Raw genomic sequence first — 144179 nt, forward strand, 5'->3', positions numbered from 1 at the left:
CATGGTCCTACAATGAAGCAAGCTTCCACCAGATAAAACTTTAGAGACAAATGATACATAACCAAGGACACATAAGAGCACTGTGTGTTCATTGAGAGTACCTGTGTTCACTTTCCAACAACTACCTGGAAGTTATCAATCATATTGAACTAAGTTCTTTGGATTGAAAGCTTTATTCATTTCTCTGTGGTGACTACATGCACATTATTAAACACCCTTACACATAGCATGAAAAGAAAATCTATTTTGGAAAAGAAATATATCTATTATAACATTATCTCAGGGATATTGATACAAAAAAGCCCATCATGGTTGTCTTTAGAGTAATAAGAACATATCAAGACAATGAGACACCTGCAGAAAATTTTAAGATCAGAGTCATCTGCAATTCACACATACTATAAGAGATCATTTGAACAAGAGTTTCTTATTGTGGCAATTTTTGACTGGGTCTCTGTTAAAGTTACAGTTGAATATTTTTATATGATCTGATCCTTCCATTGTAGGTTCTTGTAATCTGGAAAAGCAAACTCTTAATACAGAGACTTTGTAATATTCTTCTATTTTTAAAAAATTATGTAAATTTATATATGTGTGTGATTGCATTGTTGTATTTTCATGTGAGTTCAGGGCATCTGATTTATTTTGAAGCTATTATTACAGTGGGTTGGGAGCATCATCTTGTCACGACTACACTGGGTATTTAATCAGGTCCTCTAGAAGAGCAAGGCATACTCTTAACTACAGTCATCATTACATCTTTTGTAATATGCTTTCTATCTCTTTATCACATTATTTATCTCTCTTCTACATTTTTCCCATTAATTCCTAGGATAACATTAAGGAATCTTTCCTTCCCACAGCAAGAAAAATATTATTTCAACTCCATCTTCAAACTACTCTCTTAAAGAGAGTTCACTCTCTTAAAATGTCATGTATTTTACTCTTACAAGTGAATTGTCACAAAAGTCATGATTATTCGTCTAAATATTTAAGTTAGTACTTTGACATAATTTTGAACACTTTTGTATTTTGTACCAGTAAATTACAGTTTCACACTGCATTCATTCCATAAAGCTAGGTCTTGTGAAATAGGAGGGATCTAAATTTATATGGAAAACGTAGACAATAGTAGAAAGGAGTAGACATCATGATACTGCTATCTAATATCATTATAGGAAATAGTGAGAATCGTTCTAAACACTGATAGATCTCCTACTGCAACATAGTATTTGGTTGTTATGTAGAAACAGTAAGTTGGAACTCATGAAATATGAGTTTAGGAATAAGATTTCTCCCTAATATTTTGGAAAGAGTTTCTGTGTGGCCTTTTGAAAATTATGTAGACTTTAGGAACAAAGATGCATCCAAGCATCCCTGCGCTGGAAGCCAAAATAGAAAAGATCTCCACAGCAACCATGACTTTGCCTTTTGTGCTATGATACACCGGAAAGAAACTGACCCAGACACTGCAGAACACCAGCGTGCTGAATGTCAAGTACTTGGCTTCATTGAATGTGTCAGGCAGGTTTCCAGCCAAAAAAGCCAGAGTGGAGCTTCCTAGAGCCAGACCGGACAAGTATCCCAGGACACAGTGGAATGCAGTAACTGAGCCCTTCTTGCACAAAACGATTATGTGGCCATGCTCAGAGTGTGCATCAATATCAACAAATGGAGGAGGGGAAGATGCTAGCCAGATTGCACACAGAATACATTGAGATAGGAAGCAGATGGGAATGATGTAGTTAGGAGCCCCTGATACTAGGATGTACTTCATCTGTCTTGGGGCTGTGACTTTGAAAGCCAGAACTACAGTGATTGTTTTGGCTAGAACTGTGGAAATGGCCATGGTGAATGCAATGCCAAATGTGATTTGCTGCATGATGCAGGTGGCTGAGTTCAAATGGCCCAGGAAGAGCAAGGAACAGAGGAAACAAAACAGGAGTGATATAAGTAAGAGGTAGCTGAGGGTTCTGTTATTGGCCTTTAAAATGGGAGTGCCATGGTGCTTCACAAAGACCCCAAGGACCACAGCAGTGAACACAGTGAAGCACAAGGCTATTAAGGCAAGAGCCATACCTAATGGATCTTCATAGCTCAGAAAGACCACCACTTTTTGCCTACAGTGGTTTTGCTCTAGGTTGGCATACTGGTCCTCTGGGCACTTCACACACTCATCCACGTCTGATTGAGAAAGGAAAGTTTTGTTAGTGCTGCTGCAGCATTTTATTGAGATTTTATTAGAAAAACATTGCAATATCTGTATTTATGCTGAAAATATAATTGAAGGACATTGCTGCACTGTGATGCTTCCATTTTATAATGCCCATTTTCATTATGGGATAAAAAGTCAAGGAATTATTTCTTTGTCTATTTAAGTGTATTGATGATATCATTTATAATGTCAAAATGTATAGTGTTCTTACATCATTTTTTATGCTATGATGAAATGATTTATAAGGTTTCATTCCAGAAGGGAAATTCATTTAGCACAGTGTAGCTGATTGTTTTTTAAAATCACCAATCCCATAGATGCATTGCCTCCTGAGGTGTTTGACTGTTTTAAGAATGTTGTCTCTATTACAGAAGGAGGCTTTCTTCTACTGGGACCAGACCTATTATAGGTGTTATACTTTCAGTTCACCAGCATAAACACATTGACATAGAAGCAGTACTAGATGGAAGTAGTAGTTTGTGGGTTTTGTTTGTTTGTTTGTGTGTGTGTGTGTGTGCATACATCTAAAAGTAACAAAATAGCTTATGAATTTGATAGTTACTTGAGTTATATGGGGTAAGTAGGAGGGCAAAAGTGAGCAGTAAAAGATTTGTGAATATAATGTTAATGTTTGAAAATTGTACAACATTAATGAAATATGCTCTCATTTGTATACTCTTCTGGCAGTAGGGACACAGCACTCCTGATACTTGTTCAGGAGAAGCACTAACACTAACACTAAAAGTCGAAATCTCTGATCATACTTAGCACTGAAAATCCCTTCTTCGAGTTTCTGTTTTGTTTGGAATCATTCAGCCCCTTCCTCCATCACTAATTTCAACTTCTATGAGACCTAGACTCTGAGTTTACTAAAGGATGCAATAGATGTTGATATCAATATTATCAAGATAACACAAGGATCCTCAAGTGTGGTAAGCAAGATTGTTTGTGTTGAGCTGTAGTACTACACTCATAAGTTGTCATTCCTACAATGGCAGCTGTAGTAAATGTGATTGCAATTGCATGGAATCATTGAATAATTACAGAGAGGATAATGTGCTTCCAGGGAGTTTATTATATTTATGTACAACTATGCATTTATGAACAACTATAGCTAGTTGACTTCTATAAAATCCTAGATGTTTTTCTCACCTGTTAAGAGAATATACTGCATTTGCTGAGAATATGAGTTCACATCTCCACAGGGATATTTGTTTTCTCCCACCTGAATTTGCACTTGTGTATATGTGTCCAGCCACCACAAACATATAAAATAATTAAAATAAAATAATAATGTTTGTGTAACTTTTATTGTTTTAATTTATGTAAATAGCCTTTTTTCTTTTTATGTTTACATGGATAATAATATCATTACACTTAATTTGATTATATTGGACGATCACATATGTTGCAATGCATGGATGTCAGAAGACATCATCTAGGAGTTGTTTATCTATTTATTATACATAGGTCCTGGGGATGACATCAGGTCATCGGTCTTAGTAGCAAGAGATTTAACTGCTAAGTTATCTCAATGGCCATATACATCCTTACTGATATTTAAGTTCATTACATAGGGGAAAAATATCTATTGGTCATTTGCATTTAGCCAACCCTAAATCAATAATCATTTGAATAATAGAATATGAGTAGGAGGAATGCCATTTCAATCTCTGTTACTAGTTGATTCCAGTACAAAATCACTTTAATCTGTTAAATTATAAGATTATTAGATGAGTGCTGTATATAAAATTATAAGACTCATCATATTTGCTATATCATATATGAACACTTAAGTATGAATTACATTGACCATTTGAAAGTAGTCCCTTGAATATTACACAAAAGCTTCTGTCTCATGCTTAGTAGTTTCTCATAATTTTACAAATAAAACTTTCCATCTATATAAATATTACAGAGTACTTGAATTTGGTTCCCAACTCTAAAGAGACTTAGCTCATAAACTCTGATGCAATATTCTATTCTTCATGGGCTCCTGTACATAAACTGTATGCACAAAGTGATGTAGGTACACACACACACATGCAAAGAGAAGAAATTATATTATTAAAGATCTATGATTGGAATTTAATCTACATGTCATCTTAGATGGAATTAATCATTAAGAAAATAGTGTATAGAATTCACTCAAACTGCAATTTGATTATCAAAACTCTTTCTTAGAGAAAATGTGATCCTCAACAAATTTATAATGACTCAGTGAGGATAAAGTCATAGGGGTTTGCTGTTGTTGATGAAATGTTAATATTTGTATTCCTACAAAGACAAACTAGAAAAGTGACCTATTTCATTTGTGCAGTTGCTTTTTAGACAACTTTGTAATTCTAGTGAGTTTGGGAGAGGACAATCCACATAAAGAGTTTAGCACAATAGCAAATGTTCACTTGTCTCATTAGAAATTTCATTTTCTGGACATGAGGTGCATTCAAAACAGCAGGTTGCCATTCTTTCCTTTGAGAATTTCCTGAATCCAGGACCAAAATCATCACTGCACACAGAACGAAACATCTGAAAAAAGTTAGACACAGACAAATATGAGAATTTTTTACTGATATCTTTCATATACATTATATTGTTGTGATAAGAATAAGCTTATTTTATATACAAGAACTAAGGGAGCACATGTCCCTTAGTGCTTAATATACCTAATGCAAAGTATATTAAAAGATGAAAATAAATTGATTAAATGGTGAATTGGTTCTTTTTAAACAATTTTACTAAATATTTTACATATACATTTAGATTAATATACATATATACAATAAAATGCCCACAGCAAAAGAAGCATGAAAAAAATCAGGAACTATATATAAGTTACATTCATAGTGTTTTGGCTACTTATATTTGGCAGCCTTGAAGGAAACTTCTTCCCTATCTTGATGAGACTAAAATTCTGAATGTAACTCAATAGCTATCATGTCTCTCATTATCAACTTAAAACATCTATCTAAACCTAATAACATCTTACACCCTAAATAATTAAGCTTAATTGTAAAGGTAAACTGTCTGGTCTTTAACTCCATAGGAGACTTGAGAAGGAATAAAATTGATTATCTGAGTATATCAGGAGTGCAGTTTAGTAGCTTCCCAAATGAGAAGATGACAAAGTTTGCTACCTGCAATGTTGGAGCATCATATTCACCATTGTGGCCCAATATATCTGACAGACATAAATATGAGGCAGGAACTATTGATAACTTGCTTACTCTGTCTTGGCAGAATTTGGCTGGCAACTCTGCCTACATCCAAGCTTGCTGTTTTTTAGGCAGAAAATCTGTCTGTGGTAGAAATAAGGACATTTTGTATAGTGGTTTGTTCACCACATTTGAAGACAACTTCATAAGGAAATATTTTGATGTTCATCATCCTTTTTGAGGTGTGCTGGGCTTTGACCTGTCTCACTGTCAGTGACTCTTTAAAATAATAAAGACATTTTAAAATGCTATATTCAGTGTGTATGTGAGGTTTTTGAGGACCATATCTAATGATTTCACCTTATATTTCTATAGAATCATGTCTATCTGTTACAATGAAGATGTATATTCTTCTTACAAAAATAGACTAGTAATTGATATGACCATGATTTGATCAGCTAAAAATGAACTCTTATAACTTATTTATTCTAAATTGCCTGTAATAGCACTTTCAAAGTATTGTAAGTACATCTTGTGTACGTAAATGATTTGTATGGGGTCAGTACTGCATTTTAGAATTGATTCTTAAAAGTCTTAGAAATTCGCCAAGAAAATCCCTGAAGATTTGCTGTTTGCAAATACTACAGAGACTGCAGTCTGATATTTCTAGTTAATTATTGTCAACTTGACTCAAAATACAGTAAAAAGAGAAGGGGATTTTAATTGAAAAATTGTCTCCAGGAGACTAGACTGATTTTATTTGTGAACTATTTCATTGATTGATAATTTATGGTTGCTTACCAATCCCACTGTGAGTGATGCTGTTCTTAGGCAGGGCTCTTTGAGAAATCAAGCAAAGCAAGCCAGAATACAGTGGTTTTCAAGGTCTATACTTGTGCTCCAATCCACAGATGCCCTCCTTGTCTTTTCTTCAGTGTAATCCATGAGCCAAATCAACACTTTCCCCTCACTTTATGTATAGTCAGTGTTTAACCACAGCAACAGTGTAGCAAGCTAGGTCTAAAAGACTGAAAAATAGGAGAAATTCATCCTAGAATCTCAGATGCTAAACATGATCTGTAATGAATTATATTGTAAGATTTAACAAACTGAGTGTAAAGAGAAAAACAGGTGACTAGATAAATCCTGCTGTATTTGTGGTGAGGAAAGACTGAATTGATGTGTACTGAGCTACAAGATGGAATGTTTCCTGTGGTGTAAAGGTTTTAGAGGGGTTCAAATCCAGGGGAAATATGAATAAAAATTAGATTGTCCAATAATAATTGAATAATTTCTTCAGTCAAAATAAAATATCTTTGTATGACAATAACAGGGAGATCCATTTTTGTCTGATCAGTTTGAATCTGTTGTTCTTTACTAAGTTCTTTTTGGTACTACAGCATCTCTTATGAACACACTCATCATCTCCACAAGTATAGTTAACTGCAGCTTTGCCTTTTTGTTGTTGTTGTTGACATAGGATCTCACTGTGTAGCCCTGACAGATCTGAACTCCTAATGTACACTAGGGTACATTTCCCTTTCTTTTTGATATACCACTTTAAAAAGATTTTTAAACTTTGTAAGATTGGAAAGTATTTTGGAAAGGAAAAGAGAAATACACCTTTTCCAATTCATGTTCCTTTCATTTAAGGTAGTGTCTCCATATCAGCCCTGACTGACTTCAACACAGTATGTAGCATAACCTGGCAGGAAATGGCAGCGATTTTCAGAACTCTGCCTCAAAGATGTTTAGATTAAAGACAAGAACCACCAAACATACCTAACCTCATTTCTGAATTTAATAAATAATCGTTTATCTTCTCTGCATGTTGTATGATGTAGTCAATAGGTTTACATTAAAAACCCCACTAGAACATGATATGTTCCTTCCCTTTTGGCAGCCTCTGTTGTGTTTTACTCTGAATATTGGATTTTGTAAGAGCTGGTTCTGCACATTTCTGGATGATAGTGTAATTCTATACTTGAGTTTACATATGTGTTAGATTACACTTCACTGATAAGGGTTTATATGTTGAGCCATTCTTGCATCCCTGGAAAGAATTCCTCATGGGATAAGTGAATGATCTTGTTGTGTGGTTGAGTTCTTTGGTTTGATATTTAGTCAAGAATTATTGCGTTTTTATGTGGAATATATATACATACATACATATATATATATATATATATATATATATATATCGTGTGTATGTGTGTATCTATATAAATAAATATATAAAATATAGTACACATTATAAATATATATGAAAGAGACTTTCTATTTTTTAATTGTATTACCCTCTATTTCCACTATTTTTATAGAAAACCACTCTCCAAATATGGGAATGAGTTTCTGCTATCCCAAAGGAGGCACAAAGGAATGCTTTCTTAAATAAATATTTTTTGTAGTCTCTGTGTGTGGGTTAGAAAATGTGATCACTATAATTTATTATTGATAAATATTTGTAATTATTTATTTTTTTTAGTTATTGCAGCATTTGATAATTGTCTAACATCTGTTTTTCTTTTGGTGTTCTAGTGTTGTCAATCTGTATCTTTGACCTTTTTTATTCATCTTACTTATAAGTGTGAAGGAGGTCTTCAAGAATCATTTGAAGTGTTGTTTCAGTGGGCATGAATTTCTGTAATTGTTTATAATTGAACTTTGGTCTGTTTCATTTTTTGTGGAGGATAAATATACTAGGTAGAGGAACCAGGGTTGGCAGCTATGTCTCTAAGTGTTTGACATACAACACTCTTACTCTCCTCTTAGGATGTTCAGAGTGGAATCTGCTGATATCCATATAGGACCTTTATATTAATGAAGCTTCTCCATTTAAGATTGTATTTTCCCTCTCTGTTACAAAACAAACATAAATAAAATATGTCAAGGGCTTGTTCATTTTTGATGTTAAGAGTTTGGTATTTCAGTGAATATTGTATCTAGATGACCACAGATCCTGTTATACTTTGGAAATTCTTAGCACCATTTTACTGGGTACAATGTAGATCCCTTTAGTGTTTCCTTCTTCTCCTCTTTTGTTAATGGTTTGTTAATTTGAACTTGTAATCATATCCCCTTGATCTCCTATATTTTCTATTTTCCTTGTTGTGTTATCTTCATCATAGTTTTAATTTTCAAAAGCTTATGCCTTGTCTTCAAGAATTGACATACTGTATTCATCATGAAGTATTCTTTTTGTGTGACCTTATACCGATGATTTAATGTTATTTATTTTGATATTCTCTATTTATTTTAGTTAGATTTTATTTTTATCTTTATTGAAGTTCTTCCTCACATATTCAACAAGTGACTTATTGTATGCAAGTTTTCAAGACCTGATTGTATGCTCTCAGAGGTGATATCTGTCCTTCATTTTTTGGAACACTATTACAATCATATTTTAATTTGTTATCAATTTGTCATTGCACATAGTCTCATTTACAAGCATTACTATAACATTTGGGTCAAGTTGACTCAATATCATTATGAGTATGCGTGTTTGTTTCTTCATTGAGATATGCAAAATTAGAAGCAGAGCACTGCTTGCATTATATTCACTCTTGTGTACTATTCCAGTGGATGCTCTTGTAAGATTGACTGGATGTGTAGATTAAAGAGATGAGAGACTTCCGTTCTTCCCACTGAATGGATATGTAGCTCAGTATCTACACATTCAGCTTACATGTCCTTTTCTTTTAGAAAGACCTTTATCACCACTCTTAGAAGAATTATTTACTATATATTTCTTATTATCTTACCAAACTGATATATATAACTTCAGATAAAATTTGAAGACTTTCTTGTAGTTATAATTTTTGAAATGCAATGAACTTTGCAACTAGAAAATTTGAATCGAATACCTTGAAACCACCCACATCAGAATTCACACCTATAATATCAAAAGACCCATAATAAGAATTTACTTTTATCAAAGCCAAATTCTTATTACTATCGATCCTTCTCCATACAAAGAAGAAAATTAGACAGCCTCTTATTAGTTAAAATTAACCATGCAACAGATAAGTCTGCCAAGGAAGGTTCACAAATTGAACAATTTCTTGTATATTGTACCATCCTATGGATGAAAACATGAACAATTTTCAATTATATTTATTGCTCATTATTGATATCCAAGTTTGATTTTAGAACCCACAGTCTAACAGTAAACTGCTTTAACCATCTGAGAATCTGTATCACTTTTTTGGCATCCATATGCATCACATGTGTCTGTCTTTCACAGACATCTATGTAGATAACACACCCATAATAACATAAAAGTAAAAAAGAAAGAAAGAAAAAATGTTATAACTTATAGAATTTCTATAGGGTTCCTGAAAATGTTAATTCATGTTTAGGAGTTTGACAATTTAGGATTTCTGTGTAAAAAAAAAATCTTAAACAGTATAACATAATGAAATTTAATGATTTGGCCTAGAGAAGCTGCTCTTCCAAAGGCCCTGAGTTCAATTCTGAGAAATTACAAGTTGGTTCATAACCATGTATAGGAAAACATCTGGTGCCTTCTGGCAAACAAGTGTGTATGTTGCCAAAGCACTGTATACCTAAATAAATAAATGTTTTAAAAATCAATTATTTGTACATGTTTACTTTACTCCATTCTTACAATTAACCTCAGTCTTTTCAACATTCTTGCCAGAGTTCCAACATAAGAGAAGAAATCACTGTGTGGTAAGATTATATATATTATATTGCTTACTTTAATAGAAATAATACCAGAAAGAGGTAATTAACTGTTTCCTATTAATATAATAATTTAGAAACAGACTATGATATGACAAAAGTACACAGTATGCATGTCTGACTTTGTCAAAGAATGAATAAAACTGGCACATTAATAAATGAAAAGAAGAAAAATTATATAGGTTCCCTCAATTGCTTTCTTATTTCACGATCTATTCCATTTCACTAACTTACAATGTGCACAATGAACAGTGTTTAGTGTTGTTTCAGCTAAATCAGCACAGTTAGTTCAAACTTACCTTTTTATCTCATGTGACCCACTCCATTGCATCTACTGATAAGTGGAGCTGTTGACCAGATGGAAAGTATGGGCTATAGCTTCCTGTCTTCACCTTAAGTCCAAGACCCTGTTGCAAATTTGAAATGTGGAAAATGTTATATTCCTCTCCCAGTTTGTCTCTCTGTTTCATATTCACTCTGTAACCAACAAGATTAGTAAAGTGGGTCTTCCTCAAAATGGAGTGCAGCTGAAAGACAGGCAGCACACTATAATGTGCATTTTCTTACTTGAAGTCGGAAAAATATATTCTGATTTCATCAGAAAGGAAATTTTAGTAAAAATGCCCAGGGGTGAAATCTCAATGAAAGCAACTGGATAAATAAAATTATTGTAATATTCCCAGAATTATATGTCTTTTAAAATCTACCAAGCAATGAGGTATGCTTATAAAAAATGTAAATATACAGCACACACACACACACACACACACACACACACACACACACACCCCAGAGGCACCTGTAAACACATTCAGTTGACAAGTACATATAAGATGATACATAGACACAAACACCCATACAAAAAGATATTGATACATAGACAAACATATACCCACTTTTACCAATAAATGAAAAGATAGGCAGGTTGACATAAAAACATACATACACAGCAACATAATTGGTGCAAAGCAAAACAATGACATTTAGATAAGTGATAAGTATAAATTTACACAACAAACACACATGTATGTACTGAACTGAATTCCAGATTTGATTGTTGAGTAATTACTCTCAGAAACACAAATAAGGACCCTAGTGTCTACCGTTGGAGCAAAATTAGTAGAGACCATTTGCTGTCCCCTGCAATTATTGCAGTATATTTGAAAAGTAATAAACAAGAAACCATCTTTTCATAAAGGAGGGATTCATTAGGAAGTAGTGGTTATATTTCCAGTACTAGAACAAGTGTGAGACTATTCAGGTTCTCTGTTTACAAAATACATGATCTTTGTTGACAAATGTGCCTTCCCCTCAACTGACTTTACATTCTGCATTTTTACTATCCTCTAGACTTCATTCTTCAGCTGGAAATAGTACATAAATCTTTTTAACTTAAAAAGTTCTCCTATTCCACTCCGATTTAGCCTGTGCGGGACTAAAAAAAAAAAGTATGGCATTGATGACACCAAATATCATCCAAGAAAGGAAACAGTACCTTTGTGCAATTAACATTGAGTTTGTGCCGATAGACCATGGACTGATTGTTTACTTGTTGAAAAGTCATCTCATGGAGTGCATGGGCCAGGGCATACACAGCATTGTGTATGGGATAACTGCCATCAATAAAAGCCATGTCAAAACTCTGTTCCCTTAGCAATTTCAATGAGGTACTGGATGAGCAATTCTTCAGTGCTTTTAATTTAGATGACAAGACATCACAGTTAAAGTACATCCACTCCAGGTTTGCCAGATATTTGTCTGAATATTTGAAAGGGTTCAATGACTGCAAAATTTTTTCAAACCTGAAATATCAGCAGGTGGTGTGCAAAAACAAAAGTTAAATGGAATGAGTCAAGTGTGAAATCTCTCTTATTTGTACTGACATCCCACTGTGAGATGGTGATCCACATTCTCTGCATACTTAGAGAGTCCCATATTCTTGAGCTCAAAGCTAGAGTACTATCTATGTCACCATAAAGGATAACAACATTTGTGGGTGATGCCATTATTTGGTTGTAATATACTGCAGCTCTTGACATGTATAATTGCATGTTAACTTGGATCATGCTCACAAAAGCAAAGCATGCTGTATTTTTTCCTTCTCTCTTCTCAAATACCAGAGAATTTCAATACCCACATCATTGTCTGAGATGACTAGACCAATCCAGTTCCAGCTGAAGTAAAGAATAAAGAAGACCATGGCCAGGCCAAGAGACATGTCCTTGGGTGCCATCTGAATCAGATACGAAAATTGTTCATGATCATCCAGGACTGGATGGAAAGGTCCATAGGTGAGGTGAAGTATATAGGGCATGGGAAGCATCATGAGTCAGCATGTATTTATAAGAACCTTTATATACTTTTTTTTTTTTGCAAAAAGCTCTAGAGATACCCATTAGTTTTTACTTATTCACTCTTCTCTATTTCAATCAAGGAAATGCCAAAGCCCTATCATATCTCTGCATGAGAAGTACTCTTAAACAAGTAGAATGACATAATCATGAGGCCAGGCTCCTCCTTAAACTCTTTTAACATCTCTTAATTGCTCTAAAACAGACATGATTTCAGAAATTCCCACCTAACAAAATCTCAGATCCTGAGGTTTTAAATTGTATCTCTGGTATGCTGCTGATGTTTCCCAGTTTGGTCCGGTAAGCCACAAATTACATGAACATTTCGTGAAACAGTGGTAATTAGGTAAGAAAAAATTAAACTCAACAACTCATACTTCTGACGGAGGCATACAACCACATCCTATGTGTCTAAATTGTAGAGAAATATTTGGCAAAAGATTAGAGTTCCTGTTGATTGATTCAAGGAAAAGGCCAAGGTCCGATCAAACCAGTGTTTTTTAATTCATTTGCTATAAAAGGATAGAGTGTTAATTATGGACATAAATCTACAGATAATGATTTGTAGTCAATACAAGGCACATCCTATATTAGACAGTATTGCATTTTACCACCAATTATTGAAACAAATGTCTTGTGTTGTGAGATTGTGATGACAACGGGAGCTCAAAACTTGTAAAATATTAAACAATCATAAGAGTGTTTCTTCCACATATATGTCATTTACATCTAACAGAGAAAATGTTTCCATATCTGGTTTTTTAGTGCTTTTATCAGCAGATAAAGACAAGACCGATGACTTGATATAAGAATCTTTCTGATCAAGTCTGTAATTTGAAATTATTGAGCCATATAAACAATACTTGTGTTCTGTGAGCCACTGGGTGAATAGTGTATTCTCATAAAATTACCAGAACTAGCTAAAGCAGTAAAAGAATAATTTATAAGTGTACAGTAGACTTTTGAGAGGATGACATTTGGTTCCTGTACTTACAATTCTTTATTATATTGGGCAATGTAGTTAACATATTCCCTTACAGCCATCCTAATTTTCTTTGTGTTTTCTTTGGGTTAAACTATTGCAGAAGGAAAATCTTTTCCTGAAGATTTATATTTAAATGAATTCATGTAAGAATAACACGTTTGGTAAAAGATGTATGTATGCATGTGTAGGAATGGTCATGAGCAATGATCATTTGGGCCACAAGAGGGAAGTAGAATCCATGGTTTCGAATTATACTTTGCTATAGTGTAGTCTGAAAAACTAGCTTCAAATTTCTCTTCAAGAGATTAGGAGATCTGAGTGCAGAGATAAAGTCAGGCACCACAACCACAGTATCATTCATCTGTTTTCTGCTTACACGCAAATGTGATTTAGTCACACTGTTTTTATCCTAGTAACAAAATTTTCTAGAAAACATCTTTTGACTACCCTTATAGTAACAGTAACATAACACTGGCATACTACTGAGAAGTAGAACATTCAAAAATTGCAGTAAAATTTGGACATGCCAATATTAAATGTTGACATATAAAAAGATACAAAATAGAATATCTGGACAAAGTTTATGCTTTTTCTCATAAAAATGGGCAACATGTCAGGTAGCTTGAAACAACTCTACATTGTGTTTATATTAAGAAGAATACTAAGTCCTGTCTTTTCCTACTCAAGGTCTATCATCTGACCAATAAACGTAAAACATAATCATTCCTCCCAAAGAATTCACTCACAGCTAAGTAGAGTTTCCATTTATAAATTGTACCTCTATGTTGTTTTTAATTATAAAAATCAAAGTTTTAGAAGATTCTTATCACCACAAGAAAAATTTTTCTTGAAAACTTCAGTAACAAGCAAAAAGAATTTACGACTAGAACTTCTGTGCTCAAACACTGTATCTTACTACGACATGTTTCACATCGTTTACTTAAGCTGTCAGAGTGACTGAGTAGTCTAAAGTGCTGTGTTTGAAAACAGCTCTGAACAACTTACAAGTAAAGAGAAAAGACCCATAATTCTTAAATAACAAAAAAATGACATAATACCAAAAATTAATTAGTAGGTAACTCCTCTATCTCTGTTCTCAATTGTTGCCATTTTGTTATCATTTCCACTCAGGTAACTGACAAAACAAAGTAAGTACCCACGAATATGAGTGATAGCCTCACTTTTCAAAGAATGCAAACATTTTTTTACAGTTCATAACTTCTTTTTTGCTCTATAAGGAGAATGAAGAACAAGTCTTGTTCAAACAAAAAAGTCAGTGATTATAGAAGTATACAAATGAAGTAAGGAGTGACAGGAACCTATAGAAAGTTCCTAGTGGACAGATCTGCTACTTCCATTCTCAACACACCTTCAGAAGGCATAGAATGCCCACAAGAAAGGACTTTGAGAGAGTAATTGTGTGTATAGGTAAATGGTCTCAGCTGCTATGTGTATCACAAACATCACTGATCCCAGAATATGATGAAAGGTCTATCAGCAGAATCTATGGCCTCTTGCATGTATATAGGATATAACCAATTGAACTAGCATGGGATTTCTTTTAGAAATAAATCACTGGCTATTGTGCAAATGAAAACTGTGACTTGAGGGTTATATTTGGTGGATCAAAGTTCAGTCCTTTTGTTTTTCAGCATCCAGCCATTAAGAGGGAGGCTAAGTGGAAGCAAAACTGGTTACTCTCTAATTGAAGTAAAAGTGGAAATATAGCAATAGGTCTGAAAACATTTAAAGTTGTTTTATTGATGTGCATGTTGTGAGAACAGGACTAAACACTCAGAGCACTGTGTTGATCTGTATTCTAAGATACCTGCTGAAATATCTGGTATGATATTTTACTGGGAAATATAAATGCACTTACTTTGTATTCAGAAGATATTTCCAGTCTTCTTGGTACACGTGCCTCTGTACTGGTTCAATGGCAAAAGCACAACTTAACAATAAATTTCTTTCTTTATCTTCATTCTGCTTCAGTCTCCAAAAGCATCCAGAATGAATGAAACTGACCATGAGAATTGGAATGTTCATGAGCAAGAAGAGGAAAGTCAAAGTGAACATATTTGTTCTGCCTTACCCCTGGACGATGTAGAATGTGAGATTCCATGCAGATCAGCACATCAGCTGCTTCATAATCCCTGCTCCTGACCCCTGGAGGAATTCTGAAAACTCTATATCCTGGGACATGGCATCTGATGTCCACAGTTCATGTGATAAACATGGTAGATAAATACATATGCAGATAATTCATTCTTAGGTTCTATGACATCACTCATATTTGTGAATTTTAAAGTCCCTAGGAGGAAGCCATTTTGTTAAAATTTAATCCTTGCAATGTTTTAACAAGCTGATTATGTCAACATAAATAGAAATAATGTCAGTGGGTTATGTCCAACGATCCACAGTGAGACATGCAGTAATGGTTTAGGAAGGACTCACCATGCTCCAAGTCATGGCAACACAATGAGAATTCTATCACCAAGTCCAAGTCAGAGGAGGCATGTTTAGAGCAATGGAAACACAAAGAGAATGCACAGTGGGGACTATGCTACACCTTTAACATGTATATGGTATCATAATAAAGCCTTTCCTTCTATAGTCTTGAAAATCCATAAGCAGGCCCAATCCAGAAATATATTGAATCTTACTGTATCCACAATCATCTACTTAGTCACAGACACACATTTTATTTACATATTAGAGCTTGATATTTAAAGGTTCAACAAGACCTAGAGAGAAACATCAGACCTGTGTTCCTAATTTCAAATAATAAGAAGGGCATATCAGCCCTACACCCAACCAATAATTATTTGAGTTTTAAAAAATGGTCTTCCTCACCGATACTCAGTTTTCACAGTTCAATATCTTGTTATAAGCCAATCTTCCTCATTATCTTTGATTTTCTAAATGTACTTTTCTCATTTTACTTTCCAGTAGTTGTACTAAAGATGTCTTGTCTTAAGTATCTCAGAAGCAAATAATAACTGGAAAGCAACCCAGTGTTTAATGTGTAAACTTATTGAGCTATTTTCCTAGTCACATAATGGTGATTGTGTGATCATGGTCTTCTTGCAATGAGAGACTACAGGAAAAGTATCACAAATGAGACAAGTCTTTGGTATGAGTGGTGTTATGCCTCATTTAGCATTTGAGATGAGATAATTGATTGTATTCTTCTCTGTAACTTGCTGTATATTTCAAAATTATCATTTAACATATGCTTGACCTGTGGTTCTGTGATGAGCTGTCCTGGAAGGCTAAGATGTGGATCCAGAGAAATGTGATTGGAGAAGACCTTAATAAGAACACAGAACAAATTCCTCTTTCAGAATGGCAAATGAAGTTTCCAGTATACAAGACTGACCATGGTATCATTTTTTGCTGTGTAATAATAATCATTTGCTTTTTAATTAATATAAAATTTAGTGGGTTTTATTATGGTACATTCACATATGTATAGCATATGCTTAGCTGGCATTTGCCCCACTGTCAACAGTATTTGTTACGAATCTTACTACTGAGGCCATTTCTCATTTCAAACAACCTTTTTGTAACTTCATGACATTTATTTGCCCATATTCAATTCATTAAAGAACTATGATAGTAAACTGATAAGAAATACTACACATGATCTTAGCCAAAAAGACCAGAGAAAGATGTGGCAGGATAGTTAGATAAGGTCTTCAAAAACCTCAGAAAGAGGATGATGAGCATCAAAGAACCTCCTTATGGAGATGGCTTCAAATGTGGCAAACAAGACACTGGGGAAAATGTCCTCATTTCTACCACAGTCAGAATTCTGCCTAAAAGGGGCCAGGCTTGGCTGCAAGTAGAGTTGAAGGTAAAAAATCTGCCAAGACAGGGTAAGCAAGGCCTCAGAAATTTTTGCCTCACAAATATGTCTGTCAGATATATTGGGCCAGTAGGCTGAAGAAGATGCTCCAACATAATAAATAGTTTTGGTTGACTACTCAGGTAACAAACTATCTCTGTCATCTTCTCATTTGGAAAGCTACTAAGCTGCACTCCTAGACATACTCAGTTAATCAAGTTCATTTCATCACAAATCTCTGACGGAATTGAAGACCAGGTATCTTAGTTTTACAATGAAGCTTAGTTGCTTATTGTTTAAGATGTTTTTATGTCCAGATACATGTGTTAAGTTGATAATGACAAGATGTTTTGGAGATTGATTTACATTCAGAACTTTAGATGCTCCAACACAGGAAAGATATTTTCTTCAAGGCTGTCAAATACAAATAGCCAAAACACTAAGAATGTAACATTTATGTCATTCCTGATTTTGTCATAGTTCTTATTGCTAAGGTAGTTTATTGTACATACATATAATAATTTGAATGTATATGTAAAAAATAAAAATGTTTATTTAAAAAAGAAAGAACTATGATGTACTCTTCTGCAATTTTCTACATACTGCCTTCACATAACAATTGTGTCCTTAGTTCTTGCAGGTATATTTATCTATCTATCTATCTATCTATCTATCTATCTATCTATCTATCTTTTATTCACTTTATGTACTAATCATCGCTCCCTCCCTCCTCCTCTCCTTGTACCTCACTTTCTCCTTCATCCCCTTATCATACTTTTACTACCTATGGGAAGGGGGCCATGGTTTGTTTTTCAGTCTCCACAAGACCCCCTTAGCCCAGGCTAGTTAGTAGAGATCCTGTCCCCACCAAGTCCTTCTCCTCATTCTCCCCTCTTCCACAAGGCTCCTGAAAGACAATTTTGTAATCAGTACCTTGAGTTAAGTAGATGCCAAGTGTCAGCATTGACACATAGGATTAATCATGCAATGGGGCACAACTTCTACATTTTGTTGTCAACTACGGGTTGTTCCTGGCATCTCTATACCTTAAAACCTAAACTTTCAGGTGGATAGCCTTGCTACTTGGGGCCATTGTTTGCAGGAAGGAAATAGAAGATTTGAATGTTGGACATTTAGATTAAATGTCAGATGGCTTACTGAGTTAGATAGGCTTCCTGGTTTACCTGCAGCAAAAGTTGTTCTCTAGCTAAAATGTGTTGTTTAATGTCAGGAACTTTTTAAAAATGTTATTATGATCTTTATTTAATGTGGCATTGTTAATAAAAATATAATTTAAAGAAAAACGCAGATATCCTGGGAGATAAATATACTCTTCTCCCTTAGCCTGTCTTTCACAATATTTTTGAAGATAAGTATGGGATTAAAATATTTTCTAATATCTATTTTGACTAATAATGTTAGTAATGTTTTATATTACCTATTTTTTCTTTTCAAATATCTTTTTTAATTTAAAAAATTTATTAATTATTTTCTTTGACTAGGGAGAGGGAAGGGGTATAAGCGAGGGATGGAGGTGACTACAGAGAGGACTACATTCAAGGCTTAAAATGACAGGAGATCTAAATAAACTTAGCCTTGGGATAATTTTGGACCCATGGCATCAACTGTGACCTTTTCCTGCTGTAAGAAGCATGGGCTTTTAAAAGGAAAAAAAACTCACCTGCTCTTTAAATTGAGTTTAATTTCTTTTTATTTAAATAATGTATTCAGATTACATCTCAATTGTAGACTCTCACTTGTATCCTCCCATTCCCCCCTCCCTCCTTCTTTTACCCTAATCCCCTCCACTATGCCTGTGAAAGAAGGAGATCTCCTCCCCCACCTTAAGATCTCATATGCATAGCCTGCTTCCCCTTCCTCTCAGTGCCACCAGGCCTCCCCACCAAAGGGAAATGGTCAAAGAGTTGGAACCAGAGTTCATGTGAGAATCAGTCTCCACTCTCCACACAACTGTAGAGAATGCACTGTACATTGCCTAGATCTGAATAGTGAGTTTAGGTTTACTGAATGCACTGACCTTAGTAGGTACAGTAATTTGTGTATGCCACTCTAGGTCCATATCTGCCAGCATTGATGTTCTTCTTGCAGTGTTTCAAGGTTAGGGCTGGGTTTAGTGTTAGGGTCCTTCTATTTCTCCATTCTGCTATACCTCTCTCACCTGGAGTCCAAACTATTTCAAGTCCCAGCATCTGTCCCAGTACTCCACTGAGTAAATTGCAATGCATTATTTGTTTAAAAAAAAACCCATGTACTATACTAAAGAGGTAGTGTAGTAGTGATGATGTTAGCTAGTGTAGAAGATCGGGGTTCTAGTCCCAGGGCACACAGAGTTGCTTATATCACATTGTATCTCCAGTCTCTGGGTACATGATAATCTCTTAAGGCCTCCAAGTAAACTGAATACATGTGTTAAACACACAAATATACTCAGAAATGCACACACACACATACAAACACACACACACACTTAAAAATGCCCTACATGGCTTAGATGGGCAGGGGGCCGGGCTGAGCCCAGAAGACTCTGATGGCCACAGTGTTCTGGTAATGTTCTATGAATACTCGCTGCTCTTCTAGATCATGGTGGTCTTCACTTGCTTCATTGTCACCATCAGGCTGTTACTAGGATGGTTCAGTTGGGATGTTCCAGTAATTCTGAGAAATTCAGAATAGGCCCAGTCAGCTCACAAGCTTTCACAAAATAGATGAGGCAAGTTAAGAACCTTCTCGGCTTAGAGATCATTGATTCATCCTCGGCCTCTCTAACAAGAAGCATGATCTTGACAATAGACTGCCTTGAAAATAGTTGTCTTACATGATACTGGGAGCAGAGTGTCCAAAGACTCTACGAAGCTCTTCAGAAGCACATCTACTGCTTCTGGATAAGCACCCCACATGCTCTAGAAGAGGCGCTGACAGTGACTATCACCACTGAGAACAGTTTTTTATTAAAAAACACAGCAAAGAAGAAATATATTGCCAGTTACCGAGTGATACTGAAATTGAAGACTTTGGTCCAGTACCCAGATCTCGCTATTCATTGGTAGCTCTGCTGACCCTCGCTGATGAAGATGACCGAGAAATGTATGACATTATTTCCATGGTGTCAGTAATTCATATTCCTGATAAGACTTACGAGCTTCCCTGCAGAATATTGTATCAATATTTAATCCTGGCTCAAGGTCGATTTTATGACATTAAGCAACTGTTCATATCTGCAACCAATAGTCCCACTCCATCAAGTGACCCCTCTGCAGCCGACAGGGATGCAGATCAGAGCTTGCTGGAAAAGGCAGGAATGTTTGGGAGTGACGTGGAGCCCATGGAGGAGAGCAGCAAGGACTCTGTGGTGTGCCAGAATGTCGCCATGAACTGGGTACTCCTGCCTTGCTAGCATGCATGCCTGTGTGACAGCTGTGTGTGCTACTTCAAGCAGTGTCTCATGTGCCAGCAGTTTGTGCAGGAATCCTTTGCACTTTTTAGTCAGAAAGAGCTGGACAAGGATGCACTGGAAACTTCCTGAAGACATCACAGCCAGAGCGTGGACTGTCTGCACAGGTGCAGAACTGTGTCCTTAGAGTCATTCCTAACATAGTCCTGACTGTCTGAGAGGATTCTGTTTTCACCTTATGCTTGTATAGTACATGGATAATGAAAACAAATCCTTCCTGTCCACCATGGCAGGCACTGGACTGCTGTCTCTGTTGAGACCTAAAACCCACTCTGCTCTTGAGAAGAATGTAAACATTCGGCTTGTTGCCAGCTAGAAGATTCTATGTAATGTGCATTAAAAGAGTCACTCTGAAAATCAAGCACTGGAGATGCCAGGAGGGCCAAGTCTCAGGGTGGCTGACTGCTTTTCCTTTTAACGTAACCTGCAGTGAAATTGGAAGACTTAATTCTTCTTAAAGTGATGACATGTGTCCCTGTTTACAAAGTAGTTGGAGAGGCTTTTTACCTTCCACTGTCTCTGTTTTATAAATATCCATTTGCTTTCAATTTTTCCTTATCGGCATTACATAAATGCATCTTTAACTTTCCATATAAGCTTTAAACTCATGAATGTAAGGCACAGTGCTAGCTATCGACAGGAGGCAGATACACAACACCTGGATAATAAAAGCTCATGGATAATTTAAAAAATACCCTACACACCTGGACACAGCTAACATGACATGTATTTAAGAAAGATAATAAATTGATATTTGAGTTTCTTAGAATGTGTCCTTGCAGACCAGCTTTAGGAACAGTGAAGAGAAAACAGAAAGTCTTGGACAGGGAGAGGTAGGGAGAATTGAGCAAATGGTAAATAGCTGGTTAAGGAAAACCAACTGTTGGGGTAAACTGAATAGAGGCACCAGCTGTTGAGAAGAGGTTAAGGAATGGAGAAAGAAAGAAATATTAGACCCAGGAATATGCAGTACAAACTGAAGGTTTTAAAGCCCAAAGAAGTTTACTTTTCTGTTTCCCTCACATGCTCACTGTCTGTCTGTCTCTGTCTCCTTGAACCAACCCCAGTACTTTATTTAAAGTGAAGTTCAATTTTTATCATTACAGATTACATCATGATTTTTCTCATCTTTTACAATCAATAAGGTATCAACAAAGAAAATAATACTTCTAACAAGGACATACAAATAGTTCTGTATAACCTACAATGAAGCATACAGTAAAATCAATCAATTTCTAAGAACTGGTCATCATAACCCGATTACTATTTCTTAAACAATACTTGAAAAAGTTGAATCATAAATTTCCATGGGATAAAGTCATTGTGTTTACATGAATTTCATAGCTGCATAGCTTGAGCTAAATATTGTCTAATAAGGAAAATAATTGGCTCACTCCCAGTCACAAACCAACGGCTGTGCTATTTAAGCCTAGACTAACTACAAAGGGGTCCTCTACTCTAAAATATCTGTAAAGAATGACATTTTAAGCCTACCTTCTATAGTTCTCAAAGCATTTTCTAAGGAAACTTTTATACACCTAACATTATCTAGCCAGGAACTGTTATGTCCAGTTCTTAACCTACATCTAGGCTGTTTCTGCCTGATAGGACACAGTCTGAGCCAAGAATGCTATCATTGTCTCAAGCCTTTTGTCCAGGTGCCTACTTCACCATTCTCTGTGGGAATAAGATTCCCCTGTGTGAATTTTGTTAGGGCTCATAGTCAAAGTGAGAAACAGAGAAAGACAGCTTTGGAAAAAAAACATATTTCAAAGTAATTTAAGGCAAAATTATATATGGATCATACATAGCATTTAAGGACATTGGTGATCAGCTGGAGGTATTTGGATTTGTCACTCAAAGACTCAAAAGCTGTTATAGATGTCTAGAGATCATGCTGGACAGTTGAAATTTGTCAAGCACACCTTCTAGAAATAATTCTCATGTCTGTGACAAGAGTGCATTTTAATGACGCAATTACATTCTAAGCACACATGTAATAAAATCAATGGGTTTTAGTTGATACTTTCCTGCTTACTCTTCTTTTGACGTGAGTTTAGCCTGCATCCATATCTTGAATATTCTATGTAGCTCTTTGATGAGCACTCATGAGCATATATCCCTGTGTTATGCTGGCTCCAGAATGTTACATTTGGACCATAGGAATGTTTTATTTCCAGTAACTGAAGCAGACATAGTATAATTTCTGTGGTGCTTGATTTAGTTCATAATCACACTAGAAATTCACATTGGTCTCTCTTACCACTTGCTCATTATCTTTCCATTCATATTTCTTGTTAAATATTCCTACTGGAATGATGTTTTCTCAATTCCATTTCATTTACATTTCTATTTAGCTGAGGATCTTGAATATCATTTAATTCTCATTTTTTTTTGTTGAAACAATATTTTTTTATTAATTTATTCTTGTTACATCTCAATGTTTATCCCATCCCTTGTATCCTCCCATTCTTCCCTCCCTCCAATTTTCCCATTATTCGCCTCCCCTATGACTGTTCCTGAGGGGGATTACTTTCCCCTGTATATGCTCATAGGGTATCAAGTCTTTTCTTGACAACCTGCTGTCCTTCCTCTGAGTGCCACCAGGTATTCCCCTCCAGGGGATATGGTCAAATGTGAGGTACCAGAGTACATGAAAAAGTCATATCCCACTCTCCACTCAACTGTGGAGAATGTTCTTACCATTGGCTAGATCTGGGTAGGGGGTTAACGTTTACTGCCTGTATTGTCCTTGGCTGGTGCCTTAGTTTGAGCGGGACCCCTGGGCCCAAATCTGCCTATCATAATGTTCTACTTGTAGGTTTCTAAGACACTCTGGATCCTTCTACTTTGCTATTCTCCCATGCTTCCCTCATCTAGAGTCCCAATAGGATGTCCTCCCCTCTGTCCCAGTTTCCTGGTAAGTGAAGGCTTTCGTGGGACATGCCCCTTGGGCTAGTATGCAGATATAAGTGAGTATATATCATTTGAGTCTTTCTGCTTCTGTGTTAACTCACTCATTATGATCATTTCTAGCTCAATCCATTTATCCACAAATTTCGGGAATTCCTTGTTTTTAATAGCTGAGTAGTATTCCATAGTGTATATGTACCACAGTTTCTTTATCCATTCTTCTACTGATGGACACTTAGGCTGTTTCCATGTTCTGGCTATTATGAATAAGGCTGCTATGAACATGGTTGAGCAAATTTTCTTGTTGTGTGCTGGAGCATCTTCTGGGTATATTCCAAGGAGTAGAATAGCTGGGTCTTGAGGAAGCCCTATTCCCATTTTTCTGAGATAGCACCAGATAGATTTCCAAAGTGGTTGTACTTTTTAGAATTGTGGAAAATGTTAAAATTCAATACTAGCTGTAAAAACTTACATGATGGTAATTTTTAATAGACTTGGAGAATACGGAGCTGAAGAGATGGCTCATTGGTTTAAATAAGTGCCTGCTCTATAAGAGACATGGGTGAATTCTGAATACATACCAGGTGACTCACAGTGATATGTAACTGCAGGTCCAGTACCTACAACGTGATATTTTGTCTTATATGAGCATCAAGCTTGCAACTGAAGCAAGGACATATATGTAGATGAACACACACACACACACCACACACACACACACACACTTAAATATTTCACATATTCACTACAACATGTTTTCTTTACATTTTTATGGTTTAGATGGATGGAGCTCCTCATCACATGTACATAAAACAAGTACTTTACTACATAGATACTCTTAGAAGTCAATGGTTTCATGAGCTACACATGAATCCATCATTGAATCTTCACTTATTTTTCTATTGGTACAGGAGGTTGTCCCTACTGTCGCAGGAATGTAAACCATGTGTCATACCACTGGGCTGCATTGACAACTACCATTATTTATTCTTGCTGTCAGATTTCATTCATAATTATACGTTCCATGAATTCCATAAATAACAACTGATACTACTGAAATGAAGCATAGTGTATTCTTGAAGAAAGAACAAAGATACTTGGTTTTCAAAAGGATTACTATTTGGACCATAAGATTGTAATCCTCTCAGGAATTAAAATATAGGAAGTACTGAACCCCAAGCTCTTTTAATTAAACAAATTATTCTGTGCAACTCTTGCTCTCTGGCAAAGTGTTAATTTTTTGGATTTCTTTTATTTTATTAACTTATTCAGATTACATCTCAATTGTTTTCCCCTCAGTTGTATCCTCCCATTATGCTCTCCCTTCCTCTTTCACCCTGTTCTTCTCATCTAGGTCTGTGATCAAATGAGACCTCCTCCTCCACCATGTGGTCATTGGCTATCAAGTCTCGTTTTATGGCCTGCTTATCTTTCATCTGAGTGCCACCAGGCCTCCACAACAATGAGAAGTGGTCAAATATTGGTCACAGGAGTTCATGTCAGACTAAGTCCCCATGCAACAGACAACTGTGAAAATGTCCAATGGATATCAATGGACAAATGTACTGTCCATTGGATAAATCTGAGTAGGGATTCAATGTTACTAAATGTGTTCTCCTTGTTTGATGCAGTAATTTGAGCAGAACCCCCTGAGTACAGATCTGTATATCATGATGATCTTTTTGTAGTTTTCTATGATCTTGTGGATCCTTCTATTTCATCATTCTCCCATACTTCTCTTCCCTGGAGTCAGAATAGGAGGTCCTTGCATCTAATCCAATCTCCTGGTAAGTGAAGACTTTCATGGAACACCACTTTTGGGCTACTGTCCAATATAAGTGTGTAAATATGATATGAGTCTCTCTCTCTCTCTCTCTCTCTCTCTCTCTCTCTCTCTCTCTCTCTCTCTCTCTCTATATATATATATATATATATATATATATATATATATATATAAAATGTCTAATGTCTCCTCTAATATGAGGTATTGTACCCACTCAACTGAAGTAAAATACCAGGTTTATTTCCAGTATCTTGAAAGTGCACTTCATTTAGGATAATTGATACAATCTAATTGTCAATTCATGAAATAATGGTCATGTCAATTATAAGTCTATTTTATCACAAGTGTATACATCCTAGTTAAAACAGATAGATACAATTCTATAGATGTATCAGGTAATGTTGTTAGTTATGGTCTTGAGTATTCTCAGAGACCAACAGAATATGACATTTAAAGATATTTCTATTATTTTAAAGATTCTTTGAGAATGAGACAGGTTAACCATTGGCAACACTCAGCCTACATCAAAGAAGATGATGAGCACAGAAGAACCTCCTAAAGGGGATGACTTCAAATGCTGCAAATGTCATGAGGCAAAAACTTCTCATTTCTGATACAGACAGAATTCTGCCCCAAATTTGCTAAGTCTGGATGGAGGCAGTGTTGATGGCAAAACTCTACCAAGACAGGGTGAGCAAGTCCTCCCCAGCTCTTAACTCATAAATGTATCTGTCATGTATATTGGGCCAGAAGGCTAAAGATGATATTCCAATGTTATAGAGAGTTTTGCTTGACTGTTCAGGGAGCATACTGTCTCAGTCACTTTTTCATTTTGGAAGCTGCTAACCTACACTTCCAGTTCATGTAGGTAATTAAGTTTTATTCCTCCTCAAGTCTCTGATGTGGTTGAGATGAGATAGTTTAGCCTTCCAATTAAGCCTAGTTGTGTAGAGATTAAGATGTTTTTCAGTCTACATAGATGCTTTAAGTTGGGAAAGAAGAAGTATGAAAAATATTAATTTGCAGTCAGAATTTTAGAAGCACCAATATGGGAAAGATGATTTGTTCAAGATTGCCAAATACAAGTAGCCAAACACTATGGATGTAACATTATCAAGTCCTGTTTGTTCTGTGATTCTTCTTGCTGTAAGTAGTTTATTTTATTTATGTGTAACAATATAAGTGTCTAAGTAAAAAAGAAATATTATTTAAAAATAAAAAGTGAAAAACAAATCTTTTTTTGAAATATTTTTATTAATTTATTCATATTACATCTCAATGGTTATCCCATCCCATGTATCCTCCCATTCCTCTCTCCCTCCCATTTTCCCATTACTCCTCTCTCCTATGACTGTGACTGATGGGGACTTCCTCCTCCTTTATATGCTCATAGGGTATCAAGTCTCTTCTTGGTAGCCTGCTATCCTTCCTCTGAGTGCCACCAGGTCTCCCCATCCAACGGTTGGGGTCATATGTGAAAAACAAATCTTAGTGAATATTTTTTGTAATATATTGCTACTTTAAAAGATGATGTAATCTGAATTGTGTGCATGTGTGTACATGTGTGTGTTTAAGTGTGCACTTTAGTGTATTTTTGTGTACATTTATGAGTTCACATAACCATTGTTCCCAAAAGAGCACATCACTTTGATTTTCTTTTTGGAGCTTTTGTTACAGTCCTTTGGAGTAATCATTTTCTCAAGACTGGACTGGATATTGAATCAGGTCCTCTACAAGATTAAGGCATACTATTAACTAGTAGGCCATCAATCCATTTTTTGTTTTTTTTATTTGTTAATCAAGATATTACTCTCTCTTATAGGTAATATTCCTTTAGCTCATATAACACAATTAGAGGTATTTTATCTTCCCCCTGTAGGAGGAACATTGTTTCAACTTCATCTGTAAACAACAGTTCTCTCTAAAATCTCCTTGTATTTTATTCTTAATATAGAACTGTAATAAAAGTCATTCATTCTTCCAAGTATTAAAGAATACTTTGAGGTTATTGTGAACATTTGTATGTTTGAGCAGAGAAGAACAGTTCCACAATGTACACATGCCAGAAAGCTAAGCCTCATAAAAAATGCTTAGCACACGATCATATGGAAAGGTAGATAATGTTAGTAGATATGATACTGACTAGCATCACCAGTAGAAAACAAATGAGAGAGTCATTCTAAAAAGAATTAGATATTGAACTGTAATCCTCTATATGGTGTTCATACAGAATCATTATCTGTCAATTGTAGTTCATATAATAAGTGTTTAGGATTATGATTTCTTCCTGATTTTTTGGATAGAAATTCTTTCTGGTCTTAACAAAATTATATAGAACATAGGAACAAAGATGCATCCAAACATCCCGGCACTGGAAGGCAAGATGGAGAAGATCTCCAAAGCAACCATGACCTTGCCTTTGGTGCTATGATATAGAGGGATGAAGCTGACCCAGAAACAGAAGAACAACAACATGCTGAATGTCAGGTACTTGGCTTCATCGAAGGTGTCAGGCAGGTTTCTTGCCAGGAGAGCTACAGTGAAGCTTGCCATGGCCATGCAGGCCAAGAATCCCAGGACACATTAGAATGCAGCAACTGAGCCCTTGTTACAGACAATGATGATGTGACCATGCTCAGAGTATGCATCAATATCAACAAATGGAGGTGAAGTTCCTAGCCAAATTGAACAAAGAACTACTTGAAATAAGGAGCAGATGGGAATGATGTAGTTAGGTACCCCTGATATTAGCATATACTTCATCCTTCTTCTGGGGGCTGTGAGTTTGAAAGCCAGAACCACAGTGATTATTTTGACCAGAACTGTGGAAACAGCTACAGTGAATACAACTCCAAATGTGATCTGCTGCAGGGTGCAGGTGGCTGTGTTTGGACGTCCAAGGAAAAGCAAGGAGCAGAGGAAACAGAACATGAGTGATATAAGTAAGAGGTAGCTGAGGGTTTTGTTATTTGCCTTTACAATAGGAGTGTCATTGTGCTTCACGAAGACCCCAAGAACCACAGCAGTGAATGCAGTGAAGCACAAGACTATTAAGGCAAGAGCCATATCTAATGGATCTTCATAGCTCAGAAAGACCACAGCTTTGTCTATACAGTTATTCTGTTCTGGGTTGGCATACTGCTCCTCTGGACACATCACACATCGATCCACATCTGATGGAGAAAGGGAGATTTTATTAGTACTACTTCAGTATTTTATTGATAGGACATTGTTGGGAGCCGAGAGACCCTGGCTGAGCTGAGAGACCCTGGTTGCGTTGAACTCCAGCTGACCCTTACCAGCCAGCCTATACAGAAAGAATTTATCAAACATTTTGCCTGGCAACCGACAAACCGCAAACATCGTGCTTGGCCCCAGGAGAGGGAACTTGGCCCTGAGAAAAGGAACACTCAGTGTACCGTGGCTTTGTAGCCTTTCACAGGAGTCACGGTACATGAACATCTGACGTGCTGTGGTCTCTGGGAGAGGACCGCAGGGCCACCTGTCTCCTCCCCCCGCCCCACACATTGTCCCAGGGGTTCCTACCCCAGAAGATTCTGTACTTTCCCACTGCTCTCCCTCCTTCCCCCGTCCTTCCTGAAGCACACTTTAAAAATCATACACCTGCTTTCAGTAAATGACTCTTGATAAGACTTCCTTTCTAGAGTAGTGTCTTCTCTCCCGCCCATTCTTCATTTACAGGCCACGACCCCCTTCGAGAACCTGAATAACTAAACCCGCGGGATGGGGACAGTGGCGCCCAGACGTGGTTGTCGAAGTACGGGTCGCCCCACGGACAGATTAAGATTGCGATCACCCCTGTGACTTCATGGTTGTCGCCGCTTGCCCGGCCGCTTCCACTATTAGGTGAGTCATCTGTACAATTTCTCAGAATGGGTAAAACTTTGTCTAAAGAGGTGGAATTCATCAAAGGCCTCAAAGAGGCCCTCAGAGAGAGAGGCATAAGGGTTAAAAAGAAACATTTGGTTGAATTTTTCATTTTTGTCGATGAGAAATGCCCCTGGTTCATTATTGATGGGCCGACCATAGATTCACACAAATGGCAGTGAGTTGGTCGTGATTTAAATGTCCTCATAGCTAGGGATGGGAATGAGGCCCTAGGACACAACATTTTTTCATACTGGGGTCTCATTCGTGATATTATTCAAGCCTCTGATTCGGAGACTGGACACAAACAACTCCTTTCTGTTGCAGAGTACTGTCTCAAGTCTTCCCTGCCGCCTTCTCGTTCCTCCTCTCGCACCTCTGCCCATGCCTCTTCTCCTTTCACCTTCATAGATATCCCTCAGGACTCCCCTGTCGACCCATCTTCGAAACCTCCCCAGCCGCCGCCTCCTTCTTCTACGGTCCCTCCCTATCCTTCTCTCCGGTCCGCCTATAATGACCCTCTCTCTTCTACAGACCGCGGCTGCTCTCCTTTCTGTGCCCCTGTCTTTCCTGTGACCAAAAACTCTCCCTCTGCTCCACCCGCCGTGCTCCTTGCCCAGAATGGTGACGACCCACTAGATCCCAGAGATGCTGCGACCCTTGAGGATAAAGCCACCCGCTACCACTCCGAAGAGTGGCCTCCCTTGCCCCTCCCGACCCTCCCCCCTCCCATCAGTGCCTCCTTCCCCACCGCCGCCGCTCCTCCTCCTCCCCTTCCAGCTCTGGCTGCGCCGGAGTCAGCTGCTCTGCCGGCCCGCGCGCCTGCCTCTTTGCCTGCCACGCCCCCTGCTGTCCTTTTTGTTAATCCTGGAGATTCCCTTAACCCTGACGACGACGCAGCCCTTGAAGAAAAAGCTGCTGGAGATCATTCTGAAGAGTGGCCACCTCCTACAGCTTCACCCCGTAAACTGCAGCCTCCTGTCCTCCCCTATAATCAATCTCCTTCCTGCCGATATTTTTCTTGCCTTTGTAACCTAAAAGCCCATCTTCACTCTCAGCTCACAGATGCTGTTGAAATCGCTTGCCTTCAGAAACAGCTTTCGCTTTTAAACTTCTCGTCTTTCACAGACTTCAGTTCCCTGCCTTACTTTCCCTGGCACTCGCTCTCAATCTAATCCTGCTCCTCCCCGATCCTCCGGAGAAGCTGAAGCTGTGAGCAAAGATCCTGCACCCGCCCCGTCTGCTACATGCTCCTGTGCTCTCCAGCTGGGGCCCATCCCCAGGCCCTCCTCTCCCCTCACTCTTTAAGTTCTCTGCCATCATGTTAAAGCCTCAGCTGCCACAACGGGCTCCCCAGCATGTCTGATTTTTGCCAGCCTTGGGGGTCAACCAGGCACAATCCAGCCCACTGTTGCCTCCCCCTCAGCCCCTGCCCCAAATGCCTCAAACCTTTGCCGCGCCTCCCCCTGGAAGCGCAGGAGTGGACCTCTGTGCCTCCGCCTACACAATATTAAATCCTGACTCGGGCGTTCAAGTTATCTTCACAGATTCCACTGTTTTATCTCAGGCCTCCTGGCCTTTCTGTTGGCCGTGCCATCCCTCCCTAACCCACCTCCAGGGTATAGGCGTATCCAACAACACCCTCCCAAACTCCCAGATTCTGACATGGGAGGATCCTGATGGCAATACGGGCTGTGTTCAGCCATTCATCGTCCCTGGCCTGCCTGTCAAACTTTGGGGGCGAGATATATTAACCCAGATGGGATTTTACCTTTTCAGCCCCTCTCCTACTGTGACACAACAAATGCTAGATCAGGGATTCCTCCCTGGTCAGGGCTTGGGCAAAAATAATCAGGGATGCTCAACCCCTGTCCAGACCACTCCCAAACTAGATCGAACAGGATTGGGTTACCGTACTTCTTTTTTATAAGGGCCGTTGCTCCCCCTGCACTCCAGGCTGATAAGATTACTTGGAGAAATGACACCCCTGTCTGGATCGACCAATGGCCCCTCCCCACCAAAAAACTCACCATGGCAATGCAGTTAGTGCAGGAACAGCTGTCCGCAGGCCATATTGAGCCCTCTACGTCTCCTTGGAACACCCCCATTTTTGTCATCCAGAAAAAGGGGGATAAATGGCGTCTACTACAAGACCCTAGAGAAATAAATAAAACTATGGTTCCCATGGGAGCCCTTCAGCCAGGACTCCCCTCCCCTGTCGCCATTCCCAAGGGATTTTCAAAAATTGTTATTGATCTTAAGGACTGCTTCTTTTGCATCCCTTTACATCCGGAGGATTGCAAACGCTTTGCCTTTAGCCTACCCATTGTTAATTGTATAGGACCCTCCCCTCGCTTCCAGTGGAAGGTACTTCCCCAAGGTATGGTCAATAGCCCTACTCTTTGCCAAAAGTATGTGGCCCAGGCCATAGATACCTTTCGCCTTGAACATCCTGATCTCTACCTTATCCACTACATGGATGATATCCTTTTGGCGGGAGCAGATGGTGAGGAGCTCCTGCGAGTTGCATCCTCCTTAGTAGCCAGACTCCAAGAGTTTGGGCTCCATATTGCGCCAGAAAAGGTTCAGCTTCAGCCCCCTTATTTGTTTTTAGGATATGAATTACATTCTCATAAGATTCTCACTCAAAAGATGGAACTTAGAAGAGATTCTTTACACACCCTAAACGATTTCCAAAAGCTGCTGGGGGACATTAACTGGTTGCGCCCCTATTTAAAACTCACCACTGGAGATCTTAAGCTCCTTTTTTCTATTCTTCAGGGCAATCCTGACCCCTCTTCCCCTCGACAACTGACCCCTGAGGCTATAAAATTCTTACAGGTTGTTGAGGCTGCTATTTCAAATCAGACCATTTCATATTACTCCCCCTCTTCCCCTCTCTGGCTGTTGATCCTCCCCACCACTTTTTGGCCCACAGGTTTGCTATGGCAAAATAAACCATTATACTGGTTACATTTACCCGCTACCCTTTCAAAAGTCCTTTCCCCATATCCCCTCCTAGTGGCCAAAATTCTCAGGTTGGGAAGAGAGAGTTCCCTTAAAATATTTGGAAAAGACCCAGACATAGTCAGCCAACCCGATAGCCCTGCCGAAATCCAATGGCTACTACAAACATCCGATGACTGGGCCGTCAATTGCTTTTCCTTCCAGGGAAAGATTGATAACCATCTCCCCTCTGACAAACTTATCCAATTTCTCAGTAAACAAGCCCTAATTTTTCCTAAACATACCAAGAGTACCCCTATCCCACAAGCCCCCTTAGTTTTTACTGATGGCTCCTCCTCCGGTGTAGCTGCCTATGTTATTGATGGGCAAACTACCAGGTTTCAGACTAATCTATCTTCTGCTCAACTAGTGGAACTGACTGCGGTCTTCCAAGTGTTCCAAACCCTGCAAGACCACCCCTTTAATTTATATACAGACAGCGCTTATGTCGCTTGCTCCATTCCTTTGTTAGAAACTGTGCCCTTTATTCAGCCAGACACTAATGCTTCCCCTCTCTTTGCTAAAATCCAAAAAAGTATCCAGCAAAGGACATGCCCCTTCTTTGTCGGACATATTCGTGCCCATACCAGTCTGCCTGGACGTTTGGCCAGGGGCAATCATTTGGCCAACCTAGCCATCAGAAACAGCTTCTTAATTCTGTTATCCCAAGAACGGCACCCCCTTCAAATGGCCCAACAGGCTCATCAACTACACCACCTAAATGCTCAAACCCCGAGACAAATGTTCTCCATTACCAGGGAACAGGCCCGACAGATTGTACGTCAGTGTCAACACTGCATTTTACCTTCCTCCCTGAGCCACATCTGGGATTTAACCCTCAGGGACTCACCCCAGGAGAGTTGTGGCAAATGGACGTTACCCATTTTGCCCCTTTTAGAAAACTAAAATACATCCATGTGTCTATAGACACCTTTAGTGGATTCCTTTACACCACCCTTCAGTCCGGGGAGGCTACAAAGAATGTAATCAGCCATGTTCTTTCCTGCCTCACAGTTATGCCCCGGCCCTCCACGATTAAGACAGACAATGGGCCTGGCTATACTAGCTCCTCCTTTAAAAACTTTTGCGCCCAATTACAAATTAAACATGTTACTGGAATTCCTTACAATCCCCAAGGACAAGGCATAGTAGAAAGAGCTCATCAAACCTTACAAAATATGATTTTAAAACTCAAAAATTCTGGAGGGATATTATACCCCATCAATAATAATCATAAAAATTTATTAAATCATGCCTTATTTGTCCTTAATTTTTTAACCCTTGATAGTCAGGGAAAATCAGCTGCCGATAGATTCTGGCATCCTTCAACTGCCGATACTTATGCTCAAGTACTATGGAAAGATCCATCAATGGCATGGACCAGACCCTGTGCTCATTTGGGGCAAAGGACATGCCTGTGTCTATGACCAGACTCAACAAAATGCTCGATGGCTTCCTGAAAGGCTAATCAAACTGGCTAACCCAACAACCTCCCCAGGAAAAATCCCTGAGAAAGATCAATAAATGTGTTCTCTCCTAGAATGTCCCTGCACATCTTCTTCCTCGTCCTCCTGAGCCCGGTGGTAAGTACTCCCCTCTCTCACCCCCGCCATAATCCCTATGTGATATTCAATTACACATGGGTCATTGTAAACCAGGCTGGTGACATCGTTAATTCCAGTAGCCACCTGGGAGCTCAACCCCATTGGCCGGTCCTCCAAGTAGACCTCTGTGCACTGGCACTTGGGGCTAACCCTGACTGGGGTACTGAGAACATTTTTTGGCCCACGCATGAGTCTAAGGCCCCCGAACAGCCCATAAGAGGAAAAGACTATGTCGGATGCTGCAATGATTTAGAACGAATACTGCTTCATAAGGCTTTAAGCAGACAAGGCTACTGGGGACTAAATGGAGGCCTATATGTTTGCCCTGGCACTTCTCATCGTCCCCGGACCAATAATTACAAGTGCGGAGGCTCTAATGATTTCTTTTGTGCCTCTTGGGGATGTGAGACATCAGGAACCACTTATTGGAAGCCATCCTCCCCCTGGGATTATATCTCTGTCACTAGTTCTTGGATACACCCTGAAGTTAATAATTACTATACGCCTGATGACTTAAAAAAAAACCTTTGCAATAGCGCTCGTTCTGCCACCCTCAGTTGGTGCAATCCCCTATCCATCTCCTTCACCGCCCCAGGTAAACGTCAAATTTGGACTGACAGAGGCTTTGAGTGGGGCCTACAACTTTATAAAATAGGTTATGACATGGGATTAACCTTTAAAATCAGGCTTTTAAAAGAAGTCCCCAATAAAAATGCTGCCTCTGCAGGCCCCAATAATATGCTTCATAAGCCTGTAGCAGCCACCCCAAAGCCTCCTGCACCTAAGCCACAGCCAACCCCTCATCCTTCTGCCACCCTCCACTCTTCTTTCCCTACCCTGTTCCAACCCACCATCCCTGTTGGTCCCCCTAGTACTGCAGAACTCATTATTGATCTCGCTAATGCCTCTATCCAGACGCTTAAAAGTGCTAACTCCTCCACTTACCCAGAATGTTGGATATGTTTCTCCCCCACCCCCCCCTTACTATGAGGGCATCGCGCTCTTTTCCACCCCCTCTTTTACCAATGAGACACCTCCCGCCCTTTCCACATCTGAACCTGACAACTCCATTACAGTTCAATCTATTTCTGGTTGGGCACTTGCCTTCTGGGCCCAAATATGCTTCCCCCCAGAGACCTATTGGAAGTTTGCAATCAGACTCTTGTGTTAAGTACCACCTTCCAATTCGCCTTGGCCCCTAATGGTACTTATTTTGCCTGCTCTTCAGGCCTGGCCTCTTTTCTCTTTACCCCTTTATTTATCCACAAACGTGATTGGTGTGTGACGGTCCTCTTATTCCCTCGCTTCTCCGTCCACAACCCTGAAGATTTCCTGAACTTTATAAATAAGGGCATCTCCATCCACCCCCGATCTAAGAGAGAGCCCATTACGACCCTCACTATAGCCACTATTTTGGGCCTTGGTGCAGTGGGGGCAGGTACAGGAATTGCCTCCCTGGTGACCTCCAAACAAGGTTTTGCTGAACTCCAGACAATTATTGATAGAGATATTTCTAATATGAGAGATGGGATTCAGGAGGTAAAGGACTCCCTTGATTCCCTTGCAGAGGTAGTTCTTCAAAACCGCAGAGCCCTTGACCTCCTTTTCCTCAAGGAGGGGGGCTCTGTGCTGCTCTTAAAGAGGAATGTTGCTTCTATGTCAGTAAAACAGGCTTAGCACAAAAGAGTCTTGACAAAGTTTCCAAGGCCCTGGAGGAACGTCGGCGAGCCAGAGAGAAACAAGAATCCTGGTATCAAAATTGGTTTTCCTCCTCCCCCTGGCTCTCTACCCTCTTGACCAGCCTCCTGGGCCCCTTTGTGGGGATCCTCCCCCTCCTTTCTTTTGGGCTTTGGGCCTTCCATCGTTTAACCACCTTTGTTAAAAGCCAGGTTGACTCTGCTACCAAGAATATACAGGTCCATTACCACAGCCTCTCCTCAGAAGATCCTAAAAATAATGCCTCCGAAACAGAGAACTCAAGGGTCCAACGGCCTTCACAGCAGCCCTATGGACAACCTCTACATTTCCAGGCATTACGCGATGCCAAATGGAGGGCTTGACTCTGCCCAGGCATTTCTGGTAACCTCATCAAACCCCTTCCCATCATCCTCAGTTCTTACCGCACAGCCTTTTTGCCTTAGAGGTCAGATCATTCCCCCAGGCCTGGCAGGCTGCCTGTAAGTCCTACATAACTAACTTGCAGTGAGTCTCTCTCTCTCTTCTCTCTGCATGGCCTTTGCACTCGACTGGCCCTGGTTGCCATTGCACGTCGTAAGGCACCCTATATCTACGTGCACCCAGTGGCCATTGCACCCCGCAGGGAAGCTTGCCCATTGCACGCGGGATGACACTGAGTGGCACCTCTAAGATGGTCCTCGATCGGTTGGCTCTGAGACATGCTCCAGCCTTGATCGGACCATTTTCTTTTCCTAAGCTCACTGCCCATATAACACCCTATGGAGAGCTGCGAAGTACTGCGCCCACAGGCGGCACCAGTTTTCGCCTTCCACCACCCCGACAGCGAGCGCTCTCAGGAATGTGTGAGACCTTCCTTGGTATGTGGTGTGCTGGGCCCTTATTAAATAGGGAAGGGGGAGATGTTGGGAGCCGAGAGACCCTGGCTGAGCTGAGAGACCCTGGTTGCGTTGAACTCCAGCTGACCCTTTCCAGCCAGCCTATACAGAAAGAATTTATCAAACATTTTGCCTGGCAACCGACAAACCGCAAACGTCGTGCTTGGCCCCAGGAGAGGAAACTTGGCCCTGAGAAAAGGAACACTCAGTGTACCATGGCTTTGTAGCCTTTCACAGGAGTCACGGTACATGAACATCTGACGTGCTGTGGTCTCTGGGAGAGGACTGCGGGGCCACCTGTCTCCTCCCCCCGCCCCACACATTGTCCCAGGGGTTCCTACCCCAGAAGATTCTGTACTTTCCCACTGCTCTCCCTCCTTCCCCGCGCCCTTCCTGAAGCACACTTTAAAAATCATACACCTGCTTTCAGTAAATGACTCTTGATAAGACTTCCTTTCTAGAGTCGTGTCTCTCTTCCGCCCATTTCTCATTCACAGGCCGCGACCCCCTTCGAGAACCTGAATAACTAAACCCACGGGACGGGGACAGGACATTAGAGAAGCTTGGCAATATGCACAGATTTATACTGATTATGCAATTTAAGGTCATTGTTGCAGAGCAATGATTTTATTTGATCATACTATTCTTAAATTAAAACCTATCATGTTTGTATTTATTGAATTTTGTTGATGATATATCATGTATAATGTTGTCTGTAAGCACAATTTTATTACATCAATTTTAGTGCTATACTAAAATGAATAGACTCTTGATTTAAGAAAGGTAAATACATTAATGATGGTACACCTGAGTGTGTTTTAAAATCATTAATTCTGTACATTTATTGACTCCTGAGGTTATCGACTGTTTTATCACTGTTGCTTATGTGACAGAATGGGAATCTGCCTTCTATTGGGACCAGAACTGTTGTAAATTTTTGAGTTACAATTCACTAGCCTAAGCACACTAACATAAATGGAACGAGAAGGGAGTATGTGTGATTTATAGATTTGTGTGTGAATGTAGAAGTAATAAGTAAGCTTATGAATCTGAGTTTTATTGGAGTTATAAAGAGGATGTAGTAGGGTGAGTGTGAGAGTTGAATGACATATGAATATAAAATTAGTGATTGAAAACTGCAATAACATTAAATAACGATTTTCTCAGTTGTATGAGTATCTAGCCATAGGGGCCAAGACTCCTGATACTTGTTAATGAGAAGCACCAACATTAAACTGAATGTGGAAAACTCTGTACTTACTGAGCACTAAAACCTTTCATCTTGATTTTGTGTGGAATAATTCATTCCATTCCTCCTCCCTTATTTTAAATTCTATGAGACCCAGACTCTGTAAGTGGGCTCAAGGTTGAAATAAACATGGGTAAACAACATGAGCAAGATAACACAAGGATTCCAATAGTGGTAACCAAGATAGTTTATACTTCCCTATACTACTCCATTCATAAGTTGTAAGATCCAGAATAGCAACTGTAGTATATGTGTGTCAAATTCCACCCAATCATTGGATAATTGCAGAGAGTGATGATGTGCTTCAAGCCATTTCATTATTTTTATCTAGAGGAATACATTTGTGCATAGATATAATTGATGTTTTTATATACCTTAGCTATTTGGCTAAACTGTAAAGAGAATATAAGTATTTCTCAGAAAACCAGCGTTCAAATTCCACTATTAGTCAGCTGTCTCAAAACTTCATGGAACTCTGTCTACATATGTTTTTGTAGCCTCTTATCTGCATCTGCATTTGTTACATGCATCCACCTTCCTCCAATCAAAAACCTAATTAAAGTAGTACAAATAATTTTTGTAATTTTTGTTGTATTTGTTAATATAAATAGCCTATATTATTTCTTTTTTCATTTAAGACAATTTCATTATGTTTACTTTATTTTAGAGAATGTTGTATGTTGGCATGCATGTATGTAAGAAACCATCTTCTAGGAGTTAGTCACATACCATTTCTACATGGATCCTGGGCATGAATTCAGTTCATCAGCCTTAGTGTCAAGATATTTAGATTCTGGGTCATCTCACTTGCCACTAGTGCCCTTTAAGAACTTTCATTTAATTATATAGAATGACAGGCAAAATACTTGAAAAATTTTCCATTGCTTATTTGCATTTAGTCACCTCTAAATAAATAATCATATGATTAATATGTTCTGTGTAGGTGGAAATATTATTTTAATATTTTGAACTAAATTATTGTTGTATAAATTATTCTAAGCCAGAACAGTATTATATTATTACATTATTAATTGGATGATGTATATAAAATAATGATTACAAGAATCCTCATATTTCCTACATAATGTCTGAAGACTCATCCCCAACATACTTAGAATGATGTAACATCAGACATTTGAAATTTGGCTTTGGATACTACAAAATATCTTCCAACTCATTCTTAGAATCTAATAATTATAAGAGAAATATTTTCTCTCTGTATTAATCTAACAGAGAACTTGTATTTGGTGCCCTACAGTGACATGACAGGATCTAGCATGTCTGATGCCACATTCTGTTCTGCAGGGAATCCTGTATGTATGTGGTGTGCACAAGCCTTGTAGGGGGACATATATACATGTAAAGAGAATAAATAAAAAAGTTAACGATCAATGATGAGAATCTAATCTACACAGAGTTTCAGAAGAGATAAATCATTAAGAAAATCTATAAAATTCCCAAAAACTGAGGTTTGATTATCAAAATCTTTCTTTGAGAAAATGTGATCCTCTGTCAATTGAGAATGAGTCACAGTGTCCATAAATACATAAGGTTTTACTGTTTGCTGATGTTCAGGAAATTGTTAATATTAGAATTTCTCCAAAGCTCTATTTAGGACAGTTATAAGTATTATTTGTTCAGTTGGTCTTTTGACAAGTTAAGTATCTCAAAGTGGCTAGGAGATGATGATAAACGTGCAAGTTTCTGTACAGCATCAACACTCACTTGTCTCATTAGAAATTTCATTTTCTGGACATGGGCTGCATTCAAAACAGCAGGTGGCTGTCCCCTCTTTCCAGAATTTTCTTTTTTACATTTTTTTTTATTAATTTATTCTTGTTACATCTCAATGTTTATCCCATCCCTTGTATCCTCCCATTCCTCCCCCCCCCATTTTCCCATTATTCCCCTCCCCTATGACTGTTCCTGAGGGGGATTACGTCCCCCTATATATTCTCATAGGGTATCAAGTCTCTTCTTGGCTACTTGCTGTCCTTCCTCTGAGTGCCACCAGGTCTCCCCATGTCCAGAATTTTCTGAATCCAAGACTACAGTCAGTGTTACACACAGAGGACAATATCTGAGAAAAATTAGACTCATGATGATATCAGATTTTATACCTAGTCTTTATATATATATATATATAGATATAGATAGATATAGATATATAGATATATATCAGCTTGTTGAGTTATGAATGACCTTATTCTATAAACAAGAACTGATGGAGAACATGCCACTTAGTACATTGTATAGTGTCAAGCATATAAATGTATGGAAAGAAATTGATAAAAAATTGAATTGGTTCCCAATTCCTAGAAATGTAATAACAAGAATTGATGGTGTGCTGTATGCAAGCACTATAGAACTTCAGCAGGATATTTCTAGTTAATGATTGTCAACTTGACAACAAGTACAGTAAAAAGACAGAGGAGAATTACTTCAGAAATTATGCCCATTAGACTAGACTGTTCCTATATTTGTGAGGCATTTCATTCCATGATAATTGATGTATGAGTGACCATCCCACTGTGGGAGTTGCTCTTGTTAGGCAGGGTTCTATGAGAAATCTAGCAGAACAAGCCAGTATGCAGAGCTTTTTCAGGGTCTAGATTTATTTCCAATCACCAGATTTCTGCCTGGTCTTCCCTTGAGTTTTATTGGTGAGCCAAATCAATTCTTTCCTCACTTTGCTTAGTATAAGTATTTAATCACATCAACAGATTAGCAGTGTAAGACTAAAAGACTCATGCACCCAGGGAAATTTCTCCAGAAACTCAAATACCAAACATGACTTCCAATAAATTGACAGTGTATACTTTGGCAAACTGAATGTAAAGAGAAAAATAGGTGCATGGGCAAATCTTGGTTTAGTTGTTTTGAAAAAGTACTGAATTTCTATGTATTAAGCTGTAGGGTAGAGCCTGAGGGAAACAGGCTCCACAAGGGCTGGAAATGTTGGGAACATTCATATAAAGATTGTTTATTTGACCATGTCCCAAGGAGGGGGAGACCTGGTGGCACTCAGAGGAAGGATAGCAGGTTACCAAGAAGAGACTTGATACCCTATGTGCATATACAGAAGGAGGAAATCCCCCTCAGGAACCGTAATGGGGAGGGGAATAAAGGGAAAATGGGAGGGAGGGAAGAAAAGGAGGATACAATGGATGGGATAACCATTGAGATGTAACAAGAATAAAATAATAAAAAATTAAAGAAAAAGAAAAAAAGATTGTTTAATTTAAATCACAAAAATTTTTAGGATGGCAGCAATCAGTGTGGACCGTGTTTGGAAGCTCCAGTGAACAATTCAGGGAATTACACAGATTACTGAGCCAGGAACACCGAGGTCCTCACACCACGGCAGCAGGAGTGCTCCACGGTTGGGAGGGACCAGGGTATGGAGGACCTGCATGCCCCTGCACGTGGGAGGAGCAGGGATTTTCTTGGATCGGAGCAGCAGTGGAAGAGGCAGCAGCAGCACCAGCAGCACCAGCAGCACCAGCAGCACCAGCAGTGCTGGCTGAGGTTTGCAGCTCAGAGCTTTCTGGTGGAGGCGATTGGTACGGTGGCCTGTGGGAGTTGCTGTAGGAAAGAAGACTCTGGGCAAGATTTGGGTTGCTTGGTGCTTTGAGACCCAAACTGGACTTGGCGGACTGTTCATCCCCAGAGTCCCGGGTTCAACTCAGTGCACAGTGCCGTGGAGACACTGGCTCAGCTCAGCAAGCAATTCTGTCCAAGGCACAAGCTCAGCTCAGCCACAGCTCCCCTGCTGTGATGCAGGCTGGGCAGAGCACTCAGTTCCACCTGAGGGGCTAGCTCAGCAAGAAGGTCTGCCCAAGACACTAGCTCAGATCAGTGTGCAGTTCTGGGGCACTGATGCAGGCTGAGTTCAGCACATAGATTCGGCCCAGAGTCCCTAGCTGGACTTGCCGGGCAGATTGTGCCCAGAGACTCTAACCGAGCTTTGCACACAGGCTTGGTGGCCGTAAGACTCTGGCTGGACTCTCCACGCAGTTTAAGCCTGGAGTCCTGGGCTGAATTCAGCATGCAGTGTGGGTCCAGAGTCCCTGGCTGAGCTCGGTGCACAAATTCTGCCCCGGGGGACTCCAGTGGAGCAGTTTGGGGACAGAGTCCCTAACTGTGCTTGGCAAACAGTTTGGGCGCAGAGACTCTAGCTGAGCTTTTGGCACACTCCCGATTCTAAGACTCTGGTTGGACACAGTGTGCAGTTTGAACCCAGAATTCCTGGCTGAGCTTGGCAGACGGTTCGGGTTCTGAGTCTATAACTGACCACAGCACGCACTTTGGGCCAAAATCCCCTAGCTGAGCTTGGTGCACAGTCCCAGCCCAAAAATTCTGGCTGGAATCTGCATGTATTTTGGGCTCAGAGTCCCTAGGGGAGCTCAATGCATGGATTGGACCCAGAGTCTCTAGCTGAGCTCGGCAGACGGTTAGGGCCCTGAGAATCTAGCTGAGCTCAGTGCATGGTTCGGGTCCAGTGTGTCCCTGGCTGGACTTGGCAGGGGACCCAGAAGGCTGTGAATACCTTGGCCTGACCCAATGCTCATTCAGAGACCCAGAACAATTGCAGGGCCCAAAGTACAGGGGAGCTGAGGATTATGGCTGTGAGAGTCCAAAATGACAGGGCTAGCCTCGTGCCATCCACACCAGTGAGGCATCAGAGCTTCCAGCCTAGGGAAATTATGAGAAAACAAGTGAATCTATCATCAGACTCCCTTCATCCAACTCTGGAAGCTACCCAACATAAACAGAGAAGGCAAGATGTCTAAAGGACAGTGTAAAAGCATACGCAAAAAACTCCAAAACAACATGGCATCTCCAATTTCCAACTATCCCAAAGAAAACGACCCAGAGAATTCAAACACAATGGAAATACAAGAAAATGACCTCAAATCCTTAGTAATGAGGATGATAATGGAGGAAACAAATAAAATTCATAATCAAGATGGATCCAAAATGGCGGCGAGCAGTGTGGACCGCGTTTGGAGGCTCCAGTGAACAATTCAGGGAATTGCACAGATTTCTGAGCCAGGAACACCGAGGTCCCAACACCACGGCAGCGAGAGTGCTCCATGGTTCGGAGGGACCTGGGTGCGGAGGACCTGCGTACCCCTGCACAAGGGAGGAGCGTGAATTTTCTCTTGTCGGAGTGGCAGTGGTAGAGGCAGCAGCACCAGCGGCACAAGCAGCGGTGGCTGAGGTTTGCAGCTCATAGCCTTCCGGTGGAGGCGATTGGTGTGGTGGCTGCTGGGAGTTGCTATGAGAGAGGGGACTCTGGGCAGGATTTGGGTCATGTGGTGCCTTTGGACCCAGACTGGACTCGGCGGACAGTTAGGCCACAAAGTCCCAGGTTCCGGGGGTTCTGGCCCAGCCCAGCAAGCTATTCTGCCTGAGGCACAGGCTTAGTGGAGCGCTCATTTCCACCCTAGGCACCACCTCAGCTCAGCAGCAGGTCCCCTGCAGTGACATAGTCTGGGCGGAGCACTTGGTTCCACCATTGGTGCTAACTCAGAGCAGCCGCAGTTCTCCTGCTGTGGCGCAGGCATGGCGGAGCGTTCAGTTCCACCCTAGGCACCATCTCAGCTCAGGGGCAGGTCCCCGGCGGTGACGCAGTCTGGGCAGAGCGCTCGGTTCCACCACCGGCACTGACTCAGCACAGCCGCAGTTCTCCTGCTGTGACACAGGCTGGGTGGAACATTCAGTTCCACCAGCTCTAATACTCTGGTTGGACACAGTGTGCAGTTTAAATCCAGAATTCCTGGCTGAGATTGGTGGACAGTTCGGGCCCTGAGTCAATAACTGAACACAGCACACACTTTGGGCCAAAGCCCTTAGCTGAGCTTGGTGCGTAGTCCCAGCCCAAAAATTTTTGCTGGACCCTGTGTGCATTTTTGGGCCCAGAATCCCTAGCTGAGCTCAGCAGACAGTTCAGGCCCTGAGAATCTAGCTGAGTTCGGCCCGTGGTTCGGGCCCAGTGTTCCTGGCTGGACTTGGCAGGGGACACAGAAGGCTGTGGATACCTTGGCCTGACCCAGTGCTCATTCAGAGACCCAGAACGATTGCAGGACCCACAACACAAGGGAGCTGAAAATCACTGGCTTTGAGAGTCCAAAACACCAGGGCTAACCTCCTAACATCCACACCAGAGAAGCATTAAGAGCTCCCAGCCTAGGGAAAACTTGAGAAAACAAGTGAATCTATCATCAGACTCCTTCCATCCAACTCTGGAAGCTATCCAACAAAAACAAAAATGGAAAGATGTCTAAAGGACAGTGAAAAAGCATACACAAAAAAAACCCGAAACAACATGGCATCTCCAGTTGCCAGCTATCCCAAAGAAAACAACCCGGAGAACTCAAATACAAGGAAATACAAGAAAATGACCTCAAATCCTTAGTAATGAGGATGGTAATGGAGGAAACAAATGAAATTCATAATCAAATGCAGGAAGACGCAGACAAACAGGTGAGAGACATAAAAGAAGCACATAGAGTGGAAATGGAAAATTTTCAGGAATATACAATCAGATGAAAAAATTAAAAAGTCAGTTCACGATCTGAAAATGAAAATGGATTCAATGATAAACACACAGGCAGAAGAAAAACAAGAATGTGAGACATCAGAGAAGAAGGCGAGCAACACAGAGGTGAGCTTTTCTAACAGAATCCAAGAGATGGAAGAACGAATCTCAGGTCTAGAAGATACAATCACAGATCCTGAAGCAACCATTAAAGAAAATGCCAAATCTGGAAAACTCCTGACACAAAACATCCAAGAGATTAAGGACACCATGAAAAGAAGAAATTTGAGGATAATAGGCATTGAAGAAAGAGAAGATATCAGACTCCAAGGCCCAGAAACTATTCTCAACAAAATCATAGAACAAAATTTTCCCAATCTAAAGAAAGAGATGCCTATAAACATACAAGAGTCCTACAGGACACCAAATAGAATTGACCAGAAAAGAAAAACTGCCTGTCACATAATAATCAAAACACAAAACATGCAGAACAAAGAAAAAATATTAAAAGCTGCAAGGAAAAAAGGCCAAATAACATTTAATGGTAAACCTATCAGAATTACACAAGACTTCTCAGCAGAGACCATAAAAGCCAGAAGGGCCTGGACAGAGATCCTGCAAACCCTGAGACCACAGATGCCAGGCCAGACTACTTTACCCAGCAAAATTATCAATAACCATTGATGGAGAAAACAAAATATTCCATGACAAAAACAAATTCAAACAGTACCTATCCACAAATCCAGCTTTACAGAAGATACTAGAAGGAAAACTCCATCCCAAAGGGTCAAGCTACAACAAAAACTACCCAGGAAATAGATAACTATCCCATGGCAAAAACACAACTACATAAACGCTCGATTGGAACCAACATCAAAATTAAGACTCTTAACAGTCACTGGTCATTAATATTGCTCAACATCAATGGCCTCAATTCTCCAATAAAAAGACACAGACTAACTGAATGGGTGCATAAACAAGATCCAACATTCTTCTGCATTCAAGAAACACATCTCACCCATAATGATAGGCATTACCTCAGGGTAAAAGGTTGGAAAAAAGTATTCCAAGCAAATGGTCACAAGAACCAAGCAGGCGTAGCCATTTTAGTATCGAACAAATAGACTTTCAACCAAAATTAATCAAAAGGGATGCAGAAGGACACTTCATACTCATCAAAAGTAAAGTCAACCAAGATGACATCACAATTCTGAACATCTATGCTCCCAATACAAGGGCACCAACATTTGTAAAAGATCTGCTAAAAAAGCTTAAACCACACATCGATCCCCACACAATAATAGTGGGAGACTTCAACACCCCACTCTCAATGAAGGATAAGTCATGGAAACAGAAACTAAGCCGAGAAACAACATCATTAACCAAAGCCATGGGTTAAATGGACCTAAGAGATATCTATAGAACCTTTCACCCAAACAAGAAAGAATATACCTTCTTCTCTGCACCCCATGGAACCGTCTCCAAAATTGATCACATCGTAGGTCACAAAGAAAGCCTCAATAGATACAAGAGGACTGAAACAATACCTTGTATCCTATCAGATCACCATGCTCTTAGGCTGCAATTCAACAACAACAAAAATGACAAAAAGCCTACACGTACATGGAAACTAAACAACTCTCTGCTAAATGACACCTGGGTCAGAGAAGAAAGAAAGAAAGAAATCAAGGAGTTTCTGAAATTCAATGAAAATGAAGGGACAACATACCTAAATTTGTGGGATACATTGAAAGCAGTTCTAAGAGAAAAATTCATAGCACTAAGTGCCTTTAAAGAGAAATTGGAAACATCGCACATAAGCATCTTAATGACACAACTGGAAGCCCTAGAAAAAAAGAAGCAGAAACACCCAAAAAGAGTAGACGTCTGGAAATAATCAAACTCAGGGCTGAAACAAACAAATTAGAAACTAAGAAAACAGTCCAAAGAATCGACAGAACCAAGAGCTGGTTCTTTGAGAAAAACAACAAGATAGACAGACCGTTAGCCAAACTAACTAAAAAGCAGAGACAGTATTGAAATCAACAAAATCAGAAATGAAAAGGGAGACATAACAACAGACACTGAAGAACTTCAAAGAATCATAAGATCCTACTTTGATGACATATATGCCACAAAATTTGAAAATCTTAGGGAAATGGGTTATTTTCTTGATCAATTTCACTTGCCAAAGTTGAGTGAAGATCAGATAAACAAGGTAAATAGTCCCATTTCACCTACAGAAATAGAAGCAATCATCGATGGTCTCCCAACCAAAAAAATCCCAAGGCCAGATGGTTTCAGTGCAGAATTCTACCAGACCTTCAAGGGCGAGTTAATACCGATACTCTTCAAGCTACTCCAAAAGATAGAAATGGATGGAAAATTACCAAATTCATTCTATGAGGCCATATTCTCATTGATACCTAAACCTCACAAAGACTCAACAAAGAAAGAGAATTTCAGACCAATTTCTCTTACGAACACCGATGCAAAAATACTAAATAAAATACTTGCAAAATGAATACAAGAACACATCAAAGATGTCATTCACCATAACCAAGTAGACTTCATTCCAGGCATGCAGGGATGGTTTAATATATGGAAATCCATCAATGTAATCCATCATATAAACAAACTGAAAATAAAAAACCATATAATCATCTCTTTAGATGCAGAGAAAGCATTTGATAAAATCCAATACCTATTCATGTTTAGAGTTTTAGAGAGATCAGGGATACAAGGCACTTTCCTCAACATAATAAAGGCTATATACAGCAAGCCAATAGCCAAAATCAAAGTAAATGGTGAGATACTCAAGGAAATTCCTCTAAAATCGGGAACAAGGCAAGGCTGCCCACTCTCTCCATATCTCTTCAATATAGTACTCGAAGTCCTAGCCAGAGCAATAAGACAACAAAAGGAGATCAAAAGTATCCAAATGGGAAAGGAGGAAGTCAAATTATCCCTATTTGCAGATGATATGATAGTGTTCATAAGTGACCCTCAAAATTCCACCAGAGAACTCCTAAGGCTGATAAACACCTTCAGCAAATTGGCTGGATACAAAATTAACTCAAAAAGGTCTGTAGCCTTCCTATACACAAATGACAAGCTTGCAGAGGAAGAAATTAGGAAAATCACACCCTTCACATTAGCCACAAGCAATATAAAATATCTAGGAGTCACTCTAACTAAGCAAGTGAAGGGCTTGTTTGAAAAAAACTTTCAAAACTCTGAAGAAAGAGATTGAAGATGACCTGAGAAGATGGAATGATCTTCCTTGCTCATGGATCGGGAGTATTAACATACTAAAAATGGCTATACTACCAAAAACAATCTACAGATTCAATTCAATCCCTATCAAAATACCTACACAATTTTTTAAAGACATTGAAAGTTCAATTCTGAACTTCATATGGAAAAGCAAAAAAACCCAGAATAGCTAAAACAATCTTGGACAATAAAAGGTGCTCTAGAGGAATCTCCATACCTGATCTCAAACTGTACTATAAAGCAATAGTAATTAAAACAGCATGGTACTGGCACAGCAACAGGCTGGTTGATCAGTGGAATTGAATCGAAGACCCAGATAAGAATCCACACACATATGGTCACTTGATTTTTGACAAAGAAGCCAAATCCATTCAATGGAAAAAGGATAGCATCTTCAACAAATGGTGCTGGTCTAACTGGGAGTCTATGTGTAAAAAAAAATGCAACTGGACCCATATTTGTCACCTGGCACAAAATTCAAATCCAAGTGGATTAAAGACCTCAACATAAAACCAGAGACACTAAGTTACTAAGACAAAACAGTGGGGAAGAGCCTGGAACATATTGGCACAGGAGACAACTTCATGACCAGAACACCAACAGCCCAGGCCTCAATGTCAACCATTAATAAATGGGACCTCATGAGGCTGAGAAGCTTCTGTAAGGCAGGAGACATTGTCAAGAGAACAAAGCGACAGCCTACAGACTGGGAAAAAATCTCCACCAACCCTACATCTGACAAAGGTCTAATATCCAAAATATATAAAGAACTCAAGAAATTAAACACCACCCAAGCAAATAACCCAATTGAGAAATGGGGCTTGGAACTAAACAGAGAATTCTCAACAGAGGAATATCAAATGGCTGAGAAACACTTAAAGAAATGCTCAATCTCCTTAATCATCAGGGAAATGCAAATCAAAACAACTCTGAGATTCCATCTTACACCCATCAGAATGGTTAAGATCAAAAATTCAAGCGACACATGCTGGCAAGGATGTGGGGACAGAGGAACACTCCTTCATTGCTGATAGGAATTCAAACTAGTACAGCCACTTTGGAAATCTATCTGGTGCTATCTCAGAAAAATTGGAGTAGGGCTTCCTCAAGACCCAGCGATTCCACTCCTTGGAATATACCCAGAAGATGCTCCAGCACACAACAAGAAAATTTGCTCAACCATGTTCATAGCAGCCTTATTCATAATAGCCAGAACATGGAAACAGCCTAAGTGTCCCTCAGTAGAAGAGTGGATAAAGAAACTGTGGTACATATACACTATGGAATACTACTCAGCTATTAAAAACAAGGAATTCCCGAAATTTGTGGACAAATGAATTGAACTAGAAATGATCATAATGAGTGAGTTAACCCAGAAGCAGAAAGACTCAAACGGCATATGCTCACTTATAGCTGCATACTAGCCCAAGGGTCATGTCCCACGAAAGCCTTCACTTACCAGGAAACTGGGACAGAGGGGAGGGCATCCTATTGGGACTCTAGATGAAAGAAGCCTGAGAGAATAGCAAAGTAGAAGGATCCAGAGGGTCCTAGAAACCTACAAGCAGAACATTATGATAGGCAGATTTGGGCCCACGGTTTCCGCTCAAACTAAGGCACCAGCCAAGGACAATACAGGAGGTAAACTTTAAACCTCTACCCAGATCTAGCCAATGGACAGAACATTCTCCACAGTTGAGTGGAGAGTGGGATATGACTTTCTCATGTACTCTGGTGCCTCACATTTGACCATATCCCCTGGAGGGGGAGACATGGTGGCACTCAGAGGAAGAATAGCAGGTTACCAAGAAGAGACTTGATACCCTATGAGCATATACAGGGGGAGGAAATCCCTCTCAGGAACAGTCATAGGGGAGGGGAATAAGGAGAAAATGGGAGGGACGGAAGAATGGGAGGATACAAGATATGGGATAACCATTGAAATGTAACAAAAATAAATTAGTAAAAAATTTTTAAAAATTTGTAAGTTAAAATAAAATATTGAACGTGAAGGTCATTTGCCTGACAATGAACATTGAAATTAGGGACTGCACGGGTAATTGATCCATTTGTGCCTTCCCAGTTTGAATCCTTTGTTCTTTATTGTGGATAAAATTGTGATTCTATAATTGAGTTTATGTGATGGATCAATGCTAATTGATATATGTATGTTGAAGTGTGTTTTCATATCTGGAACCAAGTCATGTTTCTCTTTTGTTGCTGAGTTCTTTTGGTAGGTGTTTAGTCAAGAATTATTCCATACATACCCATCTTAGAGATTATCATCTAATATGTAATATTTCTATTACACTTCATTACAATTCATTTCCACTATTCTCATAGAAAAGCTCTCTTCATGTATGTGAATGAGTTTCTGACTTTCCCATGGAGACATCAAACCTGTCTTTCTCAAAGCAGTTCTTATTGCCTTTGTGTTTCAATTAGAAAATGTGGCTACTACAATTCTGTTATTATTTATAATTGTTAGTTAATTATTTTTGCATGTTGTTACTGCAATATTACTTCCTTTCTAATAGATGATTTTCTTTCTGTTGTTCTTGTGTTGTTTTTATGTAGCAGTGGCAACTTTTGTTCATCTTATGTATAATTATGAAGTTCTTAAAGTATCATTTGTAGTGTTGTTTCAGTGCACATGAATTTCTATAATTGTGTTCATTATTGAACTTTGGTCTATTTCCTTCTATTATGAGATACCAATATACTGTGTATAGTAGTTAGCCTTGACAGTTATGTTTCTAAATTTTGACACAAATGACAGTTACTCTGTACCTTTAAGAGCCTCCATAGTGGAATCTGCTATTCTTCATGTGCTGCTAGTCTATGAATGGGATTTCTATACAGAAGCATTCTATATCCTCTTCTTGGTACAAAGCAAATTTAAATTATATGTATATATCAAGGTCTGGCTCATTTTTGTGGTGGCGTGTGCCTTTAATCCTAGCACTCAGGGAGGCAGATGCAGGGCAATTGCTCTGATTCTGAGACCAGGATGCTCTACTAATTTATCCCTGGATTGCCAAGGCTACACCAAGGAACTCTATCTAGAAAAACAAAACAAAGCAAAGCAAAGCAAAACAAAACAAAACAAAAAACAAGCAAACAACATCCAAAAACAAAGTTGGATAATTTCTGATATTGAGAGTTTAGTATATAAATAAGTGGTCTCTATGTGTGGGTACTGATCATATTTTATTTAAGAAATTTAAAGCTACATTTTGGTGGATAAAATGTAGATGCCTTTAGTCTGTCCTTTTTCTCCTATTATGCCAGTAGTTGGTAAATTTGATCTGTTGGTTGTATGCCCATTATATCCTCTGTATTTATTCTTTATTGTTTTATCTTCTTCATACTTTGAGCATTCTAATTCATATGTCTTTTCTTCAAGTGTTTGCATCCAGTCCTCAACTTGATTTATTTGTTGTTCCCTTACATATTTTAGTTTGATTACTTAGCAATATTTTGTGTCTTCATTGCATTCTTGTTTCTCCTCTTCACTCAGTGTCTTATTGTATACAAGTATTCAAGATGTCACTGTATACTCCCAGAGGAGATTTGTGTTCTTGATTCTTTGGGAAATCTATTATAATTATTATTTTTTCCACTGCATAATTTAAATTATATTTCATGGTTATCTTAAAAGGATTCAATATAGAATGTTAACTTGCACCAAAACTAAGAAAAATAAACTGATGCCCAAGGAATTCATGATTCAAAGACATATATCTTGCCAGTGGTACAGATGTAGTTAAAATATATCTCAATGTATGATGAAGTTCAGTTATGAGCACTCATGCAATCAGGCGTGTCATTACTCCAAGCTACAAAATAATTACATTTTGATTTTTTTCTAATTTGGCATCATTAATTCAGATCACATCCTGGATTTTTACTATTTACTTGTATCTTCATATTCCCATACTTTCACCCACCCTATTGGTCTCCCCTAGACCTTGGAGAACAGGGGAATTCCTCCCCCACCATATGGTCACAGCAAATCAGGAATCATCCAGGTTTCTTCTTCTCCTTCCTCTGTGTGCCCAAGGGCCTCCCAGCAAGGGCAAGTGATCAAATATAGGTAAGTATAGTTCATATCAGAGGCAAAGTCTGCTGTACACAGCTGTGGAGAATGAGCTTTCCAATCTCCTAATTCTTCCATACCACTCTCTGCACTTCACCACATGTCCAGAAGCTAGTCCCAGCATACCCAGCTAGTCTACTGCTTGGTGAAACCTCTCATAGGACAACAATTCTTGGAAGTGAATATAACCATGCATGAAATTCTGGGTCTCTGTAGCTTCCCTTTGGATGATCATTTTTAGTTTCATACATTTGCCTGCAAATTTCAAGATTTTCTTGTTTTTCAAAGCTGAATGAGATAGTTATCTAGGAAATTTGCTCAACCATGTTCATAGCAGCCTTATTCATAATAGCCAGAACATGGAAACAGCCTAAGTGTCCCTCAGTAGAAGAGTGGATAAAAAAACTGTGGTACATATACACTATGGAATACTACTCAGCTATTAAAAACAAGAAATTCCTGAAATTTGTGGATAAATGGATTGAGCTAGAAATGATCATAATGAGTGAGTTAAGTCAGAAGCAGAAAGAATCAAATGGTATATACTCACTTATATCTGCATACTAGCCCAAGGGGCATGTCCCATGAAAGCCTTCATGTACCAGGAAACTGGGACAGAGGGGAGGGCATCCTATTGGGACTCTAAATGAGAGATGCATGGGAGAATAGCAAAATAAAAATATACAGAGGGTCCTAGAAACCTACAAGTAGAACAATATGATAGGCAGATTTGGGCCCAGGGGTCCTGCTCAAACTAAGGCACCAGCCAAGGACAATACAGGAGGTAAACTTTAAACCCCTACCCAGATCTAGCCAATGGTCAGAATACTCTCCACAGTTGAGTGGAGAGTGTGATATGACTTTCTTCACGTACTCTGGTGCCTCACATTTGACCATGTCCCCTGGAGGGGGAGACCTGGTGGCACTCAGAGGAAGGACAGCAGGTTGCCAAGAAGAGACTTGATACCCTATGAGAATATACAGGGTGAGGTAATCTCCCTCAGGAACAGTCATAGGGGAGGGAAATAATGGAAAAATGGGGGGGAGGGAGGAATGGGAGGATACAAGGGATGGAATAAACAATGAGATGTAACAAGAATAAATTAATTAAAAAAAGAAGAAAAAGCTGAATGGGAATCCAGTGTGTAAATATACCTCAGTGTCTTTATACATTCTTTGGTTGAGGAGCATCTAGATTGTTTCCAGATTCTGGTTCTGTTGAATATAATTGAGCAAATTAATTTATTGTATGGTTGAACATCTTTTCTGTATATGCCCAGGAGTGGTATAGCAGTGTCTTTAAGTGTCATTATTCTCAAATTTCTGAGAAAGCACCATATCAATTTCTGTAGTTGTTGTACAAGTTTACACATCCACCAGCAATAGAAGAGTGTTCCGCATTCCCCACATCCTTGACAATATTTTCTCCCACTTGAGTTTTATTATTTTGGCATCATGATGGGTGAAGGATGGAAAGTCAGATGTGATTTCATTTATCTCTCCCTGATGACAGGAACATTGAGCATTTTTAAGTGTTTCTCAGTGTTTGACGTGGAAAAACAGAAAACCCAAAATACCTAAAACAATCCTGCATAATAAAAATTCCTCTGGAGCAATCTCCATACCTGATCTCAAGCTGTACTATAGAACAACAGTAATTAAAACAACATGGTACTGGCACAGCAATAGGATGATTGATTAAAGGAATCAAATTGAAGACCCAGAAGTAAATCTACGCAGATATGGACACTTGATGTTTGACAAAGAAGCCAAATTTATTCAATGGAAAAAGGATAGAATCTTCAACAAATGGTGCTGGTCTAACTAGATGTGCACATGTAGAAAAGTGAAGTAGACCCATAATTATCATCATGCAAAAACTCAAGCCCAAGTGCATTAAAGACATCAACATAAAACCAGAGTCACTAAATCTGTTAGAAGAAAAAGCAGGAAAGACCTGGGACTCATTGGCACAGGAAACACTTCCTGAACAGAATACCAACAGCCCAGGCCTTAAGGTCAACAATTAATAATTTAGACCTCACGAGGCTGAGAAGCATCTTTAAGGCAAAAGACACTGTCTTCAGAACAAAGCGACAGCACCCAGACTGGAAAATATCTTCATCCATCCTACATCTGACAAAGGTCCAATATCTGCAATACATAAAGAGCTCAAAAAATAAATACCACCAAACCAAATAACCCAAATAAGAAATGAGGCTCAGAATTAATTAGCGAATTCTCACTGAGGAATAATGAATGGCTGAGAAACACTTAAAGAAATGCTCAACATCCTTAGTCATCAGAGAAATGCAAATCAAAAATACCCTGAGATTCCATCTTACATCCATCCAAATGGCCAAGATAAAAAACTCAAGTGACAGCACATGCTGGAGAGGATTGGAGAAAGGGGAACACTCTTTCATTGCTGGAGGGAGTGGAAACTTGTACAACCACTTTGGAAATCAATCTGGCATTTTCTAATAATACTGGGAATAGTGCAACCTCAAAACCCAGGTATTCCACTCTTGGAATATACCCAGAAAATGCTCCACCACACAAAAGGGACATATGCTCAACAATTTCATAGCATCCATATTCATAATAGCCAGAACCTTGAAACAACCTAAATGAATCTCAGTTGAAGAATGGATAAAGAAACTGTGGTACATTTACGCTATGGAATACTTCTCAGCTAATAAAAACAAGGAAATCTTGAAATTTGCAGACAAATGGATGGAAATAGAAATGATTATATTGAGTGTGTTAACCCAGACCCAGAAAGACTCACATGGCATATATTCACTTATAATTGTACAGTAGCCAAGCAGTGATGTCCCATGAAAGTCTTTAATTATCAGGAGATTGGGATAGATGTGGGGACCTGTTATTTGGACTCTAGGTGAGAGAAGTATGGGAGAATAGAGAAATAGAAGGATCAAGAGGGTCCTAGAAACCTACAAAAAGAACATCATGATTGGTAAATCTGGATGCAGGGGGCTCTGTTCAAGCTACTGTACCAACCAAAGGCAACACATGCAGTAAATATTGAACCCCTACTCAGATCTAGCCAAGGAACAGGACATTATCCACAGTCCCGTGGAGAGTGGGTATTGACTCTGACATAAACTCTGGAGCCCCATAATTGACCAATTCCCCTTGGTGGGGAAGCCTGGTATCAGAGAAAATAGAAAGGCTGCCAAGATAAGACTTGATAGGCTGTGACCATATGGTGGAGGAAGAGGTCCCCTTCTGTCACAAACCTAGGGGATGGGAATAGGGTGAAAGAAGGAGGGAGTGTGGAATGGGGGAGGCAAGCAAGGGGATAAAAATTTAGATATAATCTGAATGAAATAATAATAATAATAATAATAATAATAATAGTAATAGTAATAATAATAAAGATTTTCATGACCAGTGAATGTTAGGTCATTTTCTTTGTTTCAGTTGTCTTAGAGTTTTCAAGACTTATTGCTTTTGGATAATTGGATTTTTGGAGATGCCATATTATTTTGACACTTATCATTTGTTTTCTCTTGCTGGCCTTTAGTCATATTGCTGTCTCTGATGTGAGGTTTTAGTTTCTGTTGTCCTTTTCTGACAATTGAGAGCAGCTCATAGGTGAGTGGCTTTATTTGGAGACCCCTCACTAGCAGGTATCAGGGAACAGTTTCTTGAATCATGCAGGTGACCTAGGTTCAGATCTGGAAACTCTCCATGGATTGGCAGGTGTAAATATGGAAACATCCACTTGTGTTCACAATGTGAGTTTTCCTTTGGTTATGAAGGTCCAGAAACTGGTACCTTGCATCCCACTACTTGGTCAAACACAGAGAGCTAGGGTGCTGTCCACCTACATCTTTGTGACTAATGTTTAGGGACCCTTTCTTTGTCTGTGCCTGCTTTGACCTGGGGACTCTCCTTGGATTAGCCTGTTGAACTGAAGACAGATCAACAGGTGCTCTGCACCTTCATGTCTCTCCTCAGCTAGCAGACCTACACACTGGTGCCTACAACCTACAGTTCAGTTTGAGATTGTGTGGCAATGCAGAGTGCTGGCCTGAGTGTAGGTGTGCTCCCCCATATACATGTCCCAATGCAGAAAAATAAACATAAATATGAAGATATGGAAAGAAAAAGCATGACTCCACTGTTATAGACTAAAATAAAAGAATGTTCAATAACATATTAAGCAAAAAATTAATAATAATTGTAAGAAGATCCAAGATAGCAGCACAGACAGTCTGATCATAGAGACTGAGCCAAGGGACTGAGCTGAGAGATTCAGAACACCAGAACTGGAGTACCCAGGGTGAGAGGGGTTCACACCTGTGGCACATCTGTGCCTGGGATTTTTCTTTAGATTAGTCAGGGAACGTGAGGTCAGAGCTTCTTATGCTCCAAACCCTGCAGTTTCACTTGAGCCTGAATAACCAGAATCTGGTGTCCTCCAGCTCACTGTTTACTCCCAGATACAAAGTCTGAGATGTAAAGTGTATATGCAGATCTCAGGCAGACATCCAAACCCTGGGTCTTACGATTATACCCACAGGGAAACAGTGATGTCTTTGTGAACCAGTTTATATTGTCTGGTGCCAGACCCACCCATGTTCCAGACACTGTGGACCTCTCTCACCGAGGGTACTCCAGCTTTGGTCTTCTGAATCTCTCAGCCCAGTACCTTGGCTCAGTCTTTCTGATCAGACAGCCATCTGTTTGTGCTGGTATCTTGGATCCTGTTACAATTATTATTAAGTTTTTGCTTAATATGTCATTGGACATTCTTTTATTTAAGTCTTTAACATTGGAGTCATGTTCTTTCTTTCCATATCTTCATATTTATGTTTATTTTTTCTGCACTGGGATACGTATATGGGGAAGCGGGGCATTGTTTATATTATTTTGTCTTCTGTATACTTTTCCACTGGTTGTTTATGTCATATTCTATTTAGATGTGGTTATAACAAACATGAGTTTTCATTTCTTACCACAGAATCCACATATATTTCAGTAGCTACACCTTTATCTCACATTTTCTTTTCTTAAATAGACATTTCTCATCACACTGAAGAGAATAATTTACTATAAGTTTTATATATTCTGAGCAGTATGACATATAACTTGATATGAAAATTGAAGACATTCTTGGAGTTAAATCATTTAAAATCCAATGAACTTTGAAGCTGGGTAATTTGAAGTAAATACCTTAACATCACCCACACCAGAATTCATACCTATAATATACAGGGCATATACCATGTGAAATTTCTTTTCTTAAAGACACATTTGTATTATTATCAATTCACATATTCTTGAGAATTAAAAAAGGAATCCTACTATTGGTTAGAAAGGACTATACCATAATTCAGGCATTAAACAAGATTCTTCTGGTAAAAAATTTCTTCTCCAGGTTATCACTCAGGGCTGGAGAGATTGTACATTGTCACTAATAATCATGAAGAGGACCCAAGTTTGACTTTGAAAATGCATTTTCTGTCAAAAGTCCATTTTAATTTAACATGAATATGAATCACTTCTTGGAATCCAGGCATACTACATGTGCCAGTATTGCATAGGCACATATAAATATAAACCATTCATAAACATGTTAAAGAAATAATTAATTGAATAAAAACCAAGGTTATAAATCTTAGAGAACCTAACATGGCTCATGAAAAATTGAATTTCTATATAGAAGTCTTTAGAATTTAGAAGCTCAATGTAAAAAGAATTAAACAGTATTACATAATAAAATGCATGATTTATATATTTTTCTTTACTTCATCCTTACAATAACCTCAATATTTTGACATCTATGCCAGGTGTCCAAAAGAAGCGAAAAAATCACTGTGTTGTAATAAGACTGGAACCAAGAAGTATTGCTAACTTTAGAGCAAGTAATATAAAACAGTATTAAAAGACAAAGTGTTTTAGATATATTAAAAACCAGAAACAGCACTGATATGAGAAATGTGACTGTATGGAATTATGGAATGTTCAAAGGACTAATAAATGTATCAAATTAAAAAGCAAAAATGAGAAACATAGTATAAGAGGACACCTTTTGTTCCCTTATTTGACAATCTATTTTATTTCACTAATTTAGAATGTACACACCTGACAGTGTTTACTGGTGAGTCAGGTAAATCAGTACAATAATTCAAACCTACCTTTGTACTTCCTATGGCCCCCTCCATCATCTCTGCAGATAAATGGAGTTGTTGACCGTGTGGATAATAGGGTCTGAAACTTCCAATCTTCACCTTTATTTCAAGATCTTGTTGCAACTTGGAAATATAGAAAATGTCACATTCCTCCATCAGTTTTTCTCTTTGGTTCATATTCACTCTATCCCCAACTGGATTTGTGAAGTGGATACTCTTGAGAATGTCATAAAACTGAAACAGAAATAGCATACTGTATTGAATAATCCCTTTCTTAAAGCCAGACAGTGTAATTTGACTTTATGTTAAAAGCGAATTTAATGAACATATCCAGGAGCAAAATAACAATTAAAGCAACTGGATAAATAAAATTAACATCTCTGTGACACTCTGGAGAACTAAGATATGGTGGGCTTCTGGGAGGATATGAGAGTGAGTCTAGGTGAGATTCCTAGTAGCAAGGGTCATGGAGACTAGAGAGGACACTTTGTAGATGAAGAGGAACATCAGCCCACCCAACTAAATTTCAGCCCTAAATTTACCCTGCCTATGGAGAATGCAAGGATAAAGATAGTGGTGAAATGAAAGGATATTCAAACAATGCTTGGACCAATGGGAGACCCACCCCATATGAGAAAGCCAGACACTGACACTATTAATGACAATCTGCTATACTTGCACAGGGGAGCATAGCAAAGCTGTTCTCTGAGACTCTACACCCAGAACTGGATAGAAACAGATGCTGAAATTCACAGCCAAACACAGGGTGAAATGTATGAAGTCTAGTGGACAAGTTGGGAGGAAAGAAGGAAGTATTTGGGAGTAACAGAGATCCACAAGTAGGCCAAAACAACTAGCTTACCAGGGCCCAGAGGGGCTTGTGGAGATTGAAACAAACACTAACAATCATGCATAGATTAGGTCTAGGGCCCCTACACTGATAAAGCCAATGGGCAGCTCAGGCTTCATGTGTGCCCAATAATAATGAGAGAGCAGGGTATCTCAGATTAGGACTCAGTTGACATCTCTGTGGTCACTACATCCTGATGGAGAGGCCTCACATAGCCACAGGGAAGAGGAAATGTTCAGCTTTGATGCAACTTGATGAGCTTGGGTGAATGAGTGTGAGGGATCCTCTTTTCTGAGGAGTAGGGTAGTGGGGATGGATGTAAAGTGTGATTTGGAGCCATAGTGTTCCTAGAATTCTATATCTCTCAAGAGTATACTACCAAAAACAGAGACATACTTGCATCACCAAACTAGATATATAGTATGAACACACACACAAATGCACAGAGACACTCACACACACATGCATACACTCCTACACATAGAGTGGTTCCTTAATCATACAGAATATACATATGGCACAGGAACACAATTATTTATACAGAAGTACATATACATGCCCCCAAACGTATAAACATACAAGCACACACAGGTACAGAAACGTACAGATGTAGAAAAGTACAAAACACATTACTAGACACTCACACACATTCCCTGACAAGTACTCAAGAGAAAAAGAGATTAAAACAACCACATAGGGTGACACTGACAGAAAGATAAATTTATGGTCCTATCCAACATACAAAGAGAGGCAGTAAAGCCATACATACATAAAGTCACACACACACACACACACACACACACACACACACACACCATATACAAAGCAACACAAATATACCTACCTGCAAGCACACTGAACAAAACACAAAAAATACACACTCAGTCACCTCACAACACGTTCACTGACAAATCCCCAAGGAAAGATATAGACAGACACAAACACACATAATAAAGACATTGCTACCTACAAACCTACAAAAACTTATGTTCACTTCCACAGATAATTGGAAAGATAGGCAGGTGGAATGGAAACATCTACACACAGAAACAGCAACACAAATATGTAAAGCAATGCAAAACAACAGGAAAAACATAAACATATACAAAGTGATAAGTATAATTTCTCACTTATGAACAAACATGTATGTAGTGAATTGAATTCCAGCACTATTTCATATGTACTTACTCTTACAAATCCAAGTAAGGATTCTAATATGTACAATGGGTCCTGAATCAGTTTAAAAACTTGAGAAAATCATCCATACAGTTATTACAACATATTTGACAATTTATGAAGCCTATCCTCTCATCATGGAGAGGATTAATTTGCAAATACTGATTATACTTCCAGTTTTGAACCAGAGTGATGATATTAAGGTTATTTGTATCAAAGTCAGTAGGCATCATAAACAAAATCCCCTACCACACTAATACCTGTACATTTGGCATTTTTACTGGTATTTCTTTTCTTTTTTTCTTTAAATAATTTATTCATATTACATCCCAATTGCTATCCCCTCACTTGTGTCTTCCCATTACTCCCTGTCTCCCTCTTTCACTCTATCAAGATTTATATTTATTTTCTAATAAACTCAGATTGTGCCCATGAGAGCCTTTTAAAAGTGTGTCTTTCATGACAATAAACATTATCCAATAGAATAAACAGTACCTTCAAACAGATAAGATTGGTGTTGTTCAATGTGCCTATTTCCTGAAGAACTATATATCGAAAATACCACTCATAAACAGCATTGTATATGTCATAACTGCTACCACTAAAGGCCATGTCAAAAGTCTGTTCCATTAGCCATTCCAGTGTGGCATTGGATGAAGACTTCTTCAGTGAATTAAAGTTAGATGCCAAGACTTCACAGTTAAAGTTCATCCACTCCTGGCTTGCAAGATATTTGTCAGAGTATTTGATAGCATCCAATGCTTGGATAAAATTTTTGAAACCTGAAATATCTGGATGATGGTGTGCAAAAGTAAGAGTCCCATGAAATGAAGCAAGTATGTAGTCTCTCTTACTTATAGTGGCATCCCACTGTGAGGTTGTGATCCATATTTTCTTTATACCTATGGATTCCCAATTTCTTTTTTGTTTGTTTGTTTTGTTTTTTTTTCTTTTTTTTTTATTAATTTATTCTTGTTACATCTCAATGTTCATCCCATCCCTTGTATCCTCCCATTCCTCCCCCCCCATTTTCCCATTATTCCCCTCCCCTATGACTGTTCCTGAGGGGGATTATGTCCCCCTATATATTCTCATAGGGTATCAAGTCTCTTCTTGGCTACTTGCTGTCCTTCCTCTGAGTGCCACCAGGTCTTCCCCTCCAGAGGACATGGTCAAATGTGAGGCACCAGAGTACGTGAGAAAGTCATATCAATTTCTTAAGCTCAAAGCAAACATATACTCTATGTCACCATAAATGATGACAACCTTTGTGGAAGATGTCATGATTTGGTTGTAATACATTTCTGGTTTTGACATGTATAACTGCATGTTGACTTGAATCATGCTCACAAAGGCAAAGCAGACTGTGTTTTTTTTCCATCTCTTTTCTCAAATAAGAGAGAAATTGGAAGCCCCAATCATTGTCTGAGATGACTAGCCCAACCTAGTTCCATCTGAAACCATAAAGGAGACCATGGCATGGGCTAGAGATATGTCCTTAGGGGCCGTCTGATATAGATGGGAAAATTGTTCATGATCATTTAGGACAGGATGGAAAGGTCCAAATGTAAGTTGAAGTACCTAGGACACAGGTAGCAGTGTGAGGTAGCATGCATATATAAGAACTTGTAAACACATTTTACTTCAGAGAGTTCTAGAGAAACCAATTCGCTGTTATATCTTCCCTCATCTCTATTTCAAAGAGGGAATATGTAGAAGATCTATCATGTCCTAAATACTAAAGCCCTTGAACAAATAGATCAATATAATTATGAAGTTATTATCTTTCTTAAATTCTTCTTAGAATCTATGAATGGTACCAAAAGAGACATGATATCAAAATTCTCACTCCAAAAACTCTCACCTTGTGAGTCATGAAGAATATCTGCATTGTTGCAGTTCTTTCCAGTTTGGTCCTGTAAGTAACACTCCACACGCTGGCACTCCTGTACAGTCATAATTAAGGCTAACATTGTTTAAGTTCATATGAATATGGCTGGTGAATTGTAACAGTGTCTTACAACCAAATATCATGTGGTCAAAGAGAGATATTTGGTAAAAGACCAGGGTTCCTGTTGACTTCATCAATGGAAAAAGCCAATGCAAAAGCAATTCGCTGGCTTTTTGTTGTTGTGCTGTAAAAAGGATACAGTGTTTATTATGGACAGTGATATACAGCTAATCATTTGTAAGAAATACAAGAAATATCCTTTATTGAACAGTATTTCCTACCACCTCCAAATTTAAACACATGTCCTGTCTTGTGAGATTATAATGACATAAGAAGCTAGGAATTATAAAACCTTTACACATTCCTAGAGTGTGCCTCACATATATATGATATTGATACCTTCCACAGAGACTGTTTCCATCTCTTGTTTTTGTTTGCTGTCTCAGAAGGTAAAGACATGATTCACTCAGATTAAATACAGTCAGTTTCCATTTAGAAATTGTATCTCTGTGGTGTTTTTAATTTATAATAATAGACTCTATTAGAATATTCTTTACCTATACACAGAATATTTATCATTGAGAATTTCAGTAATAGAAAAAGGATTTCATATTCAGGACTTGTGCTTTCAATCACTATATCCTACAACAAATGTTGGGAAATATCAATTATTTAAACTGTATGAATTGACTACTTGTCCAATGTTCTGTGTTTGAAAACATCTCTGAGAAATTTATAAACTTTGTATGAATCCCATATTTCTAAGACATTCAACTATGCAAAGCAAAATTACTGAAATGAAAGAGATAAATATGACTTAAGTCTCAGTAAATAACCATTTCAGATGTAAAGGTAGAAGATGTATGGCTATTAAATAATGGCAAAATTGAATCAGGAGGTAGATTCTCTGTCTGTCCTCAAGTGTTTCCACCTGTCGCCTGACACAATTGTCACTCAGGCAGGCAAAAAAGGGAAGTAAGCTGTCACCAGGTTGAGTGATACCCTCACTTTTCAAAGAATACAAACATATCCTTTAGAGTACAAGTGTGTGAAGAACTCACCTTGGTTATATATAAAAGCTAGTCTTTGTACAATTATAAAAGTAAAGTATGGAGCAACAGGAAAATAGTTCCTATTAACCTGATTTCTTATTTCCATTCTCAATCCAGCTTCAGAAACCATAGTGTGTCCACATGCAATGAGTTGGAATGAGTGTCTTTGTATATATGTGTAAGCTCTCAAGAGCTATCTGTACCACAAACACTGCTAACACAAACACTACAAGCATTACATGCACTAGGAGATACAGTAGACTGTATAACCATTTATTGTAATATACATAGGATACAACTTGTTGCAATATATGGGACTGCTTTCAGTCATAAATCACTGGGTATGGTACAATGGAAATTATGATGAGGAGGACTATATATGTTGAGCCACTGTGAGAGATGTTTTTAATTAGCCTACAGCTTTAAATGAGGTGCCTAACAGAAATAAAATCAGAACACTCATGAAAAGAATTAAATGTAGAAAAAAGCAAGGTGTCTGTAAAGAAGTAATGGTTCACACTTGTTATGTGAAAACAGGACAGAATAATCAAAATATTGCTATGATCCTAATCAGATACCTCATGAAATATATGTCAGGTTTTTACATGGAAGATTTTAAAAGCACTTACTACATATTCAGATATTTGTTCCAGTGCTCTTTGTCTATTGTCTGAAGGGCTGGTTTAACGAAGAAGATACAATTTGTCTCCAAGTTCAGGTCATTATCTTCCTTCAACTTCATTCTCCAATAGCACCTAGGATGAATTAAATTGTCCAGGAAAAAGGGGGATGTTCAGTAGCAAGAAATGGAAAATCAAAGCACACATATCTGTCCTGCCTTAAACCTGGGCAATGTGGAATCTGAACTGCCATCAGCATGTTATATGAGCACCTATGTTTTTGACCTGCTTTTATTTCTCTGGTCAAAGAGACTCTAGCTGTATGTTCTTGTTTCCTTGTTTTTCACATTGATCCAGATTCCTTGAGGAATTTCTAACACCCTCTTCCCTGAGGTTATGCACCTGATGTCCACAGTCCATGAGATAAGCATGGGTAGGTAAATAAATATATGAATAGTGCAGTCCCAGGTTCCGTGATATCACTCATGTTTTAAAATTTAAAGGCCCTGGGAGAAAAGCCTTTTGTTAAAATCTGTTCCTAGAAATGTCTTAACAAAATTATTATATGAGTAAAATTATAAGTGATCTCAGTGTATTGTGTCAAATGATCAACAATGAGACATGCTTATAATGAAGGACTCACAACACTCCAATTTATGGGGACACATTGGGAATTGTATTATACAAGTCAGAGAGAGGCTTTAAGCATTTAGAGCAATTGAGACATAAATAGCAAGCATACTGGGGCCATGCTATATTTTGCTCTTGTACAGATTACGCAAACAAAGCCTTAGCTTCCATTATCTTGAAAACCATTATACAGATCAAGTATAGAGATCTATTCACTATTGCTATATCCAAAAATATCTATTTTGTTTACAAATTGAAGGTTGATATTTAAAGTTTCAGCAAGATCTAGAGAGAACATCAGATCTGTGTACCTTGTTTCAAATCCTAATAAATACCAAGAAGTCCTACACTCTACCAATCATTGTTCATGAAAATGTAAGCTGAATAGTTGAGTTCTAAATCATTATCTCCCTCCAAGATACTCCATTTTCAAATTCAGTACTGTGTGCTGAGCCATTTCTTCTACTTTTTTGATTCACTATATTGCTTTTTCTCATTATACATTCCAGTCTCAGCTGTGAGGAAGTATTGTTTTGAGTATCTCAGAAGCAAACAATAACTGGGAAGCAACAAGTGCAGAAAATTATTGGGTTTGTTTGCTGATATAGCATGTTTAGCATTTCAGATGAGAACACAAGTTTTGTATTTTTCTCAGCGTCTTGTTTTATAGTTAAGAAACATCATTTAACTTATCCATGACATGTGGTGCTGTGATGAGCTCTCCTGGACAGGAAGGAAAGTGCCCAGAGAAGGCTTTCCTAGACAGACAAAAATTTATCTTTAAGCTGGCAAGTGAATTTTCCACTATGTGATGTGAAGCATGGTATCCAGTTTGAGTGTGTAATAATTATTTATTTATTTAAAATTTTATGCAATTTAGCAGGATTCCTTATAGAAGAGTCACTCCCATGTGTCAGGTACCTAATGAACATTTATCTCTTTGTCATCCATATCTGGTATTAATCTTCTAACCGATTTAATTCCTCAGTTCAAAATCCTACTCTTTATTCTATGTCATTAGTGAGTTTGTGCTTGCTCAATTTGTGAAATAACTGTGGTATTTTCTTCTGTCTTTTTCTAAATACTGGCTTTACCTTTCACCCACATCCCAATACCTTCAGCCATTTTCAGGCATAAGTACAGTCCATACATGACCCTGGTTGATGTTTCAGTCTCATCAAGTTGCTTTCGGCACCTATTCTTTGGCTCTGTTGGTCTTGTGGAGCTAGTGTTCCCTCCAAGGCCTCCTTTCGTTCCAGTTTTCCACAATTTGTGTGCTCTGCCACATGTTTCATTGTTAGTCTCAGCATTCATTTTAATTGACTTCTTAGTTGAACCTCTTAAAAGAGGGATATGGTAGGCTCCTCTCCGTGAGCATAGCAGCGTATTGATAATAGTGTCAGAGGTTGGCTGTCCTGCATGGTGTTGCTATGAATTACTTGGATTCCGTCAATTTCTGCTTGCTCTTTATCACCTCACATCTTGCAGGCAGGGAAAATTTTGGGTGAAATTATTTTTTGGGTTTGTTCTGTTTCTCACTCACTACTAAGAATGCAGTCTAAATAGAGGCTGGCCTCTTCAGCCTACATGTGCCCTGCTGGTAGGTTGTCTTAGCTAGAGTCACCAGGATACCATTTTCCTCCAACTTGATATTTAGATAATAAGTGAAGAAGAAAGTGCCTAATAGTGCTCACCTCTCCTCTGCACTCCTCTGTGTCTTCTGGACTCCAGCTGAATTCCAGAGTGATTGTCATCTCTACAGGTATTTATTGGTGATGCCCCTTCATATCTAAATCCCTACTTGTATATTCTGAATCTAATCAAAAATTTGAAATATTTATTTATTTATTATGTACATAGTGTTCTGCCTACGTGTATGCCTGCAGAGCAGAGGAGAGCCCCAGATCTTATTGCAAGTGGTTGTACACCACCATGAGATTGCTGGGAATTGAACTCTGGACCTCTAGAAATCCAGCAAGTTCTCTTAAACTCTGTGACATCTCTCCATCCCAAATAACCATGTTCATATTTAAAATGTTGGTTAAGTAAAATTTTTATGTGATAAAATACATTTTTCTTCAATATGTTCAGTTTTATTTTCTCATTGTTGTATGACTGATGGATGATTAGAATTTGAGGATAAGAAAACAAAACTGGGAGTTAGACGTGAATAATGAGAGAGGTGGACGAGGCTTAGATTACATTCAGTTGTTCATTTATCATCTGTACAATAATCCCTTGCTTGTGTGTACTGAACACTTACTTAACAACAAATACAAATATTTTACATAATATTTTGCATTTATTTATTTTTTATGCAATGTATATGCATGTGTACCACTTCATGGACTTGGTTTAATAGCCCTATCTTTCTGTAGTGTGAGTCTTGGCATGGAAGTCAGGGAATCAGGCTTGATGGCAGTCTTGGCTGTATTACAGATGCTGCCACCCATCTTAAGATTCTCTGCCATCAGACTCCCCAGTTCTGGGATTTCAAATATTTCCCACCAACCCAGCTTGAAGTACAAATCCTAGGAATCACTGGAAACTCTAATGTAAAAATGCCCATTTCCACAGGACTGGAGACAAGCTCCAGGTCATGTGTATATGAGGGAAAATATACTACTCCTGAACCAAAAGCCCTAATATACAGGGAGGACAAGACAAACCATTAGGAAGGATAGAGTCCAAAGAGCAGGCAAATGAGTCAGAGAAACATCTCCTAATGTTAGGGGTCTCACAAAACACCAAGTGAACAGCCATAGCATGTACCTAGAGGACCTGGTGAAGATCCAAACTGGCCTTTTCTTGCTGCTTCAATCTCTGTGAGCCCATATGAATGAAACCTGCTTAGGTGATTCAGTGTGCTGTGCTCTCCTAGTGTCTTCCACTCCCTCTGTCTGTAGTCCTTCCTCCCCCTCTTCAGCTATGCTCCCTGATCTTCAAAGGGATGCAACAGATTTCGACCAACTTAGTCTTTACATAATTTCTGGCTGTGGGTCAGTGCTGGAAGAAGCTTCTCTTAAGTTGCATGGAGAAGGGCCTATTAGTATAGCAGAATATTATTTGGAATCATTTTATTGTTTTTCCCTTTCTAGTTTTCTTTTTGCCAGTTATGTCTTATTTTACCTTAGGTCTCTGAACTACACAGTCTGGTTCCTGGCCATTCAGACAGTGGAGAGCATGGGCTCTATCTCTTGGTGTGTGCTTCAAGTTAACCCTGCCATTGGGAGGCCTCCCTTCACCCTCCCAACCCACTTGATCCAATACACCCACAAAATTGATTCTATTTCCCTTTCTAACATATCTCCTTAGAGTCTCCCTCTGTATCAAGCCTCTCTGTGGCTATAGTTTATAGTTTGATTATCATTTAATTAACAACTAATATCAATTTACAAGTGAATACATACCATATTTATCTCTTTCATGTTGGTTACCTCACTCATGATAATGTTTTCTAGTTGCATCCATTTGTAAATATCATGATATAAAGATCCATTAACATTTCATATGCCCAAGAATGATATAGGTGGATCTTGAGAGATATCTATTTCCAACTTTTTGATAAGTTGCAATATAGATTCCCACAGTGAATGTACTAACTTTCATTCTGACCAGCAATGTCAGAGTCTTCCCTTTATTTTTTTACTCTTTACATCATGTGCTGTCACTTGTGTTTTTTTCTTTCATCTTACACATACTGACAGGAGTAAGATTCTATCTTTAAGTTGTTAGAATATTAAATTCTCTTCTGGCTAAGGAGATTGAACATTCTTTAACTGTTTCTCAGCCATTTGAGATTCCTTTATGGAAAGTTTTTTATTTAGATCTGTAACTTATTTTTATAATGTTTTATTTGGTTTTTTAATATCTTGTATCTTGATTTCTTTATATATTTGGATATTAGACCTCAATCAGATGTGGAGTTGGTAAAAATCTTTCCACATTCTGTAGGGTGCCTCTTTGTGCAATTAATAGTTTCCTTTAACTTGCAAACACTTTTCAGTTTCATAAAGTCCAACTTACTAATTTTTTTATCTTAGTCCCTGAGCTTTTGTTGCTCTGTTCCAGAGGTTGTTTCATGTGCCGATTAGTTCCAGGCTCATCCCTTTTTCGTCTTAGATTTTGTTAATTTCAATATTATATCTTTGCCTTTTAATTAATTGACTAAGTGTTGGCTATCTTGTTGATTTTCTCAAAGAAATTGCAGTTTGTTTTGTTTATTCTTTCTATCTTTTTAAACTTTTAAAATATAATTTATTAATTTATTCATATTACATCTAAATTGTTATCCAATCCCTCAGTCACAGTCATAGGGGAGGGGAGTAAGGGGAAAGTGAAAGTGAGGGGGACTTCCTCCCCCTGTATATGCTCATAGGGTATAAAGTCTCTTCTTGGTAGCCTTCTATCCTTTCTCTGAGTGCCACTAGGTCTCCCCATCCAGGGAACATGGTCAAATATGGCATTATCATTTTAAATTTTATTTTTTTTACAGTTACTCAATTTACATGCTCATTGATAACCCCCCATCTCATTCTGGTTCCACTCTCCCAAAAAATTTTCCCCTAGTCTTCAGAAATAGGAATCTCTTCTCCCCTACTATACGATCCTAGCCTATTATGTTTTATCAGGCTGCCTGCATCCTCTTCCTCTATAGCATGGTAAGGGGAACAGAATCCATATGAAATACTGCCACAAGCACCCATTTTAGGGGCATACAAGAAGACTGAGCTGCCTATTGACTACATCTGAGCAGGGAGTCTGGCTTCTTTATGAATAATCTTCATTGGTACATTCGTCTCTGCATGCATCCCTGGAATCAGATTTGTTGGAGATATGTGTTTCCTTGTGAGATATGTGTCTCCAGTCCCCTCTGGGTCCTTCTATCTCCCAACTCTTCCATAAGACATGCTGATCTCTGCACAACGTTTGGGTGTGAGTCTCAGCATTTGCTTTGATCCCCTGCTGGGTGGAGTCTTTCAGAGGATGTCTATGGCGAGCTCAAGTTCTATTCTCTCACCATCTGCTTCTGATATCTATTCTAATTGCCATTCTGGATGTGAATTAAGCAACCTACCTAGTGTCCTCTTTGCTATTGAGCTACTTTAGGTCTCTGGATTATAGTATGTAGTATGTTTTCCTATATTATATGAATAATATCTGCTTATAAGTGAGTAGATACCATGCGTGTCTTTCTGGGTCTGAATTACCTCATTCAGAATGATCGTTTCTCGTCCCCACTCCTTGGTTGAAAAATTCAAAATTTCCCTGTTCTTAATAGGTGACTGGTATTCTATTGTGTAAATGTGCACAGTGTCTTCATCTAACCATCCATTGAGGGACATCTTGGTGTATTCAATATTCTGGCTATTAAAAATGAAGCTGCTATGAACATAGTTGTGAAATGCCCTTGTGTGGTGGAGCATCTTTGGGTATATGATCAGGAGAGGTGTATCTGGCACTATTCCCAATTTTCTATAAAGCACAAGATTGACATCCAAAGTGATTGTACAAGTTTGTACTCCCACCAGTAATGTAAATGTGTTCCTATTTCTCCAAATCTTCATCAGCAAGTGAAGCCACTTGAATTTTTGTTCTTAGCCATTCTGACAAATATAAGATGAAATCTCAGAGTCATTTTGATTTGTATTTTTATGTGTAATGATGTTGAGCACTTCCTAACAATTTTACATCCATCTGTTGAGAATTATCTATTTAGGCCTATATTTATTTAAATTGGATTACTTGATTTGATTGTGATAAATACCTTGTATTGTTTACATATTTTGAATATTAACCTTTTGTCAGTTGGAAGGATTGAAACAACAACCCACCTACAAAAACTTTAAGCCAAAATTTACCCTGTCTAAAACATGTGCAGGAATAAAGATAAAAAGATATTGGGAGAATGTCTAACCAATGCATGGCCGAACTTGAGACTCTCATCATGGGAGAGAGCCATCCACTGCCATTATTAATGATACTCAGCTAGGCTCGCAATGGGAGCTTCTTATACCTGTCCTCAGAGAGAATCCAACCAGAAGCAGACTGAATTCATTATTTAGACTCAAAAGAAGTTAAGAAACATCACTTTACATCATGATTGTATCTCCCCTCCCTCATGTCTTCTTTCTCTCTCTCCCTCCCTCTGGCCTTCCCTCCCATACTCCTCAGAAAGGGGAGCACTTCTCTCCTAACATCTACCCTGAGGCTATCAGGTTTCACCTGGACTACCACTATCTTTTTCCTCTGTTACCTGGCTTGCCAGGCAATCAGAAAAAATTAATGAACATGTGGGGGCCACAGCCCATGTCAGTAGTAGTTCCTACTTTTCAAATAATGGAACCTACAAGGAGACTGTGTTGCTTATCTACTACATCTGAGCAGATTGTCTATGTCCTCTTCATCATGGTCTTTGGTTGGTACATCAGTCTCTTCAGCATCTCCTTCCCACACCCTGGTTTGTGTGCTCCATTGGTCCCCTTGTGGAGCTCCTGACCATCCAGGTCCCTCTATTCCACAACTCTTATATGCTCCACCCATATGTTTGGGTGTGTGTCTCAGCATTTGCTTAGATCTCCTACTGGATGGAGGCCTTCAGAGCACTTTTATGGTAGAATCTTGTTCTTTCTCTTCACCTGATTCAGGCATCTATTTTATTCATCCTTCTGAAGAATTATATATATTCCTTCAGCCCCTCTTTGTCATTTAGCTTCTTTAAGTTTCTGTATTGAAGTGTGGTTATAATGTACTAACTGGCTAATATCCGCTTGTAAGTGAGTAAACACCATGTGTGTCTTTCTGGGTCTGGGTTAACTCACTCATGATGATCATTTCTAGTTTTATCCATTTGCCTGCAAATTTTAAGACTTCCTTGTTTTTAAAACCTGACTTAAATGTACCACAGGTTCTCTATCCATTCTTCAGTTGAGGGATAGGTGCGCTGTTTCAAGATTCTGTTTATTATGAACAAAGCTGCTATGAACATACTTGAGCAAAATGTCCTTGTTGTATGTTGGGGCATCTTTTGGATATAGGCCCTGGAGTGCATAGCTGACACTTGAGGTAGCATTGTTCCCAGTTTTCTGAGAAATGGCCAGATTGACTTCCAAAGTGGTTATACAAGTTTGCATTCCCACCAGCAATGGAGGAGGGTTCCTCTTTCTCCTCATCATTTTTAGCAGACGCAATTACTTGAGGTTTCTATCTTAGACATTCTGAGAGGTGTACCATGGAATCTCAGAGTGGTATTGGTTTGCATTTTCCTGATAACTAGCATCTTTAAGGATTTGTTTATGTGTTTCTCAGCCATCGGTATCTCTCTATTGAGAATTCTGTTTAGTTCAGTACCTCATTTTGTACTAGCTTTTTGGTTTTGGTGGCATTTGAGTTCTTGATTTATTTATATATTTTGGAAATTATCCCTTGGTCATAAGTCAGTTTTGTGAAGACCTTTTTTCATTCTGTAGGCTGTCATTTTTCTCTGTGGACAGTGTCCTTTGTCCTACAGCTTAGTTACATGATGTCCCATTTATCAATTGCTGATCTTTCAGTCTTAGCTATTGGCATTCTATTCAAGAAGATATCTCTTGGCCAGTCAGCTCAAGGCTCTTTCCCTGTTTTTCTTCTAAAATAGATAGTGTTTTTCTTCTAAACTTTGTTGTATGGTTTTATGTTGAGGTCTTTAATCTACCTGCACTTTACTTTTGTACAGTGTGATAAATATGGATCTATCTGCATTTTTCTACATGTAGACATCCAATAAGAAGTGTACCATGTGTTGTAGATGCTGTCTTTCTTCCATTAATGATTTTGGCTTCTTTTTTAAATATCAAATATCCATGGTGTGTGAATTTATTTCATGGTCTTTAATTTGTTTCACTGATCAATTGGTATATTTCTATGCCAATACACGCACTTTTTACTACTTTCACTGTTGCTCTATAATACAGCTTGAGAGCACGGATGAATTTACCTCGAGATGATCTTTAGTTGTTTAGGGTTGTTTTTGCTATTTTGGGTTTTTTGTTTTTTCAAAATGAATTTTAGAATTGTTATTTTGAGTTCTGTAAAGAATTGTGTTTGTCTTTTTATTAGAACTGCATTGAAAGTGTATATTGCTTTTCATAAGATGGTCGTTTTTATTATGCTCATCCTAAGGATCTATGAGCATGGGAGATCTTTCCATATTTGATACCTTCTTCAATTTATTTCCTCTCAAACTTAAAGTTTCTTCAAACAGGTCTTTCAAATTGCTCGGCTCGAGTTATTTTTGTGGCTATTATGAAAGGTGTTGTGTTTTCCCTAACTACTTTCTCAGTCTGTTTGCCTTTATATAAAAGTAGGTCTACTGATTTTTTGAATTGATTTTGTATTTAGCCACTTTGCTGAAGGTGTTTTTTAGCTAAATGATTTTCTTTGGGTCATTTATGTTAATTATCATATCATGTACAGATAGTGATACTTCGACTACTCCCTTTACAGCATGTAATATTTTCTTCTCCTTTTTTTTTTTTTGACTTATTGTGCCAGCTAAGAATTCAAATACTATATTCAAGAGACACAAAGTGTAGACAGCCTTTCCTTGTCCCTGATTTCTGTGTAGCTGATTTAACTTTCTCTCCAGTCAGTTTGATGTTGGCTGTGTACTTGCTGTATATTGTCTTTACTATGTCTAGATATGTGCTTTTATTCCTGACCTTTCTAAGATTTTAGCATGAATGTGTGCTGGGTTTTTTTTTAAATGATTTTCTGTCATCTAAGGAGATGTTCATGTTCTTCTTTTTTTAAAAGTTTGTTTATATGATGGATTCCGTTGGTGTATTTCTGTATGTTGACCCAAACTTTCATGCCTGGATGAAGGATACCTGATCATGGTGAATCATATTTTTGATGCATCCTTGTATTCAGTTTTCAAGTATTTTACTGAGTATTTTTGAATCAATGTTCTTAAAGGAAATTAGACTGAGATTCTCTTTCTATTGTTGCATCTTTGTGTGGCTTAGGTATTCAGGTGACTGTGGCTTCATGGAATGAGTTTGGTAGTTTTTCTTCTGTTTCCACTTTGTGGAATATTTTGAGGAGTATTGGTATAGGTCCTTTTTAAGGTCTGGTAAAATTTTGTGATAAATCCATCTAGCCCTGGGCTTCTTTGAATAGGAGACTTTTCATGACTTCTCTATTTCCTTAGGAAATATAGGACTATTTCATTTGTATGATTTATGTCAGTTAAATTTTGCTAACTAGTAGTTATCAGGAAAATTGTCTATTTCATTTAGATTTTCAAATTTTGTAGCAGATAGGCTTTTGAAGTAAGACCTAATGATTCTTTGAATTTCTGGTTGTCTGTCTTTATGTCTCCCTTTCATTTCTAATTTTTTTGATTTGAATATAATCCCTCTGACTTTTGTTAGTTTGGCTAAAATTTTGTAGATCTTATTGATTGTTTTAAAGAACCAGCTTTTTGTTTCCTTGCTTCCTTGAATTGTTCTCTTTGTTTCCAATGTACTATTTTAAGCACTTAGTTTGATGATATCCAGGCTTCTACTGCTCTTGGGTGTGTTTTCTTCTTTTGTTCTAGATATTTCTAGTGTTCTTTAAGTTTCAAGTATGGGATCTCAACAATTTCTTTTTGCAGGCCCTTAGTGCTATGAACTTCCCTCTTAACACCGCCTTCATGTGTCCTATAAGGTTTGTTACATTTTACCTTCATTTTCATTTAATTCTTTGAAGTCTTTAATTTCATTTATTACTTTGTCCCTGATGCAGAAGTCCTTAAGTAGTGACTTTGTTCAGTTACCATCAATTAGTAGACTTTCTGTTGTTGTTGAGTTATAGTTTTAATCCATTTTGGTATAGTAAGATGAAAAGGTATCTTTTGATCTTCTTATATATGTTGAGTTTTTACTTTGTGACTAAGTATATGGTCAATTTCCACGAGGTGCTGAAAAGAATGTATATATTTTTATGTTTGGGTGAAAAGTTCTGTAGATATCTGTTAGGCCCATTTAATTTCCTTGATTTTAATAGCTGAGTAGTATTCCATACTGTAAATGCACCACAGTTTCTTTATCTATTCTTTGACTGAGGGACATCTAGGTTGTTTCCAGATTTTGGCTATTACAAGTAAGGATTCTATGAACATGGTTGAGCATATGTCCTTGTTGTGTGGTGGAGTATCTTTTGTGTATATTCCAAGGAGTGGAAAAGCTGGGTCTTCAAGTAGCCCTATTATCAGTTTTCTGAGAAAGCACCAGAATGATTTCCAAAATGGTTGTACAACTTTAAACTCCCCCTAGCAATGAAGAAGTGATCCCCTTTCTCCACATCTTCGCGAGCACATGCTGTCACATGAATTTTTTATTTTTTCCATTTCGACATGTGTAGGATGAAATCTCAGAGTCATTTTGATTTGCATTTCTCTGATAACTAAGGATGTTGAGCATTTCTTTAAGTGTTTCTCCCATTCAGATGGGTGTAAAATGGAATCTCAAGGTGATTTTATTTTGCATTTCCCTGATGATTAAGGATATTGAACATTTCTTTAAGTGCTTCTTGGCCATTTGACATTCTCCTGTTGAGAATTCTCTATGCAGATTTGTATCTCATTTTTGGAAAAAATATTATGAAAATTTTTTTATTTTTACATGTACACTTATGTTATAAGATATATATACAATTAATTACTACAGCAAGAAGAGCATAAAAAATCAGGAATTATTTGGTATTTACTTAGTACTATTTATTTTTTATTAATTTATTCTTGTTACATCTCAATGTTTATCCCATCCCTTGTATCCTCCCATTCCTCCCCCCCCCCTTTTCCCCATTATTCCCCTCCCCTATGACTGTTCCTGAGGGGGATTACCTCCCCCTATATATTCTCATAGGGTATCACGTCTCTTCTTGGCAACCTGCTGTCCTTCCTCTGAGTGCCACCAGGTCTCCCCCTCCAGGGGACATGGTCAAATGTGAGGCACCATAGTACGTGAGAAAGTCATATCACAATCTCCACTCAACTGTGGAGAATATTCTGACCATTGGCTAGATCTGGGAAGGGGTTTAAAGTTTACCTCCTGTATTGTCCTTGGCTGGTGCCTTGATTTGAGCGGGACCCATGGGCCCAAATCTGCCTATCATATTGTTCTACTTGTAGATTTCTAGGACCCTCTGTATCCTTTTATTTTGCTATTCTCCCATGCATCTCTCATTTAGAGTCCCAATAGGATGCCTTCCCCTCTGTCTCAGTTTCCTGGTAAGTGAAGGCTTTCGTGGGACATGCCCCTTGGGCTAGTATGCAGATATAAGTGAGTATATGCCATTTGATTCTTTCTGCTTCTGGGTTAACTCACTCATTATGATCATTTCTAGCTCAACTTGCACAAAACTCAAATCCAAGTGGATTAAAGACCTCAACATAAAACCAGAGACACTAAGCCACTTAGAGGAAAACGTGGGAAAGAGCCTAGAACATATTGGCACAGGAGACAACTTCCTGAACAGAATACCAACGGCCCAGGCCTTAATGTCAACCCCTAATAAATGGGACCTCATGAGGCTGAGAAGCTTCTGTAAGGCAGGAGACACTGTCAAGAGAACAAAGAGACAGTCTACAGACTGAGAAAAAATCTTCACCAACCCTACATCTGACAAAGGTCTAATATCCAAAATATATAAAGAACTCAAGAAATTAAACACCACCAAACCGAATAACCCAATTGAGAAATGGGGCTTGGGACTAAACAGAGAATTCTCAACAGAGGAGTATCAAATGGCCGAGAAACACTTAAAGAAATGCTCAACCTCCTTAGTCATCAGGGAAATGCAAATCAAAACAACTCTGAGATTCCATCTTACACCCATCAGAATGGCTAAGATCAAAAACTCAAGTGACACCACATGCTGGCGAGGATGTGGGGAGAGAGGAACACTCCTCCATTGCTGGTGGGAATGCAAACTAGTACAGCCACTTTGGAAATCTATCTGGTGCTATCTCAGAAAAATGGGAATAGGGCTTCCTCAAGACCCAGCTATTCCACTCCTTGGAATATACCCAGAAGATGCTCCAGCACACAACAAGAAAATTTGCTCAACCATGTTCATAGCAGCCTTAGTCATAATAGCCAGAACATGGAAACAGCCTAAGTGTCCCTCAGTAGAAGAGTGGATAAAGAAACTGTGGTACATATACACTATGGAATACTACTCAGCTATTAAAAACAAGGAATTCCTGAAACTTAGTACTATTTAAATAGGAAAGGAGAGACAAATTTCCAACTTCTCTCTATCTATAGATAGGGAAAGACGTTCCTCTTTTCACTGTCTTTCTTTCTTTTATACTTTTGTTTTTTTACATATACATTTATTTTATTACACATGCATTAAACAAACTACATAAAGAAAGGGGATCCATGTGAAAGTCATGAGTTTTATAAATGTTTTATTCACAGTGATTTGGCTATTTGCATTTGTCAAACTTGAAGTAAACATTTTTCCTGTCTTTTGAGTCTAAATTTCTGAATAAAATTCAATATCTTTTCTATCTTATCTTTATTAACTTAACTCCTTTATCTTGATCTAAAAAAATCATTTTTCCTAACCTAGTAAACCTCATTTTAGAACTAAATCATCTGTTCTTCAATACCTCTCAGAGACTTGAGAAAGAATAAGGGTTCAATTAAATTCAGGAGTGAACCAGCAGTGCAGATTAGCAGCTTCAAAAATGAACAAAATGACTGATACAGTTTACTGCCTGAACAATGACCCAACACTCTCCATAAAGGTGAAGCCTCATTGTCAGTCTCTGCTAGACTTATTTTCAAGACAAGAAGTATTGAGGACATGCTTAAGCTGTCTTGGTAGAGTTAGCCCATCTACTCTGCCTGCATCTAAGTTGCACAGTTTTAGGCACAATTCTGTTTGTGGCAGGAATGAGGACATTTTGCCCAGTGGCTAGTTTGCCACATTTGAAGCCATCTCCATAAGGAGGTTCTTGGATGCTCATCATCTTCTTTGAGATCGGCTGGGTGTTGTCAGGAGTTAACTTGTCTTCTTGTCAAAGACACTTTAGTAGAATGAAAAAAATCTTTAAATGCCATGTTCTGACTGTCTCTGAGGCTTTTGAAGACCTTATTTTACTATCTATAGAGTCATATCTATCTGTTAGACTTAGGATATATGTTCATGTGCTCTAATCTCACAAGTATTTGACATGCCTATGTTTTGTATCAATATACTAAATTCTAGACCAATGACTTAGACATAACCTTCATTATGAGTACCAATTAAGACATTTGGTTAAGGGATAGGTTCATTTATGTACCTTTCATTCTATCCTGCCTTTATATTTTGATATCTCCCTTTCTTTATTTTCATCTCCTCTCTCCTTACCTATCGATGAAATATAAAGGAAGAGAGAGAGATCCCTGAGTTATGCCTCATTTCTCTCTATATAGGAAAAATAATAATAACTTGTAACCACTTCCTGATGAAAATAGGCAACAAAAAAGAAAGGTGCATCTCAGCTAAGAGATGACATCTGGGGCTGTCCTCTGGCTTCCACATGTACATTAATACATACATTTCTTGGAGTTCGAAGTAAAGGAAGCTTAATTTTGAATAAGGCCAGATCCAGGAAGGGATTCCCAAGGTCATCAATGTGCATGAGGAGGGCTGGTGTGAAACTCATTATATAGACCTGGCAAGTATTGAACACACAGAGGTCCATCTGATTCTGTCTCCCAAATGCTGGCACTAAAGACATGCAATTGATGCATGCATTGGGTTCCTGGCAACAGTTCACACCAGAAGCTGCATGGCATGACAGTTTAAATATTGAGCGTAAACCTTAGAGAAATACTTGAAAACTTAGCAAGGAATGGACTTCTTGGATTTCCAAATATCCCTTAAGTACCAGGACCTTGGAGAATTGCTTAGCCCAATAAAGTGAGATTGGAGCAATATAAGCTTAAGACCCTTCTTTTGAAACACTCATCTCTTGTCCTAGTTTCCATTAACTGGCAATTTGACATAGCCTAGAATTACCTGTAAAGTGACTCAAGTGAGGGGTTGTCCAGATCATGTTAGCCATGGACATGGCTGTGGGGAAGGAGGAGTCTTTCTTAATTGTTATTGATGGAAGAGAGCCCATATATGGGCAGGTGGTTCTGGAATGTGTAATAAAGCTGGCTAAGCCTGAGAAATATCAACCAAGTCATCAAGAAGTGTGTCTCCATGATTTCTGAAGTATTTCTGCTTAAACTTCTTGAGTTCCTGCCTTGACATCCAGAAATGACTGACCCTGACCTGGACATGTAAGCCAAATAAAACTTTTCATTCCTTAAGTTGATTTTGATCAGTGTTTTATCATGGTGACAGAGTGTTACTAGGAGAGCTTCCTAAGTACTTGGCTAAGTAGGGAGAAACTATGCTGTCTACTAATTGAAGAAGAAGTTCTTGAAGACAAAGAATATTCTGGAAAGCATTTCAGCATCTTACATGTAAGCTTGCATGGAGCAAGGAATAAACAATTTGGGCTGGGTATGGTGGTACAAATCTTTCACTCCAGCATTCTGAGGCAGAAGCAGAAGCAGATGCATCTACATATGTTCCAGGGCAGCTAGGTCTACACTGTGTGACCTTGTCTCAGGAGCAAACAAAAACAAAGTATATAAATTGGAAGTAAACATTTTTTCCAAACAGCTGATATTTTAGATGGAGGTATGCACAAAAGCATATCCATCAAATCCACACTTCACATGGGCACCAGGAAGAAAGAGTGAGAAAGACTGTGCACATTCCAATGAATCCGTGGTTGAGGCTCAGGGACTGAGGTAAGTGTAGACAGAACTCTTGACATCTGATCTTTATGCACATCACTGGGTTATGAGAATCTATTTTAATTGCACAGCATTCTCTAAGAAATCATAATAGCAATGTAGAATAAATATGATAAAGAGGGTGAGGAGACAGCTGAGTGGGTAAAGGCCCGTTCCTTGAAAACCTGGTGACCTGGGTTCCTTTCTGAGAATATATATACACAAATAAATATTAAAGAAGAATTTGCTTGGATGCCACACAAAGTTATTTTCTTGAATCCTCTGTCCTCCACATGAGTGTGTGTAGCAAGCTCATGATGTAGGCATTAGGTCCTGAGTCTGTATGTAACCAGATCTAAATCTACTTGAACAATCATCAGATGACTTTCACTACTCTACCCTGGGCTTTGGGTACCTGGATAATTTACTCTATCTCAATGGTTCCTCTGCACTCTGTACTTCTCATAACCTGGAACATTTGGGATCTTCACCTCCAGGGTCCCATTGTGAGAGAGGGGTCATATTCACAGCAGTAGGCTTTTGATAATCAACGTGTGGACTGTGTGTCAAAGAGTATCAGAACCACCTGGGTTGCCTCAAAATCAACAGTCTTGGGGAAACATAGTAATACAGAATCAAACTCTTCCTCAAATCAGATTGTCAAGTAGTTGATACACAAGCTACCTTCTGGGCTAGTGTTGTCAAAGTAACCTCAACATGAACACATATTTTAGATTTTCTTATAAATACATCAAAAGTGATATGATGGCTGGTAAGTCTGACAAGAAATACAGATTGCTTTACACAACCAAGAACTGATCATTATAAGTGATTATTAATTCTTAAACAATACTTGGGAAAGTTTAATCATAAATCTTCATGGGATAAAATCATTGTGTTTACATAATTTTCATAGCTACATAGCTTGAGCTAAATGTTCTCTAATACAGAAAATACGTGACTTACTCCTAAAACAACAGCTGTGCTATCTAGACTAACTGCCAAATGGTCCTCAACTATAAAATATCTGTAAACCATGATGTTTTAAGCCCACCTTCTATAGTTCTCAAAGCAGATTCTAAGTAAATTTTTCCACAGCTAACATTATCTAGCTGTGCAATCTTATGTCATGGTCCTAACTTTCTTTCAGGTTGTTTCTGCTTGATTGCTCACAGTCAGAGACAAGAGCTCTATCATTGTTCACAAAGGCACCATTGGCCAGGTGTCTTCCTTCACAATTCTCAGTGTGTGAAAAAGTTTTCCCTGGTTGAATTTCATTAGGCCTCATAATTAAAGTGAGAAACAGAGAGAAAGACAACTTTAGAAGAAAAAAAACAGATTTCAAAATAATTTTAAAGCAAAATTACACATGGACCATACATAATATTTAGGGACATAGGTGATAAGCCAGAGATATTTGGAACTTTGTCAATCAAAGCCTCAAAAGCTGTTATGGATGTCTAGAGATCATGCTGGACATTGAAGTTTGTCAAGCACAGCTTCTAGAACTTCTTATATCTGGACAAGAGGACATTTTATGAGGCAATCTTATTCTAGGCAAACATAGAACAAAATCACCAGGGTTTATTTGATACTTTCCTAATTATTCCTCTTTTGACAGGAATTTAGTCTGCATCCATCTATTGAATATTCTATATAATTCTTTGATAAGCATGCATGATCAAGTATTCCTGTGCTATGATGGCTTCAGAATGTTATAGAAGAAGTATAGATGGACGATAGGAATTTTCCATTTTCAGTGATTGAATCAGCAATAGTATAATTTCCATGGTTCTTGATTTAGTTCATAATCACACTAGAAATTCACATTGGTATCTCTTACCACTTGCTCATTATTTTTCCAGTCATATTTGTCATTAAATATTTCTACTGGAATGATGTTTTCTCAATGCCATTTTGATATACATTTCCAGTCAGCTAAGGATCTTGAATATAATTTAATTTTCATATATTTTAGAATTGTGAAAATGTTAAAATATAATACTAGCTGGAAAAAACTTACATGATGCTAATTTTTAAAAGACTTGGGAAATATGGAGCTGAAGAGATAGCTCAATCATTTAAATAAGTGCCTGCTTTACAAGAGACCTGTAGATTCACAACACATATCAGGTGACTCACAATGATATGTAACTCCAGGTCCAGTAAATAGAATGTGATATTGATTCCTAGTTGGGCCTTCAGCTTGTACCTTAAGCAAGGATATACATATACACATACACACTTAAACATTTTCACATATCCACCATAATGTGTTTTCTTTAACAATTTTTTATGGTTTAATGGGCTGGAGTTCCTCTCACATGTACAAAAGGCAAATACTTTACTACAGAGATATTAAGATGTCAATGGCTACATGAGCTACATATAAAGCCATCATTGAATATTAACTTATATTTCTAGTGGTACAGGATGTCGGCCCTACTGCTGCAGGAATGTAAAACATATATTATACCACTGGGCTGCATTGTCAACCACCATTACTTATTCTTGCTGTCATATTTCATTCACAATTTTTTTTGTTTTTCGAGACAGGGTTTCTCTGTGTAGCCTTGGCCATCCTGGACTCACTTTGTAGACCAGGCTGGCCTCGAACTCACAGCAATCTGCCTGACTCTGCCTCCCGAGTGCTGGGATTAATGCGTGTGCCACCATGCCCGGCTCTTCATTCACAATTTTATATTCCATGATTTGATTCCCTCTAAATAACAACTAAAATATCACTGCAATGAAGCATAATGTATTCTTGAAGAAAGAACAAAGGTACTTGGTTTGCAATATGATTACAGTGGACAATAAGATTCTAACCCTCTAAGGAATTAGAATATAAGGAAGTACTGAACCCCATGCTCTCTTAAACAGACAATCAATTTTGTGCAACTTTTGCTTTCTGACAAAGTGTTACTAATTTTAAAGACTTTTTATTTTTCAGCTTATATGGTTTCTTTAACTTCATTTACTTTAGAAAGCAAAATATAACTACATAATTTTTTACTTCCCTTCACTCCCTGTCATACATCCCATAGACCTCATTTCTATCCTTTACCCCATCTAAAATGCTCTCGCTCTCTCTCTCTCTCTCTCTCTCTCTCTCTCTCTCTCTCTCTCTCATTATTAATAAACTGTTTCATTGTTGGCTATTGGCTTAAACATACTGTTGGAAAAAGATTCAACAAAAAGAGATATTTGAAAAAAATACAACTAACTTTTATGATATTGCACACACCAGAGTTTGGTTAGTAATTATTAAGTGTTACAACAGCTATTACAATGACCAAAAATTCCTTGCCTAAGTATTCATTCCAAGTACCTAAACGTTTTGTACGTGTTTATATTTGTGTGACACATACAGCCATTTTGCTGGTGCAGATCAAACGTTTTAGAGTTGGTGACATCATCAACTATGACACATGGTATGGTCACCACAAATCAAACCTAGGTACTCTGAAAAGAGGAGCCTATCACTCTTCAATATTAAGCCAACAGTCTATCTCCAAGTTAGCAGTTTGAGATGTTGAGATTTCTAGCAAAATTTGACAATACTTGCATATCTACATGTGTGTACATATGGGAAGAGAATATTAGTAGAAGGGACTCAGAATGATTTCAGGGGATAAACCCTTAAATACAATTGATATATAACCAAAGATACCTAAGAGCACTTCCTGATTGTCGAGAAACTTAAGTTTACTTCCCAATAAAAAAATTGGCAGCTAGCAATCATATTGAAAATAGTTCTTGGTATAAAAGATTGTGTTTTTTTATCTCTGTGGTTATTGCAGGATTATTGAACACCCTTACACAGAAAATGAAAATAAAAATAATGTATTTTAGAAAATAAATCTAACCCATATATCCTGGAATCAGGGATATTTACATAAAAGAAACAAACCTCACTGTCTTGGTAGTTTCTACTGGAGTACAGTTATATTAAGACCCATGTTTTTTAAATTTTATTTTATTAATTTATTCATATTACATCTCAATGGTTATCCCCTCCCTTGTATCCTCCCATTCCTCCCTGCCTCACATTTTCCCCTTACTCCCCTCCCCTATGACTGTGACTGAGGTGGAATTCCTCCCCCTGTATATACTCATAGGGTATCCAGTCTCTTCTTGGTAGCCTGATATCCTTCCTCTGAGTGCCACCAGGTTTCACCAGTCAGGGGACGTGGTCAAAAATGAGGCACCAGAGTATGGGTGAAAATTAGACCCCACTCTCCACTAAACTGTGGAGAATGTCCTGTCCATTGGCTAGATCTGGGTAGGGGTTTGAAGTTTACAGCCTGTATTGTTCTTGGCTGGTGCCATACTTTGATCAGGAAAGACCCATGTTTTATTTCAGTAGCAATGTAACGAATGCAGACAAGTATCTGATGGTTAGAGTCATTAAAAATGCACAAATGCTGAATAAGATCATTTAAAGCTGATTTCTTGTTTCAGTTTTTTTACTATATCTCTTGTGGTTCACTTACATCTTAAGTTTTTAATATAATATGCATGAAAAGAGTTCCAGTCATCTGTTTCCCAAGCCACATCCTACCACTGTAGGTTCTTATAATTCTGAAATTTTAAGCACTCATAGAAAAACAAATCCTTACACTCTGGGAGAAGAGCTTCACCAATCTGACAAAGGGCTAATCCAAAATATGTAAAGAACCCAAGAAATTAAATGCCACCATGCCAAATATTCTTATTAATATCAAGGGGTTCAGACCTAAGCAGAGAATTCTCAACCAAAGGAGACTGAAAGGCTGAGACACCTGTAAAGAAATGCTCAACATCGCTAGTCATCAGCGAAATGCAAATCAAACAAACTCTTAGAATCCATCCTACTCCTATATGAATGGCTAAGATCAAATATTCAAGTCACAGCACATCCTGGTGAGGATGCAGAGTAAGTGCAGAGAACATTCCTCCCTTACTGGTGGAAGTGCAAACTTGTAGACCCACTTTGGAAATCAATCTAATGTTATCTCAGGAAATTGGGAATAATTCTACCTCAAGACACAGCCATACCACTCCTGGGCATATACTCTAAAGAAGATCCACTATACAACAAGGATTATTTTCTCACCTATGCTCATAGCAGCCTTACTCATAATAGCCAGAATCTGCAAACAACCTGGATGTTTCTCAGCCAAAGAATGAATAAATAAACTGTGGCACATATACACAAAAGAATACTATGTAAAGCAGAGAAATGTTAAAAATTGCAGACAAATTGATGGAACTAATGAAAATCATCCTGAGTGAGGTAAAGCAGAGCCAGAAAGGCATGCATCGCATGGTAAATAATCATAAGCGGACATCATCCACTTAATATAGGATAATCACATTACAATACACAGACTATTGCACAAACCAAGGGACCATGTAGGATGTGGACATAGACACTCTTTTCAGATGTAGTAGATAGGCAGCACAGTTTCTTTATGGTTCCTCCAGTGTCAGAAATGGGACTTTTTTTACATGGACTTGGGCCTCCCAACACTGATCACTTCCCCTGGCAGGGTGACCTTTCCAGGCCACAGAGGAAGAGGAAACAGACAGTACAGATGAGATGTGATGGGCTGAGGTCAGATGTTAGGGTAGGAGGGCTTCCTTTTCTGAAGACTAGAGGAGGGATGGTGAGAGGATGAGGGAGGAAGAGTGGGATCTTGAGGTGCTGAGGGAGGGGCCTACAATCTGCATGTAAAGAATTCAAACAGCAGAACAAGCAGGTAACTTATATTGCTAATCACACTACATGGGAATAGCTCTAAGGTTGGCTGAGACATGAATGTCTATGCATATACAAGGCTTCTTGTTAGTCACAGAATCTCTATGACTTTTTATTAGGTGCCATTCTTCATGTGAAATGCTTGAAGATTTGCAGATGCCTTTCTTGTGCTCATACACAGAGCAGAGAACAAGACCTAATTGTGTTGTGCATTCCAAACACCTGGTATCTTTATAATTTTATGACTGTGTAATGTTTGTGAGACATTATATGTTTTCAGAACAAAAGAACAGAACACTAATGCTAGATCAGACCTGAGAGGATTCATTCCACTCAGTATTTTGGAAACTGCCATCCTGTATCCTTCATGTTCCAGCCCCAAGCAATTCAGTTGCTGTTACTCATCATAACAGGACAGCTCTAAGGACAGCTTCCAAGAAAGATTCTGATTCCAATTGGTCCAGCATTTCATACTGTCCCACACAGGACACCTACTATGCCTTGAATGTCTCAAAATTTAGAAACTGGAGTACAAATGCTATTCCTGTCCTGTCTAACCATTTTCCCAATTTTATTTGAGCCACTGAAAAGTTATTTGCCACAAACCAGCCAGTAGAGATCTTAAGAGATTGATATTCCATTTCTCCAAAAGAGGATTGAATAGATTTTTCTTTGTTGTCTTGGATTACAGCTGCTTATTTTCATTGGGATTTGTTGTAAGTTATTATTGGTCTTATTCAGAGAGAGAAAAAGAGGTTGGACCCAGGGATATCTCTCTTTTTTGTTATTTTTCTGTTGAAGGTATGGAGATAGGGGATGAAAAGAAAAAAGGAGGATATATTAATATATATGAATGATAGGAAAAATATATTATTGAATCCACTCCATAACTAAAGACCTTAATTGTTCATCAAAATAAGGTTATTTTTAGTTCATTGGTATATAATTTTGTATACTGATGCAAAATAAGTTTAAGTTTGATATATTCTTGATTATTCTTCACTTATTTTATATGTGTGTGTGTGTGTGTGTGTGTGTGTTTCTACTCTAATATGATGTACCAACTAAACTCAAGTAGAACACACGGTTTACTTCCAATACCTTGAAAATGCTATTTTAGTTCAATTAGGCTAATTAAGAAATACAAGCTAATTGTTGTTTGATCATGATCATTTCAATTACTAGTCTCTTTTTATCACAAGAATACGCATCCTACATTTAACAGATAGATATGATTCTGTAGATATTGCATTGCAACCTTCTATTTGGTGGTTATGCAGAACAATTATTTGTCAGTCTTACTTCATAATATATGACTTTAAGAATCATGATTTTTCTGTGATATTTTGGATACAATTTCTTTCTGGTCTTAATAAAATTATGTAGAACTTGGGAACAAAGATGCATCCAAGTACTCCTGCACTGGAAGCCAAGATGGGAGAAGATCTCCACAGCAACGATGGCCTTGCCCTTGGTGCTGTGATATACAGGGAAGAAGCTGACCCAGACACTGCAGAACACCAGCATGCTGAATGTCAGGTACTTGGCTTCATTGAAATTGTCAGGCAGATTTCTTGCCAGGAAAGCCACAGTGAGACTTCCCATGGCCATGCAGGCCAAGTATCCTAGGTAACAGTAGACTGCAGTAACTGGGCCCTTGCTGCACACAATGATGATATGGCCATGCTCTGAGTATGCATCAATATCAACAAATGGAGGAGAAGATCTTAGCCAAATTGCACACAGAACTACTTGGAATAGGGAGCAAGTGAGAATGACGTAGTTAGGTACCCCTGATATTAGGATATACTTCATCCTTCTTCTGGGGCCTGTGAGTTTGAAAACCAGAACTACAGTGATTGTTTTGGCCAGAACTGTGGAAACAGCCACAATGAATACAATTCCAAATGTGATCTGCTGCAGGATGCAGGTGGCTGTGTTTGGACGCCCAAGGAAGAGCAAGGAGCAGAGGAAACAGAACATGAGTGATATAAGTAATAGATAGCTGAGGGTTTTGTTATTGGCCTTTATAATAGGAGTGTCACGGTGCTTCATGAAAACCCCAAGAACCACAGCAGTGAATGCAGTGAGGCACAGGGCTATTAGGCAAGAGCCATATCTAATGGATCTTCATAGCTCAGAAAGACCACAGCTTTGTCTATACAGTGGGTCTGCTCTGGGTTGGCATACTGCTTCACTGAACACATCACACATTGATCCACATCTGATAAAGAAATGGAGGTTTTATTAGTGATGCTTCAGCATTTCATTGATATGACATTGGAGAAGCATTGCAATATGTACATTTTAATACTCAGTATGAAATTGAGGACATTGCTTCACAACAATATTTGTATTGTATAATACTCACTCCCTTTAAAGAAAAAGCAAGCAATCATTACATTTTATTGAATTTTGTTCCTGATATCATTTATATTGTTGTTTTTAGGCACAGTTTTTCACATCATCTTGGTGCTATATTGAAATGCCTTAGACTCATCAATTTAAGAAAGGTAAATTCATTAACAACAGTGTACTTACGTATATTTTAAAATCACTAATTCTGTATATTCATTGTCTCCTGAGTTTGTTGACTCTTTTATCAATGTTCTCTGTGTGACAGAAGGATACTCAGCCTTCTACTGGGATAAGACCTCTTATAAATTTTAGAGTTTCAATTTACTAGTCCAAACACACTAATAGAGAAGTAAATTAAATTGAATCAGTGGGTTGTATGAGTGGGTTTATATTTATGTGTGTGCATGTTCATGTAAAAATAATAAGGAAGTTCAGGAATCTGAGGTTTATTAGAATTATAAAGAGGATGTAGAAGGGTGAGAGTTGAATGACCTATGAATATACTGTTAATGATTGAAAACTACAGAAATGTTAAATAATGATGCTGTCAGTTGTATGCTTATCTAGCTGTAAGGAAAAAGACTCCTGATACTTGTTAATGAGAAGCACCAACATCAACATGGACAGTGAAAATTATGTATATACTGAGCACTAAAACCTTTCATCCAGTTTGGAATCATTCAGCCCCCTCCTCCTCTGTTCTTTTAATATCTATGAGAACCAAACTTTGTGAATGGATTCAAGATAGAAATACACATTGATAAACAAAATGAACAAGATAACAAAAGAATTCTAATAGTGATAACCAAGATTATTTTTTACCCTGTAGTACTCCATTCACAAGTTGCAGGATCCAGAATGGCAACTGTAATATATGTGATTAATATTTCACCCAATAGTTGGATAATTGTAGAGAGATATGATGTGCTTCCAGGTAGTTCATTATTTTTATCTAGAGAAATGCATTTATGCTCAGATGTAATTAGTTAATATGTTTATACATCTTAACTAGTTGGCTCCAATGTAAAGAGAATATACCTATTTTTCAGAAAACATGAGTCCAAATTCCAGCACTTCTTTCTGGTGTTTCAAAACTGCATGTAATTCTGTCCACTTGTGTTTTAGTAGCCTCTCACCTGCATCTGCACTTGTTACATGCATCCCCTTCCCACCCCAAAACGTAAACCTAATTAAAGACATAAAAATAATGTTGTGTAACTTTTGTGATATTCATTAATGTAAATAGTCGCTATTATCACTTGTTTTTGCATTTAAAACAATTTCATTACATGGAGTTTGTTTTAGAGAATGTTGTATGTCGGAATACATGTATGTAAGAAGTCATCTTCTAGGAGTTAGTTACATACTCCTTCTACATGGATCCTGGGCATGAATTCAGTTGGTCAGCCTCTGTGTCAAGAGATTTAGATTCTGTGTCATCTCAATTGCCACTAGTGCCCTTTAAGAACTTTCATTTAGTCATATAGGATTACAGGCAAAAGATGTGAAAATTTATCCATTGGCTATTTCCATTTAGTCACCTCTAAATAAATAATTATTTGACTAATATTTTCTGTGTTGGTGGCAATAACATTGTAATATTTTGAACTAAATTCTTTCTTATATATTATTCTAACCTTCAATGTTATTATACTATTAATTGGATGCTGTGTATAAACTATTGATTACAAGACTTCTTATAATTCCTTGATTAGGTCTGAAAAACCATCCCCACATGCTAGATTCAGATGACATCAGACATTTGAAAATGGGCCTCTGGAGAATAAACAAAGTCTTCCATCTCATACTTTGATTCTCATAACTGTACAAGTAATATTTAACCTTTATATTAATATCAGAGAACTTATGTTAGGTACCCAACAGTGATATGTCAGAGTCATGGTGTCTTGTACATATGTGGTGTGCACAATCTCACGTACAGGCACACACACACACACACACACACACACACACATTTATATATATACAAGAAAGTTAAGAAATGCTATTAAAATTCCATAATGATATTCTAATCTATATATTTTAAGAAGAGATAAATCATTAAGAAAAACTATGAAATACAGCCAAACTGAAGTTTCATTATCAAAACTCCTTCCTTGAGAAAATGTGATCCTCCATCAATTGTAAATGAGTCACAGTGTCCATAAAGACATAAGAGTTTATTGTTTGTTGTTGTTCAGGAAATTGTGAATATTTGTATTTCCATATAGACCTACTCTGGAAAATTTCAAGTGTTATATATTCAATTGGTTTTTAGACAACTGAAGTATCTCAGAGTGGGTAGAGGGTCAAGATAAATTTGAAAGTTTCTGAAGAGCCCCTATACTCACTTGTTTCATTAGAAATTTCATTTTCTGGGCATGGGTTCCATTCAAAACAGTCGGTTGCCATTCCTTCTTTCCAGAATTTTTTGAATCCCAGACCACAGTCAGCACTGCACACAGAGGGCGATATCTGAGAAACATAAGATACATGCTGATATCTGCATTTTTATCTACTTCTTCCACATATATTCTATTAGCTAGTTGTGTTATGAGTAATATTATTCTATATATAAGAACCAAGGGAGCACATGTCAATTAGTACATTGTATTGTGTCATGCATATAAACATATTGAAATAAATTGATGAAAAAGTGAGTTGCTTTCCAACTCCTAGAACTATAAGAAAAAAACTGATGGTGTCCTCTTTGTAAACACTACAGAGACTTTAGACAGATTTTTCTATGTAATTATAATCAAATTGACACCGAGTATAGTAAAAAGACAGAGGAAAATTACTAAAGAAATCATTTCCATCGACTGGATTGTTCATGGACCTGGGAGGCATTTAATTCAGTGGTAATTTATGTATGAGTGCCCATCCCACTGTGGGTGGTGCTCTTCCTAGGCTTGGTTCTATGAGAAATCAAGCAGAATAAGCCAGGATGCAGAGATTTTTTCAGGGTCTACCCTTCTAATCGCCAGATTCCTGCCTTGTCTTCCCTTGACAGTAATTGGTGAGCCAAATCAACTGTTTTTCCTCACTTTATTTAGGGTCAGTACTTAATCACAGCAACAGATTAGCAATATAAGACTAAAAGAATTATGTGATGAGGGAAATTAGTCCTAGAATCTCAGATACCAAACATGACCCCCAATAAGTTGGCATTGTAAATTTGACATGTTAAGTGTAAAGAGAAAAAGAACTGAGTAGACAAATCCTAGTTTAATTGTGGTGTGAAAGTAGTGAATTTCTGTGTATTTAGCTGGAGGGTAGAGTATTTCCTGAGGTAAACAGGCTCCACAGGGACTGTAAATACAGGGGGCACTTCAATATATATTGTTTAATGTAAATAGAAAAATTTTTAATTAAAATAAAATATCGAACTTGAGGGTCTTTGCATAAGAGTGAACATTGAAACTGGGCATCGCATTGGACAGATGATCCTTTTCGGTCTTCTCACTTTGCATACTTTGTTCTTTATTGTGGATAAAATGTAATATTATAGTTGAGATTATTTATGTGATTGACTCAACTTAATTGATCTATGTATTTTGAGTCACGCTTCCTTCCTGGAATGAAATCATGTTGTACTTAGAGAGTCATCTTTCTCTTTTGCTGCTAAGTTCTTTTGGTAGGTGTTTAATCCAGAATTATTCCATACATACCCTTCATAGGGATTATTATGTAACGTTGTCTATTACACTTCATTATCATGCATTTCAAGTATTCTTATAGAAAGAACAGCTCTCTTCATGTGTGTTAATGAGTTTTTTACTTCCCCATAGAGGCAATAAACCTGTCTTTCTAATGAGCCATTTTTATTTCCATTGTGTTTCAATTAGAGAACATGACTACTATAACTCTAGTATTATTTACAATTATTTGTTAATTATTTCAGTATGTTGTTTTTGCAATACTGATTCTTTTCTAATAGCTGTTTTTCTTTCTGATGTTCTAGTATTGTCTTTATGTACCTTTGGCAACTTTTGTTCATCTTAGTTGTAAGTATGAAGAAGTTATTAAATGATCATTTATACTGCTGTGTCAGTGGACATGAATTTCTGTATCTGTGTTCTTATTGAACTTTGCTCTGTTTCTTTCATTCATGAGAAATCTATGTACTGTGTATAGTAAATGGGCTTGACAGTTTTGTCTCTAAATGTTTGACACACATCATTGATACTCTTCTCATTTAAGAGCCTCCATAGTAGAATGTGTAATCCTTTATACACAGCTCATCTATGAATGGGGCTTCTATATAGAAGCATTCCATAATATTTGTTGTTACAAAGCAAATTTAAATAATAGATATGAAAACCTGGATCATTTTTTGTAGTTGTGTATGCCTTTAATCCTAACACTGACAGAGGCAGAGACAGGGCAATTGCTATGATTCTGAGATCACCCTGCTGCACTGAGACCTGGACTGCAAAGGATACACAGTAAAACGCTATCTAAAAACAAAACAAACAAACAACAAAAAAACGATGCTGGATTTTTATGATGTTGAGAGGTTAGCATTTAAATAAGTACTGTTTCTATATGGTCACAGATCAAGTTTTTAAAAGAAACTTAAACTACATTTTAGTGAGTATAATATAGATGCCTTTAGTCTGTCCTTTTTCTACTCTTTTGGTCACGGTTTTTAAATTTCATCTCTTCATCATATGTCCTTGGTATCCTCTGTATTTCATTCTCTTTTTATTTTATCTTCATCATACTTGAGCATTCTAATTCGTATGTCTTGTCTTGAAATCTTCTCACCCAGTCTTCAACTTGCAATATTCTCTTGGTGAGATTTTAAACTGATATTTTTGTTTGATTTATTTTATTGTTTTCTTGCATATTTTAGTTTGATTTAATAATATTTGCAATTTCATCGCATTATCTTATTTAAAATTTATTTTATTAATTTATTCATTTTCCATCAGAATTGTTATCCCAAAATTCTATTTTCACATTCCTCCCTCCCTTCCATTTTCCCCTTACTCCCCTGCCCTATGACTGTGAATGATGTGGACCTCTTCCCCCGTATATGCTCATAGGGTATCAAGTCTTCTTGGTAGCCTGCTATCTTTCCTTTGAGTGCTACCAGGCCTCCCCATCAAGGGGACCTGGTCAAATATGGGGCACCAGAGTTATTGTAAAAGTCAGGTGCCACTTTACACTCAACTGTGAAGAACGTCCTGTCCATTTGCTAGATCTAGGTAGGGGTTCACAGTTTACTGCACATATTGCCCTTGGCTGGTGCCATAGTTTGAGCAGGAACCCTGGGCCCAGATTCACCCATCATAATGTTCTTCTTGTAGCTTTCAAGGACCCTCTGGATTCTTCTATTTCCCCATGCTCTGATGCTTCTCTCACCTAGAGCCCCAATAGGATGTCCTCCCCTCTGTCCAACTTTTCTGGTAAGTGAACACTTTCATGGAATATGCCCCTTGGGCTAGTGTCTAGATATAAGTGACTATATACCACTTGACCCTTTCTGCTTCTGGGTTAACTCACTCATTTTGAGCATATCTAGTTCAATCCATTTGTCCACAAATTTTGGGAATTCCATGTTTTTAATTGCAGAGTACTATTACACAGTGTAAATGTAGAACAGTTTCTTTATCCATTCTTCTATTGAGGGACACTTAGGCTGTTTCCATATTCTGGCTATTATGAATAAGGTGGCTAGGAACATGGTTGAGCAAGTGTTCTTCTTGTGTGCTGGAGCGTCTTCTGAGTATATTCCAAGGAGTGGAATACCTATCTCTTCAGGAAGCCTTATCCCCAGTTTTCTGAGATAGCGCCAGATAGATTTCCAAAGTGGCTGTATTAGTTTGCAATCCCACCAGCAATGAAGGAGTGTTCCTCTCTCTCCACATCCTCATCACCATGTGGTGTCACTTGAAATTTTTATTAGCCATTCTGAGGGGTATAAGATGGAATCTAAGAGTTGTTTTGATTTGCATATCCCTGATGACTAAGGAGGTTGAACATTTCTTTAAGTGTTTCTCAGGCATTTGATAGTTTTTTGTTGAGAATTATCTGTTTAGTTCTGAGACCCATTTCTCAATTAAGTAATTTGGTTTGGTGGTGTTTAATTTCTAGAGTTCTTTATATATTTTGAATATTAGAACTTCGTCAGACATAGAGGTGGTGAAGAACTTTTCCCAGTCTTTAGGCTGTAGCTTTTTTTCTGTTGACAGTGTCTCCTGCCTTACCAAAGCTTCTCAGCCTTATGAGGTCCCATTTATTAATTGTTGACATTAAGGCCTGGGCTGTTGGTGTTCTGTTCAGGATGTTGTCTCCTGTGCCAATGTGTTCCAGGCTTGTCCCCACTTTTTATTCTAACGGATTTAGTGTCTCTGGTTTTATGTTGAGGTCTTTGATCCTTTGGACTTGAGTTTTGTGCATGGTGATAAATATGGTTCCGATTGCAATTTTTTATACATAGACATCCAAATAGACCAACACCATTTGTTGAAGACGCTATCCCTTTTCCATTGAATAAATTTGGCTTCTTTGTCAAAAATCAAGTGACCATATGTGTGTGGATTCATATCAAGAGTCTTCGATTCTATTCTGCTGATCAACCAGCCTATTGCTGTGCCAGTACCATGCTTTTTAAAATACTGTTGCTTTATAGTACAGATTGAGATCAAGTACGGTGATTCCTCCGGATGATCTTTTATTGGCCCAAGACAGAGCTAGGAGGCTGTCCACATACAGCCTTGCAACTAAGGTTTAGGGACCCTTCCTTTGTCTGTGCTTGCTTGGACGTGGTGGGAACATTCCATGAATTGACCGGTTGACATACATCCAGATCAAACAGTGCTCCACACTGTGAGGTTCTCCTGGGCTAGCAGACTTAGACACTGGTACCCTTCAACTCACAATTCAGTCTGAGACAATGTGGCAGTAGAGAGTGCTGTCTGGAGTATAGCTGGCTTTGGAGCCCACACCAATCCATACCTGTACCTGGGAAATTTCTGTGGCTTGGCAGAGGAATCTGAGGACAGATCTACCAGCATGCCATACCCTGAAGTATCCCTTGAGTTAAAAGACCAAGACTCTGGTGGCTTGATGCTCACAGTTCAGTCCCAGACACATGAACACAGGAATACAGGCACTCTTCTGTTCACCAATTGATGGCCTTTAACCAAACCCTTTCATATTCCAGAGAATATGGGCCCCTCTCACTCAGAGTACTCCAGATCTGATGTTCTGTAGCTCCCAACACAATCCCTTGGCTTAGTTCTGCATACAAGACACAGAAAATGATTGGCACCATCTTCTTGGATTTTCTTACAGTTATTTTTAATCTGTTGCTTTATATGTCATTGAACATACTTTCATTTATGTCTTTGAATATAACATGGAGTCATGTTATTTCTTTCTGTGTCTTCATATTTATGTTATATGTCCTCTATTTGAATATGTTTATAAGGGACCAGAGAATTTTTTACATTGTTTTGACTTCTGTATACTCTTCTGGTGGTTGCTTATTAATGTTGTACTTAGCAGTGATTATAAAAAACATGAGTTTTCATTTCTTATCAACAAATTGATATGTATTTCAGTAGCTACACTTTCAGCTCACATTTTTTTCCATTATACAGACTTTTCTCATCAAGCTGAAGAGAATAATTTACTATAAGTTTTATATTTACTGAGCAATATGACATATCACTTCATTTAAAAATTGAAGAGATTCCTGAAGCTGTCTTTTAAAATGCAATGAACTTTAAAACTGGGTAACAGGAAGAAATACCTTAACACCACCCACATCAGCAGTCATATCTCTAATATACATAGCACTCATCATGTGAAATTTATTTTCTTAAAGCCACATATAGTGAATTAAACTATAAATCCCATTATTGGTAAGAATGAACTATGCCATGATTAAGGGGAGTTACACAAGATTCTTCTGCAGAGAAATTTCTTCTACAGTGTATCATTCAGAGCTGGAGAGATTGTTCATTGTCAATAAAAACTTATTGCTCATGAAGTGTATGACTTTGAAAAAAACCCACTGTCTGGAAGTAATCTGTATTAAGTTCCCAGCAGTCTCAATCTCTTTTTGGAATTCATATGCATTGCATGTCCCAGTATACCATAAACATACATACAGTTAAAACATTCTGTATAAAACATGAAAAGAAAATATTAGTTGAATAAAAGACATTGTTATAAATTTTACAAAAATCTAACATTTTTTCATGAAATTTTAATTTCATATGTAGAATCATTTAGAATTTAGAAGCTCAACATAAAAATGAATTATTTATATGTTTTCCTTTACTCCATCCTTACTATAACTGCAATATCTTTGACATTTGTGCCAGATTTCCAACAGAAAGTTAGAAATCACTGTGCAGTAATCAAACTGTTACTAACAAACCATTGCATATGTTAGAGCAAGTAATACCAGACAGTGATAAAAGATATTATGTTTATATTAAAATCCCAAAAGACATCTAATAGGATAAAAGTAACTGTATAAAATTGTGGATTCTTCTACAAACTAAAAAATATATTCCATCAAAGAGAAAAAAAGAAAAAGAAACATGGCATAGGGGGACACCCTTTGATTCCTTAACTGACAGTCAATTTTCTTTCACTATTTTAGAATGTACATGCTTGACAGCTTTTACTGCTGAGTCAGGTAAATAAGTACAGTAAGTTCAAACCTACCTTTGTAATTCCTGTAGCCCACTCCACCATCTCTGCAGATAAATGGAGTTGTTGACCATGTGAAAAATATGGGCTGAAACGTCCAATCTTCACCTTAACTTCAAGACCATGTTGCAATTTGGCAATATAGAAAATGTCACTTTCCTCCTGCAGTTTTTCTCTCTGGCTCATATTCACTCTGTCCCCAAGTGGATTTGTGAAGTGGATATTCTTCAGAATGTTGTAAAACTGAAATAGAAATAGCATACTGTAGTGCGCATTCTCTTTCCTAAAGTCAGGTAGTATAATCTGATTTTATCTTAAAGGCAAATTTAATGAAATTATCCAAGAGCAAAACTGCAATGAAAGAAACTGGACAAATAAAATTAACATCTCTTGGACAATCTGGAGACACAAGACATGGTAGTTTTCTTGGAGTATATGGGAGTGACTCTAGGTCAGAGTCCTTATAGCAAGTGTTATGGAGACTATACAGCATTCCTAGTGGAAGGAGTGGAACACCAAACCACCCTACCAAACCTCAGCCCAAAATTTACCCTGCCTACAAGACATACAAGGATAAATATAGCAGAGACACTGAGGGCATGTGCAAACAATGTGTGAACCAACCTGGTATCCATGCCATGGCAGAGAGCCAGACCCTGACGCTATTAATGACACTCTCTTGTGCTTGCACATGGGAGCCACATATAGTTGTTCTCTGTGTTGCTTCACACAGAAGTGGACAGAAACTGATGCTGAGACTCACAGACAAAAGAAAGAATGAAGTTTATGGAGCCTTGTGGAAAAGTTGGTGGCAAGACAGAATGATCAGGAGGCAACAGAGGTCCAGAAAAAGGGCAGAATAGCTAACTAACTGGGGACCAAAAGTGCTTGTGTAGATTGAAATACCAACTAAAACCATGTATAGATTTGAACTAAATCCCCTGCACAGATAAAGCCAATGGGCAGCACTGGCTTCATGTGAGTCGCATAAAAAGGAGAGTGGAGGATGTCTCAGATTAGGACTCTGTTGCCTAATCTGATCTCTATGATCACTACAACATGGGGTGGATGCTTCACCAGGCCACAGGGAAGAGGAAATTCTCAGTCCTGATGCAACATGATGAGCTGTGATAGGTGGGTAAGAGGGATCTTTTTTTCTGAGTATTAGGGGATAGAGAATGAATGGAGAGTGGGACTAGGAGGATCAGATGTTAAGAGACTACAAGCACATCCACCAAAATAAAAAATACACACTCATCACTTCATAACACATTCATTCAAAAATACACATAGCCAGATGAAGACAGATACAAACACACATACAGACATTGATACGTAGAGAAATGTTTGCTCATTTCCACAGATAATTGGAATGATAGTCTGGTGAAATAGAAACATCTGTACATAGGAACAGAAACGCAAATATGCAAAGAGATTCACAGCAACAGAAAAACATATGCATATACAAAGTGATAAGTAGAATTTCTCACACATGCACAAACATGACTGTACTGAATTGAATTCCAGTACTATCTCCTGTATAAATACTCTCACAAACCCAAGGAATGATGCTAGTACCTACCGTGTGGTCTGAATCAGTCTAAAATATTTAGGAAAACCATCCATTCCATAATTACAACACATTTGGTACTTAAGGAAAAAGGTTACATCCTCTCATCAAGGACATGATTAATTAGAAATCACTGATTATGTTTCAAGTATTTTAACAACTGTGATAATATTTAGATTCTCTGTATCAAAGTCAATAGACTTAGTAGCCAAAATTCCCTAATACTCTAGTGCCTCTATACTTTGCATTTGTAAAGCTTTATATTTCATTTCTACTCCACTCAGATTGGGTATGTGAGAGACTTATAAAAGTATGTCATTGATGACAACAAATATCATCCAATAGAAGACATAGTACCTTCAAGCACACTTGTTTGGAGACCAACAACATGACTGTTTCCTGATGATCTACGTGTTGAAATGAAAATTGATGGCAAGCATGGGCCACGGCATACACAGCATTGTATATGTCATAACTGCTACAACTAAAGGCCATGTCAAAAGTCCGTTCCATTAGCCATTCCAATGTGCCATTGGACGAGTAGTTCTTCAGTAAATTAAAGTTAGATGCCAAGACATCACAGTTAAAGTACATCCACTCCATGCTTGCCAGATAGTTGTCTGAGTATTTGAAAGGATTCCATGTCTGGACAAAATTTTTGAAGCCTGAAATATCAGGACGATGGTGAGCAAGAAGAAGAATCCCATAAAATGAGTCAAGTGTGTAGTCCCTCTTATGTATAGTGGCATCCAACTGGGAGGTGGTGATCCATATTCTCTTTATACTTAGAGATTACCACATTCTTAACCTCAAAGCTAGTGTATACTCCACGTCACCATAAATGATGACAACATTTGTGGAAGATGTCATGATTTGGTTGTAATATACTTTTGCTCTTGACATGTATAACTCCACATTGACTAGGATCATGCTCACAAAGGCGAAGCAGACTGTATTTTCTTCCATCTCTCTTCTCAAATATGAAAGAAATTGTATGCCCTGATCATTGTCTGATATGACTAGCCCAACCCAGTTCCATCTGAAGTAAAGTATGAAGGAGACCATGGCCAGAGCTAAAGATATGTCTTTAGGGCCCATCTGATATAGATGTGGAAATTGTTCATGATCACTCAAGACAGGATGGAAAGGTCCAAATGTAATCTGAAGAACCTAGGACATAGGTAGCAGCATGAATCAACATACATACATAAAATCTTATATACACATTTCTCTTCAAAGTGGTCTAGAGAGACAAATTATCTATTACTTCTTCCCTCATCTCTATTACAAACAAGGACATGTAGAAAACTATCAAACCTCTAAATATTAAGGTACTTGAACAAATAGATTGATATAATCATGAGGCCTTTATTCTTCTTAAACTCTTCTAAGAATCTCTGAATGGTAACAAAAGAAACGTGATTTCAGAAATTCCCGCACCAGTAACTCTTACCTGATAACTTACATAGAGAATCATGTATGTCTGCAATATTGCTGATGTTTCCCAGTTTGGTCCTGTAAGTAACACTCCACACACTGGCTCTCTTGTACAGTCATAATTAGGGAGGGACGTATCATTGTTTATTTTCATATGAATGTAACTCTTTAAGTATGACGGTGTCTTACATCCAACTACAGTGTTTTCCAACATAGAGATATTTGGTAAAAAGACCAGGGTTCCTGTTGACTTCACCCATGGCAAAAGCCAATGCAAAAGAAAATTGCTGGCTTTTTGTTGTGCTGTAAAAGGATACAGTGTTTATTATGGACAGAGATATATAGGTAATCATTCATAATGAAAACAAGCAGTACACGTTATTGCACAGTATTGCCTTCCACTTCTAAAGACAGAAACGGATGCCCTGTTTTGTCAGATTGTAGTGACATAAGAAGCTAGAAATTACAAAATCCTTAAACACTCATGAGAGTGTGTCTTCCAAAAATAATGACATATTGACATCTTCCACAGAGACGGTTTCCATCTCTTGTTGCTGTCTCAGAAGGTAAAGACATAGGCATTGGCTTTGACAGAAGAGAAATTCTGAGGAAATTTTAAGTTAAAATTATTGAGCAATATTAAAATATATGTGCTTGTGAGATGTTTTTGAGTTTTATCATGAAATTAATGGAATTACCTAAGGCAGTGAAAGGAGGAATTATGAGTGCACAATAGCCCATCTCAGGGGCTACATTAGTTACTGTACTTAAAATTATTTTTAATTAGTGGCAATATGTTTAACAAATCACATCATAGCCATATCCATCTCAGATGTCTTTTCTTCCAGTTTGTCTACTGGAGAAAGAAAATCCTTTTAAAATGTTGTTGTTTTACAAATTCATATATATATAAATAATAAGTGATAAAATTATGTATGTATGCACATGTTGTGTGAACAGGAACAATTAATTGTTTAGGATATAACAGGATAATTCAACCCACAAGTTTCCAAATTATACTTTGCTCTAGACTATTCTGACTCAAATGTTCTTCAGATACTGAGAACAAAGATTAAGATCACAAACCACCACCTCATTATTGTTCACCTATTTACGGTTATACACACATGTGATTTACTCACACTGAGTATATCCTGGTAACATAACTATTCTAGAAAACATTTTGAGCTAGATGTGGTGGTACATGCCGGTAATGCCAGCATTCATGGAGGTAGATGCAGGCAGATTAATGTGAATTTGAAGCCAGAATTATTTTTTTATAAAATGGCCTCAGAACATCTAAGACATCACCAAAAGAAAACTGTATCAAGAAACATTATTTTGACCACCATTCTGGTAACATTAACATAACTGTAGCTCCCTACTGAGAACAAGGAACATCCATAAACTGCAGTGAGCTTTTAAAATGCCAATAATTCATGTTTATGAAATAGGAAAAAATTTGAGAAAATGTAAATGTTAAAAAAGCAACACTTGAGTTGATATAAAATAATACAATATTTTGTTTATGAGAAAAATAGTTCCTGTCTCTCCCTTGTCAAGTCCTGTCTGACCAATAGCCACCAAACATACTATACCCTTTGCAATGATTTGCTTAGAATACAATACCATCAGTTTCCACTTGTATATTGTACCTCTGTGGTGTTTTTGTTTGTAAAATGGGCCATATTAGAATATTCTTTATCTCTAAGCAGGATATTTTTTATTGAGAATTTCTGTAACAGCAAAAGGGATTTGGATTTAGGGCTTGTACTTTCAATCACTATATCCTACAACTAATGTTGGAAAACATCAATTACTTAAGCTGGATGAGTGGCCTAGTTGTCCAATGTTCTGTGTTTGAAAACAACTCTGAGCAATCCAGAAAATTTGTATGAATCCCAAATTTCTTTTTTTTTTATTTTTATTATTAATTTATTCTTGTTACACTTCAATGGTTATCCCATCCCTTGTTTCCTCCCATTCTTCCCTCCCTCCCCTTTTCCCCTTATTCCCCTCCCCTATGACTGTTCCTGAGTGGGATTACCTCCCCCTGTATATGCTCATAGGGTATCAAGTCTCTTCTCAGTAACCTGCTGTCCTTCCTCTGAGTGCCACCAGGTCTCCCCCTCCAGGGGACATGGTCAAATGTGAAGCACTAGAGTATGTGAGAAAGTCATATCCCACTCTCCACTCAAGTGTGGAGACTGTTCTGACCATTGGCTAGATCTGGGTAGGGGTTTAAAGTTTACTGCCTGTATTGTCCTTGGCTGGAACCTTAGTTTGAGCAGGATCCCTGGGCCCAAATCTGCCTATCATAATGTTCTACTTGTAGGTTTCTAGAACCCTCTGGCTCCTTCTACTTTGCCATTCTCCCATGCTTCTCTCATCTAGAGTCCCAATAGGATGTTCAGGGATGCATAGTAATAGTATAGAAATACAAATGAAAGAGATAAATATGACTTAAGTCTCATAAAATAAACAATTCAGACATAAATGGAGAAGATGATGGTTCATAAGTAATGGCAATATTGGGTTAGTAGATAATTTCATTATCTGTTATCAAGTGTTGTCACCTATCACATAACACAGCTGTCACTCATGAAAGTGACAAGGGATGTAGGCTGTTACCAAGATAAGTGATATCCTCACCACTTATCAAATATGCTAACATATCCACTATAGTCCAAGCATACATTATGTTATGTAGAGTGTGAAAAACTCACTTTATTTATATAGAAAAACTGCTGTTTTTGCAACTATAAAAGCAAAGTATGGAGCAACAGGAAAATAGTTCCCAGTAAACTGATCTCTTATTGTCATGATCAATGCAGCTTTAGAAACCATAGTGTGACTACATGCAAGGAATTTGAGAGAGCATCTTTGTATCTATGTTAAAGATCCCAGGGGATATGTGTACCAGAAACACTGCTGATCCCAGCACATGCAGTAGGAGACACACACTGATGAAAGGGGCATCAACTGACTCTATAGTCATTTACTGAAATGTACCTAGGAGAAAATTTGTTGAAATATATGGGATTGCTTTCAGTCATACATCACTGTGTACAGTACAATGGAAACTATGTTTAGGAGGCCCATATATGATGGATCATTGAAGAGGTAACTTTTTTCTCTCAGCATCCATCTTTAAAGGAGGAAGCTAACAGAAATAAAATCAGAACACTCCTGAAAAGAATTAAAAGTCAAAAAAGCCACATGTCTGTAAAGAAGTAATGATTCTCTCTTGTTATGCAGTCTGAGAGTACAGGACAGAAAAGTCAAAGTATTCCTCTGATCCTCATCAGATAACCATAAAAAATGTCAAGACATTTACATGGAAAATTGAAAAAGCACTTACTGTATATTCAGATATTCATTCCAATACTCTGTGTCTATTGGCATATGAATTATTTGAAAATTGTAGATACAACTCATCACAAAGTCTTTTTCTTTATCTCCAAACGCACCTAAGATGAATGAAACTAGATGGGAAAAGAGGGATGTTCAGGATGAAGAAAAGGAAAATCAAAGCACACATATTTGTCCTGCCTTAAGCCTGGGCAATGTGGAATCTGAACTGCCATCAGCACATCAAATGAGTACCTATGTTTTTTGACCAGTATTTATTTCTCTGGATGAAGTGACTCCAGATGTATATTTTTCTTTTTTTGTTTTTCACATTGATCCTAACTCCTGGAGCAAATTTTAACACCCTCTTCCCTTGGGCTCTGCATCTGATGTCCACAGTCCATATGATAAGCATGTGTAGCTAAATACATATGTGGACAGCTCAGTTTAACAATCCATGAAATCACTCATGTATTACAGTTTAAAGCCCTTGGGAGGAAAGTATTTCATTCAAATTTGCTCTCTGAAATTTCTTAACAACATGATTATGGGAACTCAATTAGAAAGGATCTCTGTGTATTGTGTCAGATGATCAACAGTGAGACATGCAGCAATGGTTAAGGAAGGACTCACAATACTCCAATTCATGGGGATACCTCGGAGATTGTCCATTTCAGAAAGAGACTGTCCACATTTAGAGTAAGAGACTAAAACCCATGAACAATGCAGACGATGTTATATTTCTCACATGTACAGAATATTCAAACAAAGCCTTTGCTTCCATTGTCTTAAAAATCAAGAAAACAGCCAAATACACAAATATAATTGATCTTTCTGTACCTAAAATTATCTAGGTCATCACAGAACCAGAGTTACTTTATAACTTCAAGGTTTATATTTAAAGAGTTAGTAAGATCTGGAGAGAATACGAAAACTTTGTGCCTTGTTTCACATACTACTAAATACCAAGCAGTCCTTCTCCAAACCAATCATTGTTAACCAGAATGTCAGCTGCGTATTTGAGTTCTAAATCATTATCTCCCTCTTAAATCCTCCAATTTTCAAAACTGGTACCATGTGCTGACCCAGTTCTTCCACATTGTTTTGTGTATCTCAGAAGAAATAGTAACTACGAAGCAACGCTGTGTTTAATGTCTAAACTCTTATACAAATTTCCTAGTCATCTACTTATGATTGTGAGCTCATGAGGTCTTTGCAAGAGAGGCAGAATGAAAGAAAAGCAGGACAGATGCAGAAAATCCTTTGGTTTGGTTGCTGATATATATTATTTATCATGTGAGATGAGAACACAAGGTTTGAATTTTTCTGTGTCTTGAGGTACACTTAACAAACATCATTTAACATATACGTGACCTTCATATCTGTGACAAGCTCTCTTGAGTAGAAAGGAACGTGACCACAGGGGGAAAAATCTCCTAAGAACACCGAAATTTTTCATTTCTCAAGCTGCAAGTGAAATTTTCACTACTTAACATGGAGCATGGTACCCACTTTATTGTGCAATAATTATTTATTTTAACATTTATACAGTTTAGTGGGTATCATTATAGAACTCACATGTGTCATGTTCTGAGCTGGTATTTACCTCTCCGTCACCCACACCTGGTACTAATCTTACGAGTGATATCATTTCTCAATTCAACCAATCTCCTTTAGACTCTATGTCTTTTGTGTGTTTCCGTTTGCTCAATTTCTGAAAGAACTCTGGCATTTTCTTCTGTGTTTTTCTACAAACTGACTTTACATGTCACCCCATCACAATTCCTTCAGACATTTTCAGTTCTCAAATAAAATCTCATGCTTATTTTCTGCAATAATATATGTACACTTGTATACACACATACACACAGACATAACAAATACAGAGACACATTGTTACATTAAGACTCTTAGAAATGTTGGTATTTCCAGGTAAGTCTGTTTAGTTTAACTTTTTAACTAAATTATTTCTTTATTTATTCACTTTACATCTCAATCATAGACTCCTTCCTTCTCTCCTCCTGAACCAAACCTTTTAGCTCTTCTCACAGTCCCGATTCCACTTCCCTTTCCAGAAGGGTGTGGCCATGAATTACTTGGACATTCCCTCTATTTCTGCTCTTTATCCATTCATATCCTGCAGGCAGGTAAACTTTGGCTCAAAGCATACGTGGGTTTTGGCTCTTTTGCAGTTTCCCACTCACTACTAAGAGTCCTGTCTGGTAAGACAGTGGCCTCTTCAGTCTATGTGACCATGCCATTCAGATGGGGGTAAAATGGAATCTCAGATTCAATTTGTTTTGCATTTCCCTGATGACTAAGGATATTGAACATTTCTCTCAGATCTTCTTGGGCATTTGAGATTCCTCTGTTGAGAATTCTCTAATCAAATTTGTATCCAATTTTTGTGTATTTAGATAAATACATTGTTCATTTTAAATCCCAATCATAGCTCCCTACCTCTGCTCTGCCAAGTGTCACCCTCCCTTATTGTTTTCCTCTCTCTCTGTCCCATACTCCACAAAAAGGGACACCCTTGCTACCCACACTCCCAACTTTGCAAGTTGCATCGGGACTGAGTGCCTACTCTTCCCCTGTGGACATAAGTGATCTAAATGCAGGCAACAGAGTCCATGTCAGAATCAATCTCCATTCCCCTTACTGGAGGAACTATATGAGGACGAATCTGCTCATCTCTTTAATCTGTGTAGGCGACTAAAATCAGTTCATGCCTGGTCTTTGGTTAGAGCTCCAGTCTCAACAGGTCCCCCTGGGCCCTGATTAATTGGTTTGTTGGTCTTTGTGTGGAGCTCTTGTCCACTCTGAGTATTCCAACATTGCCCTAATTCTTCCACATTCCACCAGTGCTCCATCCAATATTTGGCTGGGGGTCACTCATCTGTTTCAATCAACTGCTGGGTGGAGTCAATCAGAGGACAGCAATGCTAGATTCCTGTCTGCTAGCACAGCAAAGTACCACTAATAGTGTCAGAGTTGTCTGTCTCCCATGAGATGGGTCTCAGTTTGTGCCAGGCATTGTTTGGAAATGTCCTCAATCTCTGCTTTATTTTTGTTCCTGCACTTCTTGTAGGCAGGGTAAGCTTTGGGTCGACATTTTTCTGGGTGCATTGATGTTCCCCTCCTTCCACTAGGAGTTATGCCTAGTTACAGGATGGCCTCTTCAGCCTCCATGAACCCTGCTACTATGAGTCTCAGCCAGAGCCACCCTTATATCCTCCCATGTCATGACTCCTCCAATGGAGTCTGTGTGCCAAATACTGCACAACATGAGGCAACAACTCCTACCCAAAGAGAATCTCCTGGAATGGGCTGATGTTCCTGCCAGGAGAAATTGATTTTAGCCTTCTTTTTTGTTCATTGTGTTGAAATATTCTGTCTCTATTCTTTCTCCTAACTTTACTCCAATACCAGGACTTTTCAGGCATAACAACGTTGCTATCAGATGACCTAATTTGGGATTGCAGCCAGGGACCACTCAGGCTTGGAGTTTATTGCTATGTTCTGCTCCACTTATTAGAAGAAACATGGCTAAGAATTAATCATTAGTTAAAATTTCTTATTATGGCTTACAAAGAAATAAAGTGTTTCAAAAAGATCCAGATAATGGTGCTCAGATATAAGAAAAGAGAACTAAATAAAAAACTCTCTTGGTACACAGGTGTTAGTCATAAGTACCATTTATGGGAGAACATTGAACATTGACAAAGAGGGCACATGCATACTGATACAAAGATAATAACTTAAAAGTGATGACGACTTTACTGTGTATTCTGTACCCTGCATTGTTTCATTTAATGTTGTAATTTCAAATATGATAACACTATTACTTTACATTCTGTACTTGTACTGTGTATACCTGATTTCTCCCTGATTTCCATAAATCTTCTCTATAAAAAATGTAAGTCAAATTTAGGATTATTCTTCAAATACTATATATAAATTCTACTCTAATATGAGGTATTGTGCACATCCAACTCAAGTAAAATACAAGAATTATTCCAATACCTTGAATGTGCTATGGAAGGTTGTTTAGGATAATTGATACAAGCTAATTGTTAGTTGATCAAATCATGGTCATGTTAATTATAAGTCTATTTTTATCACAAGTATACATATGCTAGGTTAAACAGATAGATATTATTCTATAGATATATAAGGTGAAATCATTAGAAAAGGTCTTCAAAAGCCTCAGAGACCCACAGAATATGACATTTAAAGATATTTTTATTGTTTTAAAGATTCGTTGACAACAAGACAGGTTAAACACTGGCAAACCCAGCCTACCTCAAATAATATGGTGAGCACCAAAGAACCTCCTTATGGAGATGGATTCAAATGCCACAAATCAGCCACTGGGAAAAAGTCTTCATTTCTTCCATGGCAGAATTCCCCCCAAAAGCTGGTAAGTCTGGATGGAGGCAGAGTTGATGGCTTAGTTGGCCAAAACAGTGTAAGCAAGTCCTCAACTGGGCCTGACTCACAAATATATCTGTCAGGGATATTGGGCCAGAAGGCTGAAGATGATAATCAAATATTATAGAGAGTTTTGGCTGACATTTCAAAAAGCAAACTGTCTCAGTCACTTTTTCATTTTGGAAGCTGCTAACCTACACTTCCAGTTTATGTACGTAATTAAGTTTTATTCCTCCTCAGGTCCCTGATGGGGTTGAGACCAGATAGTTTAATCTTTCAATTAATCTTAGTTGTTTAGGGGTTAAGATGTTTTTCAGTTTATATAGATGCTTTAAATTGGTAGAGAGGAGATATGAAAGATATTAATTTGCATTCAGAATTTTAGATGCACCAATACAGGAAAGATGATTTCTTCAAGATTGCCAAATACAAGTAGCCAAAACACTATGGATGTAACATTTTAAAAAGTCCTGATTGTTCTGTGTTACTCACTGCTGTATGTAGCTTATTAATGTTTAATAATATAAATGTATATGTAAAGAAATATAATTTATAAAGTGAAAAACAAATCTTAGTCAAGTTTTTTGGAATGTATTACTACTTTAAAAATGATGGAATTTGAATTGTGTGCATGTATGTACATGTGTGTGTTTAACTGTGTACCTTAGTATATTTTTCTGTACACCTATGAGTTCACATAACCATGCTGTCCAAAAGAGGGCATCACTTTGACTTTATTTTTGGAGGCATTGTTACAGGTGTTTAGAATAATCATTTTCTCAGCACAGGACTGGATATTGAATCAGGTCCTCTACAGCAGAAAGACATACTATTAACTAGTAAGTGATCAATCCATCTGCTGTACCTTTTTATTTGTTAATTAAGACATTACTCTCTCTTCTAGGTTATATTTCTTTAACTCATAGATTATTATTAGGGGCTTTTTACCTTCCCCTTTAAGGGAAACATTGTTTCAACTTCACCTGGAAACAATAGTTCACTCTCTGAAACTTCCTTGTATTTTATTCTCACTATTGAACTGTAATGAAAGCCATTCACTCATCTGAGTATTAAAGAATACTTTTAGTTTATTGTGAATTTTTTACATTAGAGCAGAAAAGAATATTTCCACAATGTACACAGGCCAAAGAGCTAAATCTAATGAAAAAAATGATTTATCCCATGCTTATATGAAAAGGTAGATAACATTAGTAGATATGATAATGACTAGCATCACCATTAGAAAAAAGTGTGACAGTCATTCTAAAAACAAGAAGATATTGCATTGATATGCTCTTTGGTGGTTGTGCAGAACCATTATTTGTCAGTCATAGTTCATATTATATAAGTTTAGGACTAGTATTTCTTCCTGATCTTTGGGATAGAATTTCTTTCTGGTCTTAACAAAATTAGGTAGAACTTAGGAAGAAAGATGCATCCAAGCATCCCTGCAGAGGAAGCCAAAACGGAGAAGATCTCCACAGCAACCAAGATCTTACACTTGGTGCTATGATATACAGGAAAGAAGCTGATGCAGACACTGCAGGAACGAGCATGCTGAATGTCAGGTACTTAGCTTCATTGAAGGTGTCAGGTAGGTTTCTTGCCAGGAAAGCCACAGTAAGGCTTCCCATAGCCGTGCATGCCAAGTATCCCAGGACACAGTAGAATGCAGTAACTGAGCCCTTGTTGCACACAGTGATGATATGGCCATGCTCAGCATGTGCATCATTATCAACAAATGGAGGAGAAGATCCTAGCCGAATTGCACACAGAATTACTTGAAATAGGGAGCAAGTGGGAATGATGTAGTTAGGTACCCCTGATATTAGGATATACTTCATCCTTCTTCTGGTGCCTGTGAGTTTGAAAGCCAGAACTACAGTGATTGTTTTGGCCAGAACTGTGGAAACAGCTACAGTGAATACAATTCCAAATGTGATCTGCTGCAGGATGCAGATGGCTGTGTTTGGGCGCCCAAGGAAGAGGAAGGAGCAGAGGAAACAACATGAGTGATATAAGTAAGAAATAGCTGAGGGTTTATTTATTGGCCCTTACAATAGGAGTGTCATGATGTTTCACGAAGACCCCAAGAACCACAACAGTGAATGCAGTGAGGCACAGGGCTATTAAGGCAAGAGCCATACCTAATGGATCTTCATAGCTCAGAAAGACCACATCTTTGTCTATACAGTGGTTCTGCTCTGGGTTGGCATACTGCTTCACTGAACACATCACACATTGATCCACATCTGATGGAGAAAAGGAGGCTTTATTAATGGTGCTTCAGCATTTTATTGATAGAATATTAGAGAAGAAGAGCAATATGTACATTTTAATACTCTTTTTGTAACTCAACTCACTCTCTTTAAAGAAAAAGCAATCATTGCTGTTTTTATTGAATTTTGGTGATGATATAATTTACGTTTTCTGTAAGTACTGTTTTCTACATTGTTTTTCATGTTATACTGAAATGATTTAGACTCTTGAGTTCAGGAAAGGTAAATTCTTTAGGGACAATGTACTTGAGTGTATTTGAAAATAAGAAATTCTGTATATTCATTGTCTCCTGAGGTTGATGACTGTTTTATCACTGTTGCCTCTATGACAGAAGGAGACTCTGCCTTCTACTGGGAGAAGACCTGTCAAAAATTTCTGAGTTTCAATTCACTAGCCCAAACACACTAACGTAAATGGAATGAGTGTGTTGTGTGTGTGGTTTATATTTGTGTTTGTGTGTGTGTGTGTGTGTGAATGTAGAAGTAATAAGAAATTTTATGAATCTGAGTTTTATTGGAGATATAAAGGGCATGTAGTAGGTGAGAGTGAGAGGTGAATGACATATGAATATAAAGTTAATGATTGAAAACTGCAAAATATTAAATAACACTTTTCTCAGTTGTATTCTTATCTGGTCATAGGAACCAGGACTCCTGATACTTGTTAACAATGAAAGTAGAAAACTCTGTACTTACTGAGCACTAAAACCTTTGATCTTGATTCCATTTTGTTTGAAATCATTCAGCCCATTCCTCCTCCCTTCTGTTAAACTCTATGGAACCCAGTCTCTGTGAGTGAACTCAAGGGTGAAATACACATAGAAAAACAACATGAGCAAGGTAACACAAGGATTCCAATATGGTAACCAGCATTTTTTTTATTTTCCTATAATACTCCATTCATAAGTTGCAAGATCCAGAATGACAACTGAAATATATGTGTGTGAAATTCTACCAGTCACTGTATTATTGCGGAGAGTGATGATGTACTTCAAGCTATTTCATTATTTTTATCTAGAGGAATGTATTTATGGATACATATAATTAATTAATGTTTTTAAACACCTTAGCTAGTTGGTTCAACTGTAAACAGAATATACATATTTTTCAAAAAATCAGAGTTCAAATTCCAGTACTTACATCAGGTGTCTCAATACATGTGTTTTCATAGCCTTTCACCTGCATGTGCATTTGTTACATGCATCCACCTTCCTCCAAAACATAAACCTAATTAAAGTGATAAGAATAATTTTTTGTAATTTTGTGATTATTTGTTAATATAAATCACTTCTACTATTATTTGTTTTCACATTTAAAACAATTTCATTCCATGTAGTTTGTTTTAGAGAATGTTGTATGTCGGAATGCATGTATGTAAGAAGCCATCTTCTAGGAGTTAGTTACCTACTCCTTCTACATGGATCCTGGGCATGAATTCAGTTCGTCAGCCTCAGTGTCAAGAGAATTAGATTCTGAGTCATCTCAACTGCCACTAGTGCCCTTTAAGAACTTTCATTTAATTATGTAGGATGACAGGCAAAATACTTGAAAAGTTTTCCATTGGCTATTTGCATTTAGCCACTTCTAACTAAATAATCATTTGACTAACATGTTGTCTGTAGGTGGTAGTAATATTTTGAAATAAATTCTTTCTGTGTAAATTATTCTAAGCTATAACATTGTTACATTAATTGGATGCAGTATATAACCTGCTGGTTACAAGGATCCTCATATTTCCTACATCATAGTCTAAGAATCATCCCCCCATACTTAGAATTACATAACATCGGACATTTGAAAATTGGTCTTCGGATATTACAAAATGTCTTCCATCTCATTCTTAGAGTCTCATAATTATAAGAGACATATTTTCCCTCTATAGTATTATAACAGAGAACTTGTATTTGGTACCCAACAGTGGCATGACAGGATCTAGCATGTCTGATGACATATTCTGTACTGCACGGAATCCTGTACATATGTGGAGTGCACAAATCATGTAGGGGCACATGCATACATGCTAAGAGAATAAATAAACATTTTTAAAATCCGTGACTAGAATCTAATGTACATAGAATTTTTTAATATATTTTATTAATTTATTCTTATTACATCTCAATTGTTATCCTATCCCTGTATCCTCCCATTCCTTCCTCCCTCCCATTATCTCCTTACTTCCCTCCCTTATGACAGTTATGGAGGGGGACCTCCACCTCCTGTATATGCTCATAAGGTATCAAGTCTCTTCTTGGTAGCCTGCTATCCTTCCTCTGAGTGCCATCTGGCTTCCTCATCCAGGGGTCATGGTCAAATATGGGTTACCAGAGTTCGTGTGAAGTCAGACCCCACTCTCCACTCAATTCAAGTGGATCAAGGACCTCAACATAAAACCAGAAACACTAAGTCAGAAGAAAAAGTGGGGAGGATGCTGAACACATTGGCACAGGAGACAACTTCCTGAACGGAACACCAGTGGGCCAGGCCTCAAGGTCAAAAATTAATAAATGGGACCTCCTGAGGCTGAGAAGATTCTGTAAGTCAGGAGACACTGCCAACAGAAAAAAGTGATATCCTACAGACTGGGAAAAGATCTTCACCAACCCTACGTATGACAAAGGTCTAATATCCAAAATATATAAAGAACTCAAAAAATCAAACACCACCAAACCAAATTACCCAAATGAGAAATGGGGCTCAGGAGTAAACAGAGAATTCTCAACAGAGGAATATCGAATGTCTGAGAAACACTTAAAAAATGATCAACCACCTTAGTCATCAGGGAAATGAAAATCAAAACAACTCAGATATTCCATCTTATACCCATCAGAATAGCTAAGATCAAAAATTCAAGTGACACCACATGCTGGGGAGGACATGGAGAGAGAGAAACGCTACTTCATTGCTTTTGGTAATGCAAACTAGTACAGCCACTTTGGAAACCTACATGGAACTATCTAAAAAAAATGGGAATAGGGCTTACTCAAGACCTAGCTATTCCACACCTTGGGATATACCCAGAAGATGCTCCAGCACACAACAGGAACATTTGCTCAGCCATGTTCATAGCAGTCTGCTTCATAATAACTAAAACCTAGAAACAGCCTAAGTGCCCCTCAGTAGAAGAATGGATAAAGAAACTGTGGTGCATTTACACTATGGAATACTGCTTAGCTATTAAAAACAAGGAATTCCCGAAATTTGTGGGAAAATGGATTGAATTAGAAATGATCATAATGAGTGAGTTAACCCAGAAGCAGAAAGAGTCAAATTTTATACACATAGAGTTTTAGAAGAGATAAATCATTAAGAAAATCTATACAATTCCTGCAACTGAAGTTTGATTATCAAAATCTTTCTTTGAGAAAATGTGATCCTCTTTCAATTGAAAATTAGTCATAGTGTCCATAAACACATAAGCGTTTATTCTTTGCTGTTGTTCAGGAAATTGTTAATATATGTATTTCCACAAAGACCTATATAGGAAAGTTATATATATTATTTGTCTCTTTTGTTTTTCACAAGTTATGTATCTCAAAGTGGGTAGGATATGATCATAAACATGATGGTTTCTGTACAGCAGCAACACTCACTTGTCTCATTAGAAATTTCATTTTTGGGCATGGGCTGTATTCAAAACAGCAGGTGGCCATTCCCTCTTTCCAGAATTTTCTGAATCCAGGAACACAGTCAGAGGCAATATCTGAGAAAAATTAGACACATGTTGATATCAGTTTTTTTTTTACCTACTTCTTCCATATATATTATATTAGCTTGTTGCGTTGTGAATGACCTTATTCTATAAACAAGAATGGATGGAGCACGGGTCACTTAGTACATTGTATAGTGTCAAGCATATAAATATATGGAAACAAAATTGATGAAAAATTGAATTGCTTCTCAGTTCCTAAAAAAGTAGTAACAAAAATTGACAGTATGCTGTATACAAACACTACAGAACTTCAGCCCAATTTTTTTAGCTAATGATTAAGTTGACATCAAGTACATTAAAAAGGCAGAGCAAAGTTATCTGAGAAATTATGTCCAGCAGACTAGACTGATCCTATATTTGTGAGGCATTTCATTCCATGGTAATTACATATGAGTGACCATCCCACTGTGGGAAGTGCTCTTGCTAGGCAGGGTTCTATGAGAAATCTACCAGATCAAGCCAGTATGCAGAGCATTATCAGGTCTAGATTTAGTTCCAATTAACAGATTCCTGCCTTGTCTTCCCTTGACAGTCATGGGTGAGACAAATCAACTTTTTCTTCTTTTTTCTTAGGGTCAGTATTTAATCACAGCAACAGATTAGGAGTTTAAGATTAAAAGACCCATGCACCCAGGAAAATTTGTCCTAGAATCTCAGAAACCAAACATGACCTCCAATAATCTGACAGTGTAAACTTTGACAAGCTGAGTGTAAAGAGAATAAGAGGTGAGTGAGCAAATCCTGGTTTATTTGTGGTGAGAAAGTACTGAATTTCTGTGTATTGAGCTGTAGGGCCTAGAAATACAGGAACACTTGAATAAAGATTGTTTAATTTAATTATAAAAAATTCAGTTAAAATAAAATATTGAACTTGATGGTCATTTGCATGACAATGAACATTGAAATTGGGGACTGCATGGATAATTGGTCCATTTCTCCTTTCCAAGTTTGAATACTTTGCTATTTATTGTGGATAAAATGTAATTCTATAATTGAGTTGAATTGTGTGATGAATCAATCCTAATTGATATATGTATGTTGAGCCATGCCTTCATTCCAGGAATGAAGTCATGTTATGCTAAGACAGTAATCTTTCTCTTTTGTTGCTGAGTTCTTTTGGTAGGTGTTTAGCCAAGAATTATTCCATACATAACCAATGTAGAGATTGTTTTCTAATAGTTTCTATGACACTTCACAGCAATACATTTCCACTACTCTTATAGAACTATTCTCTTCATGTATGTGAATGAGTTTCTGATTTCCCCATGGAGGCAACAAACCAGTCTTTCCCATAAGCAATTCTTATTGCCTTTGTGTTTCCATTAGAGAATGTGCTACTACAGTTCAGTTATTTGTTATAATTATTTGTTAATTATTTCTACATGTTGTTACTGCGATATTGATTCCCTTCTAATGAATGTTTTTCTTTCTGCCACTCTAGTGTTACCTTTATGTAGCATTGACAATTTTTGTTCATCTTATTTATAATTATGAATTAGTTCTTAAAGTATCATTGATAGTGCTGTTTCAGGGCACATGAATTACTATAATTGCGTTCATTATTGAAATTTAGTCTATTTCCTTCTCTTATGAGATATCACTATACTGTGTATAGTAGCTAGCCTTGACAGTTATGTTTCCAAATTTTGACACACATAACAGTTACTCGCTACCTTTTAGATCCCCCATAGTGGAATCTGCAATTCTTCATGTGCTGCTATTCTATGAATGGGGCATTATATAGAAGCATTCCATATTCTCTTCTTGGTTCAAAGCAAATTTAAGTAATATATTTCAATTTCTGGCTGGAATTTGTTGTCCCAGGAGACAACTTCCTGAACAGAAATCCAACGGCCCAGGCCATAAAGTGAACAATTAATATATAGGACTGCGTGAGGCTGAGAAGCTTCTGTATAGCAGAGGATACTGTCAACAGAACAAAGTGACAGCCTACAAATGGGAAAAAATTTTCACCAACCCTACTTCTGACAAATGACTAATATCCAAAATATATAAATAGTTCAAGAAATGAACACCACAAAACCAAATAATCCAATCAAGAAATCGATCTCAGAACTAAATGAAGAATTCTCAAAATGGTTGAGAAGTGCTTAACGTCCTTAGTCAACAGAGACATGTTAGTCAAAACTATGTTGAGATTCCATCTTACACCCATCTGAATGGAGAAGTTCAAAATTTAAATTGACATTATATGTAGGCAAGTATGTGGATAAAGGGAATACTCCAACATTGCTGGTGGGAGTGCAAAATTGTACAACCATTTTGGAGATCAACCTGGTGCTTTTTCAGAATACTAGGAATAGGGTTCCCCTAAGACCCAGGTATACCACTCCTTGGAATACACCCAGAAGTTATTGCACCACAAAACAAGGACATACTCAACCATGTTCATAGCAGCCTTATTTGTAATAGCCAGAACCTGGAAACAACCTAAATGTCCCTCAATCAAAGAATAGATAAAGAAACTGTGGTACATTTACACTATTGAATAATACTCAGCTATTAAAAACAATAAAACCCTGAAAATTATGTGAAAGTCTTAATTACTATGGGATTGGGATAGATGCGGGACATCCTATTGTAATTCTAGGTGAGAGAAGAACATGAGAATAGGGAAATAGAAGGATCCAGAGAGTCCTAGGAATCTACAAGAAGCACATCATGATCGGCAGATATGGACCCAGGCTGTCTGCTTAAGCTACTGCACCAATCAAAGACAACATATATAGTAAAATCAGATATAGACAAGGGACAGGTCATTATCCTCAGTAGTGTGGGAGTAAGGACTGACTCTGATATGAACTCTGGAGGCCCATATTTGACCATTTCCTTTTTGGTGAGGAGGCCTGATATTACTCAGAGAAAGAATAGGAAGGCTACCAAGATGAGACTTGATAGGCTGTGACCATATGGTGGGGGAGGAGGTCCCCTTCTGTCTGTGAAAGAGAGAGGGTGGAATGGGAGGAGAGAAGCAATGATATAATATTGAGATATAATCTGAATAATTTAATAATAATAAAAATGAAATAAAGATTTTTATGACCAGTGATTGTTAGGTTCTTTATTTTGATGTTGGTTGTGAGAGTGTGTTTGTCTGCATTTGTTTTGCTAAAGTGAAGTTATTTATTTCCTGTGTTTTCCTTAGTTTAGTTAGCCTCTGGTTTGGAGATTTCCTCTTATCATCTCCATTAGGCATGGATTTTTGATAGGTATCATTTACGTTTATTTTTTCATGAATTATCTAATTTTCTTCATCCATTGTTAAGAAAATTTTGCTGTGCATAGTCATCTGGACTGGCATGTCTAGACTATTAGTGGTTGCAAGACCTCTGTCCAGGCCCTTCTGGCTTTTATGGCCTCTGCTGAAAACTCAGATGTGATTCTGCTAAGTTTGCAATTGTAGATTACTTACCATTTTTCTCTTGGTGCTTTTAATATTTTTCTTTTTCCGTGCATTTTGTGTTTTTATTATTATGTGGCAGCAGGTTTTTCTTTTATAGTCTACCATCTATGGTGCACTGTAGGCCTCTTGTATGCTTATAAGCATCTCTTTCTTGAAATTGCCAAAGTTTTCTTCTGTTATTTTGTTGAAAATGTCATCCTGGGCCTTGATCTTTGCATTTTATCTTTCCTCAATTCCTCTTCTTCTTAGCTTTCATGTTTTCATGCTCTACTTGATTCCTTGACTGTTTTATGTTAGGAACATTTTCTCTAATTGTTCCATCAATTTATTCTATTATATCTTCTACACCTAAGATTCTTACTTCCCTGTCTTATATTGTGTGTGTCTGCTTGCCTCTGCAGGTTCTGTTTTCCTCTCTAAATTCTCCTTTCAAGATTTCTTCAGGTTGTGCTTTTATTATTGTTTCCATTTTCATCTTCAAGTCCTGAAATGTTTTATTGATTTCCTTCAACTGAATATTTGCATTTTCTTGAATTTATTCCAGTAATTTTTCCTCTCTACTGGCCTCTATCTGGTCCTCTCTAAGTTCCTCAAATTGTTTGGCTCTATCATCCTGTATTTTTTTTTCATTAATTATATATCTTTCCTCCATTATTTTCTTCATTATGAAGGATTAGAGGTCATTTTCGTTGCTCTAGTTGTCTGAGAGTTTCCCGATCTGATGGCTTTTATATAACTTTGTTTTGGAGGTGCCATTTTATTTTGGCTTTTATCATTCGTTTTGTCTCACTGGCCTTTAGTTATCTTGCCGTCTCTGATGTGTGCTTGTGGTTTCCATTGTTCTTTACTGACTGTTGATTTTGTTGATTTGAATAATGCCTCTCCAGGTTGTAGTTACTTTTCTGTTTTGTTAATTTTCTTGAAGAACTAACTATTGTTTTTGTTTATTCTATGAATTGTTCTCTTTGCTTCTAAATTATTGATTTTACCCACAAGTTTATTTGTTTCCAGCCATCTACTCCTTTTGGGTATTTCTCATTCATTTTTTCCTAGCACTTCCTGATGTCTCTTTAAGTTGCTTGTATGAGCTGTTTCCAATCTCTTTATGAAGGCACTTACTTTCTGCTTAGCAATGCTTTCAATGTGTCCCATGAATTGAGTATGTTGTACCTTCATTTTCATTGAATTTTTTGAAATCCACAATTTCTTTCTTTATTGTTTCCCTGACCCAGTCATTCAGTAGAGAGTTTTTCAGTTTCCATGTTTATATAGCCATTTCGTTATCTCTGTTGTGGTTCTGGTCCAGCTAATTTGATAGTATTCTGATAATATTCAATGTATTATTTCAATCCTCTTGTATTTGTTGAGGCTTCCTTTGTGACCTACTATTTGGCCAATTATGAAGAAGGTTCCATAAGGTCCTGAGAAGAAGGTATAACACTTGTGTTTGGATAGACATTTTCTAGATATCTGTTAGGTCAATTTGATACATGACATCTGTTATTATAATTATTTCTCAGTTTCATTTGCTTATCCACTGGTTAATGGGTGGGGAGTGTTTAAGTCCCCACTATTAGTTTGTGGCAAAGATGTGTGGCTTAAGCTTTATTATTGTTTCATTTACAAATGTAGGTGGACTTGGATTTGGGGCAAATATGATAAGAATTTTTACTTCATCTTGGTTGAGTTTTCCTTTGATGACTATGAGGTGTGCTTCTTCATCTCTTTTTACTAATTTTGGTTGAAAGTCTATTTTATTCGATATTACAATGGTTACGTCAACTCGTTTCTTCTGTTTGTTTCCTTATAAGAACATTTTACAACTTTTTACCATGAGGTAATTCCTATCTTTGTGGCTGAGTTGCACTTCTTGAGTGAGATGAACATTGGGTCTGCTTTATTCATCAAGTCTGTTATTGTACATTCTATGAGGCCATAGTCTCATTGATACCTAAACCTCACAAAGACTCAGCAAAGAAAGAGAATTTCAAACCAATTTCTCTTATGAACATAGATGCAAAAATACTAAATAAAATACTTGCAAAACGAACACAGGAACACATCAAAGATATCATTCATCATGACCAAGTAGGCTTCATTCCAGGCATGCAGGGATGGTTTAATATATGGAAATCCATCAAGGTAATCCACCATATAAACAAACTGAAAATAAAAAACCACATGATCATCTCCTTGGATGCAGAGAAAGCATTTGATAAAATTCAACACCCATTCATGTTTAAAGTTTTAGAGAGATCAGGGATACAAGGCACTTTCCTCAACATAATAAAGGCTATATACAGCAAGCCAATAGCCAAAATCAAAGTAAATGGTGAGATACTCAAGGAAATTCCTCTAAAATCGGGAACAAGGCAAGGCTGCCCACTCTCTCCATATCTCTTCAATATAGTACTCGAAGTTCTAGCCAGAGCAATAAGACAACAAAAGGAGATCAAGGGTATCCAAATGGGAAAGGAGGAAGTCAAATTATCCTTATTTACAGATGATATGATAGTGTACATAAGTGACCCTCAAAATTCCACCAGAGAGCTCCTAAAGCTGATAAACACCTTCAGCAAATTGGCTGGATACAAAATTAACTCAAAAAAGTCTGTAGCCTTCCTATACACAAATGACAAGCTTGCAGAGGAAGAAATTAGGAAAACCACACCCTTCACATTAGCCACAAGCAATATAAAATATCTAGCAGTTACCTTAACTAAGCAAGTGAAGGACTTGTATGAAAAAACTTTCAAAACTCTGAAGAAAGAGATTCAAGATGACCTGAGAAGATGGAATGATCTTCCTTGCTCATGGATCGGGAGAATTAACATAGTAAAAATGGCCATCCTACCAAAAGCAATCTACAGATTCAATGCAATCCCTATCAAAATACCTACACAATTTTTTAAAGACATTGAAAGTCCAATTCTGAACTTCATATGGAAAAACAAAAAGCCCAGAATAGCTAAAACAATCTTGTACAATAAAAGGTGCTCCAGATGAATCTCCATACCTGATCTCAAACTGTACTATAAAGCAATAGTAATTAAAACAGCATGCTACTGGCACAGCAACAGGCTGGTTGATCAGTGGAATCGAATCGAAGACCCAGATATGAATGCACACACATATGGTCACTTGATTTTTGACAAAGAAGCCAAATCCATTCAATGGAAAAAGGATAGCATCTTCAACAAATGGTGCTGGTCTAACTGGAGGTCTATGTGTAAAAAAATGCAACTAGACCCATATTTGTCACGTTGCACAAAACTCAAATCCAAGTGGATTAAAGACCTCAACATAAAACCAGAGACACTAAGTCACTTAGAGGAAAAAGTGGGGAAGAGCCTGGAACATATTGGCACAGGAGACAACTTCCTGAATAGAACACCAACGGCCCAGGCCTTAATGTCAACCATTAATAAATGGGACCTCATGAGGCTGAGAAGATTCTGTAAGGCAGGAGACACTGTCAAGAGAACAAAGCGACAGTCTACAGACTTGGAAAAAATCTCCACCAACCCTACATCTGACAAAGGTCTAATATCCAAAATATATAAAGAACTCAAGAAATTAAACACCACCAAACCGAATAACCCAATTGAGAAATGGGGCTTGGAACTAAACAGAGAATTCTCAACAGAGGAGTATCAAATGGCTGAGAAACACTTAAAGAAATGCTCAACCTCCTTAGTCATCAGGGAAATGCAAATCAAAACAACTCTGAGATTCCATCTTACACCCATCAGAATGGCTAAGATCAAAAACTCAAGCGACACCACATGCTGGCGAGGATGTGGGGAGAGAGGAACACTCCTTCATTGCTGGTGGGAATGCAAACTAGTACAGCCACTTTGGAAATCTATCTGGTGCTATCTCAGAAAACTGGGAATAGGGCTTCCTCAAGACCCAGCTATTCCACTCCTTGGACTATACCCAGAAGATGCTCCAGCACACAACAAGAAAATTTGCTCAACCATGTTCATAGCAGCCTTATTCATAATAGCCAGAACATGGAAACAGCCTAAGTGTCCCTCAGTAGAAGAGTAGATAAAGAAACTGTGGTACATATACACTATGGAATACTACTCAGCTATTAAAAACAAGGAATTCCCGAAATTTGTGGATAAATGGATTGAGCTAGAAATGATCATAATGAGTGAGTTAACCCAGAAGCAGAAAGAATCAAATGGTATATACTCACTTATATCTGCATACTAGCCCAAGGGGCATGTCCCACGAAAGCCTTCACTTACCAGGAAACTGGGACAGAGGGGAAGGCATCCTATTGGGACTCTAAATGAGAGACGCATGAGAGAATAGCAAAATAAAAGGATACAGAGGGTCCAAGAAATCTACAAGTAGAACAATATGATAGGCAGATTTGGGCCCAGGGATCCCGCTCAAACTAAGGCACCAGCCAAGGACAATACAGGAGGTAAACTTTAAACCCCTTCACAGATCTAGCCAATGGTCAGAATATTCTCCACAGTTGAGTGGAGATTGTGATATGACTTTCTCACGTACTCTGGTGCACATTTGACCATGTCCCCTGGAGGGGGAGACCTGGTGGCACTCAGAGGAAGGACAGCAGGTAGCCAAGAAGAGACTTGATACCCTATGAGAATATACAGGGGGAGGTAATCCCCCTCAGGAACAGTCATAGGGAGGGAAATAATGGGAAAATGGGGGGGAGGAATGGGAGGATACAAGGGATGGGATAAACATTGAGATGTAACAAGAATAAATTAATAAAAAAAATAAAAAATTAATTAATTTTTTAAAAGTCTGTTATTGTAATTTTTTTTTTTTTTTGCTTATTGGATAATTTTGACCATTGATATTTAAAGATTTTTATGACCAGTAAATGTTAAGTTATATATTTTGATTTAAGCTGTGGTAGGTAGTGTATCTGTCTGGTTTTGTTTTAATAAAGTGAAGTTATCTATTTCCTGTGTTTTCCTTGATTTAGTTAGCCTCCTTGGTTTGGAGTTTTCCTCTTATCATCTTCTGTAGGGCTGGATTTTTGCGTAGGTACTGTTTAAGTTTATTTTTGTCATGGAATAAGTACCTTTTAACTTTTATTCATGGAATATTTAATTTTCTTCATCCATGTTTATTGAAAACTTTGCTGGATATATTAGTCTAATTGATCTCTAGAGTATTATGGCTTGCAAGACCTCTTCCCAGGCCTTTTTGGCTTTTATGGCCTCTGCTGAAAACTCAGATGTGTTTAATTCCAGACACAGAGTCTGAGATATAAATTATAGATGCGGATCTCAGGCAGACATCCAGTCTCTGGGACCTGAGAACATGCCCACAGAGAAACAACAATGTCTTTCTGCTCTAGTTTATATGGCCTGAGGCCAGGCCCACCATGTTCCAGACAGTGTGGACCCATCCCACCCAGGACACTCCAGCTTTGATGTTTTGAATCTCTCAACCCAGTCCCTTGGCTCAGGCTCTCTGAACAAAGAACATGATCTGTGTTTTCATCTTGGATTCTCTTATAATTATTATCAATTTGTTGCTTAATATGTCATTGAACATTCTTTCATTTAATTCTATAACATTACAGTCATGTTATTCCTTTCCATATCTTCATATTTTTGTTTATTTTTTCTACATTAGGAAATGTATATGGGTAGCAGAGCATTGTTTATATTGTTTTGATTTCTGTATGCTTTTCTTGTGGTTAGTTATGTAATATTCTACTAAGATGTTATAACAAAAATGAGTTTTCATTTCTTCTTACAGAATTGATATGTATTTCAGTAGCTACACCTTACGCTCATATGTTCATTTCCCTTAGATAGACTTTTTTCATCACACTGAAGAGAATAATTTACTATAAGTTTTATATTTTCTGAACAATAGGACATATCATTTGATATCAAAATTAAAGACATTCCTGAAATTAAATCTTTTAAAATTCAATAACCTTTGAAACTGGGTAATTTCAAGTAAATAACTTAACATCACCCACATCACAATTCATAGCTATAATATACACATCACATATCATGTGAAATTTCTTTTGTTGAAGCCACATTTGTATTCCTATCAATCTACCAGATATAGAGAATTAAAAATGAAATCCCATTATTGATTAGAATGAAATATACCATAATTCAGGGGGTTAAACAAGATTCTTTTGGTGAAAACTTTCTTCTCCAGTGTATCACTCAGGGCTAGAGAGATGGCACATTGTCAGTAATAATTATTGCTCAAGAAGAGGACTCAAGTTTAACTTTGAAAACCCAATTTTTGTCAGAAATTCATCTTAAGTTCCCAGGTACCTGAATCACTTCTTAGATTTCATTTGCATTACATGTGCAAGTATTGCATAGACATATATGCAGATACACCATTCATAAACATGTTAAATAAAAAAATAGTTGAATAAAAACCAAGGTTATAAATATTAGAAAATCTAACATGGTTCATGAAAATTTAATTTCATATATAGAAGCACGTAGAATTTAGAAGCCCAATCTAAAAAGGATTGAACAGTAGTACATAATAAAATGAATAATTTTTTTCTTTACTCCATCCTTACAATGACATCAATACCTTTGAAATCTGTGGCAGAGGTCCAACAGAAGTGGAAAAATCACTGTGTTGTAATAAGACTGGAACCAAAAAACACTTCCTCACTTTAGAGCAAGTAATATAAAACAGTAGTAAAACAGTGTTATAGTTATATTAAAAAGCAGAAAGAGAGACTGGGCAGAGGTAGCACACACCTTTAATCAAAGCACTCAGGAGGCAGGTGGATTGCTGTGAGATCAAGGCCAGCCTGGTCTACAAAGTGAGTCTAAGACAGGCAAGGCTACACAGAGAAACCCTGTCTTGAAAAACCAAAACCAACCAACCAACCAACAAACAAACAAAAGAACTAAAAAACTAGAAACACATCTAATATGATAAATGTAACTGTATGGAAATGGAATGTTCAACGAACTAATAAATATAGTACATCAAAAGAAAAATATAAGAAACAAAGTATAAGAGGACAACTTTTGATCTCTTATCTGACAGTCTATTTTATTTATTAATTTAGAATGTGCACACATGACACTGTTTACTGGTGAGTCAGGTAAATCAGTACAATCAGTTCAAACCTACCTTTTTACTTCCTGTAGCCCACTCCATCATCTCTGCAGATAAATGGAGATGTTGACCATGTGGAAAATATGGGCTGAAACTTCCAATCTTCACCTTGATTCCAAGACCTTGTTGCAAATTGGAAATATAGAAAATGTCACATTCCTCCTGCAGTTTTTCTCTTTGGTTCATATTTACTCTGTCACCAACTGGATTTGTGAAGTGGATATTTATCAGAATGTCATAAAGCTGAAATAGAAATAGCATAATGTAGTGCATTATCCCTTTCTTGAAGCCAGTGTAATCTGACATTATCTTAAAGGTAAATTCAATGAACATATCCAGGAGCAAAATCTCAGTGACAGCAACTGGATGAATAAAATTAACATCTCTGTGACAATCTGGAGACCTAAGACATGGAGGACTTTTGGGAGCATATGGGAGTGAGTCTAGGTAAGAGTCCTAATAACAAGGGTCATAGAGACTACACAGAACTCTTTGTGGATGGAGGGGAACACCAACAAACCCAACAAACTTCAGCCCAAAATTTACCCCATCAATGGGAAATGCAAGGATAAAAATAGCAGTGAGATTGAGGGATGTCCAAAAAATGCTGGACCAATGGGAGACCTACCCCATGGGAGAAAGCCAGACCCTTACACTATTAATGACATTCTGCCATGCTTGCCCATGGGAGCCTAGCAAAGCTGTTTTCGGAGCCCCTACACCCAGAAGTGGATGGAAACAGATGCTGAGATTCACAGTCAAATACAGAGTGAAATGTATGAAGTCTAGTGGAAAAGTTGGAAGGAAAGAAAGAAGTATCTGGAAGTAACAGAGCTCCACAAGTAGGCCAAAATAGATAGCTAACCGGGGCCCTGAGTGGCTGTGGAGATTAAAACACACACTAAGGATCATGCCTAGGCTGGGCTTAGGTCCCCTACACAGATAAAGCCAATGGGCAGCTTAGCCTTATGTGTGCCCCATAATAAGAAGAGAGAAGGATGTCTCAGATTAGGACTCAGTTGGATCTCTATGATTACTGGAAGCTAGTGGAGTTGCCTTACTTGGCCACAGGGAAGAGGACATGCTCAGCCCTGATGCAACTTGATGAGCTTGAGTGAGTGGGTAAGAGGGATCCTCTTTTCTGAGGAGTAGGGTAGTGGGGATGGATATAAAGTGTGACTAGGAGGATCTGAGAGAAAAATCTACCCTCAGGATATAGAGAATAAAGAAATTAATTAAATTTACAAATTACCAATATATTACTAGAGTTTTATAGCTCTCAAGAGTATACTACAAGAGAGGGATCCAAGATGGCGGCGAGCAGTGTGGACCGCGTTTGGAGGCTCCAGTGAACAATTCAGGGAATTGCACAGATTTCTGAGCCAGGAACACCGAGGTCCGAACATCACGGCAGCAGGAGTGCTCCACGGTTCGGAGGGACCAGGGTGCGGAGGACCTGCGTGCCCCTGCACACGGGAGGAGTGTGGTTTTTCTCTGATCGGAGCAGCAGCGGCAGCGGCAGAGGCAGCAGCACCAGCGGCACCAGCAGCGGCGGCTGAGGTTTGCAGCTCATAGCCTTCCGGTGGAGGCGATTGGTGTGGTGGCTGGTGGGAATTGCTGCGGGAGAGGGGACTCGGGGCAGGATTTGGGTCGCGTGGAGCCTTTGGACCCAGACTGGACTCCGCAGACAGTTCGGCCCCAGATTCCCGGGTACTGGCTCGGCCCAGCAAGCAATTCTGCCTGAGGCATTAACTCAGCTCCAGCCACAGCTCCCCTGCTGGTGGCGCAGGCTTTAGTTGAGCTATGCTGCTCCACACTAGGCACACCTCTGCTCAGTGGCAGCTCCCTGCGGTGACACAGTCTGGGCGGAGCACTTGGTTTCACCACAGGCGCTAACTCAGAGCAGCTGCAGTTCTCGCTGCTGTGGCGCAGGCCTGGCCGAGCCTCAGTTCCATCCTTCCCAGGCGCCACCGGCAGCTCAGTGGCAGCTCCCAGGCAGTGACACAGTCTGGCAGAGCACTTGGTTCCACCATTGGCGCTAACTCAGAGCAGACCAGCAAGTTCTCCTGCTGTGGCGCAGGCTTGGTGACGGCTCAGTTCCATCCTAGGCCACCAGCTCAGCTCAGCAGCAGCACTCCCTTTCGGTGACACAGACGGTGGAGCACTTGTTCCACCACTGGCGCTAACTCAGAGCAGCCGCAGTTCTCCTGCTGTGGCACAGGCTGGACAGAGCTCTCGGTTCCACCAGCTCTAAGACTCTGGTTGGACACAGTGTACAGTTTGAATCCAGAATTCCTGGCTGAGATTGGTGGTCAGTTCGGGCCCTGAGTCAATAACTGACCACAGCACGCACTTTGGCCAAAAGGCCCTAGTGGAGCTTGGTGCGTAGTCCCAGCCCCAAAAATTCTGGCTGGGCCCTGTGTGCATTTTGGGCCCAAATCCCTAGCTGAGCTTGGCAGACGGTTCTGGCCCTGAGAATCTAGCTGAGTTCTGCCCGTGGTTCGGTCCCAGTGCTCCTGGCTGGACTTGGCAGGGAACACAGAAGGCTGTGGATACCTTGGCCTGACCCAACGCTCATTCAGAGACCCAGAACAATTGCAGGATCCACAGCAGAGGGGGACTGAGGATCACTGGCTGTGAGAGACCAGAAACAACAGGGCTAACCTCCTAACATCCACACCAGTGAAGCTTTGAGCTCGCAGCCTAGGGAAATCGTAAGAAAACAGTGAATCTATCGTCAGACACCCTCCATTCAACTCTGGAAGCTACCCAACAAAAACAAAGACGGCAAGATGTCTAAAGGACAACGAAAAAGCATACGCAAAAAACCCCAAAACAACATGGCGTCTCCAGTTTCCAGCTATCCCAAAGAAAACCACCCAGAGAACTCAAATACAACGGAAATACAAGAAAATGACCTCAAATCCTTAGTAATGAGGATGATAATGGAGGAAACAAATAAAATTCGTAATCAAATGCAGGAAGACGCAGACAAACAGGTGAGAGACATAAAAGAAGCACATAGAGTGGAACTGGAAAAATTGCAGGAAAATGCAAACAACCAGATGAAAGAGATAACTAAAACGGTTCAAGCTCTGAAGACCTATAAAGAGGCAATGGAAGAAACTCAGGAATATACAAAAAATCAGATGAAAGAAATCAAAAAATCAGTTCAAGATCTGAAAATGAAAATGGATTCAATGATAAACACACAGACAGAAGAAAAACGAGAACGTGAGACCTCAGAGAAGAAGGCAAGCAACACAGAGGTGAGCTTTTCTAACAGAATCCAAGAGATGGAAGAACGAATCTCAGGGCTAGAAGATACAATCACAGATATTGAATCAACCATTAAAGAAAATGCCAAATCTGGAAAACTCCTGACACAAAACATCCAAGAAATTAAGGACACCATGAAAAGAAGAAATTTGCGGATAATAGGCATTGAAGAAAGAGAAGACATCAGACTCCAGGGCCCAGAAACTATTCTCAACAAAATCATAGAAGAAAATTTCCCCAATCTAAAGAAAGAGATGCCTATAAACATACAAGAGGCCTACAGAACACCAAATAGAATTGACCAGAAAAGAAAAACTGCCCGCCACATAATAATCAAAACACAAAACATGCAGAACAAAGAAAAAATATTAAAAGCTGCAAGGGAAAAGGGCCAAATAACATTTAATGGTAAACCTATCAGAATTACACCTGACTTCTCAGCAGAGACCATAAAAGCCAGAAGGGCCTGGACAGAGATCCTGCAAACCCTAAGAGAACACAGATGCCAGGCCAGACTACTTTACCCAGCAAAATTATCAATAACCATTGATGGAGAAAACAAAATATTCCATGACAAAACAAATTCAAACAGTACCTATCCACAAACCCAGCTTTACAGAAGGTACTAGAAGGAAAACTCCATCCCAAAGGGTCAAGCTACAACCAAAACTACCCAGGAAATAGATAACTATCCCATGGCAAAAACACAACTACACAAACGCTCGACTGGAAACAACATCAAAATTAAGACTCTTAACAGTCACTGGTCATTAATATCTCTCAACATCAATGGCCTCAATTCTCCAATAAAAAGACACAGACTAACCGAATGGGTACATAAACAAGACCCAACATTCTTCTGCATCCAAGAAACACATCTCACCCATAATGAAAGGCATTACCTCAGGGTAAAGGTTGGAAAAAAATATTCCAAGCAAATGGTCACAAGAAGCAAGCAGGTGTAGCCATTTTAGTATCGAACAAAATAGACTTTCAACCAAAATTAATCAAAAGGGATGAGGAAGGACACTTCATACTCATCAAAGGTAAAGTCAACCAAGATGACATCACAATTCTGAACATCTATGCTCCCAATACAAGGGCACCCACATATGTAAAAGATCTCCTAAAAAAGCTTAAACCACACATCGATCCCCACACAATAATAGTGGGAGACTTCAACACCCCACTCTCACTGAAGGATAAGTCATTGAAACAGAAACTAAGCCGAGAAATAACATCATTAACCAATGCCATGGGTCAAATGGATCTAACAGATATCTATAGAACCTTTCACCCAAACAAGAAAGAATACACCTTCTTCTCTGCACCCCATGGAACCTTCTCCAAAATTGATCACATCGTAGGTCACAAAGCAAGCCTCAACAGATACAAGAGGATTGAAATAATACCTTGTATCCTATCAGATCACCATGCTCTTAGGCTGCAATTCAACAACAACAGAAATAACAAAAAGCCTACACGTTTGTGGAAACTAAACAACTCTCTGCTAAATGACACCTGGGTCAGGGAAGAAATAAAGAAAGAAATCAAGGAGTTTCTGAAATTCAATGAAAATGATGAAACAACATACCCAAATTTGTGGGATACATTGAAAGCAGTGCTAAGAGGAAAATTCATAGCACTAAGTGCCTTTAAAAAGAAATTGGAAACATCGCACATAAGCATCTTAACAACACAACTGGAAGCCCTAGAAAAAAAAGAAGCAGAAACACCCAAGAGGAGTAGACGCCTGGAAATTATCAAACTCAGGGCTGAAATTAACAAATTAGAAACTAAGAAAACAGTCCAAAGAATCAACAAAACCAAAAGCTGGTTCTTTGAGAAAATCAACAAGATAGACAGACCATTAGCCAAACTAACTAAAAGGCAGAGAGACAGTATTGAAATGAACAAAATCAGAAATGAAAAGGGAGACATAACAACAGACACTGAAGAAATTCAAAGAATCATAAGATCCTACTTTGAAGGCATATACGCCACAAAATTTGAAAATCTAAGGGAAATGGACGATTTCCTTGATCAAGTTCACTTGCCAAAGTTGAGTGAAGAACAGATAAACAAGTTAAATAGTCCCATTTCCCCTACAGAAATAGAAGCAATCATCGATGGTCTTCCAACCAAAAAAAGCCCAGGGCCAGATGGTTTCAGTGCAGAATTCTACCAGACCTTTAAGGGCGAGCTAATACCGATACTCTTCAAGCTACTCCAAAAGATAGAAATGGATGGAAAATTACCAACTTCATTCTATGAGGCCATAGTCTCATTGATACCTAAACCTCACAAAGACTCAACAAAGAAAGAGAATTTCAGACCAATTTCTCTTATGAACATAGATGCAAAAATACTAAATAAAATACTTGCAAAACGAATACAGGAGCACATCAAAGATATCATTCATCATGACCAAGTAGGCTTCATTCCAGGCATGCAGGGATGGTTTAATATACGGAAATCCATCAATGTAATCCATCATATAAACAAACTGAAAATAAAAAACCACATGATCATCTCCTTGGATGCAGAGAAAGCATTTGATAAAATTCAACACCCATTCATGTTTAAAGTTTTAGAGAGATCGGGGATACAAGGCACTTTCCTCAACATAATAAAGGCTATATACAGCAAGCCAATAGCCAAAATCAAAGTAAATGGTGAGATACTCAAGGAAATTCCTCTAAAATCGGGAACAAGGCAAGGCTGCCCACTCTCTCCATATCTCTTCAATATAGTACTCGAAGTTCTAGCCAGAGCAATAAGACAACAAAAGGAGATCAAGGGTATCCAAATGGGAAAGGAGGAAGTCAAATTATCCCTCTTTGCAGATGATATGATAGTGTACATAAGTGACCCTCAAAACTCCACCAGAGAACTCCTAAAGCTGATAAACACCTTCAGCAAATTGGCTGGATACAAAATTAACTCAAAAAAGTCTGTAGCCTTCCTATACACAAATGACAAGCTTACAGAGGAAGAAATTAGGAAATCCACACCCTTCACATTAGCCACAAGCAATATAAAATATCTAGGAGTTACCCTAACTAAGCAAGTGAAGGATTTGTATGAAAAAAATTTCAAAACTCTGAAGAAAGAGATTGAAGATGACCTGAGAAGATGGCGTGATCTTCCTTGCTCATGGATCGGGAGAATTAACATAGTAAAAATGGCCATCCTACCAAAAGCAATCTACAGATTCAATGCAATCCCTATCAAAATAACTACACAATTTTTTAAAGACATTGAAAGTTCAATTCTGAACTTCATATGGAAAAACAAAAAACCCAGAATAGCTAAAACAATCTTGTACAATAAAAGATGCTCCGGAGGAATCTCCATACCTGATCTCAAACTGTACTATAAGGCAATAGTACTTAAAACAGCATGGTACTGGCACAGCAACAGGCTGGTTGATCAGTGGAATCGAATCGAAGACCCAGATATGAATCCACACACATATGGTCACTTGATTTTTGACAAAGGAGCCAAATCCATTCAATGGAAAAAGGATAGCATCTTCAACAAATGGTGCTGGTCTAACTGGAGGTCTATGTGTAAAAAATGAAACTGGACCCATATTTGTCACCTTGCACAAAACTCAAATCCAAGTGGATTAAAGACCTCAACATAAAACCAGAGACACTAACTCACTTAGAAGAAAAAGTGGGAAAGAGCCTGGAACATATTGGCACAGGAGACAACTTCCTGAACAGAACACCAACGGCCCAGGCCTTAATGTCAACCATTAATAAATGGGACCTCATGAGGCTGAGAAGCTTCTGTAAGGCAGGAGACACTGTCAAGAGAACAAAGCGACAGCCTACAGACTTGGAAAAAATCTTCACCAACCCTACATCTGACAAAGGTCTAATATCCAAAATATATAAAGAACTCAAGAAATTAAACACCACCAAAGCGAATAACCAAATTGAGAAATGGGGCTTGGAACTAAACAGAGAATTCTCAACAGAGGAGTATCAAATGGCTGAGAAACACTTAAAGAAATGCTCAACCTCCTTAGTCATCAGGGAAATGCAAATCAAAACAACTCTGAGATTCCATCTTACACCCATCAGAATGGCTAAGATCAAAAATTCAAGCGACACCACATGCTGGCGAGGATGTGGGGAGAGAGGAACACTCCTTCATTGCTGGTGGGAATGCAAACTAGTACAGCCACTTTGGAAATCTATCTGGTGCTATCTCAGAAAAATGGGAATAGGGCTTCCTCAAGACCCAGCTATTCCACTCCTTGGAATATACCCAGAAGATGCTCCAGCACACAACAAGAAAATTTGCTCAACCATGTTCATAGCAGCCTTATTCATAATAGCCAGAACATGGAAACAGCCTAAGTGTCCCTCAGTAGAAGAGTGGATAAAGAAACTGTGGTACATATACACTGTGGAATACTACTCAGCTATTAAAAACAAGGAATTCCAGAAATTTGTGGATAAATGGATTGAGCTAGAAATGATCATAATGAGTGAGTTAACCCAGAAGCAGAAAGAATCAAATGGTATATACTCACTTATATCTGCATACTAGCCCAAGGGGCATGTCCCACGAAAGCCTTCACTTACCAGGAAACTGGGACAGAGGGGAAGGCATCCTATTGGGACTCTAAATGAGAGACGCATGGGAGAACAGCAAAATAAAAGGATCCAGAGGGTCCTAGAAATCTACAAGTAGAACAATATGATAGGCAGATTTGGGCCCAGGGGTCCCGCTCAAACTAAGGCACCAGCCAAGGACAATACAGGAGGTAAACTTTAAACCCCTTCCCAGATCTAGCCAATGGTCAGAATATTCTCCACAGTTGAGTGGAGAGTGTGATACGACTTTCTCACATACTCTGGTGCCTCACATTTGACCATGTCCCCTGGAGGGGGAGACCTGGTGGCACTCAGAGGAAGGACAGCAAGTAGCCAAGAAGAGACTTGATACCCTATGAGAATATATAGGGGGACGTAATCCCCCTCAGGAACAGTCATAGGGGAGGGGAATAATGGGAAAATGTGGGGGGGGAGGAATGGGAGGATACAAGGGATGGGATAAACATTGAGATGTAACAAGAATAAATTAATAAAAAAAAATTATAAAAAAAAAAAAAAAAAAAAAAAAAAAAAAAAAAGAGTATACTACAAAACACAGAGACATACTTGCAGAACCAAATGAGATATGTAGTATGAACACACACATACACACTGACACACAGGTAGACATTCACACACACACACACACACACACACACACACACACACACACACACACACACACTCCTACACAGAGAGGTTTCTTAATCATACGGAATATACACACAGTGCAGGAACAGAATTATTTATACACAAATACACATACATGCCCCAAAACTTGTAAACAGACAAGCACACACAGATAGAGAAATATACAGAAGGAGAAGAATACAAAATACAATCATAGATAATCACATACATTCTCTGACAGGTACTTGGGAGACAAACAGATAAAAACACCCACATGAGTGACAGTGACAGACAGATAAATTTACAGTCACATACAACATACACAGACAGGAAGATAAATCCAGATATACATAAAGTCACACACACACACACACACACACACACACACAGCAACACAGATTACCTTCATGCAAGCACATTGACAGAAACACAAAAAAATACATACCCAGTCACCTCACAACACATTCACTGACAAATACACACAGAAAGATAAAGACAGACACAAACACACATACAGAAAGACACTGCTACATTAAAAAATATATATTCATTTCCACAGATAATTGGAAAGATAGGCATGTGAAACATCTATACACAGAAATAGCAACACAAATGTACAAAGTGATGCACAGCAACAGGAAAAACATATACATATACAAAGTGATAAGTATAATTTTTCGCATATGAACAAACATGTATGTACTGAATTAAATTCCAGCACTGCTTCCTTGGTTGTTACTCTCACAAACCCAAGTAAGGATACTATTACATACAGTGAGTGCTGAATCAGTTTAAAAATCATGGGAAAACCATCCATACAGTTATTACAAAATATTTGACAGTTACTGAAAAAGGGATTATTCTCTCATCACAGAGAAGATTAATTTGCAAACACTGATTATACTTCCAGTTTTGAACCAGTGTGATGATATTAAGGATCTTTGTATCAAAGTCAATAGACATCATAAACAAAATTCCCTACCACACTAGTGCTTTTACATTTTGCATATTTACTTGTATTTCTTTTCTTTTTTCTTTAAATAATTTATTCAGATTATATTACAATTGTTATCTCCTCACTTGTATCTTCCCATTACCCCTTTCTCCCTCTTTCACCTACAAAGCTTTATATTTCATTTCTACTGCACTTGGATGGCGCCTGTGAGAGCCTTATAAAAGTATGTCTTTGATGATATCAAATATTATACAACAGAAGATACAGTACCTTAAAGCACTGATGATTGTAGTTGTTCCATGTGCTTATTTCATGATGAACTATGTACTGAAATAACCACTCATGACAGGTATGGGCAAAGGCATACACAGCATTGTATATGTCATAACTGCTACCACTAAAGGCCATGTCAAAAGTGTGTTCCATTAGCTATTGCAATATGGCATTGGATGAGCAGTTCTTCGTTGTGTTACAGTTAGATGCCAAGGCTTCACAGCTAAAATACATCCACTCCAGGCTTGCCAGATATTTGTCAGAGTATTTGATAGGGTTCAATATCTGGACAAAATTTTAAAACCTGAAATATCTGGATGATGGTGTTCAAAACTAAGAGTCCCATGAAATGAGTCCAGTGTGTAGTCACTCTTACTTATAGTGGTATCCCACTGTGAGGTTGTGATCCATATTCTCTTTATACCTAGGGATTCCCATTTTCTTAAGCTCAAAGCTAGTGTATACTCTATGTCACCATAAATGATGACAACATTTGTGGAAGATGTCATGATTTGGTTGTAATACACTTCTGCTCTTGACATGTATAATTCCATATTGACTGGGATCATGTTCACAAAGACATAGCAGACTGTGTTTATTTCCATCTCTATCCTCAAATATGAGAGAAATTGTATGCCTTGATCATTGTCTGAGATGACTAGCCCAACCCAGTTCCATTTGAAATAAAGTATGAAGGATACTATGGCCAGGGCTAAAGATATGTCCTTAGGGGCCATCTGATATAGAAGAGAAAATTGTTCATGATCACTTAGGACAGGATGAAAAGGTCCAAATGTAAGAAGAAAGACCTAGGACACAGGTAGCAGCATGAGGCAGCATGAATATGTAAGCACTTGTAAACACATTTCACTCACTTCTGAGAGTTCTAGAGAAACCAATTAACTCTTATGTCTTCCCTCTTCTCTATTTCAAAGAAGGACATGTGGGTGGAAGACCTATCATGTCTCTAAATACTAAGGCCTTTGAACAAATAGACTGATAAAATCATGAGGTCATTCTCCTCCTTAAACTCTTCTTAGAATCTCTGAATCATACCAAAAGAGACATGATATCAAAATCCCACTCCAAAAATTCTCACTGGGTAACCTAGTAAGAGGTTCATGAATGTCTCTGTTGTTGCCGCTGTTTCCCAGCTTGTTCCTGTAAGTAACACTCCACACATTAGCTTTCATTTACACTCATAATTAGGTAGAGCATTGTTTATGACCATACGCATATGACTGGTGAATTGTGGCACTGTCTTACAACCAAATCCAATGTATTCCAGCAGAGACATATTTGGTAAAAGACCAGAGTTCCTGTTGACTTCATCCATGGAAAAAGCCAATGCAAAAGGAAACACTGTTTATTATGGACAGAGATATACAGCTAATCATTTGTAATGAATACAAGCAATATCCTTTATTGAACAGTAGTTCGTCCCACCTCCAAAGACTGAAAAAGATGTCCTGTGCGGTGAGATTATAATGACATAAGAAGCTGGAAATTATACATGCTTTAAATGCTTCTCAGAATGTGTCTCTCATATACAATATGTGCTTTTGACATCTTCTACGGAGACTATTTGTATGTCTTGTTTTTGGATGCTGTCTCAGAAGGTAAAGACACCAGCATATGCCTCATATTTGACCATGTCCCCTGGATGGGGAGACCTGGTGGCTCTCAGAGGAAGGATAGCAGGTTACCAAGAAGAGACTTGATACCCTATGAGCATATACAGGGGTAGGAAATCCCCCTCAGGAACAGTCATTGGGGAGGGGAATAAGGGGAAAATGGGAGGGAGGGAAGAATGGGAGGATACAAGGGATGGGATAACCATTGAGATGTAACAAGAATAAATTAATACAAAATTTTTAAAAAGACACCAGCATAGATTTGACCAAAGAAAAATTCTCAGGAAATCTTAATTTGAAAATAGTGAGCAATATAAAAAATATATTTGATTGTGAGATGTCTTAGGTTTTTATCATGAAATTAATGAAATTAGCTAAGACAGTTAAAGGAATAATGAGGAGTGCACAGTAGACCTTATCAGGGGCTACTTTCAGCTCCTGTACTTAAATTTATTTATAATTAGTGGTAATATATTTAACAAATCACCTCATTTCCATCTCTCTCTTGAGTTTTTTCTTCCCGTTTGACTACTAGAGAAATAAAATCCTTTTGTAAATTTTATTGTTATACAAATTCTTTTATCTAAAGTAAAATTAATAAAAATATATGTAGGCACATGTTTGTGTGGAAAATAAATATTTTAGGCCACAATATGTTAGTACAATCCACAGTTTTTAAATTTCATCCATTGCAGTAGAATATTCTGACTCAAAGGCCCATGCACACACTTGCTTCTGGTACACAGATCAGAGAATAAGATCACAAGCCACCACCCAATTATGATTCTCCCATTTTTTGTTTACACACACATGTGATGTACTCACACTGAACATATCCTGGTAACACAATTTTTCTACTAGAACAAATCCTAAGCTACATATGGTGGTACATCCTTTGTAATGCCAGCACTCAGGGAGGCAGATGCAGTCAGATTACTGTTAGATTGAAGACATCATTTTCTATGAAATGAGTGCCGAACAGCCAGGACATTACTAAAAACTATCTCAAAAAACATTACTTTGACCCACTCTCTGGTAACACCAACGAAACTGAGGTGCCCTACTGAGAACCAAGAATATTCAGAAATTGCAGTGAGCTTTGTAAATGCCATAATTTATGTTTATAAAATAGAATACAAAAAATGTGTGAGAATGTTCATTTTTAAATAAAAAACAGGCAAAACATCAATTGTTGTAAAATAATAGCATACTGTAGTTTTATTACTGAGAGAAAAATAATTCCTGTGTCTTCCGTGTCAAGTCCTATCTGACCAATAAACATCAAACTTACACATTCTGAATGATTCACTCAGAATTAAATACAGTCCGTTTTCATTTAAAATTTGTATCTCTGTGGTGTTTTTATTTATAAAAATAATCTCTTTTAGAATATTCTTTACTTATACAGAGAACATTTATTATTGAGAATTTCAGTAACAGAAAAAAGAATTCAGATTCAGGACCTGTGCTTTCGATCACTATACCCTACAACAAAATTCGGGAAACATCAATTATTTAAGCTGTATGCCTAGCCTAGTTGTCCAATGTTCTGTGTTTAAAACAACTGAGAAATTCAGAAACTTTGTTTGAATTCTGTATTTCTAAAACGTTCAGCTATGCATAGCAAAATTACAGAAATAAATGAGAGAGGTAAATATGACTTATGTCTCAGTAAATAGACAATTCATACATAAAGGGAGAAGATGTATGGCTGTTAAATAATGTCAAAACTGAATTACTAAGTAGCTTCTCTGTCTGTTCTCAAGTGTTGCCACCCATCATGTGACACAACTGCCACTCCCGCAAACAAAGAGGGATCTAAACTGTAAACAGTATGAGTGATACCTCACATTTCAAAGAATCCAAAAATATCCTTTACAGTCAAGAGTGTGAAGAACTCACCTTGGTTATACATAAAAGCTAGTGTTTGTACAACTACACAAGGAAGTATGGAGCATCAGGAACATGGTTCCCAGTAACCTGATCTCTTACTTCCATTCTCAATCGAGCTTCAGAAACCACAGTGTGACCACATGCAAGGAATTGGAGAGAGTGTCTTTGTATCTATGTGGAAACTCTCAAGAGCTACGTGTCACACAAACACTGCTAACACAAACACTACATGCACTAGGAGATACACCAGAATGTATAGTCCTTTAGTGTAATGCACATAGGATAAAACTTGTTGAAATATATGGTGTTGCTTCAGGCATACATCACTGGCTATGGTACAATAGAAACTATGTTTAGGAGGACTATGTATGTTGGGTCACTGTGCGGGATGTTTTGCCAGTCAGTCTACAGCTTTAAATGAGGTGCCTAACAGAAATAATATCAGAAAACTGAAAAGAATTAAAAGTACAAAAATAACAAAGTATCTGTAAAGAAGTGATAGTTCACTCTTAATATGCAAGCTGTGAGAATAGGACAGAAGACTCAAAGTATTGCTACGATCCTCATCAAATTCCTCATGAAATATGGGTCAGGATATTTACATGGAAGTTTTTAAAAGCACTTACAATTTATTCAGATATTTGGTCCAATGCTCTCTGCCTATTGTCTCAGTGGTTGTTTGAAGGAAAATGACACAATTTGCCCCCAAGTCCAGGTCTTTATCTTCCCTCAACTTCATTCTCAAATAGCACCCGGGATGAATGAAACTGGCCAGGAGAAGGGGGATGTTCAGTAGCAAGAAACGGAAAATCCAAGCACACATACTTGTCCTGCCTTAAACCTGGGCAATGTGGAATCTGAACTGCCATCAGTACATCAAATGAGCACCTGTGTTTTTTGACCTGCTTTTATTTCTCTGGTCAAGGAGACTGTAGCTGTTTGTTCTTGTCTCCTTGTTTTCCACATTGATCCTGATTCCAGGAGGAATTTTTAACACCCCCTTCCCTGGGGCTATGAACCTGATGTCCATAGTCCGTAGGATAAGCATGGGTGGGTAAATAAATATATGAATAGTTTAGTCCAAGGTTAAATAAAATCACTCACATTTAAAATTTAAAGCCCATTGAGAAAAGTATTTTGTTCAAATTTATTCTTTGGTATGCCCTAACAAAATAATCATGTGAGTAAAGTAATAAATGATCTCAGTGTATTGTGTGAGATGATCAACAATGTGACATGCAGAAATGGTTACGGAAAGACTCTCAACACTCCAATTCATGGGGACACATTGGAAATTGTATTGTAAAATCCAATTCAGAGAGAGGCTGTACACATTTAGAGCAATTGAGACTCAAAAAGCAAGCATATTGGAGAATATGCTACACTTTGCACTGGTACAGATTATCCAAACAAAGCCTTTGCTTCCATTGTCTTCAAAATCAATAAACAGGTCCAATATAGAAATCTGCTCAGTATTGCTATATCAAATATTATCTATCTTGTTTACAAACTAAAGATTGATAATTAAAGGTTCAGCAAGATCTAGAGAGAACATCAGATCTATGTACCTTGTTTCAAATCCTAATAAATACCAAGCAGTCCTACATCCAACCAATCATTGTTCATGAGAATGAAAGCTGAATATGTGACTTCTAAATCATTATCTCCCTCCCAGATTCTCCATTTTCAAATGCAATGCTGCATGCTGACCCACTTCTTCCACATTATTTTTTATTTACTAAATTGCTTTTTCTCATTTTACATTCCAGTCATGCCTGTGAAGAAGTATTGTCTTGAGTATCTATGAAGCAAATAACAGCTGGGAAGGAATATTGTGTTTAATCTGTAAACATTTTGTGATTTTTCTGTTCATCTACTGATGATTTCATGCTCATGAGCATCTTGAAATGCATGTGGAGCTCAAGAAAAGCCAGAAAAGTGCAGAAAATTGTCAGGTACTGTGCTGATATAGCATATTTAGCATTTGAGATGAGACACAAGGTTTGTCTATTTCTCCGTGTCTTGTTGTATAGTTAATAAAGATCATTTAATTTATACAAGACCTGTGGTTCTGTGATGAGCTCTCCTGGAATGCTAAGACATGGATAGAAAGAAAAGTCACCATGGAAGGCTTTCCTAGGAAGACAGAAAAAATCATCTTTTAAGCTGGCAAGGGAAATTTCCATTATGTGATATGGAGCATGGTATCCAGTTTTAGTGTGTAAAAATAATTATTTATTTATTTAAAAATTCATACAATTTAGTGGGATACCTTATGGAACAGTCACTCACACGTGTCAGGTACCTAACAAGTATTTTTCTCTCTGTCATCTGTATCTAGTATTAATCTTACTACTGATTTCATTCCTCAGTTCAAAAATCCTCCTTTTGATTCTATGTCATTTGAGAGTTTGTGTTTGCTCAATTTCTTCAATAACTCTTATATTTTCTGCTGTATTTTTCTAAATACTGCTTTCACCTGTCACACACATCCCAATACCTTCAGGCATTTTCAGGCATAAGCACAGTCCATACATGGCCCCTGGTTGATGCTTCAGTCTCATCAAGCCCTCTTTGGCACATATTCTTTGGCTCTGTTGGTCTTCTTGTGGAGCTAGTGTTCCCTCCAAGGCCTTCTTTCTTTCCAATTTTCCACAAAAAGTGTGCTATCCCAGATGTTTCTATGTTAGTCTCAGCATTCATTTCAATTGATTTCTTGGTTGAGCCTCTTAAAGGACAGCTATGGTAGGCTCCTCTCTGTGAGTATATCAGAGTATTGTTAATAGTGTCAGAGGTTGGCTGTCATGCATGGTGTTGCTATGGATGACTTGGACATACAATTAATTTTTCTACTCGTTTTTTATCCCATCACATCTTGCAGGCAGGGAAAATTTTGGTTGAAATTATTTTTTGTGTTTGTTTCTGCTTCCCACTCACTACGAAGAACGCAGTCTAAATAGAGATTGGCCTCTTCAGTATACATGTGGCCTTACTGGTAGGTTGTCTTACATAGAGTCACCAGAATATCATTTTCCTCTGACTTGGTATTGAGCTGATAAATAAAGAAGAAATTTCCTAATCATGCTCACCTCTTTACTGCACTCCTCTGTGTCTTCTGGAATCCAGCTGAATTCCAGAGTGATAGCCATCTCCACAGGTATCTATTGGTGATGCTCCTTCATATCTAAATTCCCACCTTTATCTTCTGATTCTAATAGTTTTTTCTTAAAGATTTATTTATTTATTTACTTATTATGTACATAGTGTTCTGACTACATGTATGCCTGCAGGCCAGAAGAGGGCCCCAGATCTCATTGCAGATGATTGTATGCCACCATGAGATTGCTGGAAATTGAACTCAGGACCTCTAGAAATTTAGCCAGTTCTCTTGACCTCTGTGACATCTCTTCATAGCAATATAACTATGTTCATATTTAAAATGTTGGTTTAGTAAAATTTTTATATGGTGAAATACATTTTTCTTCAATATGTTCAGTTTTATTTTCTCATTTTTGTACGACTGATGGATGACTACAATTTGAGGATAAAAAACAAAACTAGGAGATAGACGTGAATAATGAGAGAGGTGTAAGAGGCTTAGATTACATTCAGTTGTTAGTTTATCATCTCTACAATAATCCCTTGCTTGTGTGTACCGAACACTTAAAAACAAATACAAATACTATACATAATACTTTGCATTTATTTATGTAATGTGTATGCATGTGGGCCACTTCAGAGATTTGGTTACATGGTTCTCTCTTTCTGCAGTGTGAGTCCTGGGATGAAAGTCAAGGAATCAGGCTTGATGGCAGTCTTGCCTTTATTGTTGAGGCTGGCACCCATCTTAAGATTCTCTGCCATCAGACACTCCAGTGATGGGATTTCAGATATTTCACACCAACCCAGCTTGAAGCACCAATTCTAGAAATCCCTGTAACTCTAATTTAATAATGTCCCTTTTCTCTGGACTGGAGACGAACTCAAGGTCATATGAATGTGAGGTAAATATGCTATCCCTGAACCAAATGCCCTATTATAGCGGGTGGAGAAGGCAAACAAATAGGAAGGATAGAGTCCAAAGAACAGACAAATGAGTCAGAGAAACATCTTCTCCTACTGTTAGGGGTCTCAAAAAATACCAAGTGAACAGCCGTAGCATGTACCTAGAGGACCTAGTGAAGATCCAATCTGGCCTTTTCTTGCTACTTCAGTCTCTGTGAGCACGTGTGAGTGAAACCTGCTTAAGTGATTCGGTGTGCTGTGCTCTACTTGTGTCCTCCATTCCCTCTGTCTATAGTCTTTCCTCCCCCTCTTCAGCTATGCTCACTGATCTCCAAAGGGATACAACAGATTACGATCAACTTAGTCTTTACATAGTTTCTGACTGTCAGTCAGTGCACTTGATCTTATCTGCTGCCAGAGGAAGCCTCTCTTATGTTGGCTGGAGAAGGGCCTATTAGTATAGCAGATTATTATTGGGAATACTTTTATTGTTTTATATTTTCTTGTTTTCATTTTGCCAGTCATGTTTTATTTTGTTTTAGGTCTCTGAGCTACTCAATCTCTGGTTCCTGACCATTCAGACAGTGGACAACATGGGCTCCATCTCTTGGTGTGAGCTTCAAGTTAACTCTGACATTGGGAGGCCTCTCTTCACCCTCCCAACCCATTTGATCCAGTACATCCACAAAATTGATTCTCTTTCCCTTTCTATCATATCTCCTTAGAGCCTTCCTCTGTACCAAGCCTCTCTGGGGCTATAGATTATAGTTAATTATCATTTAATTAACAGCTTATTTCAATTAACAAGTTAATACATACCAAATTTATCTTTTTCATGTATGTTACCTCACTCATGATGATGTTTTCTAGTTGCATCCATTTGTAAACATCATGATATAAGGATACATTAACATTTCATATGCCCAAGAATGATATAGGTGGATCTTGAGAGATATCTACTCCCAACTTTTTGACAAGTTGCAATACAGATGTCCACAGTGAATGTACAATTTTTCAGTCTGACCAGCAATGTTGGAGTCTTCCCTCTATTTTTTACCCTTTACATCATGTGCTGTACCTTGTGTTTTTTTCTTTCATCTTACTCATTCTGACAGGAGTAAGAGTCTATCTTTAATTTGTTTGAATATTAAGTTCTCTGCTGGCTAAGGACATTGAACATTCTTTGTTTCTCAGCCATTTGAGATTTCTTTATGGAAAATTCTCTGTTTAGATCTGTAAGTTACTTTTATGTTTTATTTGGTTTTTTAATATCTTGTATCTTGATTTCTTTATATATTTGGATACTAGACCTCCATCAGATGTGGAGCTGGTAAAAATCTTTCCACATTCTGTAGGCTGCCTCTTTGTGCAATTGATAGTTTCCTTTAACTTGCAAACACTTCTCAGTTTCATAAAGTGCAACTTACTCATTTTTTATCTTGGTCCCTGAGCTTTTGTTGTTCTGTTCAGAAAGCTGTTTCAGTGCTGATTAGTTCCAGGCTCATCCCCACATTGTTTCATGTTAGATTTCATCTATCTGGTATTATGTTGAACTCTTTGATACACTTGGACTTTTATTTTGTGCAGGGTGCTATATATGGATCTATTTGCATTCTTCTATATAAACACATGGTTAGATCACCTCCATTTATTTAAGATGTTCTTTTTTATTTTACATAATATGATTAAGGCTTCCCCATCTTGCCCATATCAAGTGTCAATAGTTGAATGGGATTAATTTTGGGTCTTTCATTTGATTCCATTGCTCAACTTGTCTCTTTTTGTTCCAATAACATGCAGGTTTTTAAAATTACTGTTGCTTGCAATACAACTTGAAATATGGGCTAATGATACCTCCACAATTTCTTTTATTGTACAGGACTGTTTTTGCTATCCAGAGGTTTCTTTTATTGTTACACACAAATTTGAGAATTGCTCTTTCAAGGTCTAGGAGGAATTTGGTTGATATTGATGGGAAACGCATTGAATCTGTAGATTTCTTTCAGTAAGATGCCCCTTTTGACTATGTTAATCCTATTGATCCACGAGCATGTGAGACATTTCTATCTTCTCATCTATTTTTCAATTTTTTTCAGTCTTAAAGTGTTTATTTTATTGGATTTTCACTTTGTTGGTTAGAGTTATACCAAGATATTTTATAATATGGTTGGCTACTAGGAACAGTGTTGTTTCCCCAATGCATTTCTCTTATGTACAAAGATGGCTATAATTTTTAAACTCAATTTTATATCCATACACTATGGGTAAGGTGTTTCTAAGCTCTCAGTGTAATCTGGTATAATTTTTGGTTCACTTACATATAATATCATACCATCTAGGAATAGCAATACTTTAGCTTCTTTCTTTCTAATTTGTATTCTCTTGATATACATTAGGTTTCTTATGGCCCTATCTAGGACTTCAAATACTATGTTAAACAGATATAAAAAAGAACGGACAGTCTTCTACTGACTCCAATTTACTGCAATTGTTTTAATTTTCTATCATTTTATTTTGATGTTAGCTAATGGCTTGCTGTATATTGTTGTTATTATGTTTCGGTATGAGGCTTGTATTTATGATCTCTCCAAGAGTTTAAACATGAAATAGTGTTCCTATTTCTCCAAATCTTCACCAGCAAGTGAAGCCACTTGAATTTTTGTTCTTAGCCATTCTGACAAATATAAGAGGAAATCTCAGAGTCATTTTTATTTGTATTTTTTATGTGTAATGATGTTGAGCCCTTCCTAACTATTTTATATCTCTCTGTTGAGAATTCTCTATTTAGGCCTATATCAATTTTAATTGGATTATTTGATTTGATTGTGATAAATATCTTGTATTGTTTATATATTTTGGATATTAGCCCTTTGTCAATTGGAGGGATTAAAACAACAACCGACCTACAAAAATTTTAAGCCAAAATTTACTCTGTCTGAAACATGTGTAGGTATAAAGATAAAAAAGATATTGGAAGAATGTCTAACCATTACTTGTCCAAACCTGAGACTCTCATCCACTGATATTATTAGTGATACTCAGCTATGCTCGCAATGGTAGCTTCTTATACCTGTCCTCTGAAAGAATCAAACCAGGGGCAGACTGAAGCTGTTCTGTAGACTCAAAAGAAAGAAGATTTTCTTTATGAAATATCACTTGAGACCTGGTGGCACTCAGAGGAAGGACAGCAGGTTACCAAGAAGAGACTTGATACCCTATGAGCATATACAGGGGAAGGTAATCGCCCTCAGAAACAGTCATAGGGGAGGGGAATAAGGGGGAAATGGGAGGGAGGGAAGAATGGGAAGATACAAGGGATGGGATAACCATTGAGATGTAACAAGAATAAATTCATTTAAAAAAGAATTATCACTTTACAACATGATTGTATCCTCCTTCCCTCATGCCTTCTCTCTCCCTCCCCCTCTCCCTCTGGCCTTCCCTCCCATACTCCTCAGAAAGGGGAGCACTTCTCTCCTAACATCTACCCTGAGGCTATCAGGTTTCACCTGGACTACCACTATCTTTTTCCTCTGTTATCTGGCTTGCCAGGCAATCAGGGGGAATTGATGAACATGTGGAGGCCACAGCCCATGTCAGTAGTAGTTCCTACTTTTCAAATTATGGAACCTACAAGGAGACTGTGTTGCTTATCTACTACATCTGAGCAGATTGTTTATGTCCTCCCCATCATGGTCCTTGGTTGCTACGTTAGTCTCTTCAGCATCCCCTTCCTTCACCCAGGTTTGTGTGCTCCATTTTTCTCTTTGTTGATCTCGTGACCCTCCAGGTCCCTCTATTCCACAGCTCTTATATAGGAGCCTCTGTGCTCCACAGAAATGTTTGGCTGTCTGTCTCAGCATTTGCTTAGATCTCC

General features: G+C 37.9%; 5 pseudogenes; 1 reads left to right on the top strand and 4 right to left on the bottom strand.

The window, feature by feature from the left end:
- Nucleotides 1–1279: 1279 nt before the first annotated feature.
- On the bottom strand, nucleotides 1280–12364 carry LOC127212617 (vomeronasal type-2 receptor 116-like; annotated as a pseudogene).
- A 7461-nt stretch (nucleotides 12365–19825) lies between these two features.
- LOC127212618 (cell growth regulator with RING finger domain protein 1-like) lies at nucleotides 19826–20801 on the top strand (annotated as a pseudogene).
- A 6898-nt stretch (nucleotides 20802–27699) lies between these two features.
- On the bottom strand, nucleotides 27700–63684 carry LOC127183577 (vomeronasal type-2 receptor 116-like; annotated as a pseudogene).
- Nucleotides 63685–85991: 22307 nt separating this feature from the next.
- LOC127183544 (vomeronasal type-2 receptor 116-like) lies at nucleotides 85992–102248 on the bottom strand (annotated as a pseudogene).
- Nucleotides 102249–107827: 5579 nt separating this feature from the next.
- LOC127212619 (vomeronasal type-2 receptor 116-like) lies at nucleotides 107828–139446 on the bottom strand (annotated as a pseudogene).
- Nucleotides 139447–144179: the final 4733 nt, after the last annotated feature.

The sequence above is a fragment of the Acomys russatus genome, chromosome 31, assembly GCF_903995435.1.
Source record: "Acomys russatus chromosome 31, mAcoRus1.1, whole genome shotgun sequence".
Lineage (NCBI taxonomy): Eukaryota > Metazoa > Chordata > Mammalia > Rodentia > Muridae > Acomys > Acomys russatus.